This window comes from Ascaphus truei, chromosome 1 (assembly GCF_040206685.1).
Source record: "Ascaphus truei isolate aAscTru1 chromosome 1, aAscTru1.hap1, whole genome shotgun sequence".
Classification (NCBI taxonomy): Eukaryota; Metazoa; Chordata; class Amphibia; order Anura; family Ascaphidae; genus Ascaphus; species Ascaphus truei.
In genome coordinates, this window is record NC_134483.1 from 455,174,531 (window position 1) to 455,318,709 (window position 144,179).

Below are 144,179 nucleotides of genomic sequence, written 5' to 3' on the forward strand. Positions count from 1 at the left end.
GGGAAAGTACTGCATCCATTCCAAAGTTGAAGTAATTTACAAATCAAATAAGTAAGAAGGGTTGTCATTTTCAAAATATTTGTCATATATCTTCCCCCCGCACCCTTCCCCCCCCCCCCCCCTCTGGCGCACCTCTTTAAAAACAAAACATACAAAAACAATGAATGGAATATTTCACAGTGATGCAAGCAATCAGGACACAAAATAAAAAAGGTAATGATTACAAATATTATTGTTTGCACTAAGCACTTTTTTTTTATTTTTTCCCTGGTCGGTTATCCTGGATAAGTTTGTAAATCTGTGATGGTCAACGTTAAGCACTTTTTACTCCAAGGTCCTGATAGTGGTCAAGATTTTAGCTGTGGCATATTAGCTGTCAAAGTTAGGTGCTTTATTGAAGTTCAGGAGTGTTAAGAAACAAGATGTAAGACGTAAATGTTCTAGAGCTGCCGGTGTCTCTAACCACTGGAGCATAATGTGTCAGTTGTTGCCACTTGCCCATGTGCAGGGAAACAGCAATGTTATTAAGTACATTGCTCTTTCACCTTTCTAGGCCCTTTGTTCCAAGTTATGCACGTCTTTTTTTTTTGTTTTGTTTGTTTTTTGCATGTCTTTCTTAATGATTTCAACTTATCTCTAGAGTGACCTCTAGTGTTGCTTCATAAAATGTGCATGTGCTCATTTGCATGTCATTGCCCAGAATCCCTGGCTGCAGTGGACGCAGTGTTTGCTAAGTGATGATGGGGAAAGACAGGGTTGCAGACCTGTCTGAGATGTGGAAGTGCATCACAAGTTATATTTTTATTTACTGTACACTATACGGTAGAGAGTTTTTTTACTTGTTTTTTTTACCCACCATAACTTTTTTAATGTCTGGTTATATCCATAAAATCCAAAGTGACAGGATATAAGTTGGATCTTGTCCAATTAATTTATGATCAAGGTTCCTTAGTATTAGAAATAAATTAATTGAACAAAGTTCTATCTTGTTCACTCTCAGATCTTCACCCTACCGCTTCCAGAAGGGCCCCATGGTCTGATTTCCAATGTTGTGCCCTCTGGCACTTTAAAGGGTTGTGTGTAATTATGATGAATCTATAAAGTATTTAAGTGTCTATGATGGCATCCTGAGAATAAGCCTGTAGAGAAGGTTATGAAAAAAGTAATTGAATGAAAAAAATATTTTACATTGTAAATTCCTTTGATTGTTGACACTCTTATGTATTGTAACAGACTTGCCTTGTAAGGCGTCTCCATAGTCCGCGCGACGCAAACAAAAGGCCATACCTCAATGAGAGAGACCATAGAGCGCGCAACCATGCGCGCGGTGGAACAAGACGGAGTGGCTAATTTTTCGCAAGACAATTTTTTTTTTTAATTTTGTCGCGCGACGGCCGGGTCACGTGCACAATTCAGCCTATGAGTGCGAACCGCTCACGTGGCGTCACTGCCACGCCCCTGTTACTCACGTCATAGGAATCCTACAGGCCACGGATCACTTCTCGTACTACTACTACATCCGAGGCCTAAGGCTGAGTCCCCAGTGTAGGCTGCGGCGTGTTGAATTACTCTTACCACTTCCTACTATGTGGTGCAGCGCCTCCACCTATTAGAGATCCCAGCAGAGTGGGAGCAGCCCATCACAGGACACTCTTACAATGAACACAGACACAGAGTAAAATAGAAAAGGGCTTTACTGGAACATGTCTATTAACACTCTATCAACTCTATTGTATTGTATGTTTTTATTTATATAGCGCCATTAATGTACATAGCGCTTCACAGTAGTAATAAATGTGGTAATCATATAAATAACAAATAATATAAATAACAGATCATGGGAATAAGTGTTTCAGATATAAAAGTAACATTAAGGAAGAGGAGTCCCTGTTCCGAGGGGCTTACAGTCTAATTGGTAGCTAGGGAGAACGTACAGAGACAGTAGGAGGGAGTTCTATGACTCTATAATATCTTATCACTCTACCCACTACAGACACAACTACCCACACACCTCGCAGGGCTGTAACCCACTACAATGTACATGAGTCCCAATCCCACAATACCCCAAGTATATAACCGCATGGTCCACTAAGATGAAGATGTTATAGTTGGTGCACTTGTAGGATTATACCTGCCGGGTGTGTCCACACCCAGTATGATGAGACTTCACAAAGGATCCGCTGATCCTGCGATGAATCCGCTTCCGCGTGGGTAGTGGCCCGCCGGACGATCCCACCATGATGACAGTCTCTTTCCTGAAGAGGTCTGGTCCCAGACCAAACTTGCCAGGCCACGTTGCACACAGCTGTATCCCGGACTTTACTTGAATACACCTGACTATATTGACAGCACTAATGGGGCAGGTTCCCTATCCTATGGCCTGTCCCTACAGCAGCCACGAACTCCGACAATGTCTCAGGGCCTAGGGTATTACGAGCCTAGTGCACTGGGTCCCTGACCCCTGCACACACAACCTCCCCTGTCTCACTCCCAGTTCCAACTCCTAACTGACTCAGCACACAACAATGTATCTATTCCCTGCTGCACGGAATCCTAGAGCGCTATTGGCTTTAATGAGTCCCCTGTGCTCCAGCAGGGAGGGGTGCCTTCCAATGTAGGAAGGGAAGTGGCGGTGCACTGCGTCTCAACAATGAAAATTGCGTTCCAAGTGAAGGAAGTGCGACGGATGCTGTGTCTTCGTATCCAAAAAACAATTTATTGAACGTGTAGCAACATACAGGTAAAAAACAAGAGCCTTGAAGGGAGCCTCTGATGCGTTTCGTGCAAGGTATGCACTTTGTCAAAGAGTCAACTCTTTGCATCCTTAGGATACTATGCACCATGTTATACCCTCAACTCTGAGCATTTATGACCATATTCTGCCTCATACTCACATTCATTAACCTGGTGACCACAACATATGTGCATTTATTACCAAGACGTGACCTACTACCTTGATATTGCCTTGAGCACTGGATTAGGAGACTTGTCTCTGTTTTTCTACCTGTGCTCCAGCCCCTGGGGCTGCTGGGAGTTGTAGTCCCTTGGAGAGCTCCTTGCTATGGGGGCCGTGTGTGCGATCTCTACTGCGCATGTGCGAAGCTGTAATGGCCACCGCTACTCTTAACTGCGCCTGCGCAACCTCCAAGGGCTCCTGAACACTTGTAATGGCCACCGCTTCCCTTGCCAACCTCTGCGCATTGCCCTGCGCAGGCGCGAACTCCGTGCCAAACTTCAACATGGCCGCCGCAACTGCTCTGCGCATGCACGACAACATTAAACATGGTGGCGTCCTGCCGCAGCTGCCACCGAGAGCCCGCGGCGACGCGTTCGCCCCCGCAGCAGCACACATGTAGGGGAAAAGGAACCGGGAGTCGGGGGGGATCGGGAGGACCCTGGCTACACTGAGGCTGTAGCCCAACGCTGTGTGGCCTGCTGCAGCGCAGCTAGAAGAGTTAAAGGGGTTGTTTGTATCTTATCGGTACAAGAAAAAGAGACACACGGTGCTTACCAAAAATAACGGTCTTTATAAAGAAAACCTTTTGGAAAAAGGCTTTAAATGGTGATTGGTTCACAACAGAATGCAAAGCAATGAGGTACTGTAGAACAATGTCAGAATAACTATCTATAAACACTAGACACTCCCAAACCTATGTCAAAAAAGTTCTTGCTGGCCAGCTAAATCTTTAAGGTTGGAGCTCATAATAATTAGGTCTGTGCACATACAGTGATTTACATCTAGAGGAAAATACAAACATATGGGGCCTTCCCCAAACCCACGGTTCCGCTGTCAGCACAGGATTCTCTGCTTGATGCAGTTGATTAAGGTCTCTATAGGCTCTTGGTAATCTTCTGATAGACAGGAACCAGAATCACATTAGTTCCACTGCTGCGTAGTTGTGCTTGCTTGCTTCTTCCTGCCACTCCAAGACCAGAGCATTGTCCTCTCCCCAGCAGTGAGGCATTTCGCCCAGCTGGATGTCTGAAGCTGAATTGGGGCGTGATGCCTAGGTCCTAGCCCCGTCCGCTTGTGCCCTTTTGGTCAGGTTATATTTCCCTATCCTGAGGCCTTACCCGTTGGAGCCATCCTACAGCATTGTACCAGCCCCCAGGCCTTCCGTCTCTGATTAGCTCAGCAAAGACAATCTCTTCACTTATTGGTTGGCATCCAGTTCTCCATGATTTCAGATGGAGGCTGGGGTTCTAAGTAAGTTGATGCCGATCAGAGTTCCATTATTGTTTGTGATTAGTCTCAGTGACTAGAGACTGACTGGAAATACGAATTGTGACCCAAGAGGTGTTGATCCAGAGTAAATGGGATATCCTGAGACGGAAGGTTCGTAGAGGCATCCTGGGTAAGCTCGCTCTGATGGCAACATGCACCCAGTGAGCAAGGAATCCGCCATAACCTGCCTGTTTTGGTGAGTTGTAACTGTGTTTTTGCACGTGTGTTGCTACCTATTGGCTCTGGCCGAAATAAACCTGGTTTATTTAACTTCCTTGTTCTCTTGTGCTTACGATCCCTGTGTAATAGTCCGGTCTCCTACGACACCACCTCACAAGTACTTTTCTCTATAAACTAACTGATACTGATATTGATACTTAGCAGACAGTGAGGTATATGGTATTAGGGGGGAGTCTCTCTGGAAGGATGCCCTCCATTTGGAAGACATGCTTCATCCTTGGAGTGAAGGAGTCTGCCGAGTGTCTTGTGTCAGTGCTGAGCACAAAGTGACTATGAAATTACTTGGAACATTGATCTTGCCCCAGGGGGCTGAAGGTTGTGGGAGGATAATGTTAAGTTTAAAGGTTGGTTTGATACCCTTGGGCAGCAGCAACAGCAGCATAATTCACGAGTACACCAGTGGCCAAATATACATGTGTCGCAAACTGGAGCATTGATCAAAAAACATAGATAGCCAATGTAAGGGATGTATCAGAATGTGCACCTAAAACAGGTGCAGTTTTCCTTTCTCTGTGCATCAAATAAATCTGCCAGGTCGAATGTGGCGTTAACCTCTGTTCCTAAGAGCAGCAGCAAATGTAGCCCCTTCAGTACCAAGGGCTTTTGCAAGTACAGCATGTGGCAAGCAAATGTTTAAACCGTTGGTATACATTTGTTTAAGTAGCTTATGAAAACAATATATTATTTTTTCAGCAAAGTTCAGCTTTTTATTGGTATCTGTCTCAGGGAATAGTGTAATCAAGAGAAGTTTGGAAAGCACAACAAGCAAATTATAATAAAAAAGTTTCCAAAACACCAAATACAAATATCACAGCCGGGGCTCCTCGAAAGATATAAGCAATAATTCCAAATGAAAAAGGACACCTCGGAAGACTAGGTAAATTAAATATTTCAACGAGGGCACTCAATGGCGTATTAAAAAATGATCAAACATAATTTATTTATTAAAATAAGCGGTGCATACGTTTCCTAATAACATTTAAAAACACATGTAAAGTGCCAGAGCGCACAAGCCAAATCAATGCATAATATAATACATCATTAATGGAAAGTAATTAGCAAGGTGTGTATACTCATAAGGGGAAACCAAAATAGATCCACAGATGAGATATATAAAGTACCCGGGTACTAAAGAGACAGTAGGAGAGAAGATATGGAAAATCAATCTTAATCTACAAGACATGATATAAATCAATATATAAACAAAACAATGGCTAAGCAATAATATATTAAGCCGTGTCCCAAATAACAGCAAAATTGTCTCTCAGATAATATACGATACTCAGTAGTTTCCGAGTCCAGATAATAATGGTGCCACAGGGACCTATGAACACTAAATCTCCATGTGTTTTGCAAAATACTTCGTCACCTGAGAAGATGGTGCAAAATGTTTGACAAATGTTGAAATATTTTCATTTTTAAGTTTATAATGTATCTAACATTTTATTGTGACCCTTCTACGCCTAAATGTTTTCTGATCTGGCCCATTTGAGGAACTGGTTGAAGAGCCCTCTTATAGAGCATGTCCCCCAATTACAGAGCACTGAAGCTTATTTTACATGATACTGTGAACCACAGCCGTTGAACAATATAGGAATATTGCACTAGTCAACTGTCCATGTTCCTTTCCACACTGGATCCCATTGGATATTTTTAAGAGGGTTGTTACTTGTGAGTGATTTGATAGAAATCCAGAGTGGAATTGACTAAACAAATGAGCTTTGTTGAGAATTAACTAATTTTTCCCTTTGGATAGTATAGTTAGTATAAAAATTGGTCCATAGATGGAAACAATTATTTAAAAAAGAATACATTTTAATCTGAAATTACATTAAGGGGCCTATTTCAGTAGCCTTCATAAAAAAATCGCGGGGCCGGTTACGCAGTCAGTTACGCAGTCAGTTTTTCGAGCGTTGTTATCATGGTATAGGCTTCCCAGGTGGGTAGCGGGGGAAGGTGGGTTAACCCCTTAATTACTATAGCGGTTATTAATCGCTACAGTGATTAAGGGGTTAGGGGCCATTCGATTTTATTTTTTCATGTACTCTTGCTGGCAACGGAGGACATGGACCTGGAGTATGCTGACGAGGATGCCCTTCATTATGGCAGGGGTAAGTAGAAGTTTTATTTACTTTATTTATGCTGGCTGGCTAATGTTTGCTTTTAGAATGGGCAAATGAGCTATTATCCATACCTGGATAATAGTAATTTTGCCCATTACTATACTGTACTGTATGTGTTGGGGGGTTGTTGGGGGTAGAGGAGATGGGTATTCGTGTTGTGTTTTTGAATGTTTATTGTGGGTATCGAGGATGGGCAAAGTTGGTATTTGGCCCGTGGTGGGTGTTTATACCTACCGGGTGGTAGCGGGAGGGGTTAACCCCTTCATTACCTTAGCGGTAGTAACCGCAAAAGGTAATGAAGGGGTTAACTCCACCCGCAACCCCACCCCGCAAGGCCTAAACACTCACCAAGGACCAAATACCACATTCACCCACCCCCACTACCCACAATAAACATGACACTGGTAGTTAACCCCTTCATTGCCTTAGCGATCAGCCACTAAGTTTATGAAGTTGCCTGTAGATGCATTTTTATTGCATGGGATTCATGCCGGGGCGCCCGGTGCTGATATAAATGGGTATCAGCTCCGGAGACACCCGGTATCAATCCAATGCAGGGGGAAATAAAAAATCAGAGTCATCTCTTGCTGCCTTCTCAGCAGCGTCTCCCCAGCCTCACGTCAACCTTTCCTGGCGTGAGGATTTTCGCCATTCTAGAGCCACCATTAGCTTTGATGAGCTAATCGAGGCTACTAGAATTGCACGAGTTTCAAAACCTGCCGATAAGTGGCTTATCGCCGCTCACCTAGCAATGTGGTTTGGACAAGAGCAAAAAATGGTGATTCATGCCTTTATCGCCCACATATCAAAGCTTTCTGAATAGCAGTAGGCATTTTGGCCAAAAAGGCCCCGATAAGTGGGTTATGGCGGCTACTAGAATAGGCCCCTAAGAGTTTTCTATGCACTGGGGAATTTCATCAGATGATTAAAGAGAATTAGTGTAGCAATATCACGCGCGCTGGGACATAGGAACTTAGGTTACAATTGGTCAGGCCCATATTGGTTGTTTAGCTTTAGTGTTAGGAGCTCCTGTGCAATTTCAATTTAAGACACTGGGATACATTTAAATTCGTAAGCACATTCGGGAGTGGGAACTGATATAGGGGGTGCACTCAATCTGGGCATCAGAATTATGGTCACAATTATTTTTTGATAATAAGAAAATAGCACATGCCCCAACATATTCATTGAATGTGTTGGCAATGGCTATGTGATTAAACAAAATAGCACCATCCTTTTAGACTAGAAGGGACTTGGTAACTAGGGGGCTCAAATATATTGATGACCAGAATTTTTCAGTATTGTATAACAATTGTCCAATATTGTGCCTTTTTAGTCTTGTTTGCCTTGTTAAATGCATTCTGCATGGGTAACCCTCCATGCCCGGCTCCTAGCAACTTTACATTGGATAGTCTATATATTTGGCTTCCTCTATGTATTTCTTTATGAGGGAGCTAGGTCCCTGCAGCTGGGTTCCGCCCGCCCATGTTTAAGCTATTTGTACGCCTTTATTTATACTAACTGTGAATTCCTTATGACTGTGTGTGTCTGACAGCAGAGGGTTTGGTCTGGTAGAGTCGCCTGAGCATGGAAGTTGTGGCCGAGTTCTATGATCCTGCGCATGCACGTGGCGCCGAGCGGTCACCGGCAGCGCCGTTACAGTGCAAGCTGAGGGGAAGATGATTATGGGCTTCTGCGCATTTGCGGCGAGGCATGCACGGCCTACAACCACCTCTTCTGCGCATTTGCGGCGAGGCATGCACGGCCTACAACCTCCTCTTCTGCGCATGCGCTGCCTATAATCTCCGTGTAGCCTAGAAGGTTGTTATGTGCATGCGCGTACACGCCCGATCAGCAATAGTGTAATGTCACTTCCGTCATGGTTTTTCGTGACAATATAGGAGATTTTTCCCATCAAAACCCTGTAGGTGCCGGTAAAGAAGTTTCACTTCAATAACACTTGTGAACACTTGTGAGGGGAAGGGGTGTAGGTGGGAGAAAGGAGTAATGAGGTGGGGGGGTCGGTAGTAATCCAATCAGTACCATACATTTAAGTCTCTTCAATGACTCTAGTTACTGCAATTAGATTAGGTGAATCACATATTTGAGTCAGATAGTCCTTGATTGTAGGGACATTATTTTGTTGCTGCTTTTTCCACAGGGTGGTGCACATTATACCTTATGAACCTGTTCTAAACACATTTGAAAGCACGGACGGAGCAGAGAGGAAGGAAGAGGGGGTGGGTGGGAGGAGGTATACAGCATACTATTATTCTATCTATATCGTATATCATACAATCAGTATACTTGGTCTCTACTCGGGGCCCCTCAAGTGGGGTCAGTTTTCCGTTTGAAATAATATGTGTCAAGAGTTGTACCTTGAGGCTGAGGGGGGAAGGGGGAAGGGAGAGAGGGGGGGAGGGGCTGTGTTGCAGTTTCATTACCATGCATTTAAACCTCTGCTGAGGTTCTACTTAACACCTTTATATTGGGTAATTCACATTTGTGGATTAGCTAGGTTTTGTCTGAAGGGACAAACATAGTGTATAGTTTGTGTCTTCCAAACATAGTTTAAACACATTTGAGGTAAAAACAGAGAGGCATAGAGGGGAGAGGGAAGGGAGAGATATACATCACGTCACGTTTGTTTTTGCTTAACATAAAGCTTTATACATAATACTGTGAGGTTGACAAGGGATAGGTAAGGGGAGGGGGAGGGAAGTGATAGGTTAGGGGAGGGGGAGGGAAGGGTTATGGGGGGCAAGTGAAGAGGGGGAGGGGAGCTGGGAGGAGGAGGGGTGGGGAGCTGGGAGGAGGAGGGGTGGGGAGCTGGAGGGGGGTGGGGAGCTGGGGGGGAGGTGGTAGGGAACTCGGGGGGGAGCTGGGGGGGAGGGAGGGAACTCGGGGGGGAGGGGGGAGCTAGGAAGGGCGAGGGGGGAGGGGGAGGGGGGGGAGAGTGTAGAGGGCACATAGCAACTTTATTACATCTTGTATACATATCAGTAAAAAGCATCTCTATAAGTGTCTCAGGACAGAGACAATGATGGAGCTCTATTGTTTATTTTTCTGCCTGGGGTCCCAATCGCTTTTGGGGCTTTAGGGATGCATCTTCTACAGGGCTAAAGAGGAGGTGGGTGATACAGAAGAGGGGGGGGGAGGGGGCAGGGACCGGGAAGGGAGTGGGGGATGTGGGGACAGGATAGGAGTATATGAACAAATTGGGGCATGGGCCGAGAAGGGGACTCAGGATATGAGGGGTCGGCAGGGGGGGTAAGGGAGGGGGGGGGGGTAGTCATTGGCATTTAACTTTATATTAAAGGGATTATTAACTATAACAGGACCATCTAAACAGTGTAACCTTAACTAGTCTCAACAATATCTATTCTACCAAACATTTTCTTAACTCTCCGTTACAGACCCTTCTGGAGCGTTTGTCTCATCAGGTGTCCAGGGGGGCTCAGTGCTCAAGAAACGAGCAGCGTCCTTTTAGCGGCCAGAGATCCGCTTTTTTCTCCACGGTACTGACCAATCAGATCACTGTTCTCCCCCGTCAACTGGAAATACGTCCTTTCCAGCCAAGGGGTGAAGCGGCTTCCTCCACTCTGCCGAGGGAGGGTGAGGAGAAACTGGGGAAAGGGATGAAACAAGGTCCCACGTAGGTCTCAGCTCCTTCTGGGTTTGGTGCTCGTCGACTTTCACCTCAAGCTTGCGTGCAGCTCCGGTGAAGACGAGGCCAGGTGAGCGCTTCTGGAATCCCTTCTGCAGCTTTCTGGTGGATCAGGTTAGCAGCGTCTCAGATGGGGGTAAAACATCCTGGGTCTTGGTCGGGTATCCTTTCCGAGGCTGAAGCAGCATCAAGTGGTGTCTCCGGTCAGCGGTCACGTACGGTAAGTATGGGGAGATGTTACTTTTCCTTAGTCTGTTTCTGGCCCGCCAGTCTCACCGAGGCTCTCACGGGAGGGTCTTCATTTTCTTGACTCTGGGATTGTTGTGTGTCGTTGGACCAGGACGGTGGGAGAGTCAATCCAAGGACGCGTGCAAGTTGGGCCATATCTTCTGGATAGCGAATGGCGAAGTACTTTCCTTTGTTGTTTATAATAAGTTTAAAAGGGAACCCCCATTTATACTTTATTCCATTGTCCCACAGTAGAAGAGTTAGGGGGCGCAGTTCCTTGCGTCGGTTTATGGTGGTTTTGGATACGTCGTTATAGAATTGAAGGAGCTCCTCGCGGAATTGAACGGGATCTTGCTCCCGGCAGGCACCAATGAGCTTTTCTTTAGCTGTGTAGCTATGCAAACGGAAGACCACATCCCTTCTTCGGTTAGGGTCGTCCGATCTCGGGCCGAGCACGCGGTGAGCTCTGTCTATTTTGAGCTCCCTCTCCTCCAGGTCCCCGCAGATCGTCGTGAAAAAGTCCTTTAGGTATTCTTTGAGGTGGCCAGAGAGAACCGTTTCAGGGATACCGCGGATTCTGATGTTCTGTCGGCGGTCCCGGTTCTCCTGGTCCTCTAATCCGTCTTTTAGGGAGTTAACTTCAGCACCCAGCCGGGTGATCTCCTCATCTGCTTCGGTCTGGTGTTTGAGGGCCTCCTCCAGCCTGTTCTCCAGTGCCGTGGTTCTCTCAGTAATGCCTAGTATGTCTTGTTTTATCTCAGCTACCGCATCCTTCAGATCAGCCTGTAGGGATCGGTAGAGTTTGCCGTGTAGCTCTTCCAAGTAAGCCTTGGTAATCCCCTCGTCCGAGGTTAGGATTTCTTTGGCCCTATCTCGGTCCGTTGTCGTAGGCTTTGCTCCGCGTGCGCCGGGCGGGGAGACGCCATCTTGTTTTTTTGCTCCCGCATCAGAGCTCTGCTTCGAGGGGGGAAAAAACTTTGTAACCCCCTGTCCGGGTTGGTTTTTCGTTTTATTTGACATGCCTGGGTATTCAGGAGTTCGGGCAAGGTAATTTGGAGTCGAAAATATCGGGGGAAAACTGCTAATAATTTCGTTTATTCGTAAGGGTCTTTGGAGTTCTCCTCTTACCCTTCCGTACCGGATGACATCATCGGTACGCCCCCATTATACAGTTTTTTTTTAGCACAGCCTGGGTTAAAGCTGCAGTTCAAGCTGCCGATAAAAAATAAATAAATAGATAAATAAATAAATCCCATTCAATATGTGCATCAATATAATCTGCACACTGACAAGTGATTAGCTAAGCTGCAGATCGATCCGTTCTCCTGTAATCGATCTCTTGCTCCGGGTAATTTAATTCAGTTCTTGCACAGCATTCTGGGCAATGTAGTCCTGGAATATGATTGACTGGGCAGTTACTAGATACAATTGGTGCACTGCTAGAGAGAGGGCGGGGCTCAAGAACCAGAGCCTATCAGAAGGGGAAGGGGGCTGTCACTTTGGAAATGCTTCCTACATTAGAAACATTAAAAATGTCTTAAAATTTTTTTTTTTTAAATGCTTAAGTATTTTCTCATAGTACAGAACTGATTTATTTAAAAAACACACACATGCAGGATATTGCTTGAACTGCTGCTTTAAAGTGCATAGCCAATAGACCTACTCACAGACACCTGTTTTGTGAGGGTGAGGGTGAGGCTGGTTATACTGGGTTTGCAATATGAAGCTGGGATAGGTTTCAACCACACATTAAATAAATTATGGTGGTTAAAATAGAGCTAGTTATTAGGCCGTGTCCATAGATGGACAGGCCGTGCTGAGCCGTGCGGACGCTCCGCGCTGAGCCCCTGCATCCTCAATGAGGATGCCTTGAGAGGGGGCTCGCACGAGCGTCCGCAGGCGTGCGGAGGAGTTGGAGGTTTCAGCCGAGCGCCAAGCTGTTTTTCAGCGCGCTGTCGGCTGAAAACCTCCAATGAGAGTGGGGCTGCGTCAACGTCACGGCGCCGTGACGTCGCCATCAGTGCGTCGCGGGCGATTGGCCCAGCGACGTCACTGCCCCGCCTCCCTAAGTCTCCACCCACCTCCGATCGCGGACGCTGGCTCGCCTGTATGGGCATGAAATCGCCCAGCTTCTGCAGGCGAGCCTCAGCGTCCGCGCGCCTCAGCACGGCTCCCCCCCTCTATGGCCCGGGCCTTATACTAAACAGAGATAGAAAAAAAATCCCAGGTTTATTATCTCTTTCAGCTTTGATCTTTTTTCTAAAATTCATGGAGTTTAAATATTATCATCTAAGCCCCTGCGGCAGGTGCTCTGCCTCCAAATTGTACAAGGATTTGAATTATTTTACACTAAGGCTGCGGCCCCGCTGGCGCTGACCGCGCTCATGCCTGAGAGCGGTGACGTCACCAGCTCTCCAAGCATGAGCGCCAGGTGTCCTTGCTACAGTATTTCGCAAGCGCGCGCGGGGGGACGTTGCGGGCAAATTGAGCGTGGTTGAAACTTAAATTTTTTTGTTTACTCAAGCGCCAAGTTTGAGTGAGCCTGTGTGCATGAGCGCGCACCGCGTGAGCTGTGACTTACACAAAGATGTATGCCGCTAAAAGCGATAAGCACCGCACGCGCTCAGCGGCAGCGGGGCAGCAGCCTAAGAGAATATCCTTTCTGGACTCTCTACTGTACAGGTTAGAAATCTAAACCTGTATCTCCACCTGCTGGAATTATTGGTAACATACGAGTAGCACTATTCTGATAATTTTGTACAAAAAGAAGCTACTGTGTGTTTATTTTACTGGTCTTAGTAGAGTAGCTAGGCAGGTGTCAAAATCCTCCACACTGAGGAAACATGTATGCTTAATCCATACTTTCTTTATTTAAACACACATAAAAAAAATAGTTAAATATTTGGCCAAGAAGTGTGATATAAGTATGTTACAGTAGATATCTGTGGAGGACCAGTTGCGTGGTTGTATACTGATATACTGAGCAGGGTGACTCATTCATTTCATAGGAATGAGAAATTAATTTATTTTTACTATTCTTCTTTTTTTATTATTATTTATTTGTTGGAAAATACATTAAAATGTACATTTTATTTTCTGGAATGCATTTTTATGAGGTGACACTGAACACATCCCTAAAGAGCAGAGGCCCAGTATAGAGAGGAAAAGCGGCACCTATATGAAACCTGGAACGGCCTTTACAGAGTTATAGTGGATGACCTTACTTGGTGAGTGCTGCATTATGCTGAAATAAGTAGGCTGCTCAAGTGGATGAGTCATTTATCTACCACCTTTTATAGGATTATGATTCCCCAGAATTCCATAGGCAGTCATCCAAATTAAACATGAACCAGTGATTAGTATAGAGGGCAGAACAGCATATTAAATAGAACAGTGTCCAGTTTACTAAGTGACATATTGTGAGTGCTCATTTGCATGTCATTACCCAGAATCCCTGGCTGCAGTGAAAATCGGATAAGTCTTCCCCCTCCTTTTGCTTGAGGGCATGGAATTGAGCCAGCAACGAAATGGGGTCATCTTTCAGGCCAAAGGCTTTTGTTAGAGCCCGGATCATTCCACGATTCTTTGTCTCTTAACAGCGTCCATGCACGTCCACTCTGGCAGTACTTGCACTGCATGGTCTCGCCACTCTTCAAACGTCTCTTCTCCCAGCAAAAAGGGGGAAAATGGGCTGACATTAAGGGTGTGAGATAGAAAAGACATTAGCTCCCTCTGGGAGATTGCACAGCCTATGCTACGTGTATGTGGTACACTACCTGTTAGGAGCAGGAGATACTGAGCTGTCTGTGGTAGAGTAGAGACTTGGACAGGCTTGGGTTCTTGTTCTGTAGTTCTTGCTCTGGTATTCTGCGCCTCCAGACGTTTTGGGTCCCAGCATGTGCAGAAATCAGCCCCCACTACTGCATTCTTCTCCCTCCTGCCCAAGGACTGATACTCAGAGAGGAGTGTATAGTAGAACAAGGATCTTTATTGGTATACATCAGGCATCCACTTCTGTTCTCCCTACAGTGGTGCAGAGTCTTGAAAATCCCAGACTTCTAGATGGTGCAGGCCCTGGTCTTACAGGCCGTGGTGGCTAAGCCTGATGTTCCCTCAGTCCAAAAACTGAGGGTGAGCACGCTCATCCCTTCCATGGGAGAGACTCGCAGCTCTTCCTCTCTTCACCGGAGCAGGAAGGAGACTAACTAACTTTGCTACACCCACTTGGAAGACTCAAGAAGGGGCAGGCTCATGGACTGTACCTATCCCTGATAGGCTTACACAGGCCATGAGTCACCACCTTACTTCCATCACTCACAAGGGGGCATAAGGGGTAGCCAAGAGCCCATAGATTTAACATGTTACTGCCTGTAGCTAACAGGACTTACATAACAGGATTAGCAGGGAAAGAAAGGTACTATGGGACATACCCGTTACATATAATGATATCATATTTGTAGAGACCGATTCTTCAAATTTGGCATATTCAATTATCAATGCAAAAAAAACAACAGAACTGGTGCTCTTATACAGTACAGCAAATTAATAAACAAGAATTGTGTAAAGAATATATATAGAATTGAATAATGTTCTGATAGTGACACCCAGTGGTAAACTGTGTAAGTGCACTTGGTGTGAATAAAGGTTAATACTAAAGTGAATAAACCCAAAAAATATACAATAAATGTAATGAGCGTCCACTCAACGTCCAACAGAAAAAAGTCTTCTTATTTTCTCACAGGTAGTAGTAGAGCAGGATGAGGGAGCGGGATGCGTGATATATAAAAAGCAGAATGAGAAATATACATAGTGTAGTAATGCTAGTAATGGAATGTAATAATCAGATCCACTAATCTTCAATTATTATACTCATGTAGCCGAGCCCCCTTACCTCGGGTGCGGGGGAGGTTACTGTCGAGCCTCCGGAGGCTGTGGGCTGATTGGGTGCCTCCGGGGCGGACCGGCGCTACAGGAGGCAGGCCATCTTTCAGTTGCGCATGCGTATTGAAGCCACGCGCATGCGCAGTGGCTAGGTTAATGCGGCGGCCATTAGGCAGGCTCCGCACGGGACTACAAATTCCAGCAGCCCCAAGGGCTGCTTCACACATGGGGCCTGACAGCCAATAGGCCGCTAGATGTACGGCAGGCTAGTAGTTACATTTGGCGCGCTGTGGAGACAACGCCAGTCGGAGCAAGGAGTAAGGAGGTGTTCAGAGTGCTAGTGGCCTCTGAACTAGGCCAGAGACCCCCCATAGATCCCAGCTAGGCCCAGACATCTTAGCTTGTGGCTGCTTCAGGGAAGGCCCACAGATAGGGACGCTTCCCCTTAGCTCACCACAGTTAGGGTTAGTGCATCGGTGACGGACGCCGTGTAGCCTGTGGTCTGGGACAGGCATATACGCAGAGACATTCATAGGGACACACTTTAATGGGAGATACATCCAAGAGGCGGACAAAGAGGATCCAGTAGACGCTTCGTAGGATCACGGTTCGGTCCGACGGATCACCATCTTCATGTTGTCCTGGTCTGGACTGGAGACCAGGCAAGGTACCCATTGTGCACCAACGGCCACACACACAGCGAGTAGCGCTACTCCACACACTTTGGGGTGGGCTTGACTCTGCAGACACTGGGTTGGTTAGGTGTCCAGAGCACCTCAGTACTTTGAGTGTTCCACCAGGGTGGTGTTACGGTGTGGTCATTGCGTTGTGGGGCCTTGTACATCATTGTATTGATATTGTGTTATTGTGTGTTCATTCAGTAAAACTCCTGTTATATACCCTGTGTGTAATTACTGAATGTATTGGGTCCTGTGAGGGATTATCCAGCTACGCTCGGATCCCTCGCAGGTGGAGGCGTTGTAAACAAAGGACCGAGACCACCCCAGGCTCCCAGCGGCGGAGGTTAAATCCTCCTGTAAGCCACACAGGTAACAGTAGTACGGGTAGTCCCCTTAAAAACGGGTGAAGTGGGCTACATTTGGAGGCGCTGTGAGATTCAGACCTGGGGTGCCCAATCTAAATTAAGACAAGTCAGAACCAGCAAGGGAACATGTCCCAACCGTCCCGCCAGAGCGTCTACAAGTGGTCCCCGTCGCCCCGTCACGTGGTCACCATTAGCCAGGTTCCGGTATCACTGCCCTTGCCTGACACCCTGAGACAGATACCAGGGTTTACTAAAGCCCACATTATAGATATAAAATGGGATGCATCCCTTCTGTGGAGTACGGTTCTAGTTTACTGCTGCTGTGATATCCCAAAGGACAATGCCCCACAGTTTCTACAGTTCCCTGAAGCCCCACCATGGGGAAGTTCACTCATATACCCCAAACACAGTGCCAGAACGGAGGCACTTAGTGTCACCCCTAGCACGGGAGAGTTCCAGGTGCCCACATCTGTCCCTCCCCCAGGGAGATCTAGCCGGAGCGAATCTGGTAGTCAATGGCAGTACGGAGCCACCACAGTACCTGCAGTTCAGATGGGGCTCAGTTACACGCGGGAGTCCTGCAGCAGCTGACTGAGAAGATAGGTCAGTTGTCCCCGGTGCAGTACTACCGCAAGTTGAAAGCCTTCTCTGGGGTGGCCCACACTCAGTCAGGCCCACACTCTCCTTTCTTATGTATTTTTCTTCTTTCCCTCTCATATGTATGTCACTATTTCCCCTCCCCAATGTGTTTTTCCTCCCTCCTTCCCCTAATATGTTTCTTAATTTCTCCCACCTCTTTCCTTTTCCCTTTCATGAGATTCTCTTTTACCTTCATGTCTCTCTTCTTTACCCATCACGTCTTTCCCCAGTATTTCTTCCTCTCTTCTCCCAGCATCCCTCACCCCCTATCCAAAAAGTACTGTAGCAGCACATGGAGTGGTGTTCGTAATTTGAGGTTTATGAATTAATCACTTTGTATGCAGTGTTAATCAGCAATGCCTGATTTGGCTACTAATCTACCCTGCCTGACATGTAAGTCCTGGTACAGTGCAGGCAGTGTTAGGCCCAATCCAGGGTTTTCCCCACCAGCAAGTAGCTCCCTTGAATTACAAGAGCGGTGGCAGGCTAAGGCCTGTGTTCTGTCCAATTCAGACCTTGGACCCTCCCCCTCGGTACTTAAGGGGCTGCACACCCACATTGTTTCAGTTTGTCTCTCCCCTGATAGACTGGTCTCGCAGGAGAGGTGTACAGGGCTCTGTCACCTTCTATCCCCTCCCCTAGGGGAGTGGGAGTGAGAACCACACCCCATGCTCCATCAGGGAGTAGGGGAAGAGCTAGGACTGCCCTCGGTGCCCAGGGCTGGGGGTTTGGAGTCCAGGGACTGGAGGCCAGAGGAAGGATGGAGACCAGTATTAAGTATGCAGTGCTGCTGCTGTTGTACTCTGTGATGGAGAATAAAGATGTTCTTGTTATCCAATATACTCCTGCCTGGGCTTGCAGTCTGTCTGGGGGAGTATGAAAGAGTTCTTCCGCAGGGACTGCGTCCAGCACTCCTGGAGCCTGCGATAGATGGAGGCGCTGACACCAGAATGCAGGGAAACCAGCTATCACCCCTAAAGCCTGTCCTCCCAACCACATCGGCGGGATCTCAGCCTTTCTGTGAGCCAACAGGTAGGCAACATCAACCACACACCTGGTAGACAGGAAATCACCCACAGGTTGGGGGAGACACAGCTACAGTATGAAGGAATAAACAGTGAGTTACGCTACTTTTGAACACCACTCCATGTTAGATTTCTGTGGGCGGCAAAACAGAATGCCACCAGAGTTCTCTACACCGTAAAGCTGCGGTCCCAGTAACTACTACATCGCACGCCTCGGCGTGCACTGTGCAATCAAGCCCCACCCCAACCCCCCTTCCCCCCCCCCCCCCCCCCAGTCAGGCCGGTCCCAATTCCTACCTTGTCGCGCACCTTTCCCCAGCGGTGCGCGACATGTTTTCAGGCAGGCAGGGGAATTTGAGATTGGCATTTGCGACGGAGGGCGAACCAGCCACGGGACGTCATGGCCACACCCCCGCAAACCCACCGCCACGCCCCCTCCCATCGCAAACCTTCCCTCTCCCCAGACCGCCGATCGCGGTGTAGCGCTGTGCACGCGTCGCCCCCCCCCCCTCTGGGCGCGCGTGCCACAGTGAAGACTGGGACCGCAGCCTAAGAGACAGAAGGGTGATTGGCGAAGCCTTGGAAGCTATCTGATAAGTGTGCCATGGGGCAGGCTGGCCTGGGTTGCAGGGGGGGGGGGGAGGGGAAGGAAAGTGGGGGAGCACCACAGGCCTGTCAGAGAGGAGGAGGATAGAGCAGCAGGGTCTGTGTGCAATTTCCAGATTCCAGCCAGCAGGTGGCGCTCCCATGTCGGATCCTTTTCTGCCGGGCCAGCTTCTCTAAAATTATTAGTATAGATTGAGTTTATCACAAAATACAATCATTGGATCAAGACATTTAAGATCAATCTTTTCTTGTTGTCACCTCGATATGATATAGGAATGATGTTATTGCTGGATAATGCAATATTCTCACTAGCATGCCACAGTATCTGTCCAAAATGTTCACATTTCATTCTAAATTGTAATAAACACTCATAAGTAGTCGTTAGGTAGTACATGCAGTATATCTAAGGGGTTAGGGCAGGGGTGGGGAACATCAGGCCCGAGGGCCGTATAAGGCCCCCGAAATAATTTGGTCTGGCCCTGCTAAGGCGACTGCTATAACCGGGTCAGGCTAATTTTTAAAAAAATGGCCGCCGAGCGCCCGATCGGGAGGAGGTGGTGTGAGGCGCCGGCAGCCCTACACGATCCCCAGCAGCCACTGTACTAGCCCCAGCAGCCACCGTACTTCCCCCCGCAGCAGTCCCCGCACTTACCCCAGCAGCCGCCCTACACGATCCCCCCAGCAGCAGCAGCAACTACTAGAGGTGGGGGGGAGGGGGGAGGGATCTGTGTGCCTATGTGCCTATGTGCCTGCCTGTGTGCCTGCCTGTGTCTGTATGGCCCGCGAACGATGTTATAAATATCCAAATGGCCCTTGGCAGAAAAAAGGTTCCCCACCACTGGGTTAGGGTATTCGGAATCCAAACATTACAGCGTTCCTCTAAACATGGTCAAAATGCGAAGACCTGGGGGTTTGCATACTTGTTTTTTTTCTTCAATATATGCTATAATGTCTCCACATTCAATTCCAAATGATAATGTTATGTCCATTCAGGGTCTGTATCCACATGTGCAATCTCCTTACTTTCAATTTCTGGTCATTTATTGCATGTCAAGATGGTCAATATACACATTCAATCTTCTTGTTTTCCATTTCTGGTTATCATCATGTGACACAGTATCTCTGTCTGTGTTGGCTCCAATTTGTGATCAGTGATCATCTAAGATACATCCAGTACAGACAGGAGGTTGGGATGTACAAAATCAATATCTTATATGTTATACTTTTCTAGTATGTTTGGCAGTCCTTCTAAATTCAATACAACGTTTGTCCATGAAAGGTCTGTATTCACATGCTCATTTCTCTTGCTTTACACTTTAGGCTTTTTATCATATGACCTGTTGTTGAAATAAGGTCAATCAATCCTAAGAAACAGCTTCATTCCAGCTCCTCTTTGAGGCACTGGTGACATATTTCAAAATTAAAGATCATCTTTGCTTTTTTAGCAGCATTTTGTCTATTACCATCTGTATAAGGTCTGGGGATATGCGCTATTGGCATACAGCACATAGCGGACAGTCCATGTCCCTGTCCCCAACAATTAGTAACTTAGAATTAAAGCTAGTGGAAATATTCAATTTAGGCAGACTTGATTTCCATCTGGGAGATTGAAAGTGCAGAACTACATTTGTTGCAAGATGGTCTCCAAAATTCTTGAAATTGCCAAAAGACACCTGGGATGAGTGTGAGCAGAACCACGGAATAAATTCTGGAACATGTATATATGAAGATAGGCTCAGGTACACCGACCTATGTATGTATATAGGCTAGGGGTGGCCAACTCCAGTCATAATGACTGAGCCACCTGTACTTAAGCAGGGCTATCCTGAAAATCTGTTGGTGGCCCTTGAGGACTGGAGTTGGCCACTCCTGGGTCAGGGTATGCACTACTTTGACGTTTTGCCTGCTATCATACACACAGTCAGTGATAGTGATAACAGAGCATCCTCGGGGAAAGATGATGCCACTGAAGGGCTATGAGATACAACCACTTTGGTTTAACAAGATATGGGCCTGTGGTGTCTCAGAACAAAACACTGAGGATTAGACAAAGGACTCAAATTGAGGGCATGGTGAAAGAAGTTTTAGATTTTGCAATGAGCATGAATAGCTGTGATTTTGAGTATACTTTCTGCCTCTTTAATGACAAGAAACGAAAATAAAGAAGACAATTATTGTTATCTTTCTTGTTCAAATATGCTTAAATTTTACTTATTTTTCTTTTAAGTTGCCATTTCTGATGGTAAACGTATGTTGATACAATGCAGCTTTTAGTAAATATTAAATGTTGTACTGTTTAAGTTTTATATAAAAGGTGAATCAAGATGTTTTAAAACCTCTCACACAAATGCCATTATCTGTAATGACAACATGATACAATATGTTTGTGGATGTAATTATGCATGTTATGTAACACCAAATAAATGCAATAAATATATAATTTAAAAAAAAAAAACAATCAATCATTTTAATCCATTGCTTGGCACAGTGACCACCTAGGCCCTCAATGGAGGCCTAGATATCCACATTGGCAATCAATGGCAAGCTTAACAATATTAAAATACACTACTTGCCCCATTGGCTATCTTTGTGGCTAGTAAAGCATGGCTATTGATTTAGCTTTGAGGATACCCTTTAAACTCAGGGAAGGTAACATTGCCTATTTAGATAACCTCACATTAGTAGCCCAGATTTAACCGACCTCTGAGGATCTACCCCTAAGATTGAAACCAAACTTCAATGTGTTAAATAGGGCAATAGCACAGAAGTTTATTTAACCATGCCTCCTGAGCCGGGCAATGATGGGTAAAGCAAGGCAAAGGAAGGCATTAAAACCCGCATCTCTGGTGCCTTCCCTTTACCTCTGAGGCCGGAATAGCCCGGTGAAATGTGTTCGACAGCCATTTTGAGTTTCAAGCCTCACTTTCAAGAACCAGGATGGTGACATCATTACAGCAACAGAGCGACGCCGGGCTGTTTGCAACCGTCTTGTGAACGGTAGAGGTAGTGCTGATAACACAGGTGAACTACTGGAGAGACGCCAGTACATACATGGCTAAAGTCCATCTATGGGCTAAAGTTGTGAGTGGAAAACCTCAGGGATCAGTAGTGGAACAGACCCACCAAATTAATAAATGGGATGAAAAAGCTGACTCACATGGAGAGGCTAGCTAAATTAGATTTGCTCACATTACAAAAGAGGCATCTAAGAGGTGGTATTAGAACTATATACAAATATATTCGGGGGCTATACAAGCTTTCAAAAATAACTATTCATCCCAAGGGCAGTACAAATGATAAGTATCTGTAGTCTAAATTTCAGCGTAGGTTGAACTCAATGAACATATTTGCTTTTTTTCAACCTCATCTACTATGAACCTATCATTAACCTCACACTTCTCATTCCACATTATATCCTTAAACTCCACTCTCCTCACATACCTCCCAAATTCCGTATAACAATTCTCCCCTATTTTGCATGCCTTCCTGTAATCCTCATGTCATACAAACTTCCTCCCAAACATACACTCCACCATCACCTCTTAGACCTGTCTATCTTAAGGTTCCGGGCTGACGTGATGGGCAGGGGTTCAAGTGCCCCATCCGGCAACTCAGATTCACAAAATGCGGTCTTCTATCAGGGCAAATGGATATAATGCATCTATTAACCATGTACAGCCAGTTAAAGAACTGCTCAACCCTGCTGGTTCTGGCCATCAGACGGCATGCTATGTATCTCTAACTAATCAATCAGAACATTCAATACCGAGAGCCAGGGGGCCCCTGATTGGGTCGACCTATCAGATGGCTCGATCTGACCCACCAAGTCTCTGGGAAATCTGATGCCATATCTGTTTTCTCGTGGTGTCTTGCTCTGGTTACCCTCGGTCTATTCGGTTCTGGCTCGTCGGCTTCAGGTGCCTAAAATTTGACTCGATAGGATAAGAAAATGACCAACGCAGGAGCACACGGTTTTGTTTTGAAATTACTGCCTTCCCTAATTATGCTGTCAACGGAAATGCGACCCTTGCTGACAGAAACGTGAAAGATACATAAGTTAAGTTCCCAGCGGAACATACCTTCAATGAGCTTTCAGTGGCCATCTTGAATGAGGGCATCAGACCTTTCAGCAGTCTCTGTGGCCATCTTAAATCCATTAAAATGTGCATGAGCCTCCAGCAGCCATTTTGGACCTGAACAACAGACCTTCAATTATCTTCTGGTGGCCATCTTGGACCTTGGCCACTGATCTGGTAAATTTCAGAGGAGCCTTACAGTTTGATGTCAGCACTTTTCTTTGTCCCACAACTCTATATGTGCTTTGATGGCCAGAAATATGAAGCCTTTCTAAAGGTGATTACCATGTGCTCTTGAAACATCTGGGAGTATGCATATTTTGTGCCTCTAAAATATTAGAATGAATGTTGTGGCAAATCTTATATAATTGTTTACAATTACTATTGCAGGGTTGCAAAGCCAACGGTTGGCATTCTTTTTCCTTATTATAATCCATTGCCCACCTCCAATATTAGAGACGTGAAAATAGGGACACTTTAGTTGCTCTGTCAACGTGGGATTCAGGAAGCTTAAAAACGAGCACCTATCATACATAGAACATGCAATGTATTATATGTAAAGATCAGTTCATAAAATGTTTTAATTATCTTTGGATTTTAAAATATGAATATAAAATAGTAATGATAACTTTCCTTTAACACAGATTTTTTTTTGATTTTAAAAAAAATCAAAATCAGGCATGGATATTCAAGCTGTTGAAGGTTCTGCGCTTCAACCAATACTCTCACACAGAAGTAGAGTACGTACACCTGGTTTTAATGGGTATAGGACTTACAAAATAGGTAGCCGGATGGTATGCCTTTTTGGTTTCTGTGAAGCTCCGTTGCAAATATGCATCTTTCAAAAGTAAACATGCAGTTAGAAAGGTAGCTGTATTTTGACTTATTAAAGTATTGAATTTATTAAACATTGGATAAAGCTTTTGCTAAACAATATTTATTTAAAGCTTTACACAACTTATGTTCTGGAAAAAAAAATTAAATATGGTTTTCTAAACCGATGCTGCTCTGTTTACCCTGCATGCCTCCCCAACCACATGTGATGTGTCATCGGGGAGGGGGTCCGTGGGTCTATGTTGAGTGAGGGGGCGGGGGTACACTGCCTCAACTTGGTGATCATAATTAAAACAAAGATGGTATAATTACTATTATAGGCAAACACATTTACTGTCAGGGTAGGGCAATAACTGGCCATCAATGCCCTGTGTGGGTTAAAGGCACAAGGTGAATGGACATGTAAAGCCTTGTCCTTCAGGTATTAAATAGTGCACAACATAACCTGCACATTGCATCAGTGCCGTATTCTTGTGCTACATTCTGTCTGTGCTCACTACTAGAACATACATGTGGTGTAAGGTTTGTAGGGAAAGCGTTCTTAGTTCTTACAGATGAAATTTATATATAATATTCTTGTTCAATTGCAACTTGCCGTGCATTTTCAGTTATATAAAATATGTTTATATACTATCCCATTCTACGCTATGAAATGTTATCTTCCCTGTGTTTTTCATAACTTTATAGCATTATTTGCATTTACACTAATGAGATGGTAAATATTTTGCTCATCATCTTCGTCTTGGAGATTCCAGAAGAGCATTAGACATTCTGCTTATGTTTACAAAAATATTTAATGTACTGTACCACACAGGTTCTCAACCTGAAGCCATTATTTGCACAGCCAGAATTAAAATAAGGTTGCCCAGACCAATGCTGGGCAAATCTGCTGTTGCACGAGAATTATGAAGGTTTATCAGTAGTTATACAAGGCTGGTTTTAGCATAGCATATCTATATATGCCTTTACAACACTTAACAAGAATTATTGAATGGAATAGAGCACGGTGCGCAAACTTTTCCCCCCTGCAAGCTCCCCCCCCCCCCTCCCCCTACCTTGTCTCCGGCATTCTGACGCCACGTTGCCATGGTAACAACGCCACGGACCCGCACCAGAAGCCGCCGGAGCCACGGTAAGGGAAGTTACAGAGGCCTTCGCCGCTCCCCCGGCATTTAATTTAAATGCCTTCGGAAAGAGCGCGGGGCCTCTGTAACCACCGTGCCCCCACAGCAAATCTTGCGCACCCCTGGATTAGAGACTAAACATTTCTGGAAGCAAAAATATTCCAAGAATAAAGTAGTGCACGTTAGAAATGTGGAAATATTGGGGGGGGGAGAGGGGGAAGAAACTGGAGGTGATCATTATGCAGTGCTGGTGAAAGACGCATTACCCCAAGTGTATAATGTGTATGCTGAGAAGTACCCACTGAGCCTTGTAATGTTTTAGTAGCACTGTAAAACAACCTCGCTGGTCTTGTCTAGCTTTTCAGTTTCATTTAATCTTGTTATTAAGCCCTTCAGTGTCCTTTAGACGTACAGCATTCGTTATGAATAGTGGCTCCCTGGGGGCCCTTATGGCGTATGCTTTACGTCATGGGTTTTTGCTAGTTTTCTAGGGGGAGGAGGGTTCGCAATTAACATTCTTGTGCTGCAAACTAGAAACGGAAGGGTGCAAGGGGGTTGAACCCTTTCCTCTCATGGACGTTCCCCTTCTGTTTCTAACAGAGCAGGAAGTGATTGCATGAGCACTCGCTAATGCCAGAGGTTCCCCGGCCATGAACAAGATCAGGTGTCTGAAGGGTCAACAGTTATTTATATTGATGTACAACCTGCAATCCAAACAGGATCACGTGAACTTCACAGTCCTACAGCCACCTGTGAGGTAATAAATTGGACAGCGCATCATTCTACATTCCAGCCTCCAATGGTCAGAACACCTGGGGCTGTACTAAAACCACAACCAATGACTACCCACATTTAGAAGGGAAACCGTTACTAACATTGCTAGTTCACGGGTGACCTAAAAATAAAATGAAGTGCTTCAACTTTTCTAAATGATTTATTGCAATTGTTGAAAGTAGTGGTCAAAAGTATCCAGTTAATCTTTCAAAACTAATCTTTAACACAAAAAAAAATATGAGTTTAGCAAAGTAAAAAAAAAATATATATCCTTGATTATTCTCTCTCATTTAGCTGCTCAACAGGGATCCCCAGTTGCAGAGGAGTTTGCAGACGTCTCAGGTTCTCTTCGGTCTAGAAAAGAGAGAAAAAGTTTGTATTAAACATTGTGTTGGCTTTGCTGTAGTTTAACCAAACCGATGTTATTACTCACAGCCTGAAGTAAAGTGACTAGCAGTTGTTAAGGAAAACAGTTGTGTCTTACTCACAATCAGAAAAACATTGCCCCCATTAGAGCTGAAGTGCCTTTGTTTGTTTTGGTCAGCTCTCCCCGTCCCCTCTCCACGAGATTATTCAAAATCTTGTCGCACACGCGAACAGAGAGGGGCTGACCGATACTAGCTCGTGGAGGAAAGGGGGCAAGGCTTAAATATCCTGTGTCCCGGCCAGTGGCAAACTAATTGTCTCTTTTTCCCACCTTCCCATCCCTTGAAATACCTTATAATAACTATTTATATAGCACTTTCTCCCAATGGGACTCAAAGCACTTCACAGTTACAAAAAATGGAAAAGAAGATAACTTTAAGGTTATAAGAGAGACCAAACACACGGAAAGATACGATACAGGATGGGACGGTATTGTACTAAATGCCGACAGGTTGCGGTTCATTAATTAAATGCCTGTGTAAACAGGTTGAGCCTGTTTTTATAGATTTGCAGAGACGGGGCTTCTCAAACTGTACGAGGCAGATTGTTTCAAACAGTGGGGGCAACGTGGCTAAAAGCTCCGGACCGAAAGGAAGTCCCGGGGATTCTGGGAACTGTCACGTAGAGCACTCCTGTGAGCAAGTGACCTGTATATGGGACACGGGTTAATACACATAGCTATCTAGCTGAATCACTATTCTCCACGCATGGACCCTCAAATAATATCTCCCCTCAATCCATCCCAATATACCATCTGTCACGAACAGCGCACTTGTGAGCACGTGACATATGCAACCAGGGTTAATGCATAGCCAACTCACTGCCCCACCTTTCTCATCCGCAATGCAGTTCAAATGAGTTGGTATTTATCCTTACTTTGTTACAATATACCTTATGTTATGTCTAACTAGATCTCTAAGTTTCTATCACCGGGTCCATCGTCACAGCTCAGGCGGAACCGTCATGCCAGCCAGCTTCAGGGTGCCGGAAAATGCTAAGACGTAGGGCACCAAGGTATGTGGTGGGGCCCTTGGTAAAATCCCCAAGAGAGGAGATTGGGCAGGTCAGAGGCGCTGACTTTTGCAGCCTTGGCTGTACCCTGTCTAAGCCTTAGGAAGCTAGGCGACAACTTATGCAGTTTGGCCCCGGCAGCAAAAATGGGGGACTGAGCGTGGAGCATTGCAGGATTCTGCATATCTGTGCATCGTTCTTTAGTTTTATTTACTGTGCCTGAGAATCTGCTAGGCCAGTGTGCACCCCTGCCTGCTCTCCTCTGCACCTCGCACCCCCCCCTACTCAGCCCCGCAGCAGGTTACCATGACGATGCATCGCTGGAAGGAAAGCGTGTTATAGAGACCTAGTGCGGACCCCAGGCATTTAATTTAAATGCCTGGGGGTAGAGTGCAGGACCTCTATAACTGGCCCCCCTCTCCCCGCAGTTTGCGCATCCCTATGCTAGGACACAGCTCTCCGGCTGACAATATGTAACCAGATGTAAAAAAAAAAAAAAGCAACTACACTGGCGACACACTTTATTCGAGCTCGGCTAGTCCTACGATTTCGGGTATACCCGGGTGTATTGAGGTTTGTGACTGTTTTCTGCCCGAGTGCATTGGGTTATTTTCCAGGCAGGGATTGAAGCATTTTATTCCCGCTGGCTGCAATACTGCACAGTATATATATATATATATATATATATATACACTGCATTACAATTCATGAATTTATGCCATCTGGTAGACACGCGAAGCATTGCAGCCTATTAAATCCTAATCATTATCATTTAACAGATCAGCCGCCCGTCAGCCAGGCATGAACCCAGGCTGGGAAGGCAAACGCAACGGGGCTTGTCAGAGGTGAGGAGCGGCGCATTCCAGGTATCTGCCAGGTACATACTGGGTATTTGCTCGAATAAAGTGTGTCGGTGCAGTAGTGTCTAACATTAGACACAACTGAGCAAAAAACTGTGCAGTGTTAAAATACACTTCCATTTAGCTATATATTAATTTCTTGAGCTAAACCAATATAAAAGAAAGTGCATGTTTACCTGTATTACGCTTGTAATATTGTGCGCGCTGCTGCTTGCGCACGGTGTTTCTTTTGTAGAGGGTTAAGCGGTGACGTGTGTGGCTAGGGGGCGTGGCTATGATGTCACAGCGCTAGGCCGAACTCTTATTAGTTCATAGCGTAGAGGTGACAGCGCGAAAATACAATTCTCTGGTATTTTTTCTGGTCTGCCGTGCCACCGCTCACGGCCGTGTGCGCGTCCCAAGTATACAAACGTCCGGCTAACACAGCCAATTATAATTGACGCACGCACGCGCACTTTATTACAGTCCTTACGCAAAGAGACTCTTCAATGTTATAGCTTCCTAACAGGTAGGAGTTAATACTATAGGGTTAACCCAGCTAGTAATAATTTTGCATACTAGTTTCCTTTTTTGTATCAAGTGCAGCCAGAAAGAAATGCAGATCCAGCGGGGCCCAGAAAGAAAGTAAAAAATGGCAGAAAGGCCCCGATTCACACCACTCTAGTAAGCCTGCGCACTTCTTTAAAGAAGCAGTTTATTCTGTATTTTTTTTTTTTTACATTTTAACGTATATACGAAGCGGGGGTCCCGAAGCTGCAGTGCAATTTTCAGCTCCCGGGACACCCCGCTTCCTGACATACTGACCGGGGAGGGGGCCACATGTAGCATCCCCTCCATGGGAAACAAAATGGAGATTTAAATCTCCCGCTGCTACGTTATTAGTCACGGCTTCCTATCGGTCCACGTGATGCAGGGTTTTTAATCCTCCATGAATTAGCGGTGGCACATTCACAGGGAAAAATTTTGGGAAGCAGGGGGTCCCCGTAGCCGAAATGAACATGGTTGAGCCACGGAGACCCCCCCAGCTCCGTATACATGTCAAAAAAGTGGGGTACCTACTCAAAGAATATCCATGCTCAACACGATTAAGTGAATCTAGGCCAAGAATTGTCTTGCAAAAGGTCACACAGACATGTGAATGGTCTCCATGTTCACAGAGTAGTATGGTCTATAGCAGAAGATTATTTCCTAGCTTTAATGGAGCTTTTCCTCCTAGGTCAGTACCTCTGCAAACTCTTCTCTCAACTTATTGTACTTCTCCACATCAAAGCGCTGACTCTTAGCTCTTTTGTAGAAGTGTTGCAGGAACTGCCGGTCCTTGATACCGGGATAAACATAATCCTGCAATAGAAAAAATACAAACATTTCATTGGCTTCATCAACAACTTTTAGCTACTACTGAACCATTTAAAAAAATAAACACTGTGGAACGTACGTACGCACGCACGCACGCACGCACGTGGGCACACACACACACACACACACACACACACACACACAATTTTAGTAATAAAAAATATATATAGTAAAAAAGAATGATGGTGTCATGAAAGGTTATCTGCAAATACCATTTTGTGTGTGGAAACCCTGAAAACCTCACACTGAATCCTGAGAATCTAAGAAGCACATGTTGAAAAACACTGTATAAAAAAAGCAGAAATATTTAGAGAAAAGCAGATTGTAGGCAGTCTTGTAATTTATTTTTATTTTTTTCACGTTTTAAATTCCTGCGCAGTTTTTTTTTCTTTCTTCTTTTTTTGTCAATCCACTGAAATTTGTATGACATTTATTTGTAATATCCTAGCAGCATGTTTGGTCAATATAAACAGATTTACTTAAAATAGAAAAAACAAACAGCGCACTGAGGATTAGTGTATAAAAAATATATAATAAAAATAATACAGTTAAAAAGAAGGTAGAATACAAGGTACAAAGTACAAATACAAATAGTTAATAATAAAAATAAACATAATAGCTATGAAAGCATATACCACAATGATACAACATAAGACATAAAAACAAACTTACAATGTTAAGTAGACAGCGTGATGGTCTGATACTAAGGGGACTAGCCCACAGGATAAAAAATCTCCGGAGATCGATCACCGTCGGCAGATGTAAACTGCTCTCCCAAAGATCCCGTCTCCCACTGCTACCGGGTATGCATAACCTTTGCGTGACCTCAACGCATTTCGCATGCTGGTGCTTTCTCAGAGTGTCACGTACAAAGGTTACGTCTACGCTATATTATACCCCTCTCATCCTATCAATGAGATCGTAACCCATAAGGTTATCTGCTGCTCCAATTTGGAGACAGTAAGGACTGTTCCCTATTGAACACCATTTATTTATGTTCCAATATAGCCTTTTTTTAGTTCCTGATTACCTGGGTACCCCGTCTCTTTTTTTATTGAAATCGTGGATATCGTGGTGCTCTGAAACTTTCTGCACTACCACTTATACTGTATCTAAACTAGGAGAGGAGAAGGAGTGGCTCAGTGAGTAAAGACACTGACTGGCACTGAGTTTGAACCTGGTTGAATTCCCTGTGTCGGCTCCTTGTGACCTTGGGCAAGTCACTTTATCTCCCTGTGCCTCGGGCACCAAAACATAGATTGTAAGCTCCACAGGGCAGGGCCCTGTGCCTGCAAAATGTCTCTGTAAAGCGCTACGTAAAACTAGCAGCGCTATACAAGAACATGCTAGTATTATTATTATTATAAAATGACTTTGCAAAAAGCTTGTGGCCCTTCTACTCCCCCCATGTTTTCTGACCTGGCCCCTTTTGAGAACTTTTTCATTCAGTTTAACCATATTCTGTGTCCGGTTCCTACGCTAACATAATGCATGCCTGGCAAAATGATACGAGTGAGATAAAAACTGGAGAGGAAACTAGGGAAACAAATAAGGTACTTATTGGGCAGACAGAGAGAAAAGGTAACGTGTGAATAATACACATCGTCTAACTGTCCACTGGATGCATGAAAAAACAACAGAAAAACTAACCAATTAAGATGCCCCATGGGTGGTTTTACAAGAGCTTCTAAAAATCAAGCTGACTCACCTCTTTGGTTAGAACAAAGTAAGCATAGAAAGCTATGGCACTTCCATACGTAATGAAATAGGTAACGGGCTCCATGATGTCCCAAGAGTAAACCCACCACGTGAGCCAGGCCAAGGCACCACCCTGTGTAGACATCAGTGCTAGTCCAACCCACATGAGACGTGTGGTCTTCGCATGTGCGGATTTCATGATCCCGGTTTTCATCTAGGGGGAATAAAGGTATCGGCAGCTAGTTACATAACCAAGTCTCCATGTAAATAACAATTGAAGAAATAGGATGAACTTTTTCTGATTTTTAATGTAGATATATTTAAAGAACAAGAGAATGTCACTATAAATGTGGGTTAATAATAATGTGAAATCTCCAGAAAGCTATATATAATAATCACTTGTTTGGGTCTCTCTTCAGTGTTTTAATCAATTTTAAAATTGTTAATACATTTTTTTTTTTTACATTTAGAACTTAAATGTTATTGATTTTCTGCACACACAGCACATAATACATAATACATAGCATTTCCATTCTTTCATTCCGTAGAAAACGTAATGGCTTTAAACATTTCCTTTGGTACAGACTAAACATAAAAAAGGGGGGAAAGATGGGAAAGGAGGGGGATGGGGGGGGGGGGAGGGGGAGTGCCACGCTAGTCTTTCTTTTGTTATGATGTTTGTTTTATTCTGGTCTCAACAGTCTCCTTTTGGATAGTCCTGGTCAGATGAAGTGATCTCTCTCTAAATTCAGTTCTATGACTACCACGTCCATTTCATGAAACGTCATTTTAATGATAAATAAGGGATTTGATCAACAGAGTTACATAGTAGATGAGGTTGAAAAAAGACTTCCGTCCATCAAGTTCAACCTATGCTAAATTTAGACAACAGATATCCTATATCTATACTTATTGATCCAGAGGAAGGCAAACAAAAAACCCCATTAAGGGGAAAAATTAATTCCTTCCTGACTCCAAGAATTGGCAATCGGATTAATCCCTGGATCAACATCCTTCCCATGTATACTTATTTGGTATATCCCTGTATACCTTTCCCATCTAAAAAGATGTCCAACCTTTTTTTTTGAACAAATCTATTGTATCTGCCATCACAGTCTCCATGGGTAATGAATTCCACATTTTAATTGCCCTTACTGTAAAGAACCCTTTCCTTTGTTGCTGGTGAAATTTCCTTTCCTCCAACCTTAAGGGATGGCCCCGAGTCCTTTGTACTGCCCATGGGATGAATAGTTCTTTTGAAAGCTCCTTGTATTGTCCCTGAATATATTTGTATAAGTTATCATATCCCCTCTTAGACACCTCTTTTCTAATGTAAATAAATCTAATTTAGCTAGCCTCTCCTCATAACTTAGAATGTCCATCCCCTTTATTAATTTGGTGGCTCTTCTCTGCACTCTCTCTAGTTCCATAATGTCTTTTTTTAGGATTGGTGCCCAAAATTGTACTCCCCATTCAAGGTGTGGTCTTACTAATGCTTTGTAAATGGGCATAATTATGTTTACTTCCCTTCCATCCATTGTCCGTTTGATGCAAGATAAGATCTTGTTTGCCTTTGCAGCTACTGCATGACATTGGGCACTATTGCTAAGCCTGCTTCTACAAGCACTCCTAAATCCTTCTCCATCAAGGATTCCCCCAATATATCTCCATTTAATTTGTAAGTCGCCTTTTTATTCTTGTATCCCAAATGCATAACCTTACATTTATCTGTATTAAACCTCATCTGCCATTTACCTGCCCACGTTTCCAGTCTCTCCAAGTCCTTCTGAAGAGAAATTACATCCTGCTCTGAGTCTATTACCTTACACAATTTAGTAACATCAGCAAAGATGGAGCTCTGTATCCCAGTACCGATCCCTGAGGTACTCCACTCACGACTTTAGCCCAACCTGAAAAAGTTCCATTTATGACATCCCTCTGTTGTCTGTCCTTTAACCAGTTTTCAATCCAGGTGCATATATTATTACTGAGTCCAATTTTCTTTATTTTGTACACCAACCTCTTGTGTGAAACCGTATCAAAAGCCTTTGCAAAATCTAAGTAGACCACATCAACTGCATTACCCTGGTCTAAATTCCTACTTACCTCCTCAAAGAAACAAATAAGGTTAGTTTGGCAAGATCTATCCTTCATAAATCCATGCTGACTATTACTAATAATTTTGTTTTCCATTAGGTATTCCTGAATATTATCCCGTATTAAACCTTCAAGTAGTTTCCCTACTATTGAAGTCAGGCTTACAGGTCTGTAATTTCCCGGTTGTGATCTAGCTCCCTTTTTAAATATAGGCACCACATCTGCTTTACGCCAATCTTGTGGTACTGAGCCTGTGGAAATGGAATCCTTGAATATTAAATATAATGGTTTTGCTATTACTGAGCTTAACTCCTTGAGAACTCTTGGATGTATGCCATTGGGGCCAGGTGCCTTATTAATTTTAATTTTTTCAAGTCGCTTGTGAACTTCTTCCTCAGTTAACCAATTGTTCATTAATATGGAGGTTGTGGCTTCCTCCTGTGGCGCTACTATTGAACTTGATTCTTCCCTGGTAAACACAGAGGCAAAGAATTTGTTTAATACCTCAGCTTTTTCCTTATCTCCAATAATCTGCCTACCCATCTCACACTGAAAGGGTCCTATATTTTCTTTTCTCATTTTTTTTGTTATTAAGGTACTTAAAGAACTTTTTAGGGTTGACCTTATTTTCTATTGCAATCCTTTTTTCATTATCCATTTTTGGTAATTTGATTGCACTTTTGCAATTTTTTTTACATTCCTTATAATTGTGATACGATGTCTCTGTCCCTTCTGACAAAGAATCTAAACGCCTTCCTCTTCTTGTCCATTTCCTCCCCTACCTGTTTATTTAGCCACATTGGTTTTGACTTATTTCTTTCATACTTATTACCCATGGGTATACACTGATAAGTGTGCTTTTCTAACAATGTTTTAAAGACTGCCCATTTATCTTCTACATTTTTCCCTGCAAAAACATCATCCCATTGTATTACTACTAGATTAGACCTCAGTTTATTAAAATCTGCCTTTCCAAAGTTGAAGGTCTTTGTTGAACCCAAGTAATCTGTTTTTTGATAATTTATTTCAAATGAGACCATGTTATGATCACTGTTACCCAAATGTTCCAGGACTTGAATATTTGTTATTACTTCTACATTGTTTGATATGACCAAATCCAGAACTGCCCCTCCCCTGGTTGGTTCCTCAATAATTTGGGTCATATAATTGTCTTTAAGCACCCACAAAAACCTGTTCTCTTTTGTTGTAATGCTAATCTCATTGCCCCAGTCTATGTCTGGACAATTAAAATCCCCCATTATGCAAACATGACCCAGTTTTGATGCCTTCTCCATTTGCAAAAGTATTTTAGCTTCCTCAATCTCACAGATATTTGGTGGTTTATAGCATATTCCCACAAACATTTTCTTTATACTGTTACCTCCACTGCTAATTTCTATCCACAAAGTCTCTACATTTTCATCATTCCCTTCATAGACATCATCCCTTATAATAGGTTTTAGATCCGGTTTAACATATAAACATACTCCACCTCCCCTTCTATTTGTTCGATCCTTCCGAAAAAGAGAATAACCCTCTAAATTAACTGTCCAGTCATGAGTTTCATCCCACCATGTTTCAGTAATGCCTATGATATCATACTGCTCCCTTGCAGCTATTAATTAAAGCTCCCCCATTTTATCTGTCAGGCTTCTTGCATTAGCAAGCATGCATTTAAGTTTTTTTTTTTCAGCCTGTACTATTATCTTATCTGCTCCTTCCTTTCTGAGCCCACTTTGTTTAGTCTTTAGAAGTTTTCTAGTATTATCTGTATTTACTATGGGTGTCTCACTGCCTGTCAAACTCGCACTTGCCCCCATTCTACCTCCATACCACCTTGTATCATCTATTTCATTTAGTTCATTATCTGTTTCATTCCCCTCCCCCCTCCATCCTAGTTTAAAATCTCCTCCAACCTTTTTAGCATTCTCCCCCCTAGCATTATATGTTATAAATAAAATAAATATGGTATAGCAACACACACACACACACACACACACACACACACACACACACACACACACACACACACACACACACAGACAAGGGATCAATGGGTTTACAATGTCTGCTCAGTCGTGAATTACGGTGCATGTAATTGCATCTAAAGTTTCTGGTGTTCAGTTTAAACTGTTTGACTTTCAGATTAAGATATAAAATAAGGAGAGATAATAATTGCAGCTTTTAAAAAATGTGGTTGTGCATACTGTACATCACACACATACTGTACATCACACACATACTGTACATTCTGGGTCAGAAGAATGTTATCCTTCACACTTTAAAGGACAACCAATTACTCTCTGTATAAATACACATACAATTTTATAGATTTAAATTTGTGTTTTGCTTACTATAAACATTGTACAGCCAAAAACTAATGCTAACACATACTATAACTAAGGGTGGTCACTTTCACTGGTGTTTTGGTCATGATTTTGGTTCTTTAAAAAATAAATGTAGCGTTCTGCTTAACTTTTCTTTTCTAAAATGTTATCAAACTTTTTGTAAAGTTGAACTTTTCCCAAGTTTGCTCTGATCCTTAAAATTCGACTAAGTTTGAATCGAACGCTGCATTCTGGGACAGCTGGACTCGGAGTTTCAATCGGAACACCAAATCTGACGAAATTCAGATTTCAGGCCTGTAAATGTGTCCATATTTTTTTTTATAACTTGAATTTGATTGGTTTTTAGTGCAGTACAAAGATAAAGCATACATCCATTGTTTCTTTTAAACACCAATGCCAAAAAAGTCAAGTACAAAGAAAATCAAAATACAAATCAAGAAAGGAGAGGGAAGGAGGAGAGGGAAGGAGGAGAGGGGAGGAGGGAGAGGGGAGGAGGGAGAGGGGAGGAGGGAGGAGGTAGAGGTGGGTCTGTTCCTCTGCCTAAGGTCTCCATTCTGTGAGTCCGTCTCAGATGAAATCGGGTTCGGGAACGGGTAGTCACTGAGCCTCTGGTCTCTGTAAGACCTTCCCTTTCTCATACTTACGGGAGACTTTGAATCCCTAAGAGTCTTAGACTGGTCACTACGGTTAAACGAGAAAGCATCTGAGAACTATCAAAGCCATATTGTGGATTTCTCTACCTCTGGGATGTCCTGTCTGGGCCAACCAAGGCGTCCAGACTTTTAGAAAATTTACACCAGTGTTATTAATGAGACTTGTCAATTTTTCTATCTGGCACACAAACCATATTCTGTTCCGAATCTTGCGTATTGAAGGAAATTCGTTCTGTTTCCATAATGCTGTGATCTCACACCTCGTTGTTGTTGCGAAACAGGCAACTAGTTTAAGTTCAACTTTGGCTAGGCCCGGTGATGGTCCATTTAAAAGGAAGAGCCACGGGTCCATTGGAATTGTGAGGTCAAAAACCCTCTGCAGCCAATCTCTGATTTTTTCCCAGTCCATCTTTAACCATGCACACACAAAACATTAACTACCATTAAGGAAGTAAATATAAAAACTTCACTCTAAAATAGCATTTCCAATCGTTCTGTAGAGTGCGTCGGCTCTGAACAAACTAGCTATTAGAAAAAGACAGGTTAGGTTCTCATAATTATAACATACATCTTTTCTTATTTGTCTGAAACTTGTCTATTGCATTTGTAAAATCTACTGTTCTTACTGTACAAATGAACAAATGGTCAAAACTGAACATGAAGGAGCCCAACGCTCAGCATAAAATAGATACCCCTATTGGGCTTAGTGGGTGCATCTAAGGGAAATTGAAGAGCAATTTAGGGAAGGAAGAAGAAAGTCCCTTAATCAATGCACAACCACTGAGGAGTCTCATAATAGGCTGTCAGATATAGATGCAATGGGCTAGCCATTATATAGCCATTGCAGCTATATCTGATAGCCTATTATGAGACTCCTCAGTGTTTGTGCATTAAGGGACTTTCTTCTTCTACCCCTCGGTGGGTTTCCATTCCTAAGTGTACAAATGGACCACCTGAAAAACTTTTGAATATCAAAGTGAAAGGGGATTTATCAGGTTATTCTTGTATTCTGCTACCTTTAAAGAGCCGTCTCTCTCATGAGAAGCAGCATTACATTGTATATTTATTAACACATACTGTATGTCATACATCTTGGTTGTCTTATTAAGGTCTTGTTCTCTTTGTACAGTAGTGTATAATTGTGCACATCCTGTTTATTATTGGGATTATTTCACCCACTTTAACAAATAATTAAAACGCGTGCGCCTCTGTAATCACTGGTAGGCGTTGGGAGACCAGTTTCCTGACCTGCTCCAGTGGCTGCAGCTGTTCTTTCAGGGTATCGAGCTTCTGCAGGAGCTCCTGTTCTTTCTTCAGCTGATGCTCTTCCAAGTGCAGAGCTGCATACAGACTATGAACCAAGGATTTGATTTCATCCATTTCGTCGGCATTCTCAAGGTGAGGTGCCACTAAAAAGAAAGCCCAAGATGATAAAAGGAGTGAATACAAAAAGGAAGATAGAAAACAATGCTGTATTTAGTACAGAACAGATTAAGACTATTCCTGAGCTTGTTTCATTTAGTTTACCTTCCCCTGTTCTAGATTTGCCACTTAATTCAGAGGCAACATTTAGAACAGAAGTAGTGTACCTCCCCCAGGTACCGCACATAGCAAACACTCATAAGCGGGATATAGTAGGACCCAGGCTAATATCAGGTCTCTTTCGTCTCTGCTCCTCCTCCCTCCTTATAGTGCTGAGAAGTCAGTGAGCAGAGCTGAGAAGAGCAGTCAGCACAGGTAGCATGCACGGGTCTAGGGGAAAGAGGGTCATTCAAAAAGAGGGAGACATGAGGGGGAAAAGGAGAGAATGAGAAAAGAAATGAGACACACATATGGGCAAAGGAGAGAGAGACTGATGTGAGCGGGCAAAAGAGAAAGACACATGGGTCAGCTAAAGAAGGAGAGAGGGACTGTTCATTCCCACACCAAAGATGGTTAGTTCAGCCTTACCATTTGACCATTTCAGGAAACTAGTTCTCTGCAGCGGGCAGCAACATTAGTAGTGACCGACTGGGCTAGCATGATGTGTGTACGTAGTCACTCCCTGCTGCTTAAGGCTGCGGTCCCAGTTAGCACTGTGGCACGCGTGCCCGGCGGGGGGATGGGGGGGCGGTGCGTGCACAGCGCTAACCGCGATCTGTGGTCCTCCAGGGAGAGAGATTGTGGCGGGAGGGGGCGTGGTGGGAGTTTTGCGGGGGCGTGGCCATGACCTCACGCGGCTGGTTCGCCCTCATTGGGTGAACCGCCGGCGGGGGCATGGCCACGCCTCCGTCGCATGATCTAAACTCAATTTCATTGAGTTAAAAAAAACCTGTCAGTACGGCGCGGCTGCACCTTCAGGGGGAAGGTGAATACTGGGCCCAGCCCCATTGAGGGGCGGTGCTTACACGCACACGCAGTTAGTGGGACCGAATCCTAAGAGGGCGTTCAGATTCCGCTACTACAATTGCTGGTCTTTACACTGTACCAGTTTGTGTACACAAGTGGGGACTTGCACCGTGTACATAGTAGATGAGGTGGAAAAAAAGACATGTGTCCAAGTTAAACCTATGCTAAATTTAGACAATAGATACTTTATCCTGTATCTATACTTCCTTATTGATCCAGAGGAAGGCAAACAGAAAACCCCACTGACCTATCATCCAATGATATCTCATAAGCGGGGAAATAAATTCCTTCCTGACTCCAAGAATTGGTAGATTACTCTCTGGATCAACATTCTTCTCATGAGTACTTATTTGGTATATACCTGAATACTTTTCCTTTCTAAAAAGGTGTCCAACCTTTATTTGAACAAATCTATTGCATCAGCCCTCACAGTCTCCATGGGTAATAAATTCCACATTTTAACTGCCCTTACTGTAAAGAACCCTTTCCTTTGTTGCAAGTGAAATCTCCTTTCCTCCACCCTTAAGGGATGTCCCCGAGTCCTTAGTACTGCCCTTGGGATGAATAGTTCTTTTGAAAACTCCTTGTACTGTCCCCGAATATATTTGTATATAGTTATCATATCCTCTCTTAGACACCTCTTTTCTAATGTAAATAAATCTAATTTAGCTAGTCTCTCCTCATAAATTAGATTATCTAATCCCCTTTATTAATTTGGTGGCTCTTCTCTGCACTCTCTTTAGTTCCATAATGTCTTTTCTAAGGCGTGGTGCCCAAAATTGTACTACATATTCAAGGTGTGGTCTTACTAATGCTTTGTAAAGGGGCATAATTATTTTTACTTCCCTTCCATCCATTGCCCGTTTAATGCAAGATAAGATCTTGTTTGCCTTTGCAGCTACTGCATGACTTTGGCCACTATTGTTAAACCTGCTGTCTACAAGCACTCCTAAATCCTTCTCCATCAAGGATTCAATAGCAAAAATGGGGTAAGACTGTACCCCCAAGCCGATGCTCTAGATATATGATAAATGTAATATCTGTAATTAAGTCCTATGTAAGTCCAGATGTAGATGTGACGGGAGTTAAAGCCAATGATAATGCAATTAGTGTAGCCGAGTTAGAGATGAGAAAAGCAGGTATAGTAGAAGACGGAAAAATGCAGGGAGGGATCCCCGCACCGTGAGACCACACTAGCAGAATGACACCCCCCCCCCCCCCAAAACACTGACATCCAACTGATCCTGCGGTCTCACGGACACTGGAATGGAGGAAAATGGAAAGAACTCACGTTCAGGATGACCTCCGATTGAATCCCTGTTGATGCAGCCTTCAATATATTTTTTAAATGGGTTACGGACACTGTAACCCTCTTTATTATCATGATGATTTTTGTTATACATTATCATTATTTATAGGCTATTACCTTGTGTTAACATCCAGGTTACTATGTTTTTTATTGTGTTGTTTTAATGTGTCACGTTTTTTACTCAGGTGGCCTTATGTATCTGCTTCCTATGCAAATTCAGGTAGATCGTTGCTGCTGCAGGTGTATGTTACACATGGAGTAGCTGGAGGTAATTAGACATCTCCCAAAAGCAGCTACAAAGGGCTCCTTAGTTCTACCCTCAGTCACTCTTTGACAAAGTACCGTGAGGCACGAAACGCGTCAGAGTGACTGCAGGGATGTGTGTCTTTTCAATAAAACATTTTTTTTTTACGGATCTCTGTACAGCTTCCTCACAGTAGTTACGCGCACTGCTCCGCTTTTTTTTCTTTTTTGCTCCATCAAGGATTCCCCAATTTATCCCCATTTAATTTGTAAGTCGTCAGTTTATTCTTGCTTCCCAAATGCATAACCTTACATTTATCTGTATTAAACCTCATCTGCCAGTTACCTGCTCAAGTTTCCAGTCTTTCCAAGTCCTTCTGGAGAGGAATTACATCCTGCTCTGATTCTATTAACTTACACAATTTAGTATCATCAGCAAAGATGGAGACTTTGCTCTCGATGCCAACCTCAAGGTCATTAATAAACAAGTTAAAAAGCAGGGGTCCCAGTACCGATCCCTGAGGTACTCCACTCGCGAATTTAGCCCAACCTGAAAAAGTTCCATTTATGACAACCCTCTGTTGTCTGTCCTTTAACCAGTTTTCAATCCAGGTGCATATATTATTACTGAGTCCAATTTCTTTATTTTGTACACCAACCTCGTGTGGAACCGTATCAAAAGCCGTTGCAAAATCTAAGTAGACCACATCAACTGCATTACCCTGGTCTAATTTCCTACTTACCTCCTCAAAGAAACACATAAGGTTAGTTTGGCAAGATCTATCCTTCATAAATCCATGCTGACTATTACTAATAATTTTGTTTTCCATTAGGTATTCCTGAATATTATCCCGTATTAAACCTTCAAGTAGTTTCCCTACTATTGAAGTCAGGCTTACAGGTCTGTAATTTCCCGGTTGTGATCTAGCTCCCCTTTTAAATATAGGCACCACATCTGCTTTACACAAATCTTGTGGTACTGAGCCTGTGGAAATGGAGTCCTTGAATATTAAATGTAATGGTTTGGCTATTACTGAACATAACACCTTGAGAACTCTTGCAGAACATTTGATGTCCACTTGCTAATGTTCTCTTAACTTATATTATAAGAAGCCTTCAGCATCTATATAAGGGCCTGATACAGGTACCTATATATCTAAGAACATTACATAATTACCTCATCTTTGCATTCTGAGATGGTGTCTAATTTCTCTTCCAGCTGCCCTGCAAATCCTTTCTTCTTTTTATTTGTGCACTTTTGTTTGCAATCACATTAATGTTGTTTTATTAATTCATCCTACTGTGTTAGTTTCATGTTATGATAATGTAAATGTTATGTTTTATTGCCTGTGGGTGTGCTTCACAAGTGCGCCTATTCCTGGAGGAGATCTTTGACCCTTCTGTCACTGATTCTCTATTCCACTACATGAGAGAGAAGAGAGAGAAGAGAGAGAAGAGAGAGAAGAGAGAGAAGAGAGAGAGAGAGGCACGAGCGGGCGAGAGAGGGGGGCACGAGCACGCGAGAGAGGGGGGCACGAGCACGCGAGAGAGGGGGGCACGAGCACGCGAGAGAGGGGGGCACGAGCACGCGAGAGAGAGAGGGGCACGAGCACGCGAGAGAGAGAGGGGCACGAGCACGCGAGAGAGAGAGGGGCACGAGCGGGCGAGAGAGAGAGGGGCACGAGCGGGCGAGAGGGGCACGAGCGGGCGAGAGAGAGAGAGGGGCACGAGCGAGCGAGAGAGAGAGATGGGCACGAGGGGGCGAGAGAGAGAGGGGAGCGGGCGAGAGAGAGGGGCACGAGCGGGCGAGAGAGAGAGAGGGGCACGAGCGGGCGAGAGAGAGAGAGGGGCACGAGCGGGCGAGAGAGAGAGAGGGGCACGAGCGGGCGAGAGAGAGAGAGGGGCACGAGAGAGAGAGAGAGAGAGAGGGGCACGAGAGAGAGAGACGGGCCAGAGAGAGAGAGACGGGCCAGAGAGAGAGAGACGGGCCAGAGAGAGAGAGACGGGCCAGAGAGAGAGAGACAGGCCAGAGAGAGAGAGAGGCGAGTGGGCGAGAGAGAGAGACGAGCGGGCTTGAGAGACGAGCGGGCGAGAGAGAGACGAGAGGGCGAGAGAGAGAGAGAGAGACGGGCCAGAGAGAGAGAGAGAGACGGGCCAGAGAGAGAGAGACGGGCGGGCGAGAGAGAGAGACGGGCGGGCGAGAGAGAGACGGGCGGACGAGAGAGAGAGACGAGCGGGCGAGAGAGAGAGAGACGAGCGGGCGAGAGAGAGAGATGGGCGAGATAGACAAGCGGGAGAGAGAGACAAGCGGGAGAGAGAGAGAGACAAGCGGGCGAGAGAGAGAGACAAGCGGGCGAGAGAGAGAGACAAGCGGGTGAGAGAGACAAGCGGGCGAGAGAAACGAGCGAGAGAGAGAGAGGTGCAGACACAAGAGAGACACAAAAAGACAGGCAGGCAGGCAGACAGAGATGAGAATGCAAAAAGAGAGGGAGAGACATAAGCGGGGAAAGAATAGAAATATGGGGCAAGTGAGAGAAAAAACATTTGGGGGCATAGAGACATGAGGGGGAGGGGAGATTTAGGCCCCTAATCTATATCCATTAAGTCGAAATTACAAATAAATGAAACTAAAATGTTCTCCGGAACAGGCAAGCAACTTCATTGTATTGAATAGGGACCTTATTAAAAATAATTACATTTTATATTTGCACACTGGAGATTTTCACACATACTGTATTAAGCAAACCGAGGAATAAAAAAAGCTGGTGACAAAACAGAAACAGCTTTCGAAAAACGGAATGATCTGTGGAGATAGGATAATGTTACATTTTTCCATCACCAGGGGATCCCCTGAGCCGTTAGTATTGTGGTTCAGGCCTGGGGGTTCCCGCAAATGAAATACAGGTGAGATCACTGGCATATGTTACAGGGTATATAGTCGGCTCTGGTGCAGAAAAGCAACTATTAATTCAGTTGATGGCGTCAAACCCAATAGCAGTTTCCAATGCACAGTTTCTTACCTCTGGGAGGCGGCTGCACATGGTATGTTGTGTTGTTAATGACTAGATTGAAATCATTCATTAGTAAAACGTCCATCAAAGTTGTGGCAGAAAACTTTGTTCCATCTGCAGGAGAAAAATGTGTTTTACAGAGTGAACAAGTGAACTGCACAAACAGTGCAAACATCCCAGCTCACCCACTTACCCACTGATCAGTGAGCCCAATGTACATTTGCTGTATACACCTCTTAATACTGTCACTGCTTGGTGCTGCTTTCAAACATTTCATTGTGTGGCGGCAGGGGGTTAACCAGGCTCTCAAATAAAGGTTTAAGCCTGTTTGGTTACCCCTGATCCGTAATAAGGGTTTAAGAAGAGTCAGCTCAAGTCCAGTACTGGGTGATGCATAGAATGTAATGTGCGGCAAAGTATTTTATGTGTTTTTACCTTTCCAGGAGTGCCAGCGAGCAGAGATTGCTGTGGTATGAGTTTCAAGGGGGGTTTTGCGGAGAAAGTGTTGTCAGAACGTGCCTAGGTAGCCGGGGTCCAGAGTTGCTGGATACCCCAAAAATATACCCGGGAATCATGAGTGATTCCTGGATACATGGATTATGTGGTAATTGGTGCATCACCAAATAAGCTCACAAATGTATAAGTCTATTCAGAGTGAATCCAGTGTCCAGAACAACTGTATAGTTAGAGAGATAATCACCCCAGGGAGAAGTGGGGACCTAGTGGTGCCCACACAGCTACCACATAAGACAGTCCCTAGTGAAACAGCACCAACCCATGGGGTATGATACATGAACAATCCAACACTAGAAAGGTAATAATAACAGAAGGGCTAATGCCCTTTACCTGACTGTGCGTTCCGGATAGGATAGATTCTTCAGCGTGCAGTCCTCAGGAATGTAGATCAAAGCATGGAGAAGAAGGAGCACAACCATCCGCATCCAAGGGGCAGAAATGAATTTGGGCAACTCCAAATGAAATAAAAATGTAGTAATTTATTGAATCAGCTTAACAATGGGGTAGGAAAACGCACCAACGCGTTTCGTCCAGCAGGACTTTCTCAAGGTGTGGGGAGACAGATACAAACATACTATTTAACAGCAAATTTTCGCGCCAAAACCGGCCTATAGTGACGTCATCACTGCGCGTCCCGGAACTGAGTCGCATCAGTGAGGTTCCACTCGCATAGGGAAATGGGATCAGCCAACATAACATAACATTGAATGAGAAAACTTTAATCATACAAACACAAACAATAAAGAATCCATATTCCGTAACACAAAAATTAAAAATTGAGTATAAACCATCAAGGATCTATACTGCTTATATAAACCTGGTGGAACCACAAAGGATGTATCATATAACTAGAAAAAACATATGATACACCAGATACTACAAATACTAATAAACAGACATTAATGAAATGTAAAGAGTAATACCAAATCCCTCAGTCACATTAAATGTATGTTAGTTCTGGTGTATAATATCCAAATGAATGATTATCTGGATCCACTTCAGGTATAATAACCCTCTTTCCTACATAAACAAGGGAGGTATATATGTGTCTATATATAGAGAGAGAGAAACTGGACTGACCTATAAAGATCCTATAGTAAGATGTGTCCAGTTACATATTTAACAATACATAAACATATATATATAACCGTCCCATACAGAAACTGCACAAAAAAATATAAGTGAAAGAGTTAGTATTAAAATTAGAATTACAAAATAGAAACAAAGTATATATACATACTGTAGGAATGAACCAAATCTTATCCACAATAAGAATCATGGATCTCATTAAGGAATGTCCTCATCAGATCATATAATATCTATAATTCATCAGAACCTAAATGACATGGAACAAATCATATATCCTATTGTATACACAAAGAGCCTATATGAATTGGTATAAGTGAGCACATTTAGGTAAATTTGTATATACAGTATCATGACTTTTTGCCTTCTTTAAAATGTGCTCACTTATACCAATTCATATAGGCTCTTTGTGTATCCAGATAATCATTAATTTGGATATTATACACCAGAACTAACATACATTTAATGTGACTGAGGGATTTGGTATTACTCTTTACATTTCATTAATGTCTGTTTATTAGTATTTGTAGTATCATATGTTTTTTCTAGTTATATGATACATCCTTTGTGGTTCCACCAGGTTTATATAAGCAGTATACATCCCTGTTGGTTTATACTCAATTTTTCATTTTTGTGTTACGGAATATGGATTCTTTATTGTTTGTTTGTATGATTAAAGTTTATTCATTCAATGTTATGTTATGTTAGCTGATTCCATTGCCCTATACGAGTGGAACCTCACTGACGCGCAGTGAGTTGGACGCGCAGTGATGACGTCACCATAGGCCGGTTGTGGCGCGAAAATTTGCTGTTAAATAGTATGTCTGTATCTGTCTCCCCACACCTTGAGCAAGTCCTGTGGGACAAAAAGCGTTGCTGCGTTTTCCTACCCCATTGTTAAGCTGATTCAATAAATTACTACATTTTTATTTCATTTGGATTTGCCCGAATTCATTTTTGCACCTTGGATGCGGATGGCTGTGCTCCTCCTTCTTCTACATGCTTTGATTCCTGGATACATGTAGGCACATTGTCCCTGCAATACCTCCCCTTGAAAACGCTTTCGCGACTCACCACTAAGGGTTCCCCGCTTGAGCACAGACCAAAAAAGGTAAACGGGGCATAGGGATGTGAGGTGTCCCAGTCAAGGGGTCCCCTAGGTTAATGGGGATACCCAGTAAATGCCCAGGTCACCCAGAACCGGTATAGGGGTTCTGAGGTGCTCCAACCATACATATAAGGTTGTGAGGGGATTCTTAGAATCCATAATAAGTTTATGCAATAGTGTGTGGGGAATATGGCTAGTGAAAAATAAAGTGCAGCTTTTTATTCTATTTCCCATACCAGAAATACTTTGTTAAAGTGTATATTTTATTAACAAAGTGTGTTAAGTACAGATATGCTTTGTGCACAGTAAATGAGTTGGGACTTTCAGAACCAATGTTCTGACCGGGCACTTGGGCTACCAACGTGGTGCCAGTAAGTCTGACAGGACATCGGAGATGAAAGCCACAGAGGATGTCTGAGGTGTCGAGACCATTTGGGCAGGAGGGAAGAGTACCCACGTCCTGGGATGAATGGAAGTTCTCCGAATTTCCATTTGCCCCACCAGACTTGGAGTAGCCCAACACAGCATGTGGCCGAGGTGGCAACCTTGCACATGCCCTGGGCAGATTCAGCACCCCCACTTGCCCAGCTTCACAAGACCAGCATTGCTCTGATTGACTGGTTAGGAAACTCCTATACCCGGATTGGCTGCAGGGTTTTGTGAATGAAACTCAGAAGTATTATAAACCCCCGAGCCAATCAGATTAGGAGATTCTAAGCACCAAGTAAAATTCCAACATTAACCCCTTTGATGCCCGTGTCTACCAAGGTATACCTCATAGCGGCTAACACACCCCTTAGAAACCGTGCAATGCTCTACTTGCCACTAAGGCAAACATGGGGTTAACCCCAAGATAGGGCCAACGCCAGTCTGGAGTAAGTTATAAAAAAATTGCGCTATTTACCACGCTTCCAATAAATATCGGGACTTGATGTATGGAATGAACAGGACTTAAACTGAGGTATTTAGTCATTTTGATGTCAGTCCTGATATTTGAAACGGCCGTGGTAAAAAAAAAAAGCGTTCTTTTTAGCGGTACAACAACATTGGCGTACTGCACCATAAGAACAAGATGGGGGTTTTTTTTGCCACTAATACCGCATTTTTAGCTTACTGGAGCTTGATGTGTCCAGGCCTAAGAAACAACCAGATGCTGCTCTATTTATTTTTTAACTATGATCTAATAATCCAGCTAAAGAACCGTGAGCAGAATGTTCTTGGACCAGTACTTTTGTTAAACCTCAATACAGGAAAAAGAATTTCCGCTTCTCTAGTATTATTAACCTGCAAATAACGGCACGGTAAAATATAGGCCCATGTTTGTATGTTGAATACAACTTCATGCTCCCAAATCATACATGCATAAAACATTACGCCCATATTTACGGAGAGCCACCCCAAAAGACACCTTCTGGTGACGAAAAACATTTGGGAGAGTGTATTTTTTACCAAGATGTGCTGGAAGGTGTCTTACGGAGTAGCACTGCTTAAAAAATATGGCCAACATAAATATATGTTAAAAGGACTTACATCTCGTAAACATTTGGACATTATTTTAGAAATTTGAATATTTATATAGTGTAGAAATAGGACGAGATCTACAAAAATAAAACTCTTAAATTAAAAATAAAAAATAAAAAATGTAGTGGTACTCTGGGTGTGGGGAAAAAAAGACCAGCGATACATCCTTGTGTCATCACAGCAATCACTGGCAACCATGCGTATCACACGACCCCTCAGCGGACAACAGAACAGGAAGGAAGGAAATAAGTACCTGTAGATATGGCAGCCGCCACGTCAATGCCTCCGTCTTCCTTCTGAACATCCCTCAAAAAGTTGCCCACTGTTGTTGTCATGGGTTTGACGATGAACTTGCAGCGCTCATTTCGAGAGGGCAATATGACTGTTATCACAGGGAGTCCGTGGCTGTAGTGAACACTCACATCTGGTGTACAAAATACAAGAATAAAACTTGAAATTACAATTTTTTACTTCTGGCTTGCAACTCGAATGAGGCGACCAAACTTCCCAAATAATCCACGCGTCACCAGAAATGAATCCCATTTCTGTCAGAGGGACCTGCAACTGTTTTTTTTTTAATTACTAATAAAATAAATGATAATCCAACAATTAAGCTTGAGAATTAGGTTATTGCATGTACTGCACCAATAATACATGAATTCCAAATGAACATTAGATATTTTGAGATTTCATATTGAAATATATTCTGAAATGATTATAAATGGGACTGAAATATCAACAAGGTGTGGATCAATGTTTTTTTACAGGAGGTGAAGCAGGCACAGTTCAACTCCAGTTGTACCATCTGGTTCCAAAGATCGTTACTGGAGAAAGTGCCGGCCTTTATGTCCAGGAGAAACAAAATGGCGGTTTGAACAAAAGAAGTCATTGCGCTGGATATTTAAAAACCCAGGAATTAACACCTTTCACTAGTAAGTGTCTCAGGGTCCAGGGGCTCCCCAGAGCTAAAAATAGTCCGGATGGCATATAAAAGAAAATAAATGTTTAAAAAAAAAAAACACGTTAAAAGCAGCAATGCTACATTCCCCCTTTTTTCTTATTTTTATATGTACAGCATGTGACAATGTATAATCTACATTCTTACCCAAGGACAAAAGGCCTTTGTGGTACTAAAAACAAGGCGCTATCGACCATAGCTGAATGGGGGTTACAGAGGCTATTACTGTCATATGAAAAAACACACAGATATGTGCTTTGTTCTTGATTTATGGAAACACAGTTAATAATATAGATCAAGGAACTGACAAACGTGTGTAACGCAGGGGAGCCACTTCCCACTTATAGCCGCCTAGGCCAGCTTCGTCCTGTAGTAACAAATTGTTGGTTCACCAAGTCAAGGATTAAGTCTAGATTTCCCACCCCTGTCATGGGCAGGCGCACTCACGCACCTGAGAATACAGTAAGAATCCCATGTTGACAGATGTGTATATTATTGATCCAGCAACGTCCATGTAAACTTTCTCAGTTTATTTACTTATAAAATGTTTTACCAGGAAGTAATACATTGAGCGTTACCTCTTGTTTTAAAGTGTCCTGGTCACAGAGTTCTAATGGCAAATACCTGGTTACAAATACATAAAATGTATAGTTACATTAAATGAACAGGGTTATACATTATATTTAAAGACATTGCATGAACATATATTATCTTTATATGTTATAGGCATATGTAACAGTTACAAGCCAGATTAAAATGTGAGACAGCTGAAGTCTTGAAATATCTTAGACTGGTGGCGGCTATGAGAATCTCAGGTAGATTGTTCCAGTTGTGAGGGGCACGATAAGAGGAGCGGACGAATTTCTTGTTGAACCATTGGACCGTGACATCTTTTGGAGTCAGATCTCAGATAAGTGCTGTATGGGGTAGGGGTGAGGAGCTTGTTCAGAAAGGCGGATAGCTTGTTCAGAAACTATTTGAAGGCAAGACAGGAAAATGTTACCATGTGTCTGAACTCAAGGGATAGACAATCTAGTTCTTGGAGCACCACTTAGTGCTGTTGGTAATAGCACAAACCAATTATACCAGCTAGATATATCAATAATAGCATAATTGCCAATCACAAACAGTTCCAGGAAAGCAGCTTAGACTTGTGTTCATGCCTTTGGGGATAAGAGCATCCAGTTCAAAAATCCAGTATGACTCGCGCTGTAATAAAATCTGTCACCACCGCTACCAAGGGGTTGCACTTGGTCGATAAGCATCCCTATAGGGAACACACAGGAGGATTTTCATTAACAAAATGGAGTGTTGCTGGATTCCCATCTTGTTTTAACGTCCCTTCCTCGTTGCGTACTCTAGAGCATTTGATGTTATGTTCTATTCAAATTCAGATTTACAGTCAAGTGGTTTCCCCATGTATATCTTGCTACACGGACATTTCGGCATATACACGCAATGGTAAAAGTGAAAATCTTTAAGTGAATATGTAGTTAGACTGTAGTTGTACGAGAGGTCGACTGGAGACTTCTGCAAACTCTTCTACACAAGGCCACAAACCGTGAGCTCCTCTGACCATGCTATTATCTCACGCTTGTTAGCCTGCATAATTGGCGCCCCTGTACACTTTATTTACTGAAGTCTCTCCCAACACTTATCTGCACACAACTTCCTCTCCCATCCCCCAAATCCCTGAACAGACTTTAGCATGGCAAATGCAGCACGCTTTCAGTGGCAAGTAAAAGGTACTTATCTGCTCAATGCGCACACTAACTGGACATACCACCGCTGCATGCAAAGTTACCTACCATTGTGATAATGAACCTGCTACTTACCTCAAGTCTGCTATTTACTGTGGCCTCGTGGAAAAGTTACTCTTTATCCACTACAAACTCCTCCCTTCTGCCCAACATCATACCCACTGGACTACTCAAAATTATCAACTTAAATGTTGGTGGAGAACTCTGAAAACGAGTACACCAACCACAACTCACTCTAATGCAAACATCACAACAACTTAAAACCTGCAAACAATGACTCACATTTGTATTTACCATATTTTGTTACTCACTTTAGCAGGGGATATTGAACTGAACCCAGGCCCTACCTTTTCAACGCTGTCCCAGACCCCTGAGAAAGTCCTTTTTGGAATTTGAAAGGGGCTATCTGTTGTCCAAACTGGATGAACTAAGGGCATGGTGCCTTATGCATAAACCCGAAGCCATCCTTCTCACAGAAACATGGCTAACTCCTAAAACCTACGATGCAAATATCGCCATTAAGGGATACTCCATTTCTAGGAAAGATAGGTAAAAAGAGAGGAGTGTTACTTTATATTCAAAACTCCTTACAATTTGCACTGCTAAATTGCCCCCAAATCCACCCTATTTTAAAATCGTAGTGGTCAAAATGTGCCTTCCTTTCTCTAAGCCCATTCTTATTGCTGGCATCTACCGCCCCCTAAAGCCCCACAACATTCCCTGACTGATATCACTCACTGTCTTGGCTCAATTTCCTCTCCGAATGGAAAAAGTGTGAGCTGTTGGGTCTTGGGGATTTCAACCTCAATTGGCTTGACCCTAAAAAACAACAAAACCCAGACACAACTTGAGTCACAAAACCTAATCCAACTAACAAACCTAAAATCTCAAAACCACTTTGGATTTTATCTTCTAGTTCCAACAGAAACCGATCCTCTGGCATTCCACCTCACATTTTTCAGTGACCATGCAATTGTGTACTTTGTAAGGAAAATCAGACCACTCAAACCAAGCCTGAAAGTTCTACTCACTAGAACATTAAGAAACTAATCCACAACCGTTTCTTGCTGATCTTACCAACTGTCCTTGGTACAGAATCGACTTGATACTTAACCCCGATTCTGTACTCTATTTCCAAATAGAGTTCTTAAAACTCTGTGATACCCATGCTGCGGAATAAGAGTATTGGTGTGACACGACAAATGTCCTTGTAGTGCAGTTATATATCGAGTGCATGCAATGAAAGAAAAAACACACACAGCATAATATTGTAAGTTAAATGTGACACACAACAAACAATAAATAATAAATGAAAATAAAATAAACTAAGTAGAAGCCTCAGACACAAGACAGGTGATTGACACTGAATAAAAAAAATCATTTATTAAAAAATATATATAAAGCAAATGGAAACTGAGTCCATACAAGAATCCAATAGTACTCTTCTGCACTAGCTGAATTCCCTACTTACAAGATGGAAGGTGTTAGCAGGCGGTGGATAATGTCAGAGTATCCCCTCTCACTCGTGGCACGTCCGCTACTAGATGATTGCCGTCGCCGGACTGCCCCCTGGTCCGTAGCATACACCGCCGATGGTCACCGTCGTTTGATGTCTCCCATGCCGGGCTGCGCCGAGTCTGTGCTTGTGTTGGAGTGCACCGCTGTCTGCTCTCACTCTCCGCTGACTCACAGTTGTCGCGGGATGCTGGAAAGGATGCCGGTTCCGGTATAAGCCAAATCGCTGCCTTCGGTCTATGGTCTCTGCTCTGATGCGCTATTGAGACATGGGCTGCTGCAGAAGTAATAGGATTAACCCTATGCGTTTCGAAGGTCAGTCTCTCTTCGTCAGGGGTGTAGTGATGCTGATAAGCAGTGTCCATTTTTAAATAGTCCTGGATTGTGATTTATTTGGTTCCCCTGTGCTGCTGTCTGCACATGCGCAATAGCTATGGCTGCTCTATACGATAATACTAAAAAATCACTGGGCTTCTACAAACAAAATAAACATACATAAATATATACATACATAACACAAAAAACATTAAACAACCATTCATTAACATGACACATATGATATTCCATAGTAGTGTTAGATATTTTTTCCTTTACAATTAGATGAACTCATAGACCCTACATATATGAATATATAGAAATTAATCTATCAGGGCCTTTGATGTACATTCTATAGAGCGGTATAAACAGATATTTTTTTTTAATCCATACATAGATCGATAAATCAGGACTACATCATCTCTTTTGATTTATTGTTCCACAGTTAGGAATCCCGCTCTTAGACACTGAACTGTATATGAAGATGACGAAATAATCATCTTAATTTATATAGAGCCACACTACTCTAAAGTACACGTGTGAAAATCTGGAAAAAGGAGGCAAAAAGAAATACCACTTCACATCAAAAAGCAAAGTATTGGTGTTGGTCTTCTCCCAAGAAGGCTTTGAGATCAAATTCGACATTCAAGCCCAATGACGTTAATGTACGAAGCTGATAGATTCAGAATGACTTTCTTCTTGAGAGAAGACAAACTGAATTACCACCTCGCCAGTGTGGTATGGGTGCCTCAATGGCCTTGCAAGTGAGATCTCTCGGATTCTGTCCATGCACTTGAAGGAAATCATTAGATACGTTATGGATAACCAGACCTCGTTTGATATTGTAGATATGTTCATACAGCCTTCTTTTGATACTTCTTGTTGTCATACCCACATACTGCAGACCACAAGGACATTCTAAAAGGTATATGACGAAAGAACTATTACAACTTATGTGTGATGAAATGTTGTATGTTCTGGATGTTACATTGGTAATAAATGAAGCGCTTTTGGCACCGTATCGGCAGGCTGTACATCTATTACAAATATGATAACCTATATCATTAGTGTTCTTATGTGTACTTGAATGGGTGAGTGGACAGCTAAGGGCCAATCCCAAGGTTCAACAAAGGATGCGGCCGCTCCTCCTCCTCCTCTTACCGTGCACCCATTACTGGAACAGTCTACCGGAGACTCTCACAGCCGCCACCAGTCTAAGTTCTTTCAAAACAAAAGCTGTCTCAAATTTGAATCTGATCTGTAACTGTTAAATACGCCTATAACATATTATTTTTAACTGTGCATGCAATGTCTTGTATATAATGTATAAACCGGTTCATTTAATGTAACCATATATGTCACCATGGCTCTGTGCCCAGGACATGCTTGAAAACAAGAGGTAGCCTTCAATGTATTACTTCCTGGTAAAAAGGTAAATGAAGAAGTGGCACTAAATAATAATAATAATAATAATAATAATAGCATGTTCTTGTATAGCGCTGCTAGTTTTACGTAGTGATCACTTTACTTCCTGGTAAAACATTTTATAAATAAAAATAAATAAATACATGTGTAGTGAAACAGAACACGATGTTGCATATTGCAACTTTTGCCTGTGTATGGATGATTGAAGGTTCTACCAATTATTCATGAATTACATAGATCACCATTTTTACACCAGAAACCCACCCTGCTGGAAATGGGTTGCATTTTCTCTTTACATTTATCACAAGACTTTGCTCTAACCAATATGTCCCGCAAATTGCCGCTTGGATAATATGCCAATTGTTTCTGACCCTTTTTGTTACTCAAGTTACTGCGTTGGTGTAATGTTGTACAAATGGAATTCTGTTTTCTTTTAAAAGTGGTTTTCGGTGTTTGGAACTTGGCCTTTTCAAAAGGATTTATCTTCGAATTATCGCCCCTCTCCAGGAATCTGTTAGTAATTTCTGTCAATTAAACGGTCTATTAGGCCTCTACTAATATGCGATGGTATTGTGAAATGGATAATCCTTCTATTAACCTTGATGGAAAGTGGTCGGCTCGTGGTGTCGTATTACGGTCTGTTGGCTTTTTATATAGGGTTGTATATAAACTACACTGTATACAGGTAATATGCACATCAAGAAGGTTGACCATACTTATCTCTGGGTTAAATATAATTTTGACACCAATCGAAATGATAAGTGATAAACGTAATAACTTGATTTTATATACAGTAGTGCTTTTCTCCCAATGGGACTCAAAGCGCTTCACAATTACAGTATAGTGCACGGTACATGGCCCGTAGGATTGTTACAGAAACAGCCCCTGCCCAGATGAGCTTCCAATCGATGTTTTTGGTGCCTGGGGCACAGGGAGATAAAGTGACTTGCCCAAGGTCACAAGGAGCCGACACCGGGAATTGAACCAGGTTCGTTGTTTAGTCAGTGTCCTTACTCACTGAGCCACTCCTTCAGCCCATTAAGTGACGTAAGGGGGCAACGCCACACCATAAATATATCAAATAAATAATGGTGCCTACGTAGCGCCACCAAGTGGTGACGTCGCACACAAGGTCATTATTATAAATGTAACGTTCCTCTAGATACCCCAAACAGTGGTTAATGTATGATAGTGCGTCGGAGCTCCCCATCGCAGTGCCTCAAATCCGAAATTGTCTCTCTCCACCACCAACTGTAGTAAGGCCACGAAATATTCTGATGGGGGTGTCTAGAATGTCCTTGTTTAAAACAAAATAATAACGAAGTCCGGTCAGTCCCGTTCCATTAGCGATATTGGTATGCAATGATGAAATATCCATTACCACCAAAAGCCTATTATCAAAAGAGTTCCCCTAGCTTCCCAAATAAAACCCCTGCTCCTCGGGTAAGATGTAGCACATGATATATCCAATACATAGACGCACGCCAGATATGACACGTTTTTTTCCGAGTAATGTTTGAGAGTAAGGAGAGGGATTTAGGGATTATCGGTGGCAGTTAGATGCCATGTTTATTGTCAGGAGTCAGTGATTTATTTGGATCCCTCTGATCTGTGTACAAATCAATTATTCTAGTTATGAGCCGAGAATAAAAATTGTACGAAACATCCACAACAAGAAACTTCCTTAAGGAGGACCTCTCCTAAACATTGATTTTCATAACAATAGGTTTGGATAGCCTGGGCCTGCCGATTTCCATTTACAGAGGAGTAGAGGCCATACATTATGCATATACAAATATCTGGAATACTATCCTTACACTTTTATACATGCATCCTGTTTTCCACATGCATGCTGTACATCAGACTTACCACTGGAGGGCGCTTCTGTGCTGTAAAAGGCCACTGCACTGAGCCTCAGTTTTTGAGTTTGTCTTAAATTCCTGATCTATAAAGATAAAAAGATATACAGAAAATGGTATTGAAGCGAAGTATCTCTGGTTAAACGCAGACATTCCTAGGGGGCCTTTTTTTCTCCTGAAAAGGCCGTGTGCGCTAGGTCTTAATATCCCATCCCTACTCTTCATGAAGTTCAATTACTCATTGGCCCATATTGAATAAGCTGGGAAAGACCTTCCCTGCGCTGAAAAGAGCTGCTGCTGCATTATTATTATCCAGCACAAGGAGGCGGAATACTCACACAATGTTACATACAAGCTATTGAGAACTCATCTCCAATGTCATGTTTTTTTAGACTAGTACTGCTTGACCTGAGAAAAGGCTCCCGCTAGTCCAAATAAAGGCACCACATACTGTATTACTTAAAGCAGCAAAACCTGAAATCTTATAGGGTCTGATTTATATAAAAAAAAAAATAATCTGTAGTATTAGATAGTTTTTTGTTTTTTTAATTCATCTATTAATGCCATTTTAAGGCGTTTCAATATACTGAGCATCCTTTGATTTTGTATAGAAGGCTTCAGCAGTGCAAGATATTTACAACACTTTCCTTTTTGTGATAATTTGTTGCCAATGTTCCCAGCCGTTTGAGCTGCAAACTGAACAATAGATAATGTTACCCTGGTAACATAAGTATACATACATGGCTACCACATCTCATACCAACTATTGCAGGGCTAGCGCGTATTTTACACACAGGACGGGATACAGGGGAGCCCTGAGTGGAACCGTGCTATTTGTACTGGTGTTACTGCTCCCTGGAGGAAAATCAAAATGGCCAATTTCCCAGGCCCGTAGGAGACTGGAACGAGGCCATTTCAATCCCCAACAAGACCACCAGCAAGTATCTCGGGAACCAGGGAGGGCATGGAGCTGATAAAATGCTGTTGCCGATCCTGTACAATGTAGTATTCTGGCAGGACGAGTGCTTTTAATAATTCAGTGAAGAGCTCCATAAACATGCAAATTCTAAAAACTCAATATGTACAGAGCCAATGCTTCCACCTGCAAACTACTTCAGCAACACGGCAGCCTCTACTGATAACAGAGTAAGCGCAAAGCCTCCCATACACTGGCGACACACTTTATTCGAGCTCGGCTAGTCCCACGAATTCGGGTATACCCGGGTGTATTGAGGTTTGTGACTGTTTTCTGCCCGAGTGCATTGAGGTATTTTCCAGGCAGGGATTGAAGCATTTTATTCCCGCTGGCTGCAATACTGCACAGTATATATATATATACTGCATTACAATTCATGAATTTATGCCATCTGGTAGACACGCGAAGCATTGCAGCCTATTAAATCCTAATCATTATCATTTAACAGATCAGCCGCCCGTCAGCCAGGCATGAACCCAGGCTGGGAAGGCAAACGCAACGGGGCTTGTCAGAGGTGAGGAGCGGCGCATTCCAGGTATCTGCCAGGTACATACCGGGTATTTGCTCGAATAAAGTGTGTCGGTGCAGTAGATTGATATTGAGAGGGATTGGTGCAGCCGCAGCGAGGATCTCGTAAGAGCGCCTGGGTACAGCACTAGTCTAGTGACACGGACATGTGGAACGGGAGCGGCTTTTGTAGCGACGCTGGGCGACTGCAGGGATACTGTACCTCGCCCAGTCACCTTGTGATATGCAGTACTAAACGTTGCGAGTGCGCTATCTACTCTTAAGCTTTACACGATATAACCCCAAGGGAAGGCTTTGCACTTCTGGTTGTGTTTTCAGTTGTTGCACAAGAATTTGGTTGGATCTGTAAGGAAACTGCAACCTCTGGGGGCGATTTGCAATGTACGTGGATTGAATAAACTGTGTAGATAGACTAATTTACTAATCCCTCACCATACATTTTCTTAATATCAGCATTTATGCTGTTTACATAATGACCATTTGCCCCAAAAAAGCAGCTCATGCTAAAAAGCTCCTCATCCCCCCCAAAAAAACACTCTACAGTCTTATTGTGTTGACCCAGTTCATCTCCACAAGCTACATTTATTAGCAAAACAAGATACACTTTATTGGATCCCGCAAGAGCACCTCGTCTGTTTATACGGTCTCCGTGCCTCTTATTACCAATTAGAGCGCATTCATTTCCATGGCGGGCCAAGACTTTGCAGGGAGCCCAGAAATAAACACAGCCTGGAGGGGTCGTCAACAGGATTTTTTAAGGGGAGTTTACTGAGAGGGAAGCCCAATATTTTGAATGATAACCTATAAAAGGCCCAAAAGTCCCTAAAAGAACCTGTGCTACCGTTAATATTATAATTAGTGCACTTAATGCCATTGCAATTATCTAGCTGCAGTTGGACAGTGTGAGGAAACAGCTGCTGCCCTCCAATAATAGGTAGTAAGTGAGCAGCCGGCAAGCAGTGTCCTAGAAAACAAGCAAAGGACGGGGGATATCTTGTACATGGGCTGTGGGTTCAAAAGTTTAGTTCGGTAACGCTGAGGCTAAAATGACAAGTGGCTGTGAATTTGAACCCATCCCCTTTTATCTATGTCCCTTATATTCACAATGAAGTAGTCGCCTGCACAGAGATATACAGTAGGATGGCAGTAGGCATCTTTTCTGGGTTGATACCTCCCTCTCCCTTAGGTCTGGATGACACAGAAGCTATTCCTCCTGCCCTCCTATACTGTATCTCAGTGCAGGCTTCATTGTGAATGTAAGGGGGTTAGGGATTTTCATTTCTCTCACACCTTACTCTAAATAAAGCTCAGGATTTCCTACTATAGTGAAAATCTGGCCGCCTCTGGTCAAATTAATCAGGCAGATGGGTTACCCAAGTACACATTTTCATAACATTAGCGGAGTAGGTGGCATGAACGCTAATTTGCAGGTGCGAATCTGCCATGTAAACCTCTTGCTATTTATATAAGGATAATACAACTCATAAATGAATTGAAAACAATGTGGTAATACTATAAAAGTCTAGGATAAATGTGCCGAAGACGCCCAAAAATGCACAAATATTTCATTTAATTATTTATATTTAAAGTTGTACCGATCAAAATCAGCAAATTTCAACATTGTGAGTTCCCAACACTTCTTTGCTATAACTGCTAAACCCCAGAATGATTAATATACATAATACTAGGAAAAATGAGTTCTATATCTGTTTCACACTTGGCTTCCATTCTGTATAATAGAACAGAACAGGCACAGTTTCCAGACTGGCACGTCCTGTGTTTATCCATTGCAGACCATTGACCCTTATTAAAGCTTCTGTGACTGTTTTCCTCTGCGTGGGAATATTTGGCCCCTTCAATGCTGAAACGATCTGGCAGCACTGAAGGGGCTAAGCCTCATTGAAATAAATGGTGTTTAAATCTATTCCCTGAGCAGGGGGAAGATTGCTTCACAGAATACCAAGCATGAGCATGGTTCTTGTTTTGCTCCACTAAAGCAGTGAAACAGATATGAACAGGGTCTACTGGAAAACACAATCGTGCTTGAAACATGGCTAATGCACCAGAATTCATTTGTTCATGCCTTGGAGTTAGCCAACTTACAAATACCATAGGACGCTTTGAATATACAGTATCTGGTTTGTTCTGTGAACACATGCTCCAAATCACATTTTTGTTGGCCTTGTAATTGAGGTTATTCCAGGAGGCTACACTGCATTCATTCCATACTCTGGTTCCTGATGGAAGCTGCATGATCTCCTGACAACTCCAGCTATTCACAAAAATAGGGACATTATAGGGATAAGATTTCATCATGTGCTCTGCACACCTTGCGTTGATTATATGCCTCTGCTAGTGGATGGATTTAATAAAGCATTGCAATGGAGTGTGAGAAGAGCAAAATGATGGTTAGGTTTCGGGTGGAGAACTTGGTCCTGAATAATTTACCATCTTATAAACGCGTACAATAAAAAATGAAATGTATAAAGTGTCACTGATTGTGATTTAATAGCTCATTACACTCAGCAAGGCAGTGTTATATTAATCAGGATTTAAACCCACTACAAACACTCAAGAGAAAAGCTCGGAACCTTCTACAAAGCATGAGGCACACACGGAGAATAGGCTGTGTGTAAAAAGTAATCACACAGAATATTCATCCGTCATATTACAGCAAAGTAAATAATAAAAATATCCTTATTTACCGGTATATAAACAAAACACAAAAAAAGGGGGGGGCACATAGCAAAGACCACGAAGGAAGTAGAATTATTGTTATAAAATAAAAAAGGTCTAACACGGGGAGATACAAAAACAATAAACAAAATGTACATCACCCAGGATGCCACACACAATCCATACGTGAAATACCGTACCGGGTACACAGTAAATCTTAATACATACATACATACGAGAAAAAAGAAAAAAGAAAGCCCCAAATAATAGCACTCTAGTATACCAATTCAATATGCAAATACAAATTTTATTGAATGAACTGTCACAGAACAAAGAGTCTAAAAGAAAGCAAAGAATAATTAAAAGCAGGCATAGATCCCCTGTACGTAAAGCTTGACAATCATCCTCTAATAATAAATTCAAAGATGGACAAAACGTCCCAAATTGAAAAAGTGTGTACCCTTGAGTATATCAAACAAGGGGAGGTTATGTGCTGCAGTGAAAGGGCTGAGATGAAAAAGGAGTGGCAATAACCAAGTAATCAAATCATATCAATGCTCATTCCTATTGAATCATATGCAATAATCTCTGGAAATGGAGTACATCAGTACAGTGATAAGAGCAATAGGTATGAAGCTTGGAAAAGCACACTCCAAAAAGCTGCATACCCTGAATCACATACCACCTAGGCATCAAACACACATAAAATCTGTAGAGGAAGCAAGGAGCAATAGCTCAAAACAAAGTAACGTGTCCCTTAGGGGGAACAGACCAGGGGATCCTGCCTACAGCACCCACTCCTACGCGTTTCGGCCAGATGCCTTCAACTGGGAGTGGTGGTGTACATACATACATACATACAAGAATGCAACAGCAAATCACCACCAAGTATACTAGCAGTATATGTTGGTAGGGAAGATTTACATGCGAGTAAAATATAGTCGCGCAGTATCTCTAATAGAACAAGGCTTGCACGCAAGCCTCTTGTTTTTATGTTGGGATAAAATGTCAGTCATTCGTACTGCTTGATGCGTTATGGTCCTCTTTACCATTCAAAGTATAATCTGTAAAACAAGCGCAAAGAATGACCAAGAACATAGCTCAACACAATTTAATATAAACAAACAAGATTCAAATATACAGAGTTTGCACCCACAATCTGTTTCCTTTGTATAAAACCTTAAGTGTGAAGATCAATAGTTGGGGGTGCGTGGGGTGTCCATGCCGGGCTCCAGCCAGCATGTGCCTTGGTGTTCACTCCAAGGCTTCCTTCTCAGGAAATCACTGAAGGTAGTTGGCTTGCTTTGCAATGTATGACGTGCAATATCGTTAACGATTCGCCTCTCGTTCACCTTGACGAAGTAGTCATAGGAACGGTGAAACACGTTGGATTTGAGTGATAGCAGTAACATCACACGTCAAACATTGCAACACCACCCCAGCTACCTTCAGTGATTCCCTGAGAAGGAAGTGTCGGAGTGAACACCCGCGCACCCCCAGCTATGGATCTTTGCACTAAAGGCTTTATATAAAGGAAACAGATTGTGAGTGCAAACTATTTTAATCTTGTTTGTGTATATTGCATTTTGTTACGCTATGTTCTTGGACGTGTCCTACAAACACACACGATAATATAATACGCAGTACATAAATTCACGGTAAAACAAATACAGCAACACAAACAAAGACAACGTTATTGCAGCCGCTGGCACACTCCCTCTGGGAAATACCGCTGTAGTCCTGTCCATCTCTTGCCTGTGGCTGATTCAAAACAATAGATACTTCCCATGCTGATGTGCTGTGCATGTCCCGCTGCAACAAGTTCACAATAACGTTGGTTACATCTGTACATGAAACAGACGCAAAAAGGTTTCCTCTTTAGTGCTACATTTCCCTCCCTCCCATCCCAGGAACAGGGCTGGTTTGAAGTAAAATCAATCCAACATCAACAAGAACATAAAAGGTATATGATGTGTTGGCTATAACAACTCGTCTGGTTTCCATATTATTAGTTAATGCATATGGAAATAAATCAAATGGAAAGGAGGGGGAAAAAAAGGTTATATTTATCGTGAACTTAAAGCTGCAGTTCAGTCAATATCCTGCATGTTTTCTTTTTTTAATAAATCAGTTCTGTAGTAAGAAAAAATACTTTTAGCATTTTCTGTTTTTAAAAAAACAACTTTGAAAGACCAATTTTCTTGTATTCTATTTTAACAGCCATTTGCTAAGGCACTGCCCCTTCATGTCCTGTCACAAGCTCTGGCACACCCCTGCCCTCCCTCTAGCACTTGTCAATGCAGCAGTGCTCATGAATATTCATGAGCTTCCACTGCCAGTCAAGCAGATTATAAACAAATGCCAGCTTTTAATATGTCACCAAATTTCGACCTATCAATACATGGAAAACGAATTGACCTGCAGCTATACTGTTCTTTAGGTAATTAGAGATTGCACACATAAAACTATTGAAGTAAAAAAATAAATGTAAAAAAAAAAAAAAAAAAAGACTGAACTGCAGCTTTAAACAATGATTTCAAAACAGAAGCTTACCTCCCGCCAATCGTCAGGATAGAATTATGGTTCAGGCCAAAGAATGAGAATCCAAATAGATTTTACATAATTATATTTTAAAATGATAGCCCAAAAGAAAACAATGTCCCAACTTAAACACTGCTCCACCTTCCAGCAAAGTAATTTGTATATTATTTCCATTCTGTGGCACTGGGGCTTATGCAGAGAGGATAGAAATGGAAATCGCGCCATCTTCAGGCCAAAAAACTCGGCACAAAACCTTTTCCTCCCGAGAACATGGCGCGATTTATAAAATCCGCCATGAACAGTTTTCGGAAGTTTAAAATTCGCCAAACACGTGGCGAGAACCTGTAACTCGCCATGTTGATATAGCGTGGAATTCCAGTAGGACCGAAGCGCTTGAACGCGCCATTATGTGGCATACTATGGCGAGTTTCAGGTCTCCACCAAAAGCTGGCAAGTTGCTGATTTTTGCCGCCGTTACAAAACTTCTATGAAAGGAGGTAACGCAGGTTCCTGCATACGGCCATAATTTACGGCAATTCAGTGGCTATTTTATTGCCGTTTTCCCTGTAACTCGCGTTGCTTTCTGCATAAGCCCCACTGTGTATGAATTTATTTGAAATAATAAAGAAAAAACTCATTGTTTTCCACTTCCACACCAATATTTCCTTTGCCAGCAGCAAAGTGGTATAGCTGCATATTGCCGAGTATTCAATTACAAAATGGCCATTAATAATCAATGTTCATTTATTTAAAAAAATCCCATAAAACCATTCAACAGCCATGATCACTGCTGCACTATATCCTTATTTTGGTGGTGCCTAGCCCTTAATGAAAAGATCATATCAAAGTATGGCTTTCATCCTTAAAATTCAATTACAATCTGTTAAATTATGAAACAGACATTAAATATTGATAGGGGCACCGAAATGTGATTTGTTCTGATTGCAACAGCATCATACATCCATTAATGGAATTAGACCTTTACCGTTGCCCTTTATGCTCCCTCGTTAACATAAATGTATAAATTATCCAGCATTTCTCTATGAAATGTCTGTATGAAGATTTAAAAAAAAAAAAAAAAAAAAAAAAAAAAAAAAAGAAGGCCAACATTTGTCACTACGACTTTTTAACTGGTGCAGAAATATTTACTCAATTAAGCATAGACCCCGGTATCTGCTCATAAAATAATAATGAAGGAAAAAGAGAGAGTGCAATCTCTGCAGAAAAACAGCCGTCTCAGTAACCATACTGGTTCAGGTCACATTGATAGGGTATGATGGGGGCAAGCACCGGCACACAAGAGTAAATAATTAGACTGTAAGCTCCTTGGGCCAGGGACTCATCTTCCTTAATGTTACTTTTATGTCTAAAGCACTTATTCCCATGATCTGTTATTTATATTATCTGTTATTTATTTGATTACCACGTGTATTACTACTGTGAAGCGCTATGTACATTAATGGCGCTATATAAATAAAGACATATATATACAATATATCTGCTAAGACCTGTGGACATTCACTATTATCCTGGTTTCAGGCCTAAAAACAATTGCCTTCTCACCAAAGAGCTGAGCTCTTTGTAGATCAAAGGGCTATCGACTCACACTGTGTACTTCACAGAGCGTTAGGCTGCGGCCAGGGTGAGCGAGAGCGCGCTGGCGCTCATTTTGATGGTGGATTTGTGGCCAGCCCGTTGTGTGCTCGGGGGGACGCACCCATGACGTCACGGAGCTGGTTCGCCCTCATTGGGCGAACCGCTCACGACGCGCCAGCGAGCGGCAGAAACAAATGTACTTGTCTTTGCACGCAGATGAGCACCGTGCGCGCATGTGCAAACACATTGTAGCAGTGAGTTTGTTCGCGCTGAGTGAAAGAACCCGCTCAGCGTCACCCTGGCCGCAGCCGTAGGCTGAGGCCCCGCTGCGTCCGGCTGCGCGCGTGCTACTCACAATCTCCCGATAGCATCCCGAGTTGGTCCCAGTCCCTCCTCACTGCATAGCTGACTACGTGCTGTGACGCGTCAGCCTGCCGGAGCTACCAGTTCCTTGTATTTTGCAGTGCTGACGCGTCACATGGTGCACGCGTCAGCCAATGAGGGAATGAGGGGAGAAGGAGTCATATATAGTAAAAACCTGCTTTGGGGACTTGCTACGGAAACTTCTGCGAAACCCTTGGCGAGTCCATCGTTTCTTTTAATTTCCCCAAAAAGTTCAGGATGTAAAAGGCTAAACATTTATTCTCTCCCCTTCCTTTATTTCCTCCTCCAAGGGTCTCTGGTTAGACGGGCTGGAGATGCTTTAAAATAGAGCTAAGGGGAATGTTTTCTTCCTCTTCGGATCCGACGATTCTCCGAGGGCTGCAGAAATGCTCACAGCAACGGAGACTCGCGTTACAGATGGATGTCGGGATCTCGCTCCGTACTCACGCCTACAGCTTCTCCTGGACAAGGGTAGGATATCTTCCCCGGCGGTCATGTACTGAGGTCCATATGAGCGAGGGGATACATGGAGGGGTAAGTGTTCAGGGATATGGGGAAGGGGGGCGAGGTGGGGTGATGGGAAGGCATGGGGGGTGAGGCGGTGGGAAGCGAGAGGGGGGGAGGGGAGGAGATGGGGGGGATACAGGAAGGGGGAGAAATCCAATAGCAACCTGAAAATAGTTAATTAAATATTGCTTATTTTATTACAATAGCCTGGTATCAAGTAGGAGCAGTATATTGTGACCTTACCCTTGAGATAAACCAAGCCTGCATCTCCGAACATACAATGCAGCGCTCAATAGCACCCCCCCCCCCCCAATTATTATCTACAAGTTTCTACCTCCGTGACCTTGTACGTCTATTAGAGAAAGAACAAAATGGGGACCGAGCACTGAGAAAAGTAGAAAAGGGAAGATAAATGACTCGTACGGATATTACAAATACCATTGTTTGCAGTTGGGCACGAAGGTTATAGACTCCCAAGGTCGTTAGTGCAATTAGGCAGCACACCAAGCTGACAGCATATAAAGTAGATCAGGCGCCTTACTTCAGTGAGATACAGTACAGTGTACTTGGATGACCTAGGTAAAGTCAATAACTTTAATGTGTGCCTTGCTTGAACTGTATAAAATCTGCATGTAATTAGTAGATTCTCCCCAATCATCACAATATTTAAAAGCAAAGAGTTTCTTTTGCTGATTAGTGGTTTTTCTCTTCCGTTAATCACAGACGATGGAATCGGTATATGTGAGACAGACTCCTAATGACACAATTTTCCTCTATAGCCAAGAACAAGCACCAGAAGATTTTCTAATTCACTGCACGCTGCAATAACGTGAAAGATTAACAATAATAATGGCTGCTATTATTTAACCTCTCTATTTCCAGGGGGACGGATAATGCATCGCAAAGCAATGCAAGCAAAGCAAGCCTTCATGGCACTGCAGGGGTTAACATAGCTGTGGGCAGTATTTTATGTATTAAATAATAAGACACCTCAAACACCAAGTCCAAGTGTACGGACAAGTGTCTTATGAAGTATTGCCACCTACTAAATACATCCCTCTGTAGCGATGTTTTGTTCTTTGTTTTTGTAGTAAAGACGTTGCCATCAGATACACAAATTCAATGAACCTCAAAAAAACAAAATGCTCATTTTGTACATCACACTACAATCATTTATTTAGACTTGCCACATATCGTGCAGTGCTATACAAAAATAGTATGAAGAAAATAGCAAAAAAATGCTTGAGACACCTTCTGTAGGAGAGATTGAAAACAAAACAAATATCTCCACTGAATGATACAAGCAGCCAGAAAAGCAGTATTGCAGGTGCAAGCACAGCTGTGCTCAGAAAAAACATACAAGTGCAATAAAATCCTGGCTTGGAAAATGTGCAATTTATTGTGGTGCTTGAGGCATGGGAAAGTGAAATGAATTGTGCCCAATTTCACGGCTCACGGTTTCTTATCTCTCATTCAAGACCATCCAGCTCAGAGCCGGATTCCGCCCGAGAACGCGGAGAATGTAGGAGGTAAAAGCAGCCGAGATCTTTAGAAGCAAAATTAAAACATTCAGATGTTGCTCTCCATGATAACTTACCACAATAAACCCCAGGAGTCACACAAACATTTTCAGAGGTGCTCAATGCTTACGATGCATTAATAGGGGTCCACGTTGATCAAGCAGACTAAATATAAGAGATGCTGTGCCTCAATGCTGGAGAACACAATGCCGATAAGCAAGAGAGGACTGAAAATACTTTTCATGCCTCTTTGTACCAAGTAATGTTCATAAAAAAACATTCTGATGTTTTACTTTTTAAGATGCCATTATATAGTTTGCTTAATGTGACATGATCACTTAAAATATGTTGTAGTGTAATGTTATATAGTTTAATAAAATGGGCAAAATAAATAAATATGCCCCACTACATACATACACATATACACATAGCCCTGTGTAATTTTGGGGTTACATGCCTCTCTCCTCCTGTGCAATAATCCCTGTTAAAAGGGCAGGTTGCCAGGAGTAATCATGAGGTTTGCCCTCATCCCCTGTGATGTGTATTGTGTAGTGAAGGAAGTGACATCATGCTCTGTGTCCAATTACAGTGACACAGGGGTGGTGCCTACTGGAGCTATATAGTATTCAACACTTCCTGAATTTAGAAGTGTGAGTGTCTTATCCCACCTGAATGAAACTGTCTGACCCAACACACTGCCAGGGCTCTAGTAAGGATTGTGGCCCTCCCCTAGGGGAGAGGTGGGCAGACTATTCCCCTTACTCTATTAGAGAGTAAGGGAAGAGCAAGGACAGCTTCTAGGGCCCTGACTAGGAGTGGTGTCCAGGGACTTCCTTGAGGTGGGCAACCTTTATGATGAGCGGCTAGAGACCGGCCGCAATGATGGGCAGTCTGTCACTAATGATGTTAATAAAGAATGTCCAACATGAAAGAACCTTCTTGCCTGAGAGTGGAGTCATTCAGGGAGAAGCTGCACCCAGAGGTTCTCTTTCAGAGACTCCTCCCTGCTGTCATGGGGACCTGGAAGAGATGGAGGCGCTGTACGAGAAGTGAGTAGTTCTCAGCATTACCTCATGAGCCAGTCCTGATGTATTTCCCCATATCACCGCGAAAGACTCAGGAGTTCTGTAAGCCAGCAGGTGCACCACACTGCATTACATGTAACATGGGGCAGTTTCCTCACGTAATGGGCCAATGTGAGTTTGGGGGGGGGATGGGGGAAAAGGGGGGGAACACCGTTACATATACATTTCTTTAAACTTCTCATCAGCTCCAGCTACCCAGTTCTGTGCACCTGCTACTAAATCATCCCTAACTCTGCTCCCTTCCCAATCTGTACACCTTCTACTAAATATCGCAAACTATGCTCCCTTCCCAATTCTGTGCACTTTCTACAAATAGGTTTTATCCGTTTGATGGGATTATATCAGGTATGTGTACTTAATATTGTCCAAGTGTACTGTCTCTTAGTGTTAAATCAATTAGTAAAAAAGTACTCAGACCGCCTCTTACTGTCGTCCTCTTGCCTCACAAAAGCAGAGAATCCGGTAAAAATCATCAATCTCTCAGTTTCTGGATCTGCTGGCTCAAACTGTTTGTGCGCTGTGTACGGTAGCCTCAAAATCTAAAAAAAAAAAAAAAAAAAAAAAAAAAATCCAAAACCAAGCGCGTTTCGCCAGAGCAGCTTCCTCAGTGAGTGTACTTGATAAGTTCTAAATTAAAAAAAAAATTTTCAAAAAACCTTCACTGCACACTACGGTCAGCTTTGCAGCACACCGGTTGAGAAACACTGTTCCACTGTATCAGCCCAAATTCCACCTTAACAATTCCACCTTTACAAACTGCATTTCAATAACCAACTCATCTTTTTTTAAACTATTTAGCACCCCCTCCTGTTTCCGGGTTATTTGGTTCCCCATTTACTCAATAAACACCATGTTTGCTACTTTGCTTGAAGAACGGGCCAATGGAATTACAGTATATCCACACAGTAACCAATAAAAACACCCGTGTAACTACACAGAAGCATTTATATATTTGTAGAGAAGGAACAAATGTGAATTGAATAATACTGTATCTACAAAGGAAGCAGACCCAATTCAGTCAGTTTAAATATCAGTATTTTCTACACGGTGGAAGCACTTTTCAGATGAATAGAAATTATTTTTTTTAAAAATTTAAAATCTGAACCTTGTCTGGAATTCTCTGAAGGGTGGTAGGCTCTGGTGAAACTTATACATATGTAGTTGCATTTACTAAAAATGTAGTGGATTCATGGCACAGCCTGCCAGCTGAGGTGGTGGAGATTAATACACTAATGGAATTCTACGATGCATTGGAGAAGGGTAAAAAATAGAAATAAAGTCAGTGATGAAATGGGGTTTAAAGTCCTTATAACAGTATGGAAAAATGGGTGGACTAATTCGGTTAAATGATCCTTATTTGCCAACAATGTATAAATGTGTGTGTTTCTGTATATGAAAGCACACACACATACCCATCTGGCACCAGCGTTGTCCGCAAAAACATCATCCCCTCTCCAAATTATTTCTAGTGGAAGAAAGCTTACTGCAGAAATAAATAACAGAAACAATAACGCAGTGACTTCCTGCGCAAGAACACGGGTATTTATGATAGAAATTAGTTAGAATGTGAGAACATGCACCAGTATTTTGGCCACTGCTTAAAATAAGGCAAAGGCTTGGGGACTAAGCAGAGCTTCTTGATGTTCTCTATGTATTGCATAATTAAAGCATTTATTTTGAACTCTGCCTTCCTGCTTTTGACATGGAAATTAACCCCTTGGATGCCCCAAGACATAATCACTATGTCATGATCTTGCTACATCATGCCCAAGGAAAGTTCACCCCCCACCACCCCCCTCAAGCTTGGATCATGTCCTCCCATGGAGCCAGGACCCAGTCTGCAGCGACGGTAAATACAAGAGAGGACTCATTCCTCTTCTATTTCCGGGTTAAGGGTCACCTCAGTCACGTGACCGCCCTTTGCCATAGGGGTGGTGGAACTCCGGCGCTTACTCTTTTCTGATTTTTACATGTCTACGACCAAGTTGTGCCAGCGGTTGCCTGATATTGACCTTTGTACCTCATACGCACACCTTAATGTATAAAAATGTGCAGTGTACGCCAGGCAAGAAATGCGACTGGAACAGTAGTGGAGTATCTTCCGTTCCCGTGCTGGAGAGCCTGCCTGCAACCATTACATAAAGCCAACATGTGGTTGAAATCCAGGAAGACTGGGTGGCACTTAGGTGTGCCAATAAGGTTAAGTAGAGAGACTTCTAACCCGGGTTTTTTGTTTAACCATTTCTGAAATTCTAACTTAACTTTGTATCACACACGGACAACAGTCAAAAACGCTTTTCTATCAATATGTGTGAAAAAAAGAAGTGCATGTATGAGAAACAAAACTGAAAGAAACTGTAGATACACCACTAAAGTGGGTTAATGTTTAACTGGTATGTTTACATTCTTGGTGATATCGAAAAAAAACGTCAAACAAGTTATTTTATTTGTTTTGTATATAAACATTTTACACTGAAATTTAGGAATAAACTGAATTTTTAGCTTGTCAAAGCAAGAATACAAATTTTGTCTTTATTATTTGTATATGTAAAGCATGTCACAATGTATAATCCTACATACATCTGTCAAAATCCTGATTATATGACCAACAATGGCCACTTCAGTTAGTGTGACTCAGCAGCTACAATGTATCCTTGTATTGTTAAGGTAACATGGTCTATTGTTACAGTTTACAACTCAAACTGCTAGGAAGATTTGCAACAAATGTTCCCAATCTGTAAAGTGTTGCAAAGATCTTACACTGCTTGGGAAGTGGGTTAAAGCCTGCTATAGAAATCAAAGGATGCTTTAAAACTCATTAAAAATTTAGTTAAGAGTTGAAGAAAACAAAAAACAAAGAAAGAAAGTGTCACTATTATCCAATAATACATAACCAATTTACTTAAAAACAACCATGTTAGATTTCACATGTTTTGCTGCTTTAAGTAAGTGATCTTACTGTACGTCTACATAACCTTTGCCATGTAGTTGTGTTACTGGGAAGGCGTGTGAATAAACCCGATTACATTATCATTGGGGTGAAAGTAACAAGAAAAAACACGAAATACTCCTTCCACACACAGTGCTGCAAATAAAAACGGATATATATTTGTCACGTAATGGCAGGGATGCGCAAACTGGGGGACGCAAGATTTTTCTGCGGGGGTGCGGGCGGTTGCAGAGGCCCCGCTCCCTTCCCCAAGGCATTAAAATTAAATGCCTGGGTATCGCGAGGCCCCTGCAACCTCAACTTGCCGAGATTCAGGTGGCGTCTGGACACATCTCCATGGCAACTCAGCGTCAAATTACACCGCAGGGTCATGTGGCGTGACGTCACACGTATGGCAACGCGGCGTCAAATGACGCCACGTCTCGTGACATCACATGACCCCCGCTCGTCATTTGACACCGCACTAAGCGAAGGGGGTGTGCGCAAGCACCGGGGGACACAGCGTAGGGGGCGCAGGAGCACAAGTTTGCGGCCCTCTGACGCATGCCACACCTGTGAGCACGTGGCAAGGGTTAATACACAGCTCTCAAGCTGACCCACACTTTATCTTCGCAAAGGTCTCAATATCTCCCCTCAATCCGTCCCCATATACCATGTCACGAACACACAAGGATTTAAAAAAAAAACATGGCTACTCCCCTTTCTCCTCCGCAACATACTTTCAATGAGTGAATATTAACCCCTTACGCAATTGCAATCATGTCTATCCACTGCCACCACACAAGAAATATGCAAAATAAGCAATTAATATACATCTGCCAGGGTCTCAATTCCCTATTAATTATAGAAAACATTATACACACAAAAATCTGTTGTAGCAAAATGTGTCCGAAAATATAAATATCCCCTCCTGCCCCCCCCCCCCCCCCCAGACCTTGCACCAATTCATTTAAAGCTCCAGGCATCACTTACTAAAGAATTGTTTAATATATCTATAAAAATACAATGCTTAGATTACAGAAAAATGCATTGGTGTTATGTATATATTTTTATACATAATGGCACTCCACTAGGAGAGATAAATTACCTCTAAATTCTGTCTAGACCCTCTACAATCTGGCATCCGCACGGCTCACTACACTGAAACAGCCCTCACTAAAATAACCAATGACCTCCATGCTGTCAAAGACAGAGGTCATTACACTCTGCCGATATTATTCGACCTCTCTGCAGCATTTGACACCGTGGACCACCCTCTTCTCCTTCACATTCTCCACTCTTGGTATTCGTAACAAAGGTCTATCCTGGATCTCCTCTTACCTCTCCCATCGTACTTTCAGTGCCAACATGTCCTCCTCCTCTATTGATCTCTCTGTGGGGGTACCCCAGGACTCTGTCCTGGGACCTCTTCTCTTTTCTCTGTACACACTTTCCCTAGGTGACCTAATCGCATCTCTTGGGTTCAAATTTAGTTTTCAACCCCTGACCTTACACCTGCTGTACAGACCAAAGTTTCTGAATGTCTCTATGCGATATCATCCTGGATGGCCCTCCGCCGACTTAAAATTAACATGGCAGAAACAGAGCTCTGCATACTTCCTCCCAAACCTGGGCCTTCCACATTACTGGTGGAAGTACTACCATTCACCCAGCAGCCCAACACGCTGCCTAGGGGTCACACTCGACTCCTCTATGTGATGTCAGTAACGCATTGGTGCCCCCGAAAGGCAGTGGAGGGGTTACACTTTTTTGGAGTTATTTCTGAAAGCAGCAGTAAAACATTTTATCAGTTTAGCATTAATATGTCAACAATAAAAGTCAATGTAAAGCAGACAAGTTTTTTTAAGGGCAAAAATGTGTAATATTCTGCCTTTTTATTGGCATTTTTTACGTATTTAATTGTTCCTAAAAATTCATATACAGTATGCAATCTTATATAACAAAACTTGATGTGGGAGACTTTGCTGTTCTTTTGTTACAGTATATGCGCAGTCATCACTAAAAAGGTAGCCAATCTCTTTAAATCTATTTATAACCTCACCCACACCTCCATGTGATATGACACCACAGCACAAAAAAAGTAGCTCCCAGGCACAAACATTGCCATTTCTTAAGTGAAAGCTAAACGAAGAAACACAGAGGGTATATACTGCTCACTAAATGAAAGTAAAGTGATTGGAATATGGTTTGCGCCCTAAATGCATAGATTGGCATTGGGTGCATCAGATGGGCTAATTATAATACTATTTTACCAAATTTAGAGAGAGGGATGTGTTACCAACCCCCTCCCTAGCTAGAAACCCACTGATAGATGCACTCCTGGGCTATTAAAACATAACATTTATTGTAATGATTAAAAAGAACTACACATATAATGATCATGAATCGTAAAAAAATAATAATATCACGTGAAGCGAGTTAAAATATGTAGGAGTATGTCTGGTACTGGTGAAGCTGACTATCAGGTGTATAGCCCTAGTGTCGAATAATATAATCTTAGACAAGCCTAAAGCTAAACGAAGCCTGCGGAATGTTGGGGACAGAAAGCCAAGGATGCAGGACTAACGCAGGCTTATTAATAAAGATGCACTGGCTATAGAACATGGAGCATAACCCTCTGAACCAGGTTAGATGGATGAAGCACAGCTCAACATGTACAAAATTAAATGTACATACTGTACATACAGTATATAAATGGTAGTGTTGGGTGCGCTAAAGCCAAATAGGAAAGCAAAAATGAATGTAAACTAATATATAATCGAGGCACACTCATACAGAATAATGATGTAAAAAGATAACCTCTTTAAATTTGTGAAGAGGTCGACTGGTTGATCCATCAAGGGTCCATCTCGGTATTGCTACGCATTACAGCTTGTTTATTTCCAAGAGGGTTGCGTGGAGTGTGTAAACGGTATGACATGATATTTGAAGAAAAGTACGGTACATTAAGGAATTGGCAGCATTTGGTATCTTTCAGTAAATGTTAATAGATCTGGAAACGGTAGTCAGTCATTTAGCAGATTTTTGTTTTTTAATCTCACAGACAACATAAAATTATATTGCATGTGATGGACACAAATCATTTTAGTGCTGCATTCAAGGCCCAGGGCGCCAAATGTCATTTATTGTAGAGCTTTTGAGATCGCCGCTCTGTGGGATCTGACCCGAAAGCTCTATTTACTTCAATGGGGCTTCCGGGTCAAATCGCACGGAACGGCGATCGCGGAGCTTTGAGAATATGCCCTAAAGACTTTCAACCATCCGGCTGGAGGAGGAGCTGAAGAACGAGAACTGTGGGTTGAGGAGAGAGGACCCGCTGAGAAAGTAAGTAAAGCATCTGAAGGGCAGGATGTGACACACGTTCAGCACCCTTGCCAGATGGTGTTGGTAGACAAGGGGCAGCCTTTCTGAGAAGAGGAAGGGAGACACAAACATGGAGGGGGGAGAACGTGTCCCAGAGAGAGGGGAACAAATCAAGAGCGAGAGGGGGCGTGGAGAGAGGAGATGGAGAGAGAAGTGTGTTTGCTGCAAGCAGATCTATCAGATGTTTTATTGCATATTAATTATTTTTGATTTTATTGCTTTTATGGTTAATATTCACGTTAATTCTGAATCAAGAACATTGGGTTTTGTGGATAACAGGATTTTACTAACAATTGTATTGATACAATAATATTAAATACATACAAGAGAGTAATATATCATTAATTAGTAAACTACTCCAAGTGGACCCATACCTAGTGCACCAGTTGACACACACACACACACACACACACACACACACACACACACACACGTGCATATACACCAATACACTATTTTTCTTTATTGCTGTAATACTGAACTTGATGAATCCAGACACTTCTGTCAGACACCATGAACATCATGCTTCTGTACATTACTATGAAATCACAGTCCTTCCCTGACCTCTACCGCCCACGAGAAGATGCAGAAACATAGAATCATGCTGGCATGAAAAAATAGCAAAAACAATACAATAGCATGCAGCCTAATTTTCATTTATCATGACAAAAACGGACTAAACGAAAAACATAACTACAGTAAAACGTCTTCAAAACCAGAACAGATAAGGTAAGAATTGTTTTTTTTCCTAGAAGACAACACAGATGGATGCAGACGAGGGCACAACAGAAGTCTATTTCAGCAAATGTTATTTACCTAAATAAAATTAGATGACCTAGAAGTCCGTTGTGCCCTCGTCTTCATATTCTCTGATTATTCGGGCATAGAGGATCGCCCCTTTGGAGAAGTGAGCACAGGCCATTGCAAACGTGCTATAATTTGTACAAGGAGTGCCTGGGGATAACCCATTTCTCATCTAGAAGACAATGCAACGTTAGGCTGCGGTTATAGTAGGCGCGACGGTGCGTGCGATTTCACGCGCTGCGAGAAGTGCGGCAGCTGGCACGGGCCGGCCATAGTGCGCGCGGGGGCGATGCAGCGCGACCACATGGCAGATATTTCAAAAGACAGATCATTTTCTTTTTTTCGCACCGCATCACGTGAGCGGTTCAGCCAATGATGGCAAACCAGCTTGGTGATGTGTCCGCCATGCCTCCCCAATCGCTGGAAGCTCCGTTTACCCATCGCTTGAGCGACGCACCTACTATAATCTTGGCCTTGGACATAGATCCCAAAATACAAACGAACTCCAGCACATTGGGGTAAGTATTCCTTTATTTACACGAAATAAGAACAGAATCCGGTCATGCACTCCGATACCACCTAATGTCATTTTACAAAAATAGTAAAGTTTTATTGAAATCCATAAACTCGCGAATTTAAAACTATCATAAAATCCTGAACTCCGCGCAGACGCCATTTGAATTATTGTGAGATACGCCAAGATCCCTGGGCAGCACATGATCCTTTTCATTCTTTATGATCTATGTATCTCAGTGCAGTATTAATGCACAGTGTTAGATGCCACGAAATCAATGCATACCTAGGTTGGCATTTGCCCTGTTTAACTCCACTGATTTTTGAGGTCTCTCAGATCCCCGACTACTTTATTTATACAGAAACAAAGTACAGCACCGACCCAATACTACGCTGCCATGTTCTATTAACTACTGCGCCATGCATCTGTGAACAGAACCAGGTTCAGATCTATTTTTAAACCATCACTTTATATTGGTGTATGGACAAAGCATGTAAATACTGTACTATCCAAAGATACATTTTGGTGTAGAGGCAATAGTACATGGACCTGCATATTAAATGCACGATGCAAGACCCACCTTAAGACACACTTGCTTAAAGCAGCATATGAATAGCACTGTGGATATTCTGAACACATGATACATAAAGCTTGGCCCCCTGCAGACGCACTTACCAGAACTCCCTCCTACGGTCTCTGTACGTTCTCCCTTCCTACCAATTAGACTGTAAGCTCCTCGGAGCAGGGACTCTTCTTCCTTAATGTCTAAAGCACTTATTCCCATGATCTGTTATTTATATTATCTGTTATTTATTTGATTACCACGTGTATTACTACTGTGAAGCGCTATGTACATTAATGGCGCTATATAATTAAAGACATACAATACAATACAATATATATGCATGATATATGCCTTTTATAGGTTTGGTCATGCGTAAAGGAGCAATTCCCCCTAACCAGCGCCTGTTCGTACGCAACGTCGCTATTTTCAGCTCCAAGGATCACCTAGTTCCCGAGACACTTACTGGTGAAGTTACTAGTATTACTTTCGGGTGTTTAAATTGCTATCCACTAGGAAGAACAACTTGGTAGTGCAGTTTCCTATCGGCCCGACATTTGGCAACCATTTTCTTTCCCTAGAAGTAGATTTAAACCCGGTAACTTCACCGTTATGTAACCGGGATAGCCTCCGGGGCTGAAAATAATGGCGTTGGGCCTCAGGGGGAACCCCAAGTCCCACCCTGTAAAAAAACAAGTAGGAAGAACGGCTTCTTTTAGTCAAGGAACAGAGCTTCGAACAATAGTGATTTTTATTGACAGACCATATACAAAAATTGCACTGGGGCTTAAATGGGGGGCTTTTGTTGTATATAGAATAAAACCATTATATTAGGTGCAACCGCAAGTTTGGACTCTTCAACTGGCTTTCCAAAGAGGCCAGATCAGAGAGCATGTATGAGGAGAAGGGGAAGAAGGGTATTATAATTTAGTTTTAGGTACAGCTAAACAAGATTTTATTTTAATTCAGAAAAAGAAAAGCCATTTGAACGTTTTACAAGGAATTAGAACATCTGTACCATATATTTTTTATTACCTTCGATTACAAAGTGAGCTTCAGCGTGAACTATTGCACTTGAACAACTGTAATAAAATGAGCAGGAGCAGATGGTCCCCCTGCCTGTGAGGTGCATGGTGACAAGCCCTGCTATGTACAAGAACACTGAGCTATCACTACTTAAACAAGGATTAGTATGCATCCATTGTTTCCAACTTGGTCTGGCATTTAAGGTTATGTTTAGCTGTTTAAATTAAATTGTAGATAAAGCTCATTAAATGATAATGGCAAACATTTATTTAACGCTAACAACAGAGTACTAAACATGCAGAACAGCAGCTAAATATCAAACGGCGCCAATATGCTGAGAAATGGGGTAAAACTGTTAAGAAATGCAGCAACATCCATTCAAGAGTATGGAAGTTACTGCTTCGTTAACTGTGCATTATTAGCCAGCTTCTCTCTGCACTAAGTGGGACGTTCAGATGGTAAATTACTAATGTAAAAGTATCCAAGACTTTCACATAATACAATTTCCTAAAAAGTAGCAGTAGCAAAAGAATAAAAATAGGAGAATTTGTTCCAGAAGCCTAAATATTTGTTTTGCCACAACTAAAATATATGTTGCTCAGTAGTAATAGTTCACGGTCTGAATATCTCCATACAGTGTTTGCTTCCACGGATTGAGGCAGCAATCAATATTATAGCTCAGTATACAAACCATTTTTACGCTCCGCTTCCTGCCCCAGGAACACGAGGACTGATCAATTCCATTCTCCAAACTATTTTTGAACCATGGTGCCAGGTTTGTTTGAACCCTTTCTGCTCCAGGAGGGCCTGCAAATGCATTGCAAGCAATAAGCTACACGCCCTTCTGCCACTGAAAGAGTTACTCTATCTTTGGTTTTCCAAGTGCAAATCAACGAGAAATCAAGGACAGTGGAAAAGGTGGCTCAGACTGCACGATATATGTATTGGACACCAATAATCACTCCATAATGATGCCTGGATTAAACTGATAACCTTGTTTATTGCAGGAAATGCCTTAAGAATGTTGCAGAGAACTCAAAGGCCATTCACTCCAAATCAAGCAGCACGGCAATAATTGCTGTTGGCTCTTGAAAAGCAGCTGCTGGACTTTAACAGATAAATGCTTAACTATTACACAGGCATTATTCAGGGTGCTACAGGAGTTGCATCCATTTACTTAACCCCAATTAATAAGGAAATGGCTACATAGGTTATAGCCAACAAATGACATGATGGATAACGAGGAGTTTCGTCCTGACCTTTTCTTTCATGACAAGTGGAATATATACAATTTTAAACCAGGAAGTAATACTTGAATACGAGCGGTAACTCTCAATGCATGTCCTGGGCACAGAGTTATAACAACACATTGTAAACCACATATGAAAAGTATACTTACTGGTGTCACAAAGTGGTCGCAAACTTGTACTTAACAAATTTCAAATGCCGACTGACATAGGGGCAAGGATCATAGAGTATGTGTTTTTGGGGTGGCAACGGTTTTGTTTTTTGGGGGTGGGGAGGGGGTTTCAAATTGATTTTCATAAAAATGTCAAACAGTCACACGCCGAGCTCTCTTTGCTTGTGAACCTACCTTCTTAAACATTTTCCCAAACTCAAAATCACTCCCTCACTACAGCTTGTATGTTTTTACTCTCCATATCACCATCTGACTGATTGCAATGTCTGATTATTACCACACACCCCTCCTCCCCCCAAACTTGTAAAAGGACCAAAGAGGAATGCAATTGAGGACACTCGTTTTTTGTGTGATATGGTGAGTGATGTTTTTAAGTCATGCACATTTGTTGCCCTTTTTCAAATGGTAACTGCATTGAAAGTAGGATTTAGCAAGTAACCATATTTTTTATTTATTTTCAGTTTATATACGAACCTAAGCTTAAAGTCATTTTGTAAGGGGTTTGTGACAGGGTGAAGTCTTCTCCTGACAGTCCCGTTGCATCAAACAGAATTTGCTCTGTGTCTCTCTCTCTTCTTCCCCCCCCCCCCCCTGCTCTTTTACTTATATTTCAGGGTAGGAGACTTTTACATGGCAAACTTTTAAAAAGTTCGATTTTTCGCCAAATTAAAAAATGTTGGTGAAACAGTTGCACAGCTCTACAAAAGATCCACTATCCTAGGATGACCGGGACAAATGTCACGCATCCGCAGACGGTGCTCGCACATGTGGGATCGCCACTTAACAGCTGCTTTTGTGCATGCACGACTGGCACTTGCCGACTGGATGCGCGAATGGCGTTTGCAGGTTGCTCATGCGCAATTAGAGCTTGCTAGTGCAAGAGCAACAGGCAAGTGCCGATCGCGCATGCGCATCCGGGAAGTGCCGATCGCGCATGCGCAGCTGGGAAGTGCCGATCATGCATGCGCGGTCGGCAAGCAGTGTTCGCGCATGCACAGTTGGCGCTCGCCAGCAAGACAAAAAAAACGGGAAAGCGCAAAAAAACATTTGCTGCTGCGCCACCTTGTCTTGCCTGCCTCGGTGCTCGCTCCCCCTCACCCCCTACATTGTAGCTGCGTCAAATGACGTCACATGACCCTGCGGCGTCGACGCCGCTTCTGAGTCATGGCAAGTAGAGAGTAGCAGAGGCCTCACGCAGTCCCCTAGAATTTTATTTGCCTTAGGGAAGAGCGCGGGGCCTCTGCAACCGCCGCGCCCCCCCAGAAAAATATCCCGCCCCGCAGTTTGCACACCCCTGAACTATATGACATTATTAAAACTTTCTTTCAGTAGCCAAAAGGCCTGAATGTGTGGAAGACTGAAGACCTCTTGCCATACCTCTTGTAAAGCTTAGAAAGACCAAATTAGCAGTCATACAGTAGATCAGGGGTGCACAAACTGTTTTGTCTGCCCCCCACCCTCTTTACCTTTTCTCTGGCGGTTCCTGATGTAAGCCATGGCAACTGGACATCATGTGACTTTGCGGCATCATTTGCCATGGTAACGCGTCACCAGAAGACGCCGGAGACAAGGTAAGGTACTTAGAGGAATCGCGCGCTCCCCTGACATTTAATTTAAATATTATGGGGAAGAGTGCAGGGTCTCTGTAAACACCGCACACACCCCCTCCCAAACCCCCCCAGAACCGGCGGCTTTCTCAGAGGAAGAAAAAATTGGATAAGTAAATGACACAAACAAAATGGATTGTTGCTAAATATGTCGATCACTTTATGAATTTTTCTTGTACAAAGAGTTTGGTAGCTGTAAAAGGCTTATTTTCCCAACCCCCCCCCCCCCCCAAAAGGTGCATGTGGAGTGTACTTACTGTAATTTTGCACTTGGCTTTTCTTCAGTAACAGTGTGTGCCTTCTCAGTACATTCGCTATGTCTGCCCCTCTAAAATCTTAGCTGTCTCAGTGGTAACTCGTTTCTTTTGAAAAATCAGCAGAGTCTGATCGACTTATTCTGTAAAAGTCTTTCACACAGTAGTTGGATTCAGGCTGTGAAACAAAAACAAAAGTAGCATCTGGTTGTTTCTTGGGCCAGGATACATCAAGCTCCAGGAAGTAAAAAAATATATAAGCAGTAATATCGACAAAAAAAAAGTGTTATTTTTATAGTGCAATATATGCATCGCTAAAAATAACACATATTTTACCCTGACTGATAAAAATATCAGGACTGGCATCAAAATGACTAAATACCTCAGTTTTAGTCCCGATATTTATCAGAACTGCGGTAACCCCAATAAATACAGCATTATTTTTTATCAATTACTGCAGGCTGGCATTAGCTCTATCCTGTTTATGTATATAATGGGTACAAGAGCGGTATCACCGCAATAACCGCATCAGCAGAAAATTAAATTGCAGTAATAATGCGGAATTTGAACACCAAGCCCAGATCTTGTCAAAAAGATTTAGTGACAAGAGGGTACGGTAGAAAAGCAATCAAGGCAGCATAAAAAACGGGCAGAGTATACATCAAGAAAAGACTTATTAAAAAATAAAACACCAAGCCCTGAAAATAAAGTCATATGCTCCATTGGTAGCTGTGTCAGTGGAATCAAGCAAGGGACATCTTTAAACACCACTGGCATATCCTCAAAAGCAGATCAGGACATCACACAGGCTATACAGGAATTTCCATCTATGGTCAGCAGGAGAGCTAGAAGCTTGAGGGATACTTTGGTTCATAGCCATTATAAAGAAGCACCGGCAACTCAATGGTTAGCAACAAAACCAATGGGCACTGTCACGTGTCAAAGGTGCAAAGCTTGTAAATTTGTGAAAACAGGAAAGAAATTCCATAACAGCAATGACTCCAAGGATTACGAGGTGCGGAAATTCATCAACTGCCTCACAGCAGGAGTCATCTACTTGGGTATCTGCATCTGTGGGAACTAGTATGTCGGGAAGACAAGAAGACCTTTTAAAACAACGGATCTTAGAACACATTGGGAGCACCCGTAACAAAATGGATACCCCTGTGGCCCCCGACATGTTAACTTAGTCCATGACGGCGATGCTGATGCCATAAAGTTTATGGGCATAGACCAGCACTCAGCGGGCATCAGGAAAGGGAACTGGGACGAGGAATTGCTAAAAAAGGAAGCAAGATGGATTTACACTTTAAAAATCCAGTCACCGGGTGGCCGTAATGAAGGATTCATGTATACACCATTCATCTGACCGTGTTACCGTTCCCACATACCGGTTACCTGGGTTCTGTGATCATCATTACACATCTGTCTCTTGCCAATCTGCATATTATCCTGCAGGTAGACACAGATGTTCCTGTCTAATATAACAATTTTATATATATATTTTTTAACAAAACGGTGGGTTACTGGAATCCACCTACAGTATACACCTAGGTAAAACAGGTGTACTAAGGCAATATATTTACCCCTATATTCATTTGGGATAGCTGCCATTAATATCCTGGACACATTTTGAGTCGACCTGTCCACTACAGCTCTGGGTTCACATCAGTTTAATATTCACTACCAAATGGTCTACTGTTAGACACCCCTGACCTCTACTGTAAGGCACATACTTAGCAGGTCACCAGTAGTTCCACCTCTAGGTATTTATCAACTCACAACAGAGGACACGACTGTGAGTCGAGGTCTACACAACCCCCTCTGCTGGTTATACACAGGACAGCACACTGTGCCTTGCAAGGCTCACGTCATAGGTCAATTAACAAAGCATTAGCATATGAGCTATATATAGCTGTACATTGCCCATCATTCCCCCCTCCCCACAAGCCTTGAAAAAGCGATTCAACGTGAAACGCGTGTGTCGGCAACGGGTGCACACACAGGAGTTCTTTGCTTACAGCTGGGAACTAGCCAACATCATTCGAGTCGGCTCCTGCTCGCGTGAATTAGCTCTTATGAATACTTCTGCATTATTAGTTTGAAGGTCTAAGGGCGCATATAGGGATTTATCATCCCGTACCTCTTGCAGCAAGTGTTCACATGCATATGTGCCTGGACTCACTATACTACTGCTGGATGTTTGCAGGGTCTGTACACCGCAGCATGAGTCTAAAAGGCAACAGGACGCACAGGCAGGTTACTCTAGGGTACAGGAGGCTGTTTATGAGCGCTTGCACCCGATATTGCTAGATCGGGAGTACAGCAGCTCGCCTGGGGTCATTATAGCTTACTCCCATTACACACTACCGCTCCTGTACACCAGCCTGCAAGCTATATGTCTTTACATACAGCATTAGGCACCCTCCAGCCGTAGCTTGTAACCATAGACCATCACATAAGGGTACTTGCAGGTCACCACCATACTGTACACTAAGCACCAACTCACCATATATTTAGTATAGGTGCTTCACACTTGTATTCTATGGCTGTGTGTACCTGGTAGACATATCTCGTCCTGATCTTATGCGGGTCACCACACCATATGGTGTTAACCCTACATTTATTTTACCATTAGCAGGTTCCAGTTAGGCAGACCTGGTAAAGGTTCCCAAAACAGAATCCACCTTCTCTCGTTTTGGAACATGCTGCAACAGTTGGGTACTGGTTAAGGTATCATATTGTATTCTTATCATAAGAACCGTGGACATTTAGTACCACTTTGTGAGGTTCGAGCACACTTTCCAGATACAGCAAGTGAAGGGATTTACTTACCCCTTCACCCTTCACCCTTCTACGTATTTTGGACTCTTACTCTAAGGGCTGTTATATACAGCATGCGGCCGTGCATGCCTATGCGAACATGTGTGCACGTGCCGCATGCTTTTCGTAAGTATACTGTGCTGAGTAAGTATTCAGTGTTGAGTGTGTATGTGTATGTGTGTATGTGTGTATGTGTGTATGTGTGTACGTGTGTACGTGTGTATGTATATGTGTGTATGTATATGTATATGTGTGTGTATGTATGTGTGTGTATATGTATATATGTATATATGTGTGTTTATGTATATATGTGTGTGTATGAATATGTGTGTGTGTATGAATGTGTGTATGTGTGTATGTGTGTGTGTATGAATATGTGTATGTATGTTTGTATATGTGTATGTATGTGTGTGTTTATGTGTAATTTATTTAAAAAAAACATGGGTAAAAATAAAATATTTATTACATTTGTGCAGACACAATAACACACACACACACACACACACACACCGCCGGTAGCGGCGCGAAAAGATGATTTTCCTCATCTTCGCCGCTGTCTGTCGGCTCCCCTCTCCCTGCCGTGCGCGCGCACAGCCCTTGTATAGAAAGGCTGACTAACGCCAGCCAACTAAAATTCCGCGCGCGCCCGGCACTATAGAACGTGCCTAAGGTCTCCACTACAGGATACACATTAATGTTTAATGATCGTTTTAACAACCTTTATTTTAAGTGGATATTAAAACAATTTATTTGTTTTTAAGATCACAATACATCCAGGTTATGATTGAGTGCCCTTACTAGGTTACATTTTCTTTGTGTTCATAATCATATGTATATAATGGCCAATATATACATAGGCAAGATATCCTAAACCAACATGGTGTAGGTGATACAAATAAAACACATTACAGTACAAATTAACCTCTTAGTAGCCCCTAAGTGGGCGACTAGTCACGGTTTACCTATACAAGATTCAAGCAACATAGGATCGAGGGCTTCGGGTGAAATTGAGGATCCCATGTAGCAGGACACGGGTGGCCTTCGATTACAAATAACTCTTTGGATTATTTATTATGGCTTCGATTTTTGGGTCTTGGTATAGGCCATTGTGCCTTGGATTATTTTGAATGGCTTTGGGTTTGTTTAGGCTAGGGATGTGCAAACTTCTCCCCGTGCGCACCCCCGCCTGCTCTCCTCGGCGCCTCTCTTCCTCCCCCCCGCTCGACCCCGGCATCAAATGACGCGCAAGGTCAAGTGAAGTCATTTGACACCGGGTTACCAGGACGACGAGTCGCTGGAAAGGAAGTTAAGTGTGTTATAGGGGCCTCGCGAGGTCCCCCAGAATTTAATTTGCGCGCCGCTGGTTTAGGCCATGAGGTTTTTGATTATTTGTAGTGGCTTGGGGAATTGGGGGGGGGGAGGAGGGTGAAGACACAGGGTCATGGATTCGCTATTATGGGGTTTTTGTTTTTTTATGATTGGATATCAACCTTATATTGGATTGGTTCCAGGAGGTTTATGCACCGAGGACGGCCTTCATCCAGGGTGGATTATTTCTGGGCTGGGTAGCCGGATTTACTGTCCTCGTGACCACGAGATGACAGTCACGTCAGCATTTTGATGCTCGGCTACGGTCAGCCGGCATTATTATTTGTGCGGTTATATATGTTAGTGCACTTCAGTGATGTGGGATTTGGCCGCAATAATGACAACTTGCCTACACAATCTACTGCATAGACAAAGCGTGCACACAGTACCCTCCTCCCCCAGTCCCGGCTTATAAAAAAGGTGTCAACCTGAGACTGTTGCTGTAATTCACGACTCTGTTGCGGTCACCACATCCAATCCACAAAACTCAAATAATTGCTGGGGACTTAGACTTCATCAGGGAGCTTATAGGCAGGGTAAGTTGAGACATTGGATACAGGGGATGAGAGGGCTGGTGAGTTTCAGAATGCAATAGAGCAGCTTTACCAAACGGTGACGCCCTTTTGCTACCGCCTTAGGGGCGATACAGGTGTTCTGTCCCAGAGATTCCTTTGCGGAAATGAAAAAGCAGCATGGCAAAACACAGTACCTCCAGTCAGACATGCAGAAGTGGTGTGTGGGGCTCATTAACTCCAGGTGGTCTGAAGTGGCTCGTTCTCATGCCGTTAACCCCTTCCATGCTGGCTTGGTGGACAGGGGCAGTGAAGGCATATTGGGGACGTCATAGGCAATAGTTAAGGATTTATGTTATACAGAAGCACTTTACTGCAAAAAGATTCTGCAATAAATAATACTGCTCAAAACAGAAAACAAGTGGGATCAGAAAAAAAGGGGGGGGGGGAGAGAAACAAAAGGCAATATTTAAACTACTGTCTCTTTGCAAATGTCAATCACATCAAAAGCCTTAATATGCCTAGCATTATAAGAAATTGACCTCTATAGAACTCCATTATTTCCGTGTATGAATGTGTGTAACACCATCCATGTACATAGTGCTTTCAGCAGTCATACACGTGACATAAAAGGAATAAGTTCTCTGACAGAAGTAGACATTAGCTAAAGGATTTATTAATACATCTACATAATGACGTGTGTCCGGGGTCTCGGCTCCCACAGTTGACCCATTGCATAAAACCTGTGGCTACGGTTTAGCAATTTACCGGTTGTACCCCTTCCCGTCTTTAGTGAAAGGGGTCCCAAGGTCTGTATCTTTAATCCATTAAAAAGAGAGACCCGGCATCATTTGTACACCACAAGCCATTTAGTAGATAAACACCCAACGTACATATAGATTAAATGTCAACAAAAAACACTAATTGTCTCTAGTGAAACTAGATAATGAGACAGTTCCTCTACTGATTGCCTCAAAACAATGCTTCAGTAAAGAGCCACGCTCTGCTCAAGTGAGAGACATTCAAGACAGCAGAATGTGGGAAGACATTTCAGCTGATTATTTCATCAGCTCAATGTGTACAAATAGTATTGGCAATGGTGGAAATCTAAATGGGCTTATTTTGGATGCAGATACTCAAATGTCCATTATGTATGTTGCTACATCCTATATTTTTCTCTGTATTGTTTCTTTTATAGTTTTAAATGTGTTTTTTTTTTTGTATCGGTGAAGCGCTTTGAGCCCCATTAGGAGAAAAAAGTGCTATACTGTATAAAGGAATAATAATAATAATAATAATACAATTGTAATCTTGGTTATCATTTTGGTCCAGATATCTTCTACTGATATTCCAGAGTACTTGCTGTTGGCTTTTTTATTTAGTTACTTCTAGGGCCAAGACATGTCGGGAGAAAATTTAATTTAAATTTCATTTTCTCCCTACATGTCTTAGGAACCACCAGTATAACCACGCGCCGGAGGACTCCTTTTCTTTCTTGATTGACACTGTGTGGAGGACTTTGAATCACCTCTATGAACTCTGGCAGCGGGACTTCTCTGTGTATTTATTGAATATCTGCATTTGAATCAACACACGGTTGGCGCCACTATATCCTTTTTCTCCCTACTTCTAGGGCCAAGTCTGAAAACCTGTTAAACAATATATGAAACAAATATTTACAGGGCTCTGGACATGGTCACGTCTAGATTACAGCTGCTACAAGAAGCGGCACCATGAGGAACCAGTAACCAACTGATGAGTCCAGAAAGTCAATACAGGGTCTGCAAGTGGGCCCATTGATTCAGTATCTTCTTTAAAGCAGGCTATGCTGTACAAGATGTGTTATGCTGCAAGCACCCGCTATAGGGAAACGTGTGTGTTGAATTAAACTGCTTTTGGTGGTTTTGGGACCTCTGAGGGAATGCAGATACACTCAGGAGTGTTCAAAATTGTGCCTCCAGCATGGCATGCATGAGTTATTGTATACCTCACGGAAATTGCAATATGCTGTATGAAGCCACATGGCACTGTACCTTTTAGTAAAAATGTGCAGACAATCATTCATACTGTACACGCTGGAATGGGTAACAGATGATTGCTACAGAATCCTTCAGGGCTATTAGAGCTTATTGGTATAATTACGGCCCTCAATAACAGTTTTCTAAAAGCTCACATAACTGTAGTTCCTGCCAACCTGATGTACAAAACGCAGGTACCGAGTGACCTAACTTCATGTCCAAAACATAACCTAGCAATGTCAGGCCACACACAGTTAATATTTATTGGCTTAATATATTCATTATGAAGCCAGGTTTATTCTACAGATTGCGGCAGAAAACCTAAAAACTGTCCATTTGACTACACATCTACGAGCTAAAATAAATTATCTCAATATATAAAACAATGTCACATAAGGCTTTTAAGCAAATAAAATATAAAAGTATAAACGTATGGGTATCGATGCCCAACAAAACTCGTCTCTATTAATATATAGAGAAAGGATACAAAGTACTCCACCGAATATCTCCCCACACACCAAAAGATTTATACTCCCTTAATTACCCAAAGCTACTCGAGGAAATTAGAAAAGATTTGGATACATGCAATAAATTAATCATTTCTTGGCTTGGTAGGATAATGTAAATCAAGAGGAGTCCTAGATCTATTTCAGACCACACCAATCAAACTTGCCCCCTCCTTCATTAAAAACGTACATGGCTACATTTCCACATTTATTTGGCAACACAAACATCCTAAAATAAGAGCCAAGACTCTAAACTGACAAAAATAAAATACATTTGCAGTTGGTCGCGGGATACCAGATTATCAGATGTACAATGTACCAACCAAACTCTCCAGTTTATTCGATTGGCATGCCAATGGAAAACATAGATTTTATTTTTTAATTAACCCATAATTCATATGTAAATAAAACGACCTAGAGGTCTATTAGATTCACAAGGAGATACGACCAGACATCAGTAAAGATCACCCTCAGATCCTAGAAATAATACAAATATGGGATAGATGCTCTACTAGTGATGTGCTCTCCACTTTTCGATCCAAACTCACACAAATAACTGGTAATCCAGAATTTAGGCCAGGTTTGTCGCAAAAAGATTCTGACAGATGGTTTACAGCCATGCTGTAAAGAATATCCGACATGTTCTTCCGTGATCAACTAAAACCGCTTTTAGAACAAAGAAAAATATGTATATTGGCCAAGTTATGGCGCTTTAACCAAATTAAGCACTTTATATCCACACAAATTGAATAAGATAATCTTACATCGCACACATTTGAGTCTATCTTTCTACACCTAAGCAGCAGCAGACATGGATTATCTGCAATATATCAAATGTACTAAGAAGAGCAGATATCGCAACAAGACATGGTTATACAAATACCTAGGAGGCAGAACTGGGAGAGCAATTGAAGAATTAAACAATATTTGGCATACAAGCAAATCCTCAACTTCAGCCAGGGTATCAGAGAAAACTTACAAAATACTGGTGGTATTTTACCCCATCTAGACAATCTCTTCTTCCCTGGAGGCTCAGATGTTGGACGGGTTGTTGAATGAGGGTCTATGAGGGATAGATAGGATAGATTAGATAGGATAGATAGGATAGATGTTATAGATAGATAGGATAGATGAGATAGATAGGATAGATGGGATGGATAGATGGGATAGATAGGATAGATAGATGGGATAGATAGGATAGATAGATGGGATAGATAGATGGGATAGATAGGATAGATGGATGGGATAGATAGGATAGATAGATAGATATAGTGGACTGCCTCCTTGTCAAACCATTTTAGGAAGAGGCAATTGCTAGAATTGAAAGAATAACTTCCATTGCCTTTCCTGAAGACCCCTAGATCGTTCTCCTCAAACGGAATATCAACTGTAAAAAATAATTAGTCTTACAAATCTCAAGACACGGCTAGATGTATAATTCCACTATTGTGGATGTAGAAGTCCACCCGAAAAGTAGAAATGTGGATCTCTAGGCTATGGGAGACATACACAATGGAAAAAAAAAACAACGTTAACCCTTAGCACACTGGTCCTGTGCAGAGGGGAGCAGCTCTTGGGGAGGCCCATGAGGCGTCTGCTTTTGGGGCGGTGCAGATGTACACTGAAGGTGTTCAGATTAAATGCATCTGTGAATACAAACTTCTTTGGTTTTGGTTTCGTCAAGGATCCTCTGAGAAGACCAAAACGTTGGTGAACAAAGCCAGATTTCTACCAGGAGATGGGATAACAGACTGCTCCTGAAGGCTGCTAGTTCCAAAAGGAAGCAGGCTTTCCCATCCAAGCAGGACCAAGCAATGGACTATACCAACACAGGTGATAGCAGGGGAGGATAGCCAAACCATATCAGGTTTGAGCAGAGGGATGTTGCCAAGGCTAGAGGCTGGGAGCAATGGGAAGGCTATATTTGTAACAAAGTTATGTGGTAAGTGCGTTCTAGCGCCGGATCCATATGGCACATATGATTACAAATCAGAATTGATCCAAGACACAGGTATAGGGTTTTGAATAATCTTGAAGCAACTTCCAAGTGGTATGGAATCCTTAAAGGGGCCAATATTCCTTGAAGGAACAGAGTAAGGGGTTTAAAACCCACTTCTCAGAACCTCATTGGGATAGTCCCTGGGTCCCTATTAAACCACAAGAATTATATAGTATTGTATGAAGATTTACTCACATCTCTGGAGTGTCCCCATCCCGGTGTTCTTTGTGAAGCGTGCTGATACTAATAGAGTGAAGATAAGCATCGAAGAGAATATAGCGCACAGCCAGGAGAGTGGGTCAAAAATCGGTATGAAAATAAATCTTTATTGGTCCATTAAAAACGGAGGTGAAAAAACCTCCTACATGTTTCGTGCGTATTGCACTTTATCAATGCACTCCTTGATAAAGTGCAATACGCATGAAACAAGTAGGTGGTTTTGTTCGCCTCCGTTTTTAATGGACCAATAAAGATTTATTTCCATCCCGATTTTTGACCCACTCTCCTGGCTGTGCGCTATATTCTCTTGGATGCTTACATTTGTAACAAACTTAGGCTGTGCTTATAATGCACGACACGGGAACAAACATATAGAGATTAAGGCGCTCGCGCAAACAGCATCCAGAAGCGCGATTTAAAAAAAAAATCTAAATTATTTTCCCTGCGTGACGGTCGCGTCACGTAAGCGGTTCAGCCAATGGGGCCAAACCGCTCCCGGCCACACCTGCGCCACGCCTCCCGATGCCTCCAGTGCAGGTGGCGCGCGCACTACCGGCTCTAGTATAAACAAGACTTTAGACTGAGGAGTGCTGGCAGCCTCAGAGCAGAGAAAATATACAACCTGGTTCCAAGACCAAGAGCATTAGAGAAGTTAGCAGAACAGTCACAGGATAACATAACAGAGCATTTCTGGGCATAGAGATCAGTACAGTGGCCAAGGAATCAAGACTGATCGGGTTGCAAAGCTAAAAAGGGTTCATCTTCAGCAGAAGATTGCAGAGAGCAACTTCAGCCGTAAACAGGCTACAGCACCGCATTAGGATCACAAGGGAGCTAAAGGATGACCTAGGGCAGGGTTGGCACACGCCGGGCCCCTCTGATGCAGGCACGCGCCGGAAATGCACACAGCAACTTCCAGCACACGCTGACATCACAAAGAGGCCTGGCGTGGGACACTGCAGGAGGCCGGCCAGCGCCCCGCGGCAACAAGAGGCCTGACCAGGAGCCGGTTGGGCCCTCCGCAGCCACCGGCAGGACAGTGAGGCTTAGAATGTCGGCAAGAAAATGGCACTTATAATAACTCACAGGGAGATTAAGGCAAAAGAAAGCAGTTGGCACAGACAAGATAGAGTGCATTTTACCAAGAAGCGACTAGACATATTCCTTAAGAATATCAAAGAGATCTTGCATGAAAAGACAAGAGCAGATGTAAGCACGGTCACAGTTTAGGGTGGGCGTGTCGGCCCCAAGTTAACCGGTCCCAGGTAGTGGGTTTTCCAGGTGGTAGAACTGCCACACTAGCCTTGCTCAGTGGTGTCGCCAAGGACAGGTAGAGCCCAGAGAAACCGATTGACATGCTGGCGGTGCCATCAGGCCTGCTTTGTCCACTCAACGCGTGGGAAAGCAGGACGCCAGCCGTACGGTTGGGACTAAGCTGCCACAAAGGGGGACATGGAGCCAAAGTATTCTAAGCAGCTAGCGGGCAGGGGAGTGAGCGCAGCCGATATGTGTCTAGCAAGGATCTCCTCCTTCGCTATAGGGGGGAGGAGTACGCTAGCCATTTAGGAGGTCCCCACTTTTGCCGCGTTGAGGCAACGGCCTAACGCATGAGGGCTAGTTGGCAGTCAGTTTAGGTTTTTTTTTTTTTTGTTTTTTTTTTTTTGAACAGATGTTAAAAAATAAAGCGGTGACCTGTTCTTTCTACTTAATGTGTTCCCTCCGTTATTAATTGTTGTGCGTTTATGGCAAAGGACGATCAGAGCGTCAAGCCTTAAAACTTCAATTGAGTTTTATATGGGATTATACGGATCTACTGACACACACACACCACACACACCACACACACACACACATTTCCTATGTGCAGACGTGTTTGAACATCCACTTACCATTACACACTGTTTAGTAACTGTTGGTTACCGAATGTCAGTCTTGAGAAAATGTTACCTGCAGGAAAACATCCCCTTGCATTTAATTACATTAAAAAAAAACAGTAGATCTGTGTATCCTCCACCTCTCTGTGGTCACCACGGAGACAAAGCCACAAGACAACAGAAATGCAAACGTCAGTGAAACTGCCTTGAGTAAATATTAGTTCTCCAGCAGGGCAGTTATAAATGTATAATTTATAGTGTCAGGTCAAATTAGTAACATCTTATTCAGTCACCTAAAATTATTTTACAACCAGAGCTTGGAAAAAAAAAAAAAAAATCATATAACTTACAAAGTGCCATCTATGTTGTGCGCAGTTTTAGTCTCCGTAATGGTTTAGTTGTATTTTCTGGCAGAGGCAATAGCACCAGAGAAGTTCAAGAACAATTATATCCCGGACATAAAGAACCATAAGATCAAAGGATTACAGGCCCATCCAGCAGAACAAACAAGAGAGTTCCTCAGATCAAATGACAGTGCACAGAGCTTTAGAAACCTCACAGGTCTCTTCTACATGTGCACTATGGCAAGATGTACAGTACAGTAAACACAAACAAAAGTCCTGTACAATTGTGATGATGAGGGGGTAACCACCAGGCTCTCAATAAAAAAGGTATTAATAAGCCCGTCTGGTTACCTCTGAAAGAATTTTCTGTGTTTTACCTTTCCAAGTGTGCCAGCAAGCAGAGATTGCTGGGCTATGAGTTTCAAGGGTGTGTTTTACAGAGAAAGTCTTGTCAGAATGTGTCTAGGTAGCGGGGTTCCAGAGTTGCTGGATACCCCTAGAATGTACCCGGGAATCAGGTCGGATTCTCAGATACATTGAGACACATTGCTCCGGCAAAATCTCCCCTTGAAAACGCTTGCGCGACTCACCGCTAGGATTCCCTGCTTCAGCACAGACCAGAAAGGTAAATAGGGCATAGGGATGTGTGGTATCCCTGAAGCGGTAAAGGGGTCCCTAGTATAAGGGGGGATGCCCAGTTAATGGCCTGATCACCCAGAACCTGGTATAGCGGTTCTTGGGGTACCCCAAACATAGATAAGGTTGCAAGGGTTTTAAAAGGCTAAGTCATGTTCAGTACATGGGGAATACGGCTAGTGAAAATGAACCTGCACGCTTTTTCATTCTATTCCCCAGAACCAAAAGACTTAGGAAAAGTATGTGTGAAAGTATATTTTATTATTAAAGTGTATAAAAGTACATACGCTTGTGCACGGTATATGAGCTGGGGACTTCAAGGTCCACGGTTCTGAGTCCATGTGGCTACCAAGCTTGGTGCCATCAAATCTGCTCGGGTCCCGAACATGAAAGCCTCAGAGGTTGCCACGGTGTTAAAGCCATTTGGGCAGCGGAGTTTGCCTCAAGTATTCATGTCCTGGAATTAATGGAAGTCATCGGACCACCATTTGCCCCAGCTCAGACTTTGAGAAGCCTAACTCCGTGGGTAGCTTCTGACTGACAAGTGGCAGATTCCAAATCCGAGCTTGCCAGGCTTAGACTGGCAGCGCACTGATAGGCTGGTAGGATTTTTCTCACGCTCGGATTGGCTGGAGTATTTCATGAATGAACTCTGAAATACTATAAGAATCCCTCAGCCAATCTGGACGAAAGATTCTAAGTGCCAAGACAGCAGCGGCAAATTCGAAATCACCAAAAAATGCTCTTGGAGAAATAGCAGCAAGCCGGCTTCAGAAATTTCAAGGCGAGAAAGTCTCACTTTTCGGGGCCAAGTTCTGAGAATAGACCGTAGTGGTCACGGCTGGGATTGCCAGCCGAAGAGAGTATCAGGACGATTGGTACTATCTCCGGAGCAGATACAGCGGTGGCGTCAGGAACTTCATGCTGATTTGAGTTCCAGGACAAGTCCAGGTCAACCTAAAGACTTTATTTTATGTGCCATTTCACCTAGGAAAGTCCAGTGTTGTAGTCCAGACCCCCCAGTAAGTGTGTTTTCTTCTGTATTTTGTAATCCACTGTGTGTACGTCTGTTTCTATGGAATAAATGACAATTTGTTTTACGATCTTGTTTTGCTCAGTGAATGATCCTGGTAAAAAGGTGTAAAATACCTGGTCTCCCATGAAAACAATAGAAGTTCACGGCAAGTCAGGGCTCTTCAACTAACAAATTGGAGTGGATGGGTCACAGGAGCTTTTTAATGTCAATTTTTATACATTTAAAAAAACTTAAAAACTATTAGACTTTAACATTTTGCCAGCATATATAACACCGGTACCAAACATCTTTAAATGACCTTAGTTTACAAGGGCATTTCAGTATATAAAAATTGTACTGCAATTAGCAGAAGCCTGAAGGACACACCATGGCTCTTCATGAACCATGTAGGGCCCAGAGGACGCTCAGGATTAGTATGGCTTCTGAGACGTTGCACTGCCATCTTTAACCTGATAGCATTATGTACAATATAATCCGAGTACTTCATATTGGCTTTTACACACTGGAGCTCCCGGGGCAACGTTTGCAAACCTGTTAATTAAACATAGCAGAATTGATTCATTTCAACAACTGTGTACAATAAGGCTATGGTGGCTAATAAGTGACAAAAGTCTGGATAACAGCTGCGACCAGCTTTACAATGACAAACCAGTAACCAAACTCACAATTATTTATTTATAAAATATTTTACCAGGAAGTAATACATTGAGAGTTACCTCTCGTTTTCAAGTATGTCCTGGGCACAGAGTAAAACAAATAGTACATGGTTCCAAGTACAGTTACATAAATGAACAGGGTATACATTATATACAAGACATTGCGTGCACAGTTAAAGAAAATGTATATTATGAGCGTATAAAACAGTTACAGACCAGGTTAAAATGTGAGACAGCCTTAGATTTGAAAGAACTTAAACTGGTGGTGGATGTGAGAGTCTCTGGTAGGTTGTTCCAGTTTTGGGGTGCACGGAAGGAGAAGGAGGAACGTCCGGATACTTTGTTGAGCCTTGGGACCATGAATAGTCTTTTGGAGTCTGATCTCAGGTGATAGGTGCTGCATGTGGTAGGGGTGAGGAGCTTGTTCAGGTAGCTGGGTAGCTTGCCCAGAAAGTATTTGAGGGTGAGACAGGAAAGGTGAACTTTGCGCCTAAACTCTAGTGATGACCAATCTAGTTCTTTGAGCATTTCCCAGTGATGTGTGTTGTAGTTGCATTGGAGAACAAAACAACAAATAGAATCGTAGAGGGTGTCAAGTTTGCCAAGGTGGGTTTGAGGAGCCGAGCCATATACTATGTCTCCATAGTCAATAATTGGCATTAGCATCTGCTGTGCATTACGCTTTCTGACCAGGAGACTTAGGGAGGATTTGTTCCTGTAAAGTACCCCTAGTTTGGCATAGGTCTTGGTTGTCAGGGTATCAATGTGCATCCCGAATGTTAAGTGGGAGTCAAACCATAAGCCCAGGTATTTAAAACTAGTGACAGGTGTTAGGGTGGTGTTAGCGTTAAGTGCACAAGGGCCAAACAGGATCTTTTAAAAAAACAATTAAAAAAACGTGCAATCAACTTACACCATATTTAATGTAACACTTAAAGATGGGCCAATGGTGTCAAAATTCAGATCGCTGGTCTATTTTTATAATAATTCGAACATACTTTCAAGATAAATAATGTAAGTGAAATTTTCGAAATTTGGTGCACTAACTATATTTGCTGTTTTCTGCAGATAAGACATTTTTCCCCACCCAGATTTTGTCGCTTTTAAAAAAACATTTTGCCAATATTTCATTTTTGCTAAACATTTTTTCAAGACCATTCATTTTCAAACTCCGGCGATTTCACAAATATTAAATAAAGAAATGCTCAAATTTGGTGTTTTCACAGCAAGGAAGAATTTGTGCGAAAGAAATTCGCTCGTCCCTATGAAAAATGGAACTGCCTTTTTGAAAACAAAATGTAACCATGTTTAAAGGAAAGACTGCTTCTTTGGAAACCAAGCACTAAACTCTTTTATTTGGGGTCAAGAAACATAAGGGATGAGGAGGGGCAATAAAAAGAATGTTTGGTTGACCTGTGGAATATATGCATATGTTTTATATTTTTACAATCCTTGTTAAACACTATGGACCTTATCTACTAAGCCTTCCTAAGCCATAATGCACAACTTGGTAAACATGGCCCATAGTGATAGGATAAAAAGGGAGAAGCTAAAGGAAATATATATTTATATGGCGCCAACATATTCCACAGCCCAGTACAACACGGGACAAGGACAAAACAAAACATAAAATGCAACATAAAACAATAGGCAATTTAACCCCTGCTCCGAGAAGCTCACAATCACAAAGATAGAATCGTTCCCACGTTTCTACTCAGTTGTGGATAATAAACTTTAAAAAAAACAATTGTTAAAGTGTTTCTTGTTACTGTCCCTGCGTCACACATTAAAGATATAGTTTTTCAATATAATTTCAGCTGCATTTCAATAAGCATAAGCCTAGCACGATTAGTCATTATCACGACTAAACCGGTTTCTTTTGGAGGTCTAAGTACCAGAGCTGGCGTGATATTAGAAGACATGGACGTTAAATCACTTGATATATTGGTCTTGGACGGAAAGCATGAGACCATGGTTGGCTATAGATATAAAACTCTAGCACAGGTACAATATATTTTTCTATTGTACCCTTGATTTCGAACTCATCCCATAGCATTTTTTTTTATAGGTATGGGACAGCTCTAACTCGTAAAATTATTTATTTTTCTTCAATTACATCTCCAAGGACTCCTAAATTCAACAACCCCAACTTCTCCAGGACCTAGATAACATGAACTGTAAAGCTTCGAAACAGGCAAGTATAGTAAGGGTTAAGGATTTTTTTAAATATCTTTTTAAAACTTTAATCAATCATTGAACCACTCTTATTTTCATGACAAGTATGGTTTATCTAATAAATGATTCTATCAATATCTGCAAGGAAGACCTGACGGGAGCCCAAGAGGTCTATCTGCTTCTGAAAACACTTAATCCCAAGTCTATATACAAAGACACAGTCTTTTTTTTTTTAATTAACTATTGCCTCCAGTAGATACTGTAAGAGACAAAAAACTCAATTTTACCAGACACTGGCAGGCAGATTTAGGATCCAATCTAGACTAGAAACTTGGGAGTTACATTTTTTTAAAGCACTGCTAAAAATTGCTCATTTCCTGCTGTAAGAGAAACAGCAGACACAGGGACGGGTCTTCTGTTGGCTATTACAATATTTTGGTGGACAGTCGGGGCGGATAGGTAGGAAGTATGGTAGGTAGGAAATGTATGTAGACACTTGGGCTACAACACAAAAAGGACTACAGGCATACCCCGCATTAACGTACGCAATGGGACCGGAGCATGTATGTAAAGCGAAATTGTACTTAAAGTGAAACACTACCATTTTTCCACTTATCGATGCATGTACTGTAATCGTCATATACGTGCATAACAGATGTAAATAACGCATTTGTAACAGGCTCTATAGTCTTCCCGCTTGCGCACAGCTTCGGTAACAGTGTCAGGAATCGGCGTTCTCCACGCTCCTCACACAGAGCACTCCCTCCCCGCAGGGAGCCCCTGGACACACAAAACAATCCTGCCTTACCGGCCTCCACGCTCCCCGCCCCTGCCGCGGGATCACTCCCCTCGGCGATTCCTCTGTACAGCGCCGCGCGCGCCCACGCCCTCCTGCACGCACACCTGCACCATCCACTGGCTCGGTTCACGCGCGTACACGAGTTACGGAGCACGCTCAGTCTGCACACTCTTATTCTCGTCCCCCGGACCTCAGGCTCCGCCCCCGCACACTGCGCGAGCATACTCAGGTTACCAACAAGACTCACCTGGCCTGTTATGCCTGCACCAATCTGCAGTGTCTCCCTGTAGCTCTTCCTGTCCCGCCTCCGTTCCTAATTGGACCTTCCTGCTTTATCTAGCTCCTCTCTGCTCTCAGTCTTTGCTCGACATAGTCTCTGCATGGAAGTACTTCTGGATTCTCTCAGTGGTTTCACAGGTTCTGACGCAGCTCGTACGACTACCCCCTCTGGCTCTCGATCTCGGCACTCCTTGGACAACGCTCACTCTGGTAACCCCTTGAACACGGCTTGGACTACGACCTATTTCCGCTCTCCACTCCCTGACTTCGGCAAGGCATTCATCACTCTATCTCTACAACCGGTACCGGCAAGTATTGTCTACCTTACTACACCTGGCCTGGCAAAGCTTCATACCACACTCCGGACACGCTCCCTTTGCTGCGGGTGCGTGTATTACCACTTCCCCCTTCAGCTCAGGGGACGGGTCTGGTCTGCGGGCAGCACCGGCGTAACATACAGATAGGGAGCCGGTATTGCTGTTCAGGACATACTGACAGGCGCATGCGCGAGCTGCTGTTTGCCTATTGGGCGATATGTACTTACTCGCGAGTGTACTTAAAGTGATTGTCCTTAAACTGGGGTATGCCTGTATGTTTACATTCAAGAGGGAATAAAAAAAATGCCCCACCTTCATATAGTGGCACGTTAATGAGCGTATTATATATGCTACCGTTTTTCTGGGTTTCCAGTTATTTCCATCATTTCTGTACTCCCAGATATAGTAAACAAGATTATAGGCTAAAGCAGTAAAATTCAGGGCATTATTGAAAACCCTGCTCTCTAATTGGATAATGCCCGGAATTTGAACCAATCTGTAATGCCCGGAATTTTAGCAGCTTGCAAAGCGTAATTTTCAATCTGTTTATTTCCCGCCAATCAGCTTTCACAACAGCGGAGACAGGGCAGGTGATTGGTCAGAATGAAGTAACAGCTCTGAGACAGGGCAGGGGATTGGTTAGGAAGTATCAGCCACGGGTTGACTCCTCCCCCTCCCGAGCTGACAGATTTTCTAAGCAGATTCAGTTGAATTGGGGGGGGGGGAGAGAGTCTGCAAAGTTTAGTAAGTGGCTGTTGTATGTGTGTGTAGCAGCAGTTTGTGTGTGTGTGTGTGTGTGCGTGTGTGTGTAGAGCGGCTGTGTTGTGTGTGTGTGTGTGTGTGTGTGCGTGTGTGTAGAGCGGCTGTGTTGTGTGTGTGTGCGAGTGTGTAGAGCGGCTGTGTTGTGTGTAAAGCTGGTGTGTGTGTAGAGTTGGTGTGTGTGTAGAGTTGGTGTGTGTGTGTGTGTGTGTGTGTGTGTGTGTGTGTGTGTGTGTGTGTGTGTGTGTGTGTGTAGAGCTGTGTGTGTATACACAGAGGGGGCGCAGTGTGTGGATATAGATATCTGCAGTGTAAGAGTATATAGAGGTGGATTCATGTATTTACCATTTTATTTTAATAAAAAAAATCTATATAACTATACAAAAGTGTCTATTTCTGAAAAAAAGCCTACATTTAGCCTATAATAGTAATAATCCCCTCAGAACAGGGCATTACTGGCCAGTAATGCCCTGTTCTGAGGGGATTATTATTTAATTATATCACAAAGCTAGAACAGCCACACACAATGTGCCGCTCAACAACACTTTGGCTCCTAAAAATTCTAGCTGGCTCCAAAGTTTTATAACATCTTTTATCCACCCCTGAACCAGAACTTCGTGCTACTTAAATGTTGCTCATAAGTGCAGAAGGGGAATATTCATGTGTTTTGTTTTTTTGTTTTTTTTAAAGTGTGAAAAAGTGACTGTGTACGTTTGTAAATAATGAAAGCGGCATTACCATGAAACTTCAATATATATATATATATATATATATATATATATATATATATATATATATATATATATATATATATATATAGCCGCACTACTGCAAACCCTGCCCAACGCCGTGCTACACAAGCATGACCTTACATTGCACTGCAGAAATATCCAGTAACCAGGCAGTGAAATAGATATATATACGTAATTATACTAATATGCTGAAAGGTTACTATTTGGGTGAAGCACAGATGAAAAGCCTGATTTACTAGTTCTGACGCCGGCCAAACAAAACCTCTACAGTTTGCATAAAATGACATTAGTCCTCCAGCAGGGAACAGCAAACAGTTCCATGCCAGCAAGTCAGCACATCATGAAAAGGCGCTGGCATAGCCAGATGTACTGTATCTAATGCAGCATGTACAGTGCGGTGTATTCTGTGGAATTAATTGCTGTGCTTTTTAGAGAGTTAGGCCGTGATTATACCGGAAACGGCAGACCGAGCACCGCAATAGCAAATGGCTGAAAAGTAATAAAGTTTACATACCAAGCGCAATGCGCGCACAGACACGAACTGCAGGGCGGCAGTCCAGAGAACAGACCTGGGATTTATTTTTTCAGAAGGCGACAGCCACGTCACGTGAGCGGTTCAGCCAATGAGGGTGAACCGCTCACGGCTACGCCTCCCTGTCTCCTCCGGTTGCCTCCTGCCTGCAGTGTACATGTCGCTCGGCCGCACTGCAGCGATGTCACGGGAACACGCGCCTCCACCCTGAGCTGGTATAATCGAAGCCTTAGGCTTTTGGGTGAGAATATGACGTGTTGTAAGAAGAGAATATAAAATCAACAACTGTTTGTCAGATATGCAATGTGTTATATGTCAGAGTGCTTTCACATTACTGCAAAGCGGACACACATTGCTATATGATTGTATGATGCTGTATGTTAACGTTTCGGTCACTATGTTGAGCTCTGGTAGGGACTATACATTGATCATAAATATTAACTTTTAATCCTGTATAAATATTAACTATAGCATACTGTAGTCCACATGAGTGTCGTCTCCTGTTCTTCATATGAGAATCGCACAGATATCAACAATACAACTTGGGGCATATAGTGAGCCTTAGTACACACTTGATTAGCATAGAGTAATGTCACAGGCCCTTTTCCTGTATAATAAAATAGTAAATAATTTAACTGTACTCCACAAGCACATGCTAAGTGTAAGTTAAAAATACCACTGCTGTTATTTCCAAGCCTGTGCTTTCTACAAGGGAAATAAAGCTACCCAGAAAACTGTGGCTTTAATAAAATAACTAACATTATCCCTGGTTGTAACCCCCTACTCCGCCTGTGCCACCTTCCTCGGGGTTCTACACCGCATAGTTGTACTAGTAACATTAACATGTGTGTATTACAAATGACAAAAACCTGACAATCAGGGCCGTGGGATCGCTTCACCAGCACTCATACAGCTGTGGGGCCAGGTCTGCAAGGAAACGGTTAGGGTGAATTCCGACTTAGCGCTACTTAGTAAACATGGGACTAAGTTCCTGTCTCAACGCGCAAAGTGGTCTGTCTTTGTGCCCAGATTGCAAGAGAGTATGCCCACCTTCTGGATGCAGCTCCCTTTCTTACACTGTGCAAGCGGTTAGGTCACACCAGAGCAACGTTACTTCAATTAGCTCTTGGCTGCCAGCACGGTTGACAAGCTAATATGGCAGCCAATAGCCTAAGTGCCCACTCATTTAATCTACAAGCCCTAAAGATACATCTAATAACCCCATTTTCTGTATGCTTATGCGTGGACATAAATGCCCTGTCAATGTTAAAGGATAATGAAGAAGACCTGTGACATCTCTCCACCCACTAAGCACAAAATCAACCATTTATCACTGAGTTTATGAGCTCAGCAGACTGACCTGGCCAAGCTGGCAGCACAGGAAGCATCTCGTTTATCCAATCTCCTAACCCCCAATATATCTCCACACCACCTTGTGATAAACATGATTGACCAAAGCAGTATTACTCATAAGATTAATATCCCATGATGATTCATCAGCTCATCTAAAGAAAATCTAATTAGAAGCAACTAAAACGCATTCTTTGGCGGGGCCTCCGGGCTCTGCTGCCTTGGGATACAGCTGTCCTCTCGCAATTAAGAGAACCAACAACTAGAATGCTGATCTTATTTTTGGATCCTCTGAATATGAACGGTTTACCTTAAATACTCCCCGTGAATACAGCGCTATGCCTCAGTATCTCTAATCTCTTATTGACACGCTGAGAACAGAGGAGGTGGTGTGTGTGTTTGAGGAAGGAAGGAATGCTGAGGCATGCAGAATTCTTTCAATTCCTCATTGACATAAATCGCTAGAGCAGGATCACAGTCACCAGTAGTAAGCTGCTGGTAAAAGGGTTATGCTGTGAGGATTTGTTAAACAGAGAAAGATGTGCTGCTCAAAAGTGTAACGTCTGATATGTTAGAATAGAAAGAGGTTATAAATAAATAAATGGAGTGGAGCACGGCCGCTGCTAGGGATAATTAGCAGCACAATTATATAGAATATGCCATAATGGTAAAGAAAAAGGGTATATGGCTGCAGACGCTACTCCTAAGGAGTAGTCAACAAACAATGGAGACAGGAATAAAGATTACACAACACAGCTGTCATAAAAATTGTGAACAATGTGTTGTACAAACAAAATAAATCAGATACAGGACAAAAAAAAATGGTGGTGTGTGTGTCGAGCACGCGCATGTTAAGAGAAACTTTTGCCTTTTGTAAGTGAAATTGTGTGCTGATTTTTATGATTGTGATTTTAAAGTATGTAAATGCCGTTAGTTGCAAAAGCTGTGTGTGTCCGTCCCAGTACCTCCTCGGGTTTGTGCTCCTTCTTCCCCCCCAACCGGCTATTCGTTTGTTATGCGCAAGCTCATGTGTGGCGGCGCTTGTCGCGTCTGCGCGGGCTGTGTTTGGCGATTCTGCGCATGCGGCACCAGTCGCTTCTTTTAGGTTTTCGGCCAGGCAGGGAGTAGGCGCGCTGGCGCTTGTGCGCTGCGCCCTGTTCGGCTAGGTGCGCGTTCGTCTGAAGGCACAGCCACGATGTCACGGAGCTGGTTCGCCCTCATTGGGCGAACCGCTCACGTGACGCGCTTGCGAGCGGCAAAATCAAATTTGCTTGCTCTGCAAGCATCTAAGCGCCGAGCCTGCTCACGCTGGCCACACACATTGCCTCAATGTGTTTCATAGCGGTCAGCATGAGCGCGCCCACCAGCTCAGCGCCACCCTGTATGAGGCCATAGCAAGCAGGAGTGCAGACAAACGTGCACACGCCTGGCAGTAACAGATTTTCATCTCCATGCAGCACTTTCAGTCCTATGAGATTTTGGTTTGTGTTAGGTGCCAACAAAGAATTTTCACTTCAAAAAAAAAATATCTAAAAAAAAAAAGAAACCAAACTTACATTTCCCTGAAGTACAAGTACGTAGAACAACAGACACTCTGAATGAGACCCCGACATATCGCAAAAACAGCTTTGTCAACGCAAAGTCATTTACATGTTTGACTACTTTTTGCTAGCTGTTATTGTTGTGCATTCTTTATTCGCCTCGTTCCTAGCTCTCCAAGAAACAGATAACGTAGGAAAAAAGAGAAAGTAGCAGACAGATAAACACACTTTCTGACAAACCTTATTCCGCTCATCTGCAGGGACCATTGTAATTGTAATGCTGTATTGCTGCACGTATTTTTACATTGGTGGAAAAAAAAAATGATTGCATCCTTAATCATTTTGCTTCCTTAACACCGAAATTTAAATACACAACATAATTACAGTGGTGTGAAAACTGATTGTTTTGGTACAGAAAGCTCCATTGATGTGTTTTGCGGTGCACACCCTCTGTGCCCAATTGTTCACTTACAACTTGCAGACTCTTTCCAGATATGGGATTTTTCTACGGTTACTATTAAAGGGTTAAAAGCCTACAAAAGGCCATCTAGTAGCTAGGCCAACCTAATGAATTTTCCCCACTACAGAAAGGCACTCTGGATGTAATGCTGCGTGTTCATTTTCAGAAAGGGATCAGATGCTGCTTTATTATATTATATATTATAAATGTAATTCTGAACCATCTGGAATACAGAATGAAAAACATTTATAGGTAAAGCAGCTCACACTAGCAATAGCCCAAATGAAAATAAAATTCTGCAATGGCCACATGCGTCCTAAAATCCAATTCTGTAAAAGGATCCAGGAGTGATCGGCATTTGCACACGATCGGTCATCTTTTGAGGCACGTCCCCTATCCAGGACATCACACAGGCGTACTAGGTTGCAAGGATTGCCAGTATTTATATGTAGCTACAAGGTAGAACTTTTGGAGTTGTGTTGTAAAATATTTTAGGAAAGATCCCACATGGTAAAGCTTGCTCGTGTGGTTTTTTTTTATGCTTCAGGACTTTTAAAATTATTGACTGTTTGGTTAAGCTAATGGACTTTTGCGAATTATAGTCTGGAAAACCACCAATGCACGTTTCAGATCACCTATACATCAGGGTCAAGAGAGACACCACAAATCTATAATAATTCAATGATGTTGGAATTCGGGCCCTTAATTCAGGTCAAGAGCAGTTTTTGCTTCCGAGTATACAGGCCTTAGCGGGAGTAAGCCCCTCCTATAAGGGGTATTGGAGCTCGATACCACATTAACTGCCATTCATGTCAATGGCAATAAACGACACTTCATAGGATCATACTGGATCAGCCTTTGTGGTAAAATGGTTTACTTGACTTTTTACCACCCGTAATCAAGGCATTAGGGTACTTAAGAGTATAGAGTACTTTCTTTACCACAGATAAACACCACTTCCTTTTCTTTACAACCCAAGTTACTCTTACACTTCAAAAAGACAAATATTTTCATTTATTTCTGACGTTGTGAGGTTAACGCTTTGAAAAACCTCTCTAAAAAATAAAATAATAAATAACTAAAAAGAAGGTGGAGAGGTTTGCCCAAACGTTAAATAGAATTTTTGGAAACCAAGCAGATGACTTCTACTCTTTATAAGTAACTTTAGGCTGCGGCCAAGCAGGGAGCGAGCGTGCTGGCGCTCATGCGCGGTGACGTCACACTCCCTACTTGGCTGGGAGATTTGTAGGCAGCTAGGTGTTCGCGCAGGGGGGGGGGGGGAGTGATTCGGGGGGAGCAGCCATGACGTCACAGAGCTGGTTTGCCCTCATTGGGCGAACCGCTCACGTGACGCGCTTGCGGACGACAAATTCAAATTTGCTTGCTCTGCAAGCAGCTAAGCGCCGAGCAGGCGCTTGCTCACACTGGCCACACACATTGCCTCAATGTGTTTCATAGCGGCCAGCGTGAGCGCGACTGCCGGCTCAGTGCCAGTCTGGCCAAGGTCTTAACCACTGTCCGCAATTCCACATGTTCTGTCCATTCAGCTTCATTGACTTCTTGTCAAGACCTTTACTGCAGGTCTCAGTGAATACATCTACAGTATTAAGAGTTATTACATCTGCCTCACCCCAAAGGAAAATATACAGAAAATAAAAAGGCAGAAGAGATTAATGGAAATAAATAATACCTAGTTCTATTTGATCTGTACTGTGTGCTTATTGAAAAAAACACAAATGGCACAATCCTTCAAAAAACATAGGAAATATAATTTATTTGAACAAATATTGTGTGCTATATTATTACTTTTTAGAATTGATATAATAGCAATTATTTCTGAGGATGCACAATTATTGTTTCCTGGGGGGGGGAATTACATCGTATGCACTCCATTAAAATATATATCTACTGTATAAACATGTACAACCGATATGAACAGGGTGAACAGGATATGAAGAAGATAAAATACATCATATCTACAATAAGCTGTTGGTAAAAAGGTCATGACAAAACAAGTTTATCTATTATTTTAACCATTTAGCTTGTAGATGGGTCTCATCTGCAGTGTATAGAGTATCACAGTCATTGCTTGTGGGAACAAATACTATATGCAAAGCAATGACATGAAATATGTGGCTAGTTTCAGCTCATGATTGTAAAGATCTCCTGTAAGCAAAGAAGCTGGGAGACCTAAAGACTGCTCTGATCTGTCATATCCTGACTGCTGGAGAGGGGTTACATCCACCCACAGTGTGTTTTTCAAAGGGGCATTGGTATCCCTTTTTGGTGACCATTGGAAAAGGGGGACGGTAAGAAAATGGGATTCACAAAAACAGACATTAATATTAAGGGTGTCCTACTGTCTTCAAAAAACATTCATATGGGGCCTGTTATCTCATACTGCAATCAAACAAATGTATTATTATAGATGAAAGAAACAGAAGAAAAGGAAATGAAAGAATGAGGCAGAAATAATGGGGAGTTTGGCAGAAGGAACAGGCGGGGGGGGGGGGATAGATACAAGAGGACCGGAACTATTGTGGGGGTGTTGTACATACAAAACCAGCAACATACCCATAATGTAAACCAGGGGGGCTAATGCACCCCAAGTCCCAGCCCGATAGATATTTTGGCCAGACGGCATAGAGAAGCAGGGGGAGAAAGCCATGGGAGCGGTTATTGTAAAGGAGGGGAAACAAGAAGAGAGGGAGGAGAGCGGCAGAGAAGGGGGGGGGGAAGAGAGAGAAGGGGGAGAGAGAGAGAAGGGGGAGAGAGAGAGAAGGGGGAGAAGAGAGAGAAAGGGGAGAAGGAGACAACTGTCCGGATGAAGAAAAGGATACAATTGGACAAAGAGGAGAAAGTTTTTTTTGTGTTTTAAAGGATAGAGAAACAGGAGAATAATGAACAGAGAGAGAGAGAACTCAAACACACCATAACCACAAAGTGATTAAAGTAGTTGGGAGAACAGATGAGCGATCCCATGTGCTGCACTCTGCATGAGTAGAGAGTCTCACCTGGGAGCCTGCAGCCAGGGGGAGCCTCCTCCACAATCCAGCAAGCACTGCCATGTCTGCAGCCCCTTCACCGGCCTCCGTGCAATCCCCTCCCGCTCTGATTACTCATAGCAATGGTCCGGGCAGTGCCTCCTTCCAGCCCTCCCCGGCTGCTTGTTACTGTGCATGTGAAGTACTTCACTTCCTCCCTGTCACTTCGGAGCCCGCGCCGCCTCCACCCCTCCCTTCCTCCTACTCCACTACACCCAGAGCAGGGAGCAGGGCAGCCAGCAGGGGGAGCACACACCACAATCTCACTGTGCAGAGACATTATTATTATTATTCCTTTATTTAAAGCAGCAGTTCATGCAATATCCTGCATGTGTGTTTTTTTTAATAAATCAGTTCTGTAGAAAGAAAGAATACTTTTAGCATTTTCTGTTTTAAAAAAAAACAACTTTGAAAGACCAATTTTCTTGTATTCTATTTTAACAAGCGTGCTTGTTCCTATAGCAACGATTTACATTCCCCATATTTAAAGATGTCGCCAAACTTTGCCGATCAATAGACGGAGAACGAATTGACCGGCAGTTATGCAGTTTTTTAGGTAAGTAGAGATTGCCCACATGAAACTATTGAAGTTAAAAAAAAAAAAAAAAAAAAAAACGGGAGCCTGGACTGCAGCTTTAAAGCAGCAGTCCAAGCAATATCCTACATGTGTTTTTTTTAATAAACCAGTTCTGTACTGTGAGAAAATACATGTAGCATTTAAATGTAGCCCTGGGTAAGTTTGGGCTATATTTCTTTCTCCTTTGCAGTAATCCCTGGTAAGGGCAGGGGTGCCAGGAGTAATCATGGGTTTTCCCCACACACTGCAGTTCAGTGAGTCAGAGAAGGTAGTACTCAGGCCTTGTGTCAATCAGAGGCACAGGGGTGGGTCTACTGGATCTGTACTTACTGCATAGCACATCCTGAATTTAATCAGTTGTCTCTACTCTTAAGAGAGACTCGTCCACCCTATCTGGACTGTGCAGGGCCCTGCCAGTCTGAGGCCCTCCCTTAGGGGAGCGGAGGGGGATCGTTCCTTTTATCTCGCCAGGAGATAAGGGAAGAGCACGGACAGCTTCTAGGGCCCTGACTAGGAGTAATTGTCCAGGGACTTCTTTCGGGTGACAACCTACTGTTGTGCGGCTGAACACCCTGCTGTGAGATGGGCAGTCTGCCATGCATTGGTCAAATAAAGTATTCTTATGATTCAAAATACTTCTCGCCTGAGATTGGAATCTATTAGGGAGAAGCTGATAGAGGTTCCCCTGCAGAGGTTCCTTCCTACCAGTTTGGGGATCTGCAAGAGATGGAGGCGCTATACCAGTGAGTATTACTCAGCTCTACCTCAAAAGCCTGCCCTGATATCCCCTATACCATCGCGGGAGGCTCGGGCCCCCTGTTGCCAGCAGGTTTGCACCACCTTAGACACCGTAACCAGTACACCATTTCCTCTAGGGTACCCTACATGAGATTGGGGGGGGGGGGGGGATGAGGGTTACATAAATCAAATAAAAATGTTATAAAGACATTTTTAATGTTTCTAATGTAGGAAGTATTTCCAAAGTGACAGCCCCCTTCCCCTTCTGATAGGCACTGGCTCTTGAGACCCGCCTTCTCTCTAGCAGTGCACCAATTGTATCTAGTACAGATGCAGCGGCCGTTATTCGAACACTTCACACGGTGTATACCTCGTGTAACAGGGTATGTCCCATCTTACCTGTTTTTCCCCACATAGGATAACTACTACGTAAGCCCTGATAAGTTTCAGGCAGTAGTGGGTTAATCTATGGACAGTGACACCCCCCCCCCCCCCCGGTTTCTTTCCTAGAAGAGGAAGGAAGGAAGGTAGTGTCTCATGGCCTGTGTACAGCCCCTTGAAGGTGGGTACAGTCTATGAGCCTGTCCTTTCTAGATTCTTCTTGGAGGATCTAAAGTTAGTCTGGAGTTATCCTCTGAAGAGAGAGGAAGCAGAAGTCTTGCTCTACCCTCCAAAGGGTGAGGAAGCAAAGGAGTCCAGCTAACCCTCCTGAGGGGGAGGGTATCAGGTGAAGAAATAATGATGTCTGGCTCTTCTCCCTAAGGGGAGTAAGAAGGCTATGAGCCTTCCCCATTGCAGGGCAAGCATGCCATTTTAAGCCGGCTGGCTTAGACAATATCCAGACGGAGTGCCCCAAGAGATGGAAGTGAAAGGCAAAATTATCAATAGTGGCGCTCAAATTATCCGTGTGCAACAGAACAATATCAGTGCAATAGTGAAAAAACAATTATTAATATACAAACACGTATGATAAATGCTGCTGTGACCCAGTGGGGGATTGCTCTCTCAATCCCGTGTGGAGTAGATGAAGTGTTGATCGTTGGGAAGCGCAAACATGTGAAGATAGAAAGAAATATTCTGATGGTGCAATATTGTTGAAATAAAAAGTGAAGATGTTTTCTTAAAGTCTATATGTAGAATACTAACAAATGTGAGGCTGGATAAATGCACGTAATGGTATCTTTAGGTGATGATCCGCCAACTACGGTGAGGGTGGGTGTTTGCCTCAATGGAGATATGCACTCAGGAGAGGATGGGAGGAGGGAGGAGAGGATGGTGGAGGGAGGAGAGGATGGGGGAGGGAGGAGAGGATGTTTTTTCAGAACCTCCTGACAAATTAGATGCATGAAAATATGTATTTCGGGAATTTCATGTAGGGGCAGGAAAAGGAACAAGTGGGCTCATCAGCACACACCAGTCTGTGACAACATCAGATGACTAAAGACGTTAAAATGGCATTGTGGGAAACGGTATATGATGTAAAAATGTCATGAAAAATAAAGATAAATAGTATACAAAAAAATGGAATCACAGAAGGAGCCAAGGTACTTCGCACAGGCTAGGATCGAGTAAGAATGAAGGTCTTTAATAGGGCACGCTCAAGTGCAATAAATTGCCCATTGAAACACACGTCCTTACAGCATCCCCCCTTTTCGGGGCAGACTCTGAATGCCTTGGGGTGGGCTTGTCAGGAAAGGCAAGGTGGAAAGACCTGACCAGAGCATGCAAACCTTGACCCAGCTCCGCTCTTCAGGGCCGTACACCCTCCAGTCGACCAGGTACTGGAGGAACCCTCTAGAGATACGGGAGTCCATCATGATGTTCTGGGTGACATACTCCGGTGACCATCCACGGAAATGTGTGCATGAGTGAATGTATCCCTGGAAAAATTGTTCCTGGTAACCAGGTTTAGGAGAGTGACGTGGAAATTGCAAGGGTGTAGGTTCCAATTCAACTTCATTCACCTTTCAGGAGATCTTGTATGGACCAATAAAGCGCTGCCCCAATTTCGCTTAGGGCTGGTGTAGATGGATATTACTCATCGAGAACCAGACCTCCCTGACGGCATTCAGACGAAGACCTTTTGCGTTTATCCACACCTCCTCTGCATCTCTGCCACCTTGCGAAAAGTCACCAGTATCCCATTCCAAGGGCCCTGGTATCAGGTGCAGGGACACCTACTGCTGAGGAGTCACAAGGAAGGGTAATCGGGTTATACCTTAGTGCCGCGAAGAAGGGAGAGCACTTCAGGGGCTCTTGGGATAGGGAGTTCATGGCAAATCCTGCCAGAGGCAGGAGGTCTGCCCAATCATCCTGCTAATTGGAGACCTAGCACTGAAGGAATTGCTTCAGCAGACAATGGTTAAGTCCGCCTGTGAGGAGGAACCATTCCTGGGAGCACAACGATCAGACAGTCGAAAGAACGATCAGGGGGTAGCTGCTCCTTCTGCTTTTTACAGAAGACGTCCTGAAGGCCAGGTACTCAGAAGGAAGATAATGCCTTTGGTTGGAGCAATGAAGATTCCTCAATGAGCACGGAATGATCAGACCTACAGGATGGGGCCCTCACCCGATACCCAACCGATCTGTGGGTTGTGAGCCCGCAGTCATGGGAGTCCCAGGATAATATAAATGACTGGGAACTGAATAACATCCAGCTGCAGAGCCTGACGGTAGCTGTGAGTAGAGAGGTCTCTTGAGAGATAATGCTGGCGCCCAGCAACTTGCCCCCATGGTCACGATGGACAGAGACAAAGACTTTCTCTTAAGCAAAATGCCGGCTTGAACAGCAAAGGCCTGGTCCACAACGAGCCTGCAGCCCCGAGCCCACAAAACCCAGTGTTGATATGGAGCGCTCCTGCCCGGAGAGGCGGAAGGGTAACATCAGAGGGAGGACAACGATTAACGTATCCAGAGAAGTTCCTCCAACCTTCTCTAGGCATTTCCCGGCTTCTTCGGACAGGATTGATCTATATGCTACTTTTCGCCGCAGTAAAGACACAGCTCGGTAGTACGTCAGAGGTGCTTCACCTCCTCCGAGAGTCACATAACCCCCAATGGTATGGGTTGTGCCATATCAGTAGTTGGTACAGGAAGGAAACAAAATTCCGGAAGAACCGTCAGGATTCAGCGATCACGCCCCCGTTCCTGTTGCCTCCCCAGCATGTAAATGTCCAAGAATTTGGAATTACCCAGTATACCGAGGCTGCTAACAGGTAGTGCACACACTTTTTGGCAACTTGATTGAAGAGAGACCCAGCAATGATTAATGAAACAATAAGCCTCCGGTATTGAGAACAGGGAGTTGGGTAATAGTAAGCCGGATAGAGGTACAGGGGGACACCTCCCTAGGGGGCGCCCCCAAGTAAATCACAGCCCGGCACTAACCACCTCAATAATCTCCCTGAAATACCGCGTGGAGGTTAGGAGTACTCACGAAAAAGCCGTCCCTGTTGGTGCAGGGAATTCTGCAGCGGCTTCCTCCTCTAGTGTAGCTGGCGTCAGCGTGCTCCTCCGGAAATGATGACACAGGGAGAAGGGGGTAGGATGGTCCGTGGTTCACAGCAACTTCAGCAGCCAACGCATGGATGTCTAAAAAAACTTTATTGATCGCTAGCAGCAAACATCAGGCAACCACTCTAACATGTTTCGTCCAGGCTATGGACTTTTTCTTTGAAAAAGTCCATAGCCTGGACGAAACATGTTAGAGTGGTTGCCTGATGTTTGCTGCTAGCGATCAATAAAGTTTTTTTAGACATCCATGCGTTGGCTGCTGAAGTTGCTGTGAACCACGGACCATCCTACCCCCTTCTCCCTGTAAATGTCCAAGGACATGCAGAGGGCGATCAGTCCTTCTAGGTCTGCCGGGATGTCTCTGCAGGTATGTTCATCCTTGAGCCTTTCAGAAAGGCTTTGTCGTAAGGCGGATTCCAGGGCTCCCTCATTCCAGTCATGTCTGCAGCCAATTTGTTATATCGGATGTAGCATTGTCTTGTCTTTTGTTGTATACATTAGGTCACAAACCTAGTAGTATTTCCAAATGGCAGAAATATATATACAATGTAGTGGGTTTGCGTTTTGAGCTTGTTAAGACTGTATGTCTAAATATAAATTGGAAACAATTTTGGGAGGTCTTGTGACCCATCCTCCTTAGTCTAAGCTCGCCCCAACCAACTTATTCAGTGAGTCCTGGAACACACGTGGGAATGAATAGCTATAAGAGCTCTCTTCCCCGCAGGGGAGGGGTGGAGATACATTTGCTGCTGCGACAAGCATAGGAAGTATATATATATATATATATTTGCACTGTTTTGTTTAGATGTTTTTCACTTTGCTTCTCAAATTTAAACCCTTCCGGCATATGCACCCATGCTGTTGGCTGCAGTATTTTGTTTCCCTCTTCTCCCTATGCAGTGCAAGAAATACATAAGACAGTATATAATTGGTAGTGTAGGACATACTGAAATAAGTTTACCGTGACGTGGTTGTAAGCTTGAAATATTTGGGCCAAAGTATTGAATAAAATGACACATATTTATGAAGAAAGAATATAGATTAAATACATAGTAATGTACTAAATAATTTGTAATATTGGATGTAGCATTGGGGCTCTTGTCTTTTGTTAAGTTCATCCTTGAACCTTATGGAAAGGCCTTGCTGGAAGGCGAATTTCAGGGCTCCCTTGTTCCAGCCAATGTCCTATATTCAATCACGTAGTGGGCGATTCCCTTGTCGAATCCGCATACGGTGACCTCAGCATGCCCAAATCATTAAGGAGGGGAGATCCCCTCTCAGACAAAGATGACGCCTATGCCAGACCCTCACCGGCCAGGGGGGACATGATAAACGCCACCTGAGAGTGATGGGAAACGAAGGAGGATGGCTGCAAATAAAAGTGGATCTGGCACTGGTTCAGCAACCCCCTGAAGCCAGAGGGGGAGCCAGCATAATGTTGCGGGTTGAGGATTGTTGGTTCCTTGAGAACTACCAGGATCGGTGCTGCTTGCTGGACCGGAGGAGTGGGTGCTGAAGTGGAATCAGCAGAGGAAGCAGAGAAAAAACGGACAGTGAGGGTTTGCAAGGTGGAGGCATTGGAAACCAATTTCATATCCAATATAACCAGGCAGTTGGAATGAGTCCCCAGCAGTTGGCCTTGAAGGGACAGGGCCTTCTCCTCCTCTGCAGGGTCCATTGCATAGCCTGTGCAATGTGTTAAGTTTGAGTACGTTGATAGTTATTGTCCAATAGACATACCTGATAGGCAGAGATGGGAAGTATAGACCGACCCATACCTGGGATCTGGATCTTAAACAAGTACAAATAGTGGGGTCCGGTTCTGGGGTCAGGGCAGGGTGCGGCAGCATTAGTCAAGGTCACAGTTCCAAGGTCTGAAGAGGAGAGAAGCAGAGTAGTCCAAAGGTAGGCAGAACTGCAGACAGGAATGACAGCGGGCGCCAAGGTACATAGTATTTTGCACAGGCAAGGACTGAACATGAATGAAGCTCTTTTAAAGGGCATGGTCAGGTGCAATCAATTGTCCTTTGAAGCTGAGGCTGGGTTCCTGAATTAGTGGCCATCTTGGTAGTGAGGTCATCAGAAAGAGAGAGAGAGATTTCAAAATCTACATTTTCCATAGCAAACTATGCATTCAGGAATTAATGTCATTTAAGGTATGATGCATAAAATATCTGCAAACTGTAACTGTTTCAAAGTTCTCTGATATCAATTTTGGCCCAAATACCTTGTGTACTGGGATAAGTAGTGTGAGAGTCTGGAAGCATTCCCGCACATCAGATCTTCTCATTAGGACGAATGTAATCATTGATTTTGGTAAGTAGATTCTGATCATTTTATTTTAAGTTTAAATCTTTTTGGATTGCGATGTGATGGCCCTAAAAGCATCCTGGTAAGTGCTGCTACTCAAAGAAAGTAGGACTAAATTAAAAGTCAATATACTCCTAAATTATTCTGGTTTCTTTAGAAAGCTACCTTCTTAAAACAAAAAGCCTTTAAGAAGACTTATGGGCTCACTGTATTCTCTTTACCTACAATGTGCCAAATATCTTGGACACACACCAAATAATGTCTTCTACATGTGGTGCCTGGCTGGACAGACATTTTGACATTGATATATACAGGCTCTGCCCTTGAAGTTGTAACTTAAAATCCTGTTCACCCTGAAGTCACTAAAACGCTACTCTTACAGTATGAAGAAGATAAATGAGAAAGTCCCTAAAGCAAGTGAATTAATTTCATGTCATAAAATAACTGCAATGACCTGAAGCATCTTCTGGTCAATAAGTTATGCATGAAAAGAAGACACTGACGGAGGAGAGAATAAACTGTAAAACCTATCCTAAACTCCATATTAAACAACATCAGTACAAATTATGATTGGCTGATCATTTTTAATGTAGCATATATCTAGTTTTAACATATTACGCTCTCTCACTTGCACATTTGCCTCTACCCCTAGCTACCACACTTTCTCTTCTAAATCATCTTTCCTAAGTTTGCATTCTTTACTGCCATTTTGCAGCCATCTACTCACAACCCATTGTTACAAAAAATCCAGTAACTCCCCCTCCTACTCCCTCATCCTCTCCTTACTATTACTCCAACTATGTTGTGACATATCCCTTAATCCTGGTCCTATCATATACAAATCCTTTCACATCCCACACCCTACCCCAATGTCTCCTTTTCAGCACACACTGACAATCACTCGAAGATCATCCCCATCACCTCTCCCTTCCCTTTTCCTGTGCCCTGTGGAATGCACAATCTGTCTGCAATAATCTTACTGCAATCCATGACTTATACATTTCCAACTCTCTCAACCTTTCAGCCATTACTGAAACCTGGCTCACCTCCTCAGACTCCGACTCCCCTATGATGGTCTTTCCCTTAGTCACACCTCTAGACCAGGGAGTACACAGGGCGTAGGAGCTGGCTCATTTTCCTCTGTCACTGAGGATGAGGTCTCCGTGCTCCTCTCATCATCTCACCCTACATCTTGAGCCCTTGAACCGATTCCCTCACATGCCCATTTTAAAGAAACCTGCTCTTGACCCAACCTCCCTCTCCAACTACCGCCCTACACTGTATCTCTCTTCTCCCCTTTGCCCTCACACGGCCTGTATACAACTGTTTGATTCACTTTCTCTCCTCCCTACTTGACTCTCTGCAATCTGGTTTCCATCCTCTACACTCCACCGAGACCAACAAAAGTGGCAGGTAACAAAAAGAGCTGAAATGTGTGATATTTAACTCATGCCCCAAATCAAAATCAGGCGTTGAGGTTTCTATGAGTAACCAACTCTTGTAGTATTTATTTTATTTATTTATAAAATATTTTACCAGGAAGTAATACATTGAGAGTTACCTCTCGTTTTCAAGTATGTCCTGGGCACAGAGTAAAACAAATAATACATGGTTACAAGTACAGTTACATAAATGAACAAGGTATACATTATATACAGAGACATTGCGTGCACAGTTAAAGAAAATATATATTATGAGCGTATGAAACAGTTACAGACCAGATTAAAGTGTGAGACAGCCTTAGATTTGAAAGAACTTAAGCTGGTGGTGGATATGAGAGTCTCTGGTAGGTTGTTCCAGTTTTGGGGTGCACGGAAGGAGAAGGAGGAACGTCCGGATACTTTGTTGAGCCTTGGGACCATGAATAGTCTTTTGGAGTCTGATCTCAGGTGATAGGTGCTGTATGTGGTAGGGGTGAGGAGCTTGTTCAGGTAGCTGGGTAGCTTGCCCAGAAAGTATTTGAGGGTGAGACAGGAAAGGTGAACTTTGCGCCTAGACTCTAGTGATGACCAATCTAGTTCTTTGAGCATTTCGCAGTGATGTGTGTTGTAGTTGCATTGGAGAACAAAACGACAAATTGAATTGTAGAGGGTGTCAAGTTTGCTAAGGTGGGTTTGAGGAACCGAGCCATATACTATGTCTCCATAGTCAATAATTGGCTTTAGCATCTGCTGTGCAATACGCTTTCTGACCAGGAGACTTAGGGAGGATTTGTTCCTGTAAAGTACCCCAAGTTTGGCATAGGTCTTGGTTGTCAGGGTATCAATGTGCATCCCGAATGTTAAGTGGGAGTCAAACCATAAGCCCAGGTTTTTAAAATTAGTGACAGGTGTTAGGGTGGTGTTAGCGTTGGTTCTAATCAGGAGCTCAGTCAATGGAAGCTTTACAAATTTAGTCTTGGTCCCAAATACAATTGTTACAGTCTTGTCAGTGTTTAAAAACAGTTTGTTTTGGGAAATCCAGTTTTCGAGTCTCAAAAAGTCAGACTGAAGTATGTGTTGAAGGTCAGAGAAGCTATGGCTGTGTGCATATAGGATTGTCATCTGCATACATGTGTATTGAGGCTTCCTTACAAGCTGTGGGAAGATCATTAATGAACACTGAGAAGAGTAGGGGCCCCAGAACAGAGCCTTGCGGGACACCACAGGTGATATCCAGGGGGTTGGAGTTAGAGCCTGAGATGGACACATGTTGGGATCTTCCTGATAGGTAGGACTGAAACCAGTTTAAAGCATGTTTCCCTATTCCAGAGCTCTGGAGTTTGTTAAGCAGGATAACATGATCAACTGTGTCAAAAGCCTTTGCAAAATCTAGGAATACTGCACCAGTGAGTTGTCCCCGTTCCACACTGGATTTCATTGCAAACTTTTAGCAGGGTAGTTACGGTGGAGTGTTTGGGACGAAACCCAGACTGGAATTGACTAGGGAAATTTGTCTTGGTGTAGAAATCGCTTAATTGGGAGTGGACACATTTTTCCATGACTTTGGATAGAATTGGGAGAAGTGAGATTGGCCTGTAGTTTGAGACAGTGTTTTTGTCCCCACTTTTGAAGATTGGGACAACTCTGGCAGTTTTCCAGGTCTTAGGGATATGGCCTGCAGACAGGATAGAGTTGACTATGGACGCAATTGGTTTGGCAATGGCTGGGGCACCAAGTCGTAGGAACCTAGATTGTAGTAAGTCGGGTCCACATTGGCTACTTAGTCTCGGTGTTCTTTCTAAACATCTATCACAGCGTAGTAGGTTCAATAGCAGTTGAGTGAGAGGTGGGGAGGGGAATCCCACATAGGAGACAAAGCAGTAATAGTGAAGATTGCTTTATAAATTAATATCAGAAAGTAGAGCACTTACAAAAGCAGGACATTCAGACCACCATGGGTCAAATATGGGAACAAACAGCAGCACTCCTCCTACGTTGCTCCTGCTCCACGGCCGTAAGAGCAGGTGATATAATCAAACTGGGTAAGATGCCAAAAATCAGCTGCAGCTCTCCAATACGAACGCCCCCCCAGTGGTGCAAACTTCGCCAATGACGTACTCACAGCTAAATCTAAGTGTCACCTCTCTTTACTAATTCACCTGGGTCTCTTTGCTGTCTTCAACACTGTTGATCACTTCCTTCTCCTGCACACTCTCCACTCCATTGGACACAGACCTCTCTTGGTTCACGTCCTACCTATCCAGCCGCTCTTTATGTTTCCTTCTCTGGTGTCTCCTCCAATTATCCCATCTTTCTGCTATTCTCACTCTACACCTCCTTTTCTTGGTGAACAAATACAATCTCTTGGCTTTCAGTATCATCTCTATGTCGATGATACCCACATTTATCTATCCTTCTCTCTCTCGTCTTGTATCATCAATTGTCTCTCCACAATCTCCTCCTGGATGAACCACCGTATCTGAAGCTCCACATGTCCAAAACAGAACTAAAACGCTTTGCCCTTTCCAAGCCACCCCATACACACAAACTCTCTCTTACTGTCCGTAAAACCATCATCTCATCAACATCTCATGCCCACTGTCTTGGGGTCAAATTTGACTCTGATCTCTCCTTCATTCCTCACATTCACTCCCTCACTTGACTTATCCACCTCTGAAATATGGCTAGGATACACCCTTTTCTAACTCATGACTAAAATACTAATTCACTCTCACATCCTGTCTCGCCTTGACTCCTGCAAACTTCTCCTAGCTGGCATTCCCTTTGTCCACCTGTTCCAACTCCAATCCATCCAAAACACTGCTTCACTTCTGCTGCACCCCTAAAGTATGCAAATCCCTACACTGGCTTCCCATACAGTAGCTTTCAGAATCAAATTAAAAACCTTAGTTCTAGCTTGGAAAAGTCTTAACAATGCTGTCCCTCCCATACATCTCCGCCCTCATCCCCAAATATATCCCTAAACAAAACCTACATTCTGCCCATAACATCTACCTTATCTCCCACCTTACTACCTCATCTCACTCCCACCTACAAGACTTCTACCTTGCTGCTTCTCTCTCTCCACCATGCACCATCAAACTCTCCCCCAGCCTTCAGACATTTAAAAACTCCCTGAAAACTTAAATTTTTAAGGAAGCCTATATCTGGCATACCTCAAGAAAATAAAGACTTTATGGGGTGGGACCACTTATAGTGAGACCCCCACATTACAAATCCAGTGAATCACATGAGGTCGGCCCACGCCTCAACATGCGCCGGAAACTCAACTGAGCAAAATACACCTGTGAACAGCTTACATACATCTTACTGGAGATGCACTGCCCAGGCTTGCAGAGGGGTACCGAGCCTCAACCTCAACATCCCCATATGTTACATCAGCAGACACTTCATACATTAATAATATATCCTAAGCCAAGCATTAACTACCAATGGGGCCACATGGCAGGAAGCACAGAACAAGCCCATACCCCACCGCTCCTATAGGCAAGGGTCCCCCCGGTCCCGCCCCACAACAAGGCTCCCACGCGGAACACACATAGTATAAGCCTGCCACGTTGTATACCCAGACCCACTGGGAGGGGTGGGGAGCACACACCAAAACCAGATGCCCAGAGGCAATATCTAGGCCTACACTACCCCCACTCGCCAATGGTCACAGGGAAACAGAGTCAGGGGCTGAGCTTCATAATTTCAGTTAACACCAGCTTCCTGGGAATCCCTGCCCTCACAGGACATAAGCCTCGCTTTGGACTTCATTGCAGCAACTGCCTCTGGCCTTTAAGTAGCAGGCAGTTGCTATCCAACTTGGTACCTTGTTCTGCTTAGCTCTGCCTTTGCCTCTGTTATGCCTGTCTGTGTTTGGATCTCATTTGCTCAAAGAACTAGATTGGTGATCACTAGAGTCTAGGCGCAAAGTTCACCTTTACTGTCTTGCCTTTAAATTCTTTATGGGCAAGCTACCTAAACAAGCTCCTCACCCCTACCACATGCAGCACTTATCACCTGAGATCAGACTCCAAAAGACTGTTCATGGTCCCAAGGCTCAACAAAGTATCCGGCCGTTCCTCCTTCTCTTACCGTGCACCCCAAAACTGGAACAACCTACCAGAGACTCACATCCACCACCAGTTTAAGTTCTTTCAAATCTAAGGCTGTCTCACATTTTAATCTGGTCTGTAACTGTTTCATTCGCCCATAATATATATTTTCTTTAACTGTGCATGCAATGTCTTGTAAATAATGTATACTCTGTTCATTTATGTAACTGTATTTGTAACCATGTATTATTTGTCCTAACTCTGTGCCCAGGACATACTTGAAAACGAGAGGTAACTCTCAATGTATTACTTCCTGGTAAAATATTTTATAAATAAATAATTTGGACCTGACTACCCCTTGCCTGCCGCCTGCCTTGACCTCGGAACCGGTCATGATTACCCTTGAATCCCAGGCCAAGGTCGGTGTACTACTCCCTACCTCTGCCCTGCGGGTTGGTATCCTGTCTTGCAGTCAGCAACGTTACACGAGCCTCACAATGGACCCCGCAGAGGTAGCGAATGCCGTTACTCATCAGGGCCAGCTTCTGGGAACCCATGCCACCCGTCTAGCTACACTGGATCAGAAACTAGATTCAATCTATGCTAGTGTGTAGAGAAAAGAGAAGAGGTCCCAGGACAGAGTCCTTGGGTACCCCCACAGAGAGATCGATAGAGGAGGTGTTAGCAGAAGAGACACTGAAAGTACAATGAGACAGGTAAGAGAAGATCCAGGATAGAGCTTTGCTACGAATACCAAGAGTATGGAGAAGGAGAAGAGGGTGGTCCACGGTGTCAAATGCTGCAGAGAGGTCGAGTAATATGAGCAGAGTGTAATGACCTCTGTCTTTGGCAGCATGGAGGTCATTAGTTAATTTAGTGAGGGCTGTTTCAGTCGAGTGAGCAGTGCGGAAGCCAGATTGTAGAGGGTCTAGGAGAGAATAGGTGTTGAGAAAGTGGAGCAAGCGAGAGAATACACGACGTTCAAGGAGTTTAGAGGCAAAAGGCAGGAGGGAGACAGGTCGATAATTAAAAAGACAGGTAGGGTGAAGCTTGCTGTTTGAGTAATGATATAACTGTTGCTTGTTTGAAGGAGGGAAAGGTACCAGAGTAGAGGGAGGAGTTAAAAATGTGTGTGAGCGTAGGGATTATACAGTGGTAGGAGCAAGAGATTTTAGGAGATGGGAGGGAATGGGGTTAAGAGTTTATCAAGATAAGTTCATAAACATAATAAGGTGGGCGGGGGGTGACTGCAGTGGGGGGCAACTGCCAGAGGGAAGGGTGCGACTGCTGAGGGGGCTGCCGAGGGTGACTGCGGGGAGAGTGACTGCTGGGGGCTCGGTGTCTGCCGGGGAGCCCCGGCTCTCCTCACCTGCAGGCCTCTTCCTCTGTACCACGGCGGATCCTCTGAGCGTGCACCGGGCCTCCCACTCATGACGCCGCGCACCGGAAGCTGGGCCTAGCTTACTTTTGGGGCACCGACGTCAGAGGACCGTCGCGCACTGACATCAGAGGACCCAGCGTGGGACAGAGAAAGAAGTCTGCAGGTAGGGAGAGCCGGGGCCCAGCAGCAACTGCTTTGTCTGACCACCAGGTGCCCCACCGCCACTGGGCCCCCAATGCTACCAGGCTCAGGACACTTGCACGCCCCCCCGTCGGCGGCCCTGATGGCCGTCCCCGGCGTGAATCTTAACAGGACTGCACAAGCCACTGGTGTGCGCAGCCTGAGAGGTCCCATCTCACAACCATCGGCAGCAGCCCGTGTACACGCCAGTATAGAAACCCAAACACAAAGTCCCATACAAACTTGGTTGAAGGGAAGAAAATGTACAAATCGCGGAATAGGTAGCCACCAGAGGTAAGTGTAGGGGTGCTCCCTGCAGCGATGTGCTGTAGAACTGGAGCTAAGTGTAGGGGTGCTCCCTGCAGCGGTGCTGTAGAACTGGAGCTAAGTGTAGGGGTGCTCCCTGCAGCAATGTGCTGTAGAATTGGAGGGTGCTCCCTGCAGCTTTGTGCTGTAGAATTGGAGGGTGCTCCCTGCAGCGATGTGCTGAAGAACTGTAGAACGAGGAAGGCGGTGAACTGCTCCAAGAAAAACAAACCATGGACCGGAGGGCAAAAATTGGGCTAAAGAAACACTATTTTCACATGGATGACGGAGGACCATGAAGTCCCTCTAACACGTTTTGCGCTGGGTAGTGCTTTGTCAATGATAAACTGAGTCTTCTGGGGAGGGGGATTAACTAATATGTTATTATTTTGTCCCCTTAGCTTGTCATGCTCTTATTAACTAATTTTTGTAACTTTAATAAAGGGGGGGTGGGGGGAGAGAAACACCCATGATTTTCTTAACCCATTCACTTACAACCCTCATTTAGAAATGTTTTAATTAATTATTATTAATCTGATTGAATGTTTGCAAACATTCCATCATCAGCACAAATGTAGACTTCTGCTTAGTTCCATTCAATAGACATCTGTTGCCATTTTGTGGCTGTCATGTGACGTAAACTGGAAATAAGATATCCAAAAGAGAGAAAAATTGCAAACACAGCAAGTACTGAAAAAGCAATCATCTTCCGCATAATAAGGGTAGTATAATTCCAATAACTTATTTTAAATAGTCATTTTGAATGCCTCTAAAATATTTTGAATATAAAAACATTTTTTAATTATCTTGCAGTGCAAACAAGCTCTATAAACCTGACCACACAATTGTGGTAGCGGTAATTCAATGCCTGCATAGTGTCATGATAAAACTCATCTTTGAATACAAGTGTTCGTATTAATGTACATGTTTTTTGCCCAAAGCAAATGTTTATTTTATAGATTTTTTTTTTTTAACCTTATCTCTGATGCCCAACGTGGTTTACCAAATAAAGAAATAGAATTGCTTTGTGTCCTGCAGTTATAATCCCTGCACCAGAGAGGACGTCCCAGATCAACAGGAGGCAGAATTTCAAAAGAATACTTAGTTGCCACCAAAAATTACTCTTCCAACTGATACAAATACGTTATGATGGAATTAACCACTAGCCAGAACACTTCGACACACCAAATTCTCCTATCTGTAGTGTTTCACGGGACAAACAAGTATTGTTTGTGAAAAGTGATTAAATGATCCACTTTCTTTTCCTAAAAACAGAAATGTTTCATTTTTTTTTATTGAAGCAATGCACAATGTAGTAATGTAATAAAACAATTTGTTTGGAAATGTATTTTTATTTTTTGCCTGTTGAGTCACAACCAATAATTGTGAAAATGTTTTTGCCCATTGAGTCACTAACATAAATGCGGGTGTAATTTTCTATTCTATAATTATTTAAATTTTTTTATTCAACTTGGTAAATGGCTTCTTTAGGTGAAAACTGATAAAACCCAAAATTTAACCCCCCCCCCATTTTTTAGCATTAAAATAAATAAATAATTAGTTACTGAATGGGTTAATCTCCATCATCTGCAACTGTACTGGGCTCTGGTGAGAGAGAGCTTCATTTCAACCTCCCGTACACGTAATATTTGAAACGCTTCAATCTCCTGAATGAAGCATCAAAATGCAAAAATAAAACAGTTGTTTTAAATGGCAAAAATGTGTTAGTCATTTAAAAATAAAATACAAAAAAATGTTGGTTAGCTCAGGCTGCTTACGCCTTGCTGCTTTAACCCTCTGTGCTGGACGTGCCGCGGCACCAAAGTGCCACTACCCATCTGACACAGCACGTGACTGCGGCAGAACCGTACGTGGAAGTGTCTTCGACCTCTTCCATTACCCTATTCTTCAGATCGCATCCTGCGCTCGATGGGACCGCAGGAAATGATCTAACTTGAAGAAGAAAAAAAAAAGAGCACTCACTGGGCCGGTCACGTCATGAGGCCCCTGGAGTTCCAGACTCCATGACATAGCGACTGTCTTGGGACACTCAAATGGTTAAACTGGGCCTGCCAGTGATGCAGATAGGCAGATCAAAGTATGGCATGTTTACTTTTATTATCCAGGGAAATAGGTGGGTAAATTACACTTTACAATAAATCATGTATCTACAGCAGGACTTTAGAAGTTGGTCTCTAAAACAGATGTTAATGCACAAGCATAAAAACACATGATCAATCAAAATATTTTTTTTTAATTAGTATGCCGGTCATAAATAAATCCACAAATGATGTAACAAAGAGAAAAGGTTTTGTGTTTCTTTCATGAATTTTGTACTTCGTAGACATAAGCAAATCTCATTCAATCGTAGAATGATTCAACATTGCTTAACTTTTAAGCAATTCATTTTCTGTAGTTACATTTTTTTTTACACTTACTTTACAAATGCAATCCTATGTACATTATATATTTTATTTCTATAGCAATGTATGTCAATTCTAGTCTTCCAGGTAGAGAATACCAAATGTTACAAATGAGCCATTTAAAATGTTGTAGATATAAAGGTGTAACCGCTCTTTGGCATCTCATCATGTCCGGAAGAAATGTCATAAGGTTAAAAAAAAGGCTTGATCTAATATTTCTTGTCACCAGGAAATTTTCCTGAAGAAATTCTCCCACTTAAAATAACCACAGCACCATAATGCCACATGACTGAAAACACACAAACCTGCATAAAATGTAAGCTTTACAAGCCTTGGTACTTCTGTATTTCTGCTTTACACTAAAAAGTTTTAGACTTATACAAAAATACTTTGTGTCCCATCTTCCATTACTCCTTGTTTTGCTAAACAACTTTATATTGGGCCACATTTGATCTTGGGAAAGACGTAGCTCTGTGCCATCAACTGATGTTTGTTTCCTGGCAGAGCTCCCTGTTCGGTGCAAAATGCGTTTGTACGGGAAAGGCTTTTTTTTTTCCCATGGAAGCCACTGACTTGACACTTTATTCTTTTTGTAACAAGATGTGTTTAAGGGACTTTTTCATTTTCATATTAACTTGGCGGCTGTGTTGACTTTGTGGATGCATCCTGAGCGGTGCGATGCCATTCAATATTTCCTGCCCACAAAAAGGCGTGCCCGGATTTCCTCTTCACTTGCAAATGTGCTGCTGAATGTGAAGCAGAAACTCGTAATAGGAGAGCGAAGTCTCTGTCCTGTCTTCAATTAAATGCTGGAAAAAGTCAGACCTAGCGGTGCTATCATCCCTGAAACAACAAATAATCCTAATTAATCATTATATACAAACAGTTTGGCTAGGTTCAACCATGTTTTTGGTTCCAGATTACCAGCAGATACACAAATACCATTTAGATCTTCAGTTTAATTGGGTTTATCATGAGCAAGAAAAAAAGGCTAAACAAACTAAAGTCAGGATAGAAAAGGATTAATACCAGTCCAGTGCTTCTCAACCTATCCCTACCCCCTCCCCCCCCCCACAAGGAGTCCCTATTTTATGTGATCGAGTTTAAGGCCCTCAATCAATTTAAAAAACATACAGAACACCTACAAGCTCATATTGAACCCCCAAAATACCCACAACATATATAAGCATATAAGTTTCACAGAAGAGTGCTACTGAGCATGGCAATATATATATTTAAAACCAAAGACATAACATAAAACACAGACAAAGCTCAGTGCACATCCAGTAAAACTTATACACGGTGCAGTGCCTAAATATACATGTATAGATAACTAATAAATAAAATGGTCCTTTAGTTTAACATTTTGGCCAAATTGTTGTAAGCCCCTGAGCCAACTGCACGGCAGACCACGTTTCAAGGGTCCCTAACACTAATATAGATTCTTAATAACCTGTGCATTGCCAGGAAAAATGATTTATAATAAATCTGTCAAAATTAGTTGCAAAGTTCTTGTTCAGCTAGTCTTAGCTGATTGGAGGGTGGCAACCTCCTACTTAATTGAAGCTCACTCCCTCCCACATTTAAATGGTTAAAAGCTCACTCCATGGCATCTCCCACTCTCAGAGGAACTTGCTTGCATACAGTGTGATTGTGACAAATCTATTACAGAGTGCTTTTCCTGGTAATGTACAGGTTAATAAAAGCTTCAATCAGACTTAGAACTTTGCAACTAATTTTGACATATTTATTATAAATCATTCTTCCTGGCAATGCCCAGGTTATTAAGAAACTATATTAGTGTTAGGGACCCTTGAAACGTGGTCTGCCGTGCAGTTGGCTCAGGGGCTTACAACAATTTAGCCAAAATGTTAAACTAAAAGACCATTTTATTTATTAGTTATCTATACATGTATATTTAGGCACTGTACCGTGGGTAAGTTTTACTGGATGTGCACTGAGCTTTGTCTGTGTTTGAGGTTATTTAAAACCAAAGACATAACATAAATCAATTTATCAATAGTTAAATTACTTGACGTTCCTACAAAAACTGGTAAGGAACAGACATTTAATATTTTTTATTGCAGTGACAATAGCAGGTTTTACAATAAATATATAATTACAGAGTTATAATTATAATGTCAACAAACATTACATTAAAATATTTTGAACTACATTTACAAATATAAATGGAAGTTAATTGTGTACTAAAACCACATAAATTCACATTTGCAGTCAGTGATCCCTTCTGATTAGCCTAAAAAACTGTTTAAAAAAATACATTAAACAGATCTAAACTGCAATTTCTGTTAAAATATGGTTCTATAATTAAATATCGTTGTACAGCAGGTCCCGGCTTCTCGGCGCTCCGCTTTCCGGCGGTCCGCTGATACGGACTGAAATCGCACATGCGCAGAATGGGCGGGTGTGCCCGGCGCGTATGCGCAGACTGCCGGCTGCGCGCGCAGCGTATAGACCACACATGCGCAGAACGGCGAAAATGCCGGTTTGCGCATGCGCAGCACTGAAAATCGCCGGATCCGCTTTCCGGCGATTTTCACTATACGGTGGGCCTCTGGAACAGAACCCAGCGTATACCCGGGGCCCTGCTGTACTCTAAAGATGTATGTTGTACACAAATGTTCGTATACTGTTCGTTGTCATGTCTTGCGTACACCATGCTCCCAATAGTAAGTCGATAATTCTTTTATAGAAGGAACTGTATAAAAACAGGATTTTTCTTCTCCGGAGTATTGACCAATTTAAGCTGTACTGTGGAAATAATGTTGAGGTTATTCATCAAAAAGTAAAACCCGACTATAGATACTTACTTTATTACACGTAGAACTGGATTTAAGGGACTATCTTCTCTGAGCCATGAAATAAAACTTCTCATTCTTTCTGATGCCAGCGTGTCTAACTCAGGGAGCTGTGTCTAAATAAAGAAATAGGGATGGGTTACTTAAAATATCAAATTAAGCCTTTCACATATGTATGTGTAAAGAATGTAAAGACAATGCAAGAATGTAAGAACTGGAGAACAAGCTGAATTAATGAAAGGCCTTTACAGGGCTATACTGTGCCGCAGGGAAAGCCCCAGTGGGCTCACAGCCCTGGTGTCATGGCAGGCATCCCACCTTCCTTCTGCGTTTGTGCATACATCCAGGAGGTGGGGGGCTGTGGAATGAACAAACAGGGGGAAGAGAGCAGGCTCGGCGAGCCGTGTTGGCTCCCGTGCTCTAGATCAGGGGTCTCCAAACCACTGGCCAGAGGCCACATCAGGCCCCCCACAAGATTTTATCCGGCCCGCAGCAACTTGAAATATATATATTTTTGCTCATTCTATATCATTTCCAGTGTAAGCACGGCATCCTTCCTATGTAATTGTCACATTTCTCTTTTGTTCTGAATCATATCATGCTGATTACCCCAAAAAGATCCAAATAAAACTAATTCATTCATTATAAAATATATAAAAATTATAAAAAGTTTTCCTTTGGCCCGCGAAAGTGTGTAGAATATACGATGTGTCCCTCGTACTGACAAGTTTGGAGACCACAGGTCTAGAAGAAGGCAGTAGGATAAAGAAGGTTTAGGGAATCTTAAAATCAGATTCCACGTTAGCCCTAGATGACTCTGTACAGCACAGGTAGTTGATCATAGATATTCTAACATTTGTAACTTTTAATTTTGATAATTCAACAAAATAGAGCTGTTCTTTCTACAGTGGAATAAAACTGCTTTGCTTGACGATATTATTTAGGCAGTTCCTAACAACTGTACATAAAAACAAAAGTTCCACCATCTTCCTTGCGCCCTTGGCTCCACACCGGAATCGGATGATATCACCAAGATAAGCTAATATGAAATCCGGTGTTCTCTGCCCTTGCAGTAAAAAGAAGCAGGTGGAACAGCTCTACAGCAGGAGACATTTCCTCATTCACTGCAGCGTACACCAATTTTAACGCAAGGAGGAGCAGAGCTGCATACCTCATTAACCAAGGAGGGGGGAGAAAGACAGAATATATATCTATATCAATCTAAAGAAGTCCTCTGAGCACAAACGAAGAGAATAGGAAGAAAACATATGGTGTAGTATGTTTGCAACAGTAATACAAAGTTCTGTATAAAGATGAGAATACACTCACATTTAAATCACTTGGTAAAGGACACACACACACACACACACACACACACACACACACACACACACACACACACACACACACACACACACACACACACACACACACACACAAAATTGTAATCCATGCTATGCCATGGAGAGTAGAAAATAAGTAATCAAGGTAATGTTCCTTATTAAAGGTTCTGTTTTTATGGCAAGAACTTGCTTTCATTTTGCTTCCTCCAGCAAATTGTAGTAGGTCATTAAATTGATTAAATATAATCTAGTTAATGAGTTTTAACACAGTAATGGAAACCTACTATCATTTTGCTCTCAGAATCTCTGGGCACTTTTAATATTTATATCCACCTGCTGTATAATGATTCTGGAATTTCACTTCTAGCTTCCTAACAATTGTACATTTACTCCCCTGTTATGTTTCTATCTGCTATACAGCAAAACGGGGGACAAGGACCTGTAGAACACGAGAACCCCCTTGTAGAAGGCGGTTTCATCTTTTTGGATTCAAACTTCTGCTTGCTTACCGATTTTGGATTGTGAAGATTTTAGTGGTTGCAAAATAGACACGTTATTATCTTTTTAATTTTTTAATTAATTTCTAATTAATTTTTTTAAATTCACATTTTAAACTGGCAAAGAAATAATTGAGACAACTTGTCATTATCTACTACAGTTTTCACCTGTGCATGCAACGAACTGACTAACAGTTTGTGTTTATCACAGAAAGAAAACATACGTGGACAGTCCTTAAATGTAACATTTAAAACGCGTTAAGAACTTGTAATAAGTACTGCATTTCCCACCAAAATAAAACGTCAATACACCTTTGCGCAGTTAAAGCAAACACACTAGACGGATAGTATAGACTGAATCATTACAAAGCTATTACTGTATAATGCCAATACAGATTCTTCATGATAAAACATGTTAAAAAAAAAAAAGGGAACATGCTTATTAAATTTTATTTCTACCCCATCAAAAATAAATCAACAAATCCATATGCACACTTACCATTTTCTGTGGTATTGATGCATAGTTAGGGAATCCAAGAACATCATTCAAAAAGCTAGTATCACAATTCTTTCCAACCCAAAGGTAAAGCGACTACAAAAATCAGGAGACCGGTAATTAATACACTTTCACATACAAATACTGTACATCAGATAACAATAAAAGGAGAATATGACCAATGTAAACCAATAGTAGGAACATATTTAATAGGCAAGTGATTTAAAATATATATTTTTTTAAATCTAATGTCTTCGAGTTAACCAAATGCTTCGGATTATTTTATAATCTTTACTGATTTATTTTGTCATAGGACTGTTTGTAAACTGCTGTATGTATACGTACGTTGTTGAACTTTTCCACCCAATTGTTGTTATGTGAACCAATTATATTTACTTAATAAGAATAATAAAGAACACCAAGAGATAAGATTAGAATTACATAATACAAACATTTTACAGAGGAAGCAAACAGGTTAACATTCGAATGTAAGGGTGAATGGATCCTTGGGAACTTGTACAAAAACTTACATGAGTCAATAAAGGCTGTGCCTTTGGGCCACACCTTGGCTATAGTATTTCAAAGCTGCAGATAATTAAAAAAGAAAGTGGACAAGTTACCCTGTCACCTCAGAATCAGGAAACTATTTCTTTACACTAGAAGTCTACAACAATCAATGTTATAGCTGTGTTGTCCGCACTCATTGCTGCAGGGTAAAAAACAATGGATGAAGTAGAGGAAGGAACACAGGGCACACACAGATTTGAGGTATGCAAACTAATTTATTGAGCCATACACAACGTTTTGACCTTAGCGGTCTTTATCAAGTGAAGTCTAAGTGGCACTTACCACTTAGACTTCACTTGATAATAACCGTTAAGGTCGAAACGTTGTGTATGGCTCAATAAATTAGTTTGCATACCTCAAATCCGTTTGTGCCTTGTGTTCCTTCAGCTACTACATGCATTGGATTGGATACAGGCTATCGTTCATGCACAGGAGCACCGGTAATTGTATCATTAGTTATACCACATTTGTTTTTGGTGTGCAGCATCTACCTTTATTCGTATTGAAGTAGAGGAAGGGACACATTTGTGCTGTTCCAGTAAAAGTGGAGAACGCTGCGATTAGTGAGGAATCTCAGCAGAGACATGGGTGTAGTAGCTTTATGCAATGTGTGTGTGTGTGTGTGTGTGTGTGTGTGTGTATGTATATATATATATATATATATATATATATATATATATATATATATCTCCAGTGGTCGACAAATCACCAAAAAATCTACTCGCCGAACAAAAAAATCTACTCGCCACCTAGTACCACACGTGTGCTGCTTGGGCCAATAGGAGCTCGCCACGATGTTAAATCCACTCGCCCGGGGCATGCAAATGTATAGGTTTGTCGAACACTGTATATATCTATATATTTATATATCTATATCTCTATATATATATATTGTAACATCGCCGGAAGAGGAGATCAGTGTATCTCGAAAGCTCGCACAAATAAAAGCATTTCGTTAGCCACAGAACGGTATCATCTATTTATTTTTTGATTATATATATATATATATATATATAATATATATATATATATATATATATATATAGCGGTATTACGAGTACATCTAAATGCAGATTTTACCATATGAGAATCCTTTTTATTGGGGAAAACCATTTGCTTCGATAAGGATCATATATATTCTGAGCTCAATTAAGGTTATATTTTTTCTCACAAACTTTTGGCTAACAAGTATGGTCTTTTACCACTGTTCTGTGCTAGAAGGGCCATTAACAATTTGCTAAGCAAACAGGATTTAGCCAAGCACACTACCACCAATGACATGGATGAACACCCACAGTGCAGAAAAGCTAAATAATTTGACTCCTACTTTTCAAACATTTCAAGTTTGCAAAGCTGATCATATGACTTTAGCCTTCAAAATATTTTAACAGCTTATCAAGCATGCTTTGCTGATCTGCAGAATTGACTCCTCTGGTCCAACCTTATTAATAAGGCATTAAGATGTGGAAAGCGGATAAGAACAAGTGTAAAATATTTTTAGAAAGATCCAATGATATGAAGTTACTGCTGGAGGATATAATATCAGCATCTCTGCAGTTTTTGGAGAAAATGCTTTGTGCTAGAAGAATTGGGTGGCATGGTGAGCAGTTAATGAAAGTTGTGACGCCGCTTATTATAATCTATTTTCAAGTAACCCCACACCCTCACATGCACTAAATCATCAACAGTATGGGGAATATCAATCACAGTACAATAGACCTGTCTTGTGTTGTAATTAACCAATCATTAATAAAAATGACAACCATATTAGTCATTATGCACAATTTAGTAGCACAACCGCCATTAGAAGATTTACCTGCATGGATTAAAACCTAATTATTTATTATATAGTTTTACTTTAAAATTATGTAGGTTGACACCTTATAGGGCACCAACATTAGTGTTCTGCCTACATTAAATGATTTAGTGTACAGAGTGTTAGAAGCTTCAAAGGTTTCTTCTTTAAGAGTACTGTGTAATGTGGGCCCCCCTAAAAAGGTATCATAACCGACAATGAATGTATATGTTTCAAGGACCAGTACTGCTACTACCACCAATAATAAAACAACTACAAACATTTTAATACAGTTACATAGTCGATGAGATTGAAAAAAAGACACACACTAAACCTATGTTAAATTTCACCAGTTGATAAGCATTCTATCGTTACATTGATTCAGAGGAAGGTAAACAAAAAACCTCAGTGAAAAAGAAGCCAATCATGTCTCATAAGTGGAAAATATAAAATATAAATTCCTTCGCGACTTTCCCCAGAACAGCATACTTCTCATGTTCAACTTATTTGGTATACCCCAGTATATCTTTTCTTAAATCTATTGCATCTGCCATCACACACTCCACCGGTAGCAGATTGAGCATTTTAATTGCCCTTACTGTAAAGAATAATTATTTCTGCTGCTGGTGAAATCTCCAATCCTCTATTCTCAAGGGATGACTCCGAGTAATTTGTATCATCCTTGGGATAAGAAGTTCCCGACAGTTTCTTGTATTGACCTTAACTATATTTGTAAATAGTTATCCCCATTCTAGACCCTTCTTTTCAAATGTAAACAAACATAATTTAGATGTTTTTTTCTTAATCTGGTGGCTCGGCTGCACTTTTTCAAGTTTCATAATGTCTTTTTTATGGAGTGGCGCCCAAAACCTACCCCATTTCTATAGCATACACTTATTTCCATAATATACATTTATTTTTTGTAACACACAACGCTTGCATGCACATATTTAGGAGTTGTCTAGTGAAAAATGAATTGCCTTTTAAACCCCACATGCATGCGTTATTATATACATGAGACATTTTCACTGTGCCGGAAGCATTTAAAAATTAAATTGTAAATCCTAATAAAATACACAAACATCTCTTATGTCAACACAGATTATATTAGTGATGGAAACCTATTACAGCGCTGCTGTCAGCACAGCAGTCACACAGCGTTCCTGGTAGCCTTAAAGCATTCATTTCATTATTTTTAACATGATTGGAACTGCGGGGATGCCCAAAGCGGTGGCTGAATAATCTAAGCTTAACATGCCTCTAAAATGAAGGACTGAAAATTGGATTTTAGAAACAAATTTTGCAAGCCAACTGATGAATTTAGAGCGTTTTTCACTATCGTACCTAAATAGGCAGCTTTTAGAACAAAAAGAACAGTCACGGAGGCATTACAATAACGTATTACCCATTCTAAGAAATACAACTAATTTGCTATATTTTTTACATTATACAAGTAAATATAACAGGTTACGAATATAAAAAAATAGTGCAATAAAACTCTTGGGGTCAAACAGCAAAATACTCTGGCCCTTGTACATTCTGAAGTTACACTGCCTCAGAAATCAGTTGACAAAAAAAACTGCTCACTACGAGTTTAAAAATGGTAAAAAAAAAAAAAAAAATCTGTAATTACACAGGTAAATAAGAATTTTAACTCAGGGAGTGTTAGGACCTGCTAAGGGTCATGTCTTGAAGTGGCGGCAGGCTTAAGACGCTTTGGCCAAAGGGTTGAACTAAATGACCCTTTTTAAAGAGAATATATGGGTATTGCACGGTGTATTTTTGTCACATTGGAAGTAGCTTTGGGCATCTTTGTTGGTTTTTTTATTTGTTTATTTTAGTTTAAAAATGTTTGCCAGCACTGACCAACAACTCATACTGCCATTATTATTATTATTTGTAAAGAGCCAAAATATTCCTGATGTGGTCCGCGATCTACGAGGAGAGGTAGAGATATCCATTTAGAACTTGGGTTCTGTGGATTGTGAAAATGTCATCCATTTATTCTCATATGGAACAACATTTCTGCTGCCTACTAATTAAGTGAATAATATATCATTTATAACTAGAAATACAGATATACATATATACTACATAATTTGTTATTTTTCTAAATACTTAAGACGGCTCTGCAATAGTTAAGACATTCTTACAATAGCATGAGTTTAGAAAAAAGATTTAAAAATGCATAAACTTACTGAACCGGAATCCATAAGGAAAGCTCCTTCTCTCGCCAGCTTTTCTGCAGATAAGGGCTGAAGCGGTGGCTGAGGCACAACCCGGTCACTAACATGTATAGCCCCCTATAAGACAGAAAAGACCAGCATTACTACTTCTTGTTTTAAAAAGATGGTCTTTTTGAGCCACTGGTTGTTGTCACAGATATTCATTATGCTCTCTTAGCATTGTCGTCACTATGACACAAAGGACATTTCAATCATATGACGCACAACAACAGAGCTACTCAACCTCACAAAGAATAAAAGCTGCGCTGTGCAGTAACTTATGTTTGTCACACAGTCTGATAACTATTGTATTGATTAACACAAAAATTCCCAGCAAGCTCAAACCACCACACACAGAGACACACACACAGAGACACACACACAGACAGGTCAAAAGGAGTGCTACTCAGCGTGGCAAATTTATACAACAAAAGACAAGGGAGCCCAATGCTACATCCAATTGACAAAGTACATATGGTAATAAGTATAAAGTGTAAATACTTAAATAACATTTTCTTGGTTATTTAGTTAAACCCTTTGGCCAAAGCGTCATAAGCCTGCATACCAACGTCAAGGTATAACCCAATTTGCATGTCCTAACACTACACTGTGAACCTTTCCTTTTACCTCTGTATGAGGGGGAACAACCATAGTAGGTCCTGTCCATGCAGCAAAATGAAAAAACCTCCCAAGTTAAAAAGGTGGGGAGAGGTGATTATGTTATAGTTATGGTTGTTCCCCCTCATACAGAGGTAAAAAGGAAAGGTTCACAGTGTAGTGTAGGACCTGCAAATTTGGTTATACCTTGACGTTGGTATGCAGGCTTATGACTCTTTGGCCAAAGGGTTTAAGTAAATAACCAAGAAATTATTATTATTGAAGTATTTAACTTTATACTTATTACCATATAGGTTTTGTCAATTGGATGTAGCATTGGGCTCCCCTGTCTTTTGTTGTATGTAACTATTGTATTGTAAAGAAAAAGTCTGTACTAAAACTCTCAAACAAATATACAAAACCTGACCATAATAACTAAATGGGGGCACCAGAAAGCTGAAAGAGAGACCTAGCAAGGTACAGATTTAGCAAGACTTCGTGTCCTTGTGGCCGCTGAAACAAAAGCTTAACATTATACTTAGGTTACAAACTACTTATGACATGCACAATGCGATCTTATTGGATGTTGTCAGTTGCCTTGGCAATGTGATTACTGCTTCAGCAGTTTTCATACATCAATGTCACATGGTCAAATGCAAACAATGGAGCAAGCCTTTGGCTTCAACGGTTCGGTGCATGATGCCCTAAAGTTTAGTGACTAAACCTTTATAAAACACGAGGGGGAAAAAAAAAAAACAATCTGGTAAAAGAAGGCTCATCAATTTACATTGAATTGTGGAGATGACATTATTTTGTGCAATAACTGAAAAGCTATAAACAAAACTACCAAGGATTGTGTGGCTGACAGTCTCTACTACTGAATGCTTGAAAAGTAACACTAATTATAGCTATTAGCTATGCATTTTGTATCAGGTAAATGAAGCACCGAACCAGAGGCTGTAAAAATCCCACCTAAATAAAAGACTACCCGACAGCTGAGGGTCAGGTATAATTTTTTTAGAAATACAAATGGAGGTCACATGCAGACAGCTGCTATCTGTCATACAGAATGAATAGGCTCCACACAGCTAACAGAAGGAACAAAACACACACACACACACACACACACACACACACACACACACACACACACACACACACACACACACACACACACACACACACACACACACACACACACACACACACACACACACACACACACACACACACACACACACACACAGAGAGATAAAGAGAAAGAAAGAGGGGGCTTTATGGCTAGAAAGACAAAAGCAGTGATTAGAACAACTGAAATAACTAGACTGTCACTGAAAATGGTACTGCAGTTTAATCAAACTGAAAATGTCAAACACCACTGGATGCTTTTTTCTAAAATTGCTTCATATTTCATGCATATGTTTTCATACCTCATCGGTAAGCCTGTCTATTCTGTACAGATTTGGGTGAATCATTCTCATCAGATGAACAAGCGGCTGATATTTCATCTGGCACATAGCAAAGACTCTATCATCCAGACGTGTACTGGTGCCAGTCCTGAAGGCTTTCTAGATATACAGTATAAATACAATTATTAATTTTCATTATTTTTCAAGGAGACAATAGAGCTGCAGTGACAAAATGGTTCAACAATGATGTATTGTGTGATATCATTATAATTGAATAACAATGTTATCTTGGCATGCTTTATGCTAACCTTCACAAGTTTCATGGAAGTAGAATGGTGGCACAAACACTAGCCAAAACATGAAATATACAATAAACCAGTTTTGATTTTGATTTTTTCATCACTATTCTAATCATAAAATTATTGTGAATGTTTTAACACAAAATAATTGTCAGATGTAGCTTTGGTTTATGTAAAATATATGGTTTACACAGGTGTACCCACCGCACAGTTCCATCGCCACACCGAAGAATAGCATGCTACATTTAAACCAGTCCAATCAACACGTCACTGAATACTGTACTGTTTGAAATTCAAAAACATACTTGCTTCAGGAGAGCCTGAATATAGAGAGGAAACAGCTTCAGAGAGTTTGGTGCTATCAGCGTGGACTGCTGTAGGTTTGAAAGTGTTGAGCTGTAGGACGCTAATGAATCTACCACTGCATTTACTAAGGCATCTCTTGCATCTGAAAGACTTGATGTGATTGATCGATCTGCAGCTGTAATAACAAAATCACAAAACTAAAAATGATATCACTGTTTATGCAACTGTATTTTTGAAGTGAAACTTCTTTAGCGGCACCTACCACATGAAAATTTCCCTGGCAGTAAATTGCGCGCACATCCCCCAACTGGTTATTTTTTAACACTTGACTACAACCTATTTCAGGCACCTGCCATTCTGTGTTACCATCAGCCACTTTGCAATATCATACATAATAGATAAGACTGACCATAAAAGTAATTTAAAAACAGTGACTAACATTTTTTTTAAAAATCACCATGTTACTACTGTTTGGGTGCTAGAAGAGACATGTTTAAGTCTTAAGCACGGAACAACCAATAAAAGATTTGTAGCTAAAGCTACGTATAAAATTTACTTAACAGCCTGCTGCATGTCTCTAGTGTTCTAAACGCAAACCTCTCAAAGGTAGCCTGGCGTAACCAAACGACCCTGTAAATCTCCACTTTCAATCTCCACACGAGTCACATTTTTACCTATTTGATTAAGGCCCTCTAGTAGTCAAAATTACAAAATCACGGAACAACTTGGCACCTTTATTTGATATTTCAAACAAATGCTTTTTATTTGTATTGCTCATTGAATTTGTTTTAGCATTATAGAACACCCCCAGGTATTTTTTATTTATAGATTATTTTTTTAACTCACCCATGCTTGCCAAAAGGCAGGTAACAGCTTGCACATCTGCTCCTGCAAACACATCAGGAAGAGAATTCACCACCGGCAGACACAGTGTGTGCACACGAATCCTACGTTGACCTGTGTAGAAATAGGGGTATTTTTTTTTTAAAGTCTCATAGTGAACCCGGCATATAATATACTATTCTGCATACTATCATTCAAGGGAACAATTTTCTATTAAAGGCCTCTGTAGTGTCAAAATCTGGCAACAACTCATCTTCCATTTGGACGTAGGTTAGAATAATTGGCTCGGGTATAAAGGAGACATTCACTCCACCAAGATCAAATATCCATAGTTACACGCTTAAATGATACAACAGAAAGCGTCCCCAACACACCAAACAAGGAGGGAATAATACATTTTGCCATGGAGGGACTAGAAGGAAAAATCGTAAGTGAATTTCTCCATTTCTTCTGCGTCCCCATGCAACATGAATGAAATATAGCAAAGCATACACGATAAACTGGAAAAGACTACGCACTTACTGACCGCCTGTAAAACTCGTCTGCCAAGCCTGGCATCTACTGAATCCTGCAGATCCAGCCTGTATGTCTAATAAATGTAGGGACGACGTAGCTGCATTACAAATCTCCCCTGGTATGACATCCAATCCCATGTAATGAGCATTAACTTTAAACTGTGGAATTTGGCCAACTGATTTACAAGCTTCGGAACTGCAACTTGTAATCCATTTTGGAAAAATCAACTGTCCTTTTCAGGTCCTGAACACTATATAAAATGTTTGCTCTGAGGCTCTAAAGTTCACTGGTAAAGTAGCTGTCTGCAGGGATTGCCATTTTTTGCATTTTATTTTTGTGGGAAGATAAAATTAAGCTCTCCTCAAAGCCGAATGCAGTCTAAAGATTACCTCAGAAAAAGTTAAGGAAAGAGCAGGACATGCTCAGGTGGCAAGATACTAACATTATATGAGAAATCCATACAGGCTTGTATGGGAATGCTGCCGCTCTAATATAATAATTAATAGTCTGAATAACATCCGAATTGTGAAGCATCTCATTGGATGGATTAGCGAAAAATGAAGATAGTAAGCAGGAAGGTTCTCATAATTGTCCCATTCTTTCTGCTCAATTTCCATGCCGTAAACTGAAATAGTTCTGGCTTGGGGTGAATTATGGGGTTCTGATGCAGAAAATTAGGGCATTTGGGGGAGAGGTCAAGGTTGCCGAATCAAAAGATGAAGTCTGAGAATCAATGCCTTTTCAGCTTGTTTCGGGCTATCAGTGTGGTCATCTCTGCCCCATCCTATTTTAGCTTCATGAGAACTATCTGAATTAAAGGAATTGGTGGGAAGATGAATTCACAAAGACTTCAGGAACTCTCAAAAACAACAGACGCAGTAGGTGAAAGATACAGCATAAAAAACTTTATATGTAAAATGGAGAACAACAATAAAGATTGCACTCACACACACATAATTTTTCTAGTCACCGGTATTTTGGAATTCCTAACTCACTTAGACAGAGGCTGCTTCTCCTCCTTTCAACACCTCTGGATCTATGATCGCTCGGGGTCAACAGGTTCCAAAAAACTTTGGTTTGCCTCGCCTCCTGCTTTGACTACCTGTGCCTTTGATAGTAACATGGCCAGGCTGGCGACTTCAAGGTGCTCACTGCTAGGGCCTGCAATCAGGTGTCTATGGAACAGGGTCCCATGTGATCGCAGGGACCCAGATGTTATGTGAATCCGGAAGTGGTTTCGCGGGGAAGATAGGAGGCATAGCTCTTGCTTTCTCCTGCAGCCGACTGAGTTCCAATAATCCTACGCGTTTCACCGCTGGTTGTGCTTTCATCAAGGGATACATCAATGTATCATTTAATGAAGGGCATGAAGGATATGTTGAACCCAGGCACCCGAGCGATCGGAGATCCAGAGGTGAAAGGAGATGCAGCTTCTCTAATGGAGAGTTAGGAACTCCAAAATACAGGCGAATATACTGTATTGTATTGTATGTCTATTTATATAGCGCCATAAATATACATAGCGCTTCACAGTAGTAATACATGTTGTAATCATATAAATAACAAATCATGGGAATAAGTGCTTCAGACACACTGTAAGAGTAACATTAAGGAAGAGGAGTCCCTGCTCCGAGGAGCTTACAATCTAATTGGTAGGTAGGGGAACGTATAGAGACAGTAGGAGGGAATTCTAGTAAGTGCGTCTGCAGGGGGCCAAGCTTTATGTATCATGTGTCCAGGCTGATCCACAGTGTAATTCATATGCTTCTTTAAGCAAATGTGTCTTAAGGTGGGTCTTAAAGGTGGATAGAGAGGGTGCTAGTCGGGTATTTAGGGGAAGGGCATTCCAGAGGTGCGGGGCAGAAAGTGAGAAAGGTTTAAGGCGGGAGAGGGCTTTAGATACAAAGGGGGTAGAAAGAAGACATCCTTGAGAAGAACGAAAGAGTCGGGATGGTGCATAGCGAGAAATTAGGGCTGAGATGTAAGGAGGGGCAGAAGAGTGTAAAGCTTTAAAAGTGAGGAGGAGAATTGAGTGTGAGATGCGGGATTTGATCGGAAGCCAGGAGAGGGATTTCAGGAGGGGAGACGCGGGGACAGATTTAGGAAATATACCATGTTTTGTTTGTAAGTGCAATCTTTGTTGTTCTCCATTTGACATATAAAGGATTTTATGCTATGTCTTGCGCCTATCGTTTGTTTTTGAGGTTATGTGGATGAAGAGAATTGGAAACTTTATACTTTGGGCAGCAGAAGAGACAGTTCATTCATTAATTAGTTTTTATAAATGATGTTTTCTTTATACTGTACATGCATATGTTTTTCATGTAAACATTTTAGAAAATCTAATATTACCGTATATTTTACAAATAGGAAGATCAATTTTTTTCTTTTTAATGTGAATAAATTATTTTTGGGCGAGGATCATGAGATGAGCGCACCCAACTCCCCTCCCCCACTTTTTTACTTCAGGAACTTTGCTTTCTTTTGACGGATCTGGTTGTGCCTCTCTTCTGCAGTATTTGAGGAGGCTGTGATGTCCATGATCTGGTATTAGATCGCCTGGCCTGTAATATGAGCATTGAGATCCAGAGATCTTGCTAATGTATATCTCTTCTAGTGAGGCAGAAATGTCCTCTCTCCAAGAAATATTTAGTGCTTCACAAAACTGGAAGGAAGGCAACAATACAATCTTCCCTATGGATGAATAATCAGTTTTACAACTTCTTAGCCAGAGTGCTATACGGGCTGCTACTGACTAAGAAGCTTAGTGATGTCCCCAAGGCATCACAAAAAATCTAGTGCTCAGAAAAATCCCTCAGATCCCCTGCCTTGATGTGCTTGTTGTGATATCTTTAAGAATACTACACCCGATTCTGACTGTTCTAGCTATGCACACTGCTGCTACTGCTGGCATTAAAGTTGCTCCAATTGTGGAGAACTGTTTCCACAGAATTCCCTTCATCCTATATAATGGATTAGTGAATGGTGATGAATGCTCTAGGGCAAGGCTCTAGTAGTCTGTTGATTCTTAAAATTGCTGCATCCATTTTTGGAGGTGTCCTCCATAAAACACGAATATAAAGATTTTAGATTTTCTTACATGTATTGGAGAGACTATTTTATCTGGTGGTGTCCATTTTCAGATCAACATTTTACAGACTAGTGCACCGAATAACCCCTGACATTCTTGCAGGTCTCCCAAAAAGCATTATCCATGATACCCACTTATAAATAAAGACATCCATCCATCCAGATCTCTCGTATCCTAAATGTTTAGTGTTGGACACAAATTTAATGAGGTTGTCAATAGCTTTTGGTTTAAGTTAGACCAGGGGTGAGCAAACTTTTTATGCCAAGCCCCCCTTTTCATCCATAAAATTTCTCGGGCCCCCCCTGCCTGATGTAATCAAAATCACATGAAAAAAAAACAAAAAACAAAAACCCTTATTAAACGGTATACAATATAAATCCAAATATGTTTAAATACTTACATATTTCAACAGCTCGTGCTTGCAAAATTAGGCTGCGTCCATGCTGCCGCTGAGAGCGGTGACATCACCAACTCTCCAAGCATCAGCACAGGGTGTCCTGCATAATTTTGCAAGTGTGGATCGGGGCTATTTGTGTGTGTCTGTGTGTGTGTATTGACTGCTGCTGAGTGCACATCAAAGTCAATTTTGTTTGTCTCCCCAAGCGCCAAGCTTGGGAGAGCGTACGTACACAAAGGCAATCCTTTGGAGGGGCATTCATCCACCTCTTTGCTACCTCCCTTCCCTCTCCCCCCCCTTTTTTTTCTTCCTTCCCCTCCATGCTTTTTGTCTTGCTATCCCCATTGTCATCCACACTCCTACCTACAGTATTATTTATTTTTTCCCGATTTCAATGTTGTGTTTTCACAGTTTTTTCCCCTTTATTTCTGTACATTCATAGTATGATTGATATAGTGCAGCCGACCCTTTCACTTGCAGAGGATCGCAGCGAAGCAGGTTGCCAGCGGAGGAGAGCAGGACCACAGCGCTATTGCAGGGCAGACACCGAAGGAGGGGCGTTTGACTTCACCGTGCTCGGGAGTGATCCTCCCCGTACCTCCGAAGTCCCTGCGCGTGCGCTCACACACCATCACGTTGCCGCCACCTGCACTATCCTGTTCAGCCACCCGCACACATCTTCGGCTGCCCGCCCGCGCACATCTTCTTGGCCGCCCCTCGTGCACAGTGTCTGCCGGCCCGCGCACCCAGTTTTCGTCGCACGCCGCCTGCGCCCCCCTAAATAATCTTGCGCCTCATTGCCCCCCCCAGTTTGCGCACCACTGCATTACAACACACACTCTCTCAATCAATCACCACATACACACACTCACCACACACACTCAATCCTCCCCCCCCACACACACACTCAATCCCCCCCCCCACACACACCACACACTCAATCCCCCCCCACACACACAATCCCCCCCCACACACACACCACACACTCAATCCCCACACACTCACACACTCAATCCACACACACACACACACACACACACACACACACACACACACACACACACACACACACACACTTAATCCCCCCACACACACACTCAGTCCCCACACACACACACACAATCCCCACACACACACACTCAATCCCCCCCCACACACACACAATCCCCACACACACACACACAATCCCCACACACACACACTCAATCCCCACACACACACACTCAATCCCCACACACACACACAATCCCCCCACACACACACAATCCCCCCCCACACACACAATCCCCCCCCACACACACAATCCCCCCCCACACACACACAATCCCCCCCCCACAATCCCCCCCACACACACACACAAACTCAATCCCCCCACACACATTCAATCCCCCCACACACACTCAATCCCCCACACACACTCAATCCCCCCACACACACACTCAATCCCCCCACACACACACTCAATCCCCCCACACACACACTCAATCCCCCCACACACACACTCAATCCTCCCACACACACACTCAATCCTCCCACACACACACTCAATCCCCCCCCCACATACTCAATCCCCCCCCCCACACACACTCAATCCCCCCCCACACACACTCAATCCCCCCCCCCACACACACTCAATCCCCCCACGCACACACACACTCAATCCCCCCACGCACACACACACTCAATCCCCCCACGCACACACACACTCAATCCCCCCACGCACACACACACTCAATCCCCCCACGCACTTGTCTTGCTATCCCCATTGTCATCCACACTCCTACCTACAGTATTATTTATTTTTTCCCGTTTTCAATGTTGTGTTTTCACAGTTTTTTTTTTACATTATTTCTGTACATTCATAGTATGATTGATATAGTGCAGCCTACCCTTTCACTTGCAGAGGATCGCAGCGAAGCAGGTTGCCAGCGGAGGAGAGCAGGACCACAGCGCTATTGCAGGGCAGACATCGAAGGAGGGGCGTTTGACTTCACCGTGCTCGGGCGTGATCCTCCCCTTACCTCCGAAGCCCCTGCGCGTGCGCTCACACACCATCACGTTGCCGCCATCTGCACTATCCTGTTCAGCCATCCGCACACATCTTCTTGGCCGCCCCTCGTGCACAGTGTCTGCCGGCCCGCGCACCCAGTTTTCGTCGCACGACGCCTGCGCCGCCCTAAATAACCTTGCGCCTCATTGCCCCCCCAGTTTGCGCACCACTGCATTACAACACACACTCTCTCAATCAATCACCACATACACACACACTCAATACCCCCCCCCACACCACACACTCAATCCCCCCCCCACACTCAATCCCCCCCCACACACACACACCACACACTCAATCCCCCCCCACACACACACACCACACACTCAATCCCCACACACTCACACACTCAATCCCCACACACTCACACACTCAATCCCCACACACACACACTCAATCCCCACACACACACACACAATCCCCCCACACACACACAATCCCCCCACACACACACAATCCCCCCACACACACTCAATCCCCCCCCACACACACACAATCCCCCCCCACACACACACAACACCCCCCCCACACACACAACCCCCCCCCACACACACTCAATCCCCCCCCCCCACACACACATACTCAATCCCCCCACACACACTCAATCCCCCCACACACACTCAATCCCCCCACACACACTCAATCCCCCCACACACACTCAATCCCCCCACACACACTCAATCCCCCCACACACACTCAATCCCCCCACACACACACTCAATCCCCCCCCACACACACTCAATCCCCCCACACACACACTCAATCTCCCCACACACACACTCAATCCCCCCACACACACACTCAATCCCCCCACACACACACTCAATCCCCCCACACACAAACTCAATCCCCCCACACACAAACTCAATCCCCGCACACACAAACTCAATCCCCCCCCACAAACTCAATCCCACCCCCACAAACTCAATCCCACCCCCACACACACTCAATCCCCCCCCCCACACACACTCAATCCCCCCCCACACACACACACTCAATCCCCCCCCCCACACACACACTCAATCCCCCCCCCACACACACACTCAATCCCCCCCCCCACACACACACTCAATCCCCACACACACACACACACACACACACTCAATCCCCACACACACACACACACTCAATCCCCACACACACACACACTCAACCCCCCCCCCACACACACAATCACACACACACACACACACACACACACACACACACACACACACACACACACACACACACACACACACACACACACACACACACACACACACTCAATTCACACACACACACACACTCAATTCACACACACACACACACACACACACTCAATCCCCCCCACACACACACACTCAATCCCCCCCCACACACACTCAATCCCCCCCACACTCAATCCCCCCCCCCACACACACACACACTCAATCCCCCCCCCACACACACACTCAATCCCCCCCCACACACACACTCAATCCCCCCCCACACACACTCAACCCCCCCCCCACACACACTCAATCCCCCCACACACACACTCCATCCCCCCCCACACTCCATCCCCCCCCACACACACACACACTCAATCCCCCCCCCCCACACACACACACTCAAACCCCCCCCCCCACACTCAAACCCCCCCCCCCCCACACACACACACTCAAACCCCCCCCCACACACACACACACAATCCCCCCCCCCACACACACAATCCCCCCACACACACACACAATCTCCCCCCACACACACACACAATCCCCCCCCACACACACACACACAATCCCCCCCCCACACACACAATCCCCCCCCACACACACACAATCTCCCCCCCCCACACACACACAATCCCCCCCACACACACACACACAATCCCCCCCACACACAATTCCCCCACACACAATTTCCCCCACACACAACCCCCCCCCCACACACACAATCCCCCCACACGCACACAATCCCCCCACACCCCCCCCCCACACACACACAATCCCCCCACACACACACAATCCCCCCACACACACAATCCCCCCACACACACACAATCCCCCCACACACACACACAATCCCCCCACACACACACACAATCCCCCCCCACACACACACACAATCCCCCCACACACACAATCACCCCCCACACACACACACAATCCACACACACACACACAATCCCCCCCCCACACACACAATCCCCCCACACACTCAATCCCCCCCCCCCACACACAATCCCCCAAACCCAATCCCCACACACACTCAATCCCCCCCCACACACACACAATCCCCCCCCCACACACACAATCCCCCAAACTCAATCCCCACACACACAATTCCCCTCCCACACACAATTCCCCTCCCACACACAATTTCCCCCACACACAACCCCCCCCACACACACACACAATCCCCCCACACGCACACAATCCCCCCACACACCCCCCCCCACACACACACAATCCCCACACACACACACAATCCCCCCACACACACACACAATCCCCCCACACACACACTCAATCCCCCCCACACACACTCAATCCCCCCCACACACACTCAATCCCCCCCCACACACACTCAATCCCCCCACACACACACTCCACCCCCCCACACACTCCATCCCCCCCCACACACACACACACTCAATCCCCCCCCCCCACACACACACTCAAACCCCCCCCACACACACACACTCAAACCCCCCCCACACACACACACACACAATCCCCCCCCCCACACACACAATCCCCCCACACACACACACAATCTCCCCCCACACACACA

The 144,179-nt window shown here is 43.0% G+C and overlaps 2 protein-coding genes across 3 annotated transcripts in view; both read right to left on the reverse strand.

Annotated features, from left to right (window-relative positions):
- Positions 1–25,628: 25,628 nt before the first annotated feature.
- On the reverse strand, positions 25,629–105,438 carry MCUB (mitochondrial calcium uniporter dominant negative subunit beta). 2 transcript variants are annotated; one of them, XM_075565118.1, is made up of 9 exons: positions 105,233–105,438; positions 87,470–87,553; positions 54,961–55,036; positions 47,372–47,542; positions 42,897–43,001; positions 37,185–37,345; positions 30,849–31,052; positions 29,009–29,125; positions 25,629–25,841 (listed from the first exon to the last, which is right to left on the reverse strand). In XM_075565118.1, exons 1-9 carry the CDS (start codon positions 105,284–105,286, stop codon positions 25,764–25,766), a joined length of 1,050 nt encoding a protein of 349 aa, XP_075421233.1. In that variant the 5' UTR covers positions 105,287–105,438; the 3' UTR covers positions 25,629–25,763. The 2 variants fall into 2 exon arrangements, with proteins under 2 accessions (XP_075421233.1, XP_075421241.1); XM_075565126.1 differs by lacking the exon at positions 87,470–87,553 and having other exon boundaries at positions 105,233–105,436.
- A 16,544-nt stretch (positions 105,439–121,982) lies between these two features.
- The window catches only part of SEC24B (SEC24 homolog B, COPII component), a 25,049-nt gene continuing 2,852 nt past the window's right edge, over positions 121,983–144,179 (reverse strand). Inside the window, exons 2-8 of the mRNA XM_075565137.1 lie at positions 135,372–135,482; positions 134,525–134,700; positions 133,942–134,079; positions 131,888–131,992; positions 127,331–127,423; positions 125,004–125,107; positions 121,983–123,015 (exon numbers count right to left, since the gene is read on the reverse strand). Coding sequence (XP_075421252.1) covers positions 122,901–123,015; positions 125,004–125,107; positions 127,331–127,423; positions 131,888–131,992; positions 133,942–134,079; positions 134,525–134,700; positions 135,372–135,482 — 842 coding nt within the window. The 3' untranslated portion in view covers positions 121,983–122,900. The remainder of the gene's footprint in view (positions 123,016–125,003; positions 125,108–127,330; positions 127,424–131,887; positions 131,993–133,941; positions 134,080–134,524; positions 134,701–135,371; positions 135,483–144,179) is intronic.

What these genes read in the sequence shown, in the direction of transcription:
- MCUB (XM_075565118.1), bottom strand. Translation starts at nt 105,286, where the DNA reads ATGGCAGTGCTTGCTGGATTGTGGAGGAGGCTCCCCCTGGCTGCAGGC. An exon ending in TAAAATACCACCAGTATTTT is followed by an intron (nt 55,037 to 87,469) that starts GTAAGTTTTCTC and finishes TTATCTTTATAG; the next exon opens with ATCAGGAATTTAAGACAAAC. An exon ending in ACTTTGTTCTAACCAAAGAG is followed by an intron (nt 29,126 to 30,848) that starts GTGAGTCAGCTT and finishes TTTCTATTGCAG; the next exon opens with GATTATGTTTATCCCGGTAT.